At 52.2% G+C, this 142,312-nt stretch overlaps 1 protein-coding gene across 1 annotated transcript; it reads left to right on the top strand.

Annotated features, from left to right (window-relative positions):
- Nucleotides 1-83,614: 83,614 nt before the first annotated feature.
- ECE1 (endothelin converting enzyme 1) lies at nucleotides 83,615-128,632 on the top strand (the record flags this gene model as incomplete). Its single annotated transcript, XM_084242724.1, has 18 exons — nucleotides 83,615-83,743; nucleotides 91,087-91,228; nucleotides 96,767-96,979; nucleotides 103,669-103,790; nucleotides 105,378-105,524; nucleotides 106,556-106,621; nucleotides 107,523-107,714; nucleotides 111,679-111,821; nucleotides 113,709-113,823; nucleotides 117,235-117,345; nucleotides 118,466-118,564; nucleotides 118,976-119,053; nucleotides 122,054-122,157; nucleotides 124,812-124,922; nucleotides 125,562-125,629; nucleotides 126,720-126,910; nucleotides 127,814-127,909; nucleotides 128,456-128,632. The coding sequence occupies 18 exons, from the start codon at nucleotides 83,615-83,617 to the stop codon at nucleotides 128,630-128,632; spliced, it is 2,304 nt and encodes a 767-aa protein (XP_084098850.1).
- Nucleotides 128,633-142,312: the final 13,680 nt, after the last annotated feature.

Raw genomic sequence — 142,312 nt, 5'->3', positions numbered from 1 at the left:
AGAGATATTCCATTTAACACCTCAGTATATATCTTTCCAGATTTAAAAGCAAAACAAAACAAGGACTCTGAACGAGCCGGATTGTTGGGTCCCTGATTTACTCAAGTCATACACAGATGCCTTCCTAATCCTGTCTAGGCTGTCAAGCCCTCGGGATGCATTATCTCAAGTAGACATTATTGTGATCCCCATTTCACAGAGAATGAAACAGAGGCTTGGAGGTCAAGTCAAGGGCAGGCAGCCAGTACATGATTCCCAGTCCAGTCCAGCCCCTGGCCATGATACTTCACAGAGTCCACATTGGGGAGAAAGAGAGGATGCACTGCTGCTTACTCAAGAAATACCCAAAAAGTGCTTCTGGAACCTTCTAGAGGTCTCAGAAGAAGACCAGTGGGTTTAATGTTTACCACCCCAAAGTGCAGTGCCATGGAAACCCAGGGATTCCAGACTCCCTGACTAGGGGCGGAGGAGGACAGAGGGCAAACATTCTACTTCAGGTGCCAACTTCTCTAGCTGGGAGCAGGACTGCAGAGATCATGTGACCGGTGGACTCAGGAGGCCTGAGAGCTCACTGAGCAGGAGTGTCCACCATAAAGGCTGTCATAATGACCGAGACCCAGACTCAGAAGTCACACTGCCTGGGTTCAAATCTGGCTCTACTAACTGTGTGATCTTAAGCAAGTGCGTCTACCTGTGCCTCAGTTTCTACATCTGTGAAATAGGAATGATAATGTTAGGGGGAAAGGATGTCCTGAGCTAATTCCATATAGGCTTTGTGGACTCCACCCCCACCCCAGACCAAAGCCGTCAAGACACTGGAAATGACAAATCCCGTTGAAAGGTCGATGCAGGGGCCAGGAATGAGGAAGCCCACATAGAAAAAGACAAGATGGGCTTGACACCAGGACCACTGATACCATCAAACTGAAACTGAAGCCATAAACAGGAGAAAAACATCTCAGCTCCACGAAAAACAACTCTGTTCCGCCTAAACCTGTCTCCCCGCTGCCAACCCAGTTTTCCTGCCTGACCTCTCCTCACCCTGTAAGAGGGACATCTCTTCCCACAACGGGCACGGCTTCACGGACCCCCACCTTGGGTCCATGAGGTCCTCCCGGGGCACAATAAATTTTCCCTTCCTTTGAGAAATTCAGCCTGGCTCTCCTTTTCTTTACCGCGCCGATCCTTTCATCTGGTGTGTTGGCCGGGAACTGGGTTCAATCCCACATGGGGACCCTGCCCCAGCCAGAACCCTCCACTCTCCCTCTCGTTCACTCTCTTTCTACCTCTCCCCGTGGAACTGGAAGCCAGGAAGCACTCCGAGCTCACTAAGGCTTGATGGTCGCCGGTGTGCGACCCAGGGCACCCCTCCCTGCGGGCGAACGGGCCCTCGCTGCCTCTCATGCCACGTGAGCAGAGGAGGACTTGCTCTAGTCCCTTATTGGGCTTCCCTGGTAACTCCAATCCATGTGGCCACCTCCACCTCACCAACTTCTTCTTCTCATCTCCCTTGAGGCCATCCTCCTCTTCCTCCTTTTGGCCCGCCTTCTCTTCCGAGGGCACTTCGCCAAATAATCGTGAAGAACAAAAAGACTCGACCCACCTGTGGACCACCAGCACTTGGCTCTTGACTCTCCCAGGATGAGTTGTTGCCGCTAGGGTTCCTCGGATCACGGAGGTCTCTGCTTATAGTCAGTGATCACTACCCCCTCCTGATCTGCGCTTTCCATTTGGGGTCCCTCTGAGGTGAGATGTCTCCTCAGGGGAATGACCCCTCCTATTTCTTGGAGGTAAAGAGGACAGCGGGACGCCGCCTTCCCCTTTCACTCTCCTGCTCTATTCCCTGAGGATCAGACCAGGGACGCTGGGACGCCGGGACGCCAGCCTCCCTCCCCCACACTCCATTTGAGATCCTAAGAGGGACACTCACTATGGGATCAACGCAATCCCACATTCCGGCAGATACCCCTTTGGGGTGCCTCCTAAAGGCCCTTGGTCCTCTAGATTTAAAGCAGGATGTGAGACCTAAGTGCCTCATTTTGTATTGCATCATGGCCTGGCTTAAAAATGAATTGGACAATGACTCTAGGTGGCCGGAAATGGGCTCTTTTGACCCCCAAATTCTAACGACTTAGACAACTTTTGCCATAAGCAGGAAAAATGGCCCGAAATTCCCTTAGGGCCAGGCTATCTTTGAGCTCCGCCCCTTCCTCCCTCCTGAAAAGTTGCCATACTTTCAAAGTCTCCAGACTCCTCTCACTCTCCAAACCCCTCTTCTGCAGTCTCTGATCCTCTAAAGATAAGCTCAGGAAGATTACCCAGTCTGCCTCAGAAAACCCTGCTGCCCTCCTTCGCCGCCTGAGGCGCTCCAGCGCTATATCAGGCTTGACCTGACACGCCTGGAGGCACCACAGTTCTGGCTACCCATTTTATATCTCAGTCAGCCTCAGACATTAGAAAACAACTTAAGAAGGCTGAGGACGGTCCTCAAACCCCTATCGGGGATCTGCTGAATATGGCCTTTACAGTATTTAACAACCAGGAGGAACAGGGCAGGGCAGAGAGGGAACTCCGTAGTCGCCAGAAGGCTGAGCTTCAAGCTCAGATGCTAGTAACTGCCTTGAGACTGCCAGGCCCTGCTCCTCCAATGACCGCAGCACCTGCCGCCCGACAGAGGACAACAATGGGCCCCATGGGTCCCAACCGACCGCTGCCGCGAGCCTGCTTCAAGTGTGGCCTGGAGGGCCACTGGTCCAAACATTACCCCAACCCCTGCCCTCCGCCAGGACCATCTGGGGTCACTGGAAAAGCCACTGTCCCTCCATGCCTGGCTGTGGTGGGCCTGGTCGCGGTGGGCCAGTCCTTCCAGCCCCTGCTACACTTCCCCTGGCGTTCTTGGGTTTGGCGGCTGAGGACTGAAGAGGCCCGGACTCATCAACTCCGATAACCTTCGAGGAGCCCAGGGTAACAGTCAAGGTAGCAGGCCTGAGCCCCCACCCTGGTCTTCGCCCCCTTCCAGCAGGAAGTAGCCAAAAGAAAGAACCATCGCCCCTTTCCTATCAACAAAAGGCTGGTACGAAAGGTAGATGCAGGGGCCAGGAATGAGGAAGCCAACATAGAAAAAGACAAGATGGCCTTGACGCCAGTACCACTGATACCATCAAACCGAAACTGAAGCCATAAAGAGGAGAAAAACAACTTGGCTCCATGAAAAACAACTTTTCCCCCACTAAACCTGCCCCCCCCCCCAAACCAGTTTTCCTGACTGACCTCTCCTCACCCTATAAAAGGAACATCTCTCCCCACAACAGGCGTGGCTTCATGGACCCCCAGCTTGGGTCCGTGATGTCCTCCTGGGGCGCAACAAATTTTCCCTTCCTTTGAGAAATTTAGCCTGGCTCTCTTTTTCTTTACTGCGCCAAACCTTTCACCCATCAGCACCAAAGGGAGGGTTGCTGGGGCCTGAGGTTGGAGTTAAGCTGCCAGATTTGGTATAACATCACACACATGGGCCTTGGGTCGCTCTCTCTTGGCTTCAGGGCTCTTGGCTCTCCGCCAGCTCTCAAGCGTGCCATTGGGATTCCATGTCAGTGGATCAGGTAGGATGCATTTAAGTCTTTATCTCCCACTTTTCTCCCTGAGTTGCACATTTCCTCATTTCCCCTTCTGTTGTAAATAAACCTTTTATTAACCTTTTGTGTGTGCCTGCAGTTGAGTATTAATAAGTCCCCTTTACGCATGCGGGTGAGGACCCACAGTCAGGCAACCCATTTTATATTGGGGTTGCCCTGTAACAATAACACCTACTGTCTATAGTTTTTGAGAGGTTTAAATAAGATAACCCATGTAAGTCCCTCAAAAGAGTGAATGGTACACAAGTATTCAATAAATATCAGCTATTGGTATTAATCTTCGATTAGCTATCGAGGGATATCTAAGGATATCATATCTAGTAGGTGGTGAATTTATTAAAAGGAGGCTGGTCCACGACAGTTGGTCCAGAAGAGCCTGGAAGCGGGGATTTGATCAGTCATCAATCCATATTGTTCCCGGTCTCTGAGTTTCTCCTCTGCACCTGCTTCCCACTTCCCTCCCCACAGTCATAACCTTTCCTCTCCCCAGCGTCTGCGGCAGGGCCTGGCTTTCCCTTAAGCGCGTTAAGGCATCTCACCCCCTGTGCCCAGGAGAGAGACTTGGATTGGCCCAGCTGGGTCACATGACCCCTCCTGGCCCAATCAGCTGTGGGTGGGGGCGGGGTCAGCGGTGCCAATATGGCTGCTCCTAAAGAATTGATCACTGGCCTGTGAGAGGAGCTAAGTTGGCTAGATAATGAGAGTGCATCGTCCCACTGCCTCCTGTCACAAAGCACTTTTACTCTTTGGTTCTCAGACTGGAGGACATGCTCTCAACCTTTCTCTATCAAATTTACCTGGAAGACCTGATCACAGCTTTCCTCACCCTGGGGGAAGCCCCACCCCCAACACCTGGCACTTTTAAGTACCTGGGGACCCCTCCACATCTAGCTGATGGAGGCAATAAGGAGGCCTCTAGACATGATCCTGATGGCTCTGATTGGCCCAACTCCAGTTTTTATATCGACTCCACAATCAGAATTTGAATTAAGAAACTGAGGAAAGGGCCAGTGTTGACAAGAAAAATGGATGGTCAGATTGTCAGGGTGCCCAGGGCCATGTCCTGCCATTGGCATCTGCTGCAGAAGAGCATGCCAGCTGAGAGAGGACAACCACTACTCAGAGAAACTGAGGTAAGAACAACCATTACTCTGAGAGAATGAATGGGCTGCTTTCCAGTTCCTATTTCTAGCACCAAGGTGGTGGCCCGGCTGAGTTTGACTTTCCCATGACTGTGGAGATGCCTGCAATTTCCTCTTAACAGTGTCACAGTGCCACACACATGCACCTAAATTTTTGTATCATGTCACCAAAAATACCCCACCCAGAAAAATTCACTTTTTTTTTTTTTGTGTGTGTGTGTGTGGGACCCTCACTGGTGGCTGGGGATTGAACTGGCGCTGCAGAGGCTGTGGGCAGCTGCACCACCAGGGGAGGCCCAGAAAAATTCACTTCTTATTTCTCCCTGAAGCAAGCCACCAATAATCAAACTTCTTTATTTCAAATAAGGAGGGAGAGAATATGCAACCAACCCACCTCCTCGTTTCTCCTCCTTAAAGCCCCGTGGGGGTGTGTGCAGGCATGTGCACTTGTGTGTGCCCTGTGCAAACGTGCACCAGCATCACATCCATTTAAGGACACTTTGAGTGCTACTTTGCACAATACCCTCTTTGTCCCGACACTACCTGACCTCCCCCGGGAGGGAGGGGACAGAAAGCACCTTGCCCAAATGGCCTGTAGAAATGATCTTTAAGACCACCAACCCCAGAGCATGGGCTCTGTGTCCCTGAGGGCACCAGGAGAGGGTCTCCAGAATGGGGGGTCTGCTCCAGGGCTCAGAGCTGGCCTGTGATAGCAAGGCCAAGTAGGACTCTCAAGAAAGTATTTTCTCCAAGCTGTTCACAAACCAAGAAACCATTCTCTGGAAGGGAGGTGGGTCAGAATCTGCCACAGATAACTCCGGCCTCGCTTTCTCCCCCACTGTCTCCCCACCACACCTACTAAGTTTCCAGCAGCTTCACTGGGACCTGGCTCTACCCTCTTCACTCCACCAGCAAATTTTTAATGAAGATTCATTTGGATTCCACAAAGGGTTATTATTATTATATATATATATTTTTTTTTTTTTTTTGAGCACGTCCTATAATTAAATTATAGTCCCTCCTTTGCAGGAACTGTAACAGGGTGGTCCCCAGGAAAGGGGGAAGTTCCCTGCCCCACCCAAGGGAGGGTGGAGCTGAGCAGGAAGAGGAGAAGCTGCAGAAGAGACTGAGGAAGGAAGCAGGATGGAGCCAGGAGACCTGGAGGAGGCACATGGAGCCTAGAGACACGCGAAGAAGCTGCGCTTGTCTTTTGGTCGTGGACGGGGTGACACAGATGTGGGTGAGACCCATGGGGAGGTGACAATGGCAGCTTTTATCTTGATGTTGATTTTGCTCTTTTCCTTCCGGGCTTGTCTGGTTGTTTCTGACTCTTTTCTGTGGGTCCCCACTGGAAGATGCTTTAGACTTGTGGCAGGCTTTGGGGCCTTGCTCTGGGCCGATCCCATATGGATGGAGTTTTACCCACGAGGGGACGGGTAACTTTGGGTGCTTCATTTAGAAACTAGACTCTTTGCCTTACCTGTATTGTTTCCTAGTTTTTATTAAAGTTCCTTCCCATTAAAGTGTCATATGTTTTGTGTTGATGCGGCGGATGGCAGAACCCATTTAGAATAGGCAGGTTTGCGGGGTTTGGGCTGCCCCTCTCCCTGTCCTATAACAGATTCAGTGGTAGCCCTGAAGTTTTACTTCATGATTTTGTAATGACAAGGCTGGACAAGGTATGGTCTCTGGCTCCACACTGCCCTGACCTTCCTGTGTGTTATGACAATGGATGGCAGACTATTTTATTCCTTATTCTTTTCTTTTTTAAAAGATTTATTTATTTATTTATCTATCTATCTATTTATTTATTTATTTATACAAGAAGCGTGGGAGGGTGAGAGAATTCGCCAGAGCCAGAGCAGGAAGCAGAACAGGCAGACTGACGAAGTACACTGCTGAGGGGAGCAGCGGGCGGCAGGAGAGGTCTGCGCGCCATGTGGGACCCTCGCCCAGCAGCCTGGGTGCCGCGGACCAGCACAGCAGTAGACGATGAGGCCACCTCAGGGTTGAGAGAAGCGTGCAGGGTGGTCAGGGCGTGGTGAAAGAAATGACAAACAGACACACTTCAAGAGTGAAAATCTGAGTGTAATTTTCTTTGAGTTTGTGACCAATATATATATGTTTTCCAAAAGCACAGGGACAATGAATATCAATGAAATCAGCTTGCTCATGGGCTCAGTCTATCACCATCAGGGAGGTGATCTACATAACAAGCAATGACTTTTATAGAAGAAAGAAGGAAGTTTAGAAAGACAATAAGGGATAAGATTTTTAGCATTCTTGTAGTGGTTCCTGGTGGTCGTTATCTTTTGATATGCTTCTGTCTTTTCAGGGAACTTCCGCTGTACTTCCTCTGCTTCAGGGTGTTATGCTGTTCTCCCCCTGCATGCTGGTTGCCCAGCCGGACCTAGGGACCGTGGCAAAAGCCATTCCTAAAGGTCACTGCGGGGGGAGGTGCAGCAGGTATGTAGGGTTTTGCTGTTCTCCCCCTGCGCGCTGGTTGCCCAGCCGGACCTAGGGACGGTTAACCCTAAAGGTCACTGCAGGGGGAGGTGCAGCACCTGGGATTGCACTGGCACCGCAGAGGCTGCGGGCAGCTAGCTTTGCAACGCAGCGCTCAACCACTGTGCCACCGGGGAGGCCCTTATTCCTTATTCTTGCATCATTTTCTATGCCTCTGTCTTCTGATCTCTCTGTATCCCCAGTGCAGAGGATCCGTGTGGAATAAACTCTGTTACTTGCTTGCTGAGAATCCAGCTGGTGCCAGGGAGGTGCAACAAGTTCCTGACCTGCTGACACAGAGTGACCCTGACAGGGGTCACACTCCCGGCAGTTTGTCTAAAAAAATGCATCCAGGATACCCAGAAAATAGGAGAATCCTCCCAAATCCAAAATGAAACCTAAGAACGAAAGTTATCTAGAAATTTCAGCCAGTAAATTTAAAAGGCAGAAACATAAACTAGTTTTGATTTTGGCATATTTGGTATGTGCTTATGATTTAATGTCATCAGCATTTCAAATTACATGGGAGGGGGAGAACAATAGGCACCAAAGAATGCAGGCATCTGAAGGTTTCAAGTGGGCCTGGTGCTAGAAAGCAGGTCCTCACCCTTGGGGCTGGTCATCACCTTTCTCTCTGGGTGAAAGGCCTTGTCTGTTTTCTTATCATTGAACCTTAAAATATATTAAGACCTTAGTTGCACAACAGCACTCAACTCCTCCATGTTAACTGAGTCCAGGTGGTTTTGTTTATATTAATATTTTCCCAGGGGGTGGGGTGGAAGGGAAGAAAACAATCCCCATAGAAAACAATACTAAGGTGGTTAATTGCTCTTTTAACCCAGGAGATCTTTGCCAGTTGATCCCAGGCCAAAATGAAAATCCTTCATCTGTGGAGCATTCTGGAAACAGGTGGGTGGGGATTCCAGGGAGAGTTGTGAGTCCCTAGTTTCCCTCTAGACTGTTACTGACTTACATCCCGGTCACCACCTATACTGTTAATTGGCTGATGGCTTCTTCAAGTGAATGTACTTCTTTTTTTTTAAACTCCAATAGATTTTAGAATTAAATGGCTGTCGTCAATGGCAAACTAATCTCATTTGCCATAAATAGAAGGCACCCATGATCATAGATTCAGTGGCTTGACTGTGTTGCCTGCCAACGGTTTTTAGCAAGTAGGCATGTTTGAAGATACATTGGCCCAGGCAGATTGAAATAAAATTGAAAAAGGAAAGCCTTTTCAGTTTGTGATTGGAGGTTATTTAAGACTATGTCTGGGTAGTGTCTCAAATAGTTACGGACTCTGGGTTTTATGAGGTGTGAGGCATCAGGGGAAGATGGGCCAATGACCTTTGTTGCCTGCCAAGCATCCAGCAGATGTCTTCTATGGCTTGAGTGCTCAATAATTCCTGTGTGTTGGGTGCCCTGTGCACCAGGCTCGCCCTTGGAGAGCCCAGAGGAGCCTGTGGATAACCTGGGAGCAGAGCTTTGAGCTGCTGGTGGGGGGATGTGGAGTCCTGCAGTCTTATAAACATCCTCAGACCAGATCAAAGAGCCTCACTTCCCTCACCCTAGTCTGACCTGGGGCTCTTCTCTGAGGGAACCACACCCCAATATGATCCAGAAATTGGCTCTTGATGGTTGTAATTCTAAAAGAAGAATGATTTGTGCCCATTTTTCCGTATGGCCCCCAGCATTTGCTTTCTCCCTATTTTCATCATTCAGTGATAATTATCTTTTGGGGCAAATTGCCAAGTGTTTGAATGGGATGTAATTATTTTCTCAGTTTTGGGGCATTTTTATTCCCTCCCCCTTCCTACCCCAGGCAGAGGGAGGTGCTTTGGAAAGGGAAATTCAACTTTGCCAAATACAGTCAACGCTTCCCTTAATGATGGGGATGCCTTCTGAGAATTCCAAGAAATCCGTGTGTTAGGCAATCAAATCCTTGAGCTAATGTCGTGCAGCTAGCAGTAAATTCAGCATCACAGCCAGGTCCAGTCAATGCGCCATTCTTTGTTTTGGCAGTGATTGTCATGGTGCCGGGAACACAGTTCCAAGTCTGGTCTTCCATCCCGGTAGAAACTTCCATCAGAAGTTTCTCTTATCTGATAGAAACCCTTTTCAAATTTTTGTTCATTTCATTGATTTCAATGAAGTCGATCTTATAACCACTTCCACCTCTTTTTCGTGTTCTCCAAGACTTGCCTGGCTTGGTGAGAGTCACCATCGCTGATTTTCCACTTTTGTACTTTTAATCACTTCATTTCCAGGTCACTCAATCAAAGTGGCCTCTTACTGGCAATGTGACAATGGATTTTGTACACTTAGGCGCCAGGATGAACAAGACAACATGAAATTAAATCAAGCACAAGGGAGCACAATGTCTGCAGGAGACCCAGGGATGGGATGCATGAGGCTGCCTGCTTAAACCGCTCTCATGTTTGGGTGGCTAGACACCCCTAGAAAATAGGAATCTGGGGATCACCATCTTCTAGGTGGGCCATTGCTGACTGAGATGAACTTTTGCAGCACACAACTGTATATTGTATTGGTTTTATACTTCCAAATTCCTGAACCCGGAGGGCTTTGGAATCAATCTTGACCTCATTGTGTCCTGCTATCCAGTTCCATGCTTGCCTGTAGCAGAAAGGGCTCAGGCTTAGTAGCTCAACAGTCAAGTTGGAACCTCACCCTGGCCACTCGCTAGCCATGTGCCCTTCAGTGAAAGAACTCCCTACTCAAACCGCATCTGTTAGCCTATAAAAACGTGAAATGATTTACTTTGCAAGTCAATCTGGTAACTAACTGCTTATAACAGGTATCAAGGCCCAACACAGTTCCTGGCATAATTTGGTATTCAAAAAAGTTCACTTTCTGAAATGGGAAGTCTGGGGCAGCCTAAGTGATGTCCTCTAAATTTCATCTCAAAGCAATTTTAAAAAATTCACTTCCTCTTTCCTTTCTGTCCTGGCACCCAGACATTCCCCAAAAGAGGAAGTGCTCGCTATTTTGAATTTGACCCCTGAATCTGAGATAGCCAAGAAGTGGGCGAGAGTAAGTGGGTGGAGCTGAACCTCCATGGCCCCAGTCTTCTGGTGCGGGGCACCTACTGTGTGCCAGGCACTGCACACTGTCAGCAGGACGTCTGCTGTGTAGGATATTTTTATGCTGTCAGGAAGCAATTTCTTGGCTTCGTTCTTGCTGGCTCTGTCTTCCATATGATCTGCAAAGTTGCTTCCAGAATGCCCAGACATGGATGTTCTCAGATCTTAAGCAACGGACCATTTTTAACCACCACCTCCACTCCCTGCCCTCCCTCCCCCACCACCACCTGGAAGTTTTTGCAGGAACAGCAGGTGTTCAGAATGGCATTCCCCCCACTCCCCACCTCATCCAGTTATCTGACCATAACTGGTCCCTTTACCTCACAGAAGTTGGCTTCTTCAACTCGAAATCATCCCTCAGTCCTGTCCCTTTGGGACTTTCCTGTCTCACTGGCACTGCTTCCATCCATGGCTCACACCAGAAGCCCTGGAGTCCTTGCCCTTCCTTCCCTCTATCCAGAACCTCCCCAGATCCTCTTGGTTTTGTTAGAGGAACAACCTCCAAATCAGGCCAGTGGGGCTACCCTGCTCTGGGGCTCCTTCTCCCACTGGCAGCTGCACCCCATCCTGCTGTACCACAGCAGCATCGAGATCAGTGAAGGAGGCTACTGGACTGAGGGATAGAGTGGAGCCACCATGAAAACTTTCAGACAGCACAACAGCTGCTCACTCTCATTTTGACCACCCCCACCACATCCACCCCACCACATCCACGCCACCACCACCACCCCACCCCCGGTTGCTCCTGGCTCCCACTTCTGCTTGGGTCCGGCCTCTGCTCACAGGACAGATGGGTTCCCTCTGCCCTCCAGCCTCTACTCAGCTGATGCTGTCAGGGGCAGCACTTCAGCACCCAGCCACATGCTGGTCTATAAATCAGTCTTCCTACCTCCCTCCTCTTTCTCACTCCCTATGACAATATATCCTTATATTGGGGTATTTTTTTTCCCTCTCTGGATGTCTTGCATTCTTAAGTGTGCAGATGAGGACTCCCAGTCAGGTCATCCCCAGTTCCCCAAGTTTGCCCTGATTCAGTCTGACCTGATAAATGCCTGAATGCATCTAAATTCCAACCATTCCTCTCCCTGTCACCAGCACCCTGTTCCAGGGAACCAGTTCCTCATCAGGATGCTGACAAGGCCTTCTGAGTTGCCTCAGAATGTGCTACTTCTCTGTCCTCTAGGAGAAAATCTGATCATATCATGTTCCTACTCTGTTCCCTGCTGAAAAGCCACCCATGGCCCCTCCTTGCTCTTGCGCTTCTAACCATGACTGATTGGGCCTTGCAAGGTGGGCCCGCAACACCTTCAGCCATACCTGACTCCTTTTTGTTAGTCTGAGACTACCTGGGCCTTCCTTTAGTTCCTTGGTTTTTTTTTTTTGTTTTGTTTTGTTTTGTTTTGTTTTTTTATAGAGGCATTTATTTATTTATTTATTTATTTATTTATTTATTATTATATTTGTTTGTTTGTTTTGTTCATACATGCACTGGGTACAGTCAGAAGCGCGGGAGGTTGAGAGAATTCACCAGAGCCAGAGTGGGGCGCAGAGCAGGCAGAAGGACTGAAGTACACTGCTGAGGGGAGCAGCGGGCGGCAGGAGAGGTCTGCACGCCATGTGGGACCCTCCTCTGGTGGCCGGGGAGCAGCCGGGGATCGAACCGGCGCTGCAGAGGCCGCGGGCAGCTTTGCAACCCAGCGCTCAACCGCTGCGCCACCGGGGAGGCCCTCCTTTAGTTCCTTGAAGGCACCATGCTGTCTCCTGCCACAGGGCATTTGCACACCCTATCTTTTCTGTGTGTGAAGCCCTCTCTCTTCCCAAAAGCCTTGTCTCCTATCTGGTTTACTCAGTTACCAGCTGAAGAATCACTTCATGGATGACCTCCCTGATCAGCAGCTCCAAGAGAGTTCAAGGCCCTCATTATACCCTCTCAGAGCGCTGGGTCCATCTTCTTTTCTTTTTTTTTTTTATATATAAATTTTATTTTTATATTCCCCATACAATTGCTGGGTCCATCTTCTTAACCTTATGGTGGTGAGGCACCATCATTGGCACCCCTCTTCCATTGTCTCCTCTTGACTGTTCTTTTCATGCAAGCAAGGACCCTGGCAATTGATTCACATTGTTTCCCCTAGAGCTTAGCACCCAATACATAGCTGTTCATTTTTTTTGTTTGAGTGAATAAATGATTAATTGAAGGTTGTTTTGAAAGTAATAAGAAAAATCAAATAAGGAAGAAAGAGGGTGAGATTAAGAAGGAATTAATATTTGGTCGGTTCCCACCAGGTGCTTCAAAAATATCATTCTAACTAATTTTCACAAATGACCCATTTCACCTTTGAGAAAACTGAGGCTCAGAGATGCCAGGCAATCAACCCATAGTAATAAATGGTAGAGTTAAAATAAGAGAAGGGTCTGTTTAGTTCCTGGGCTCATGGTCTTCCCATTCCCAGAGTCTGCCTCCAAGTTAAAAAAGCTGAAAGGAATCTGTTTTGCAAATTCATTTTTTTGGGAACATTTTAAAAGGCCAGGCTTATTAGTAAAAGGAGGAAGAAAAAGAGAGGCACCTGCATAGTCACAGGTGGGCAGGAGAGCTGTGCAGATACTCAGTTGAGATAATTATGAGTCTTTCATGGCTACCACAGAGCTACAATTAATGTAGTATTAATAGATCTGGAGGGAGGTGGGAAAGAGAAACCTTGAGGGGTGATGGAAATGTTCTGTATCTTGTTTGGGGTCATGGTAGCACACACACACACACACACACACACATATTTGACACACACATATATATGGGAGAAATTCATTGAAATATACATCTAAGATCTTTGAATTTTGCCTCCACTTTAAAAAGAGTTATAAAAGACCTCCCTGGTGGGAGGGGTTAAGGGGTTAAGTCTTAGCACTATGAAGCTATCCACAGCCACTGCAGCATGAGTTCAATCCCTAGCCAGGGAGTCAACCTACATGGTGCAGCAGACCTCTCCTGTCTCGCCTGCTGCTCCCCTCAGCAGTGTATTTCAGTAGATCTGCCTGTTCTGCTCCCCACTCTGTCTCTGGTGAATCCTCTCACCACCACCCCACCCCCACACCTCTGGCCTGCACACCAGTTCTTGTATACATAAATAAACCTTTAAAAAAAGAGAGTTATTAAAAAAAAGAGTTGTAAAAGGCATTATTGGTACAATTGGGAACACTGGAGCATGTCTACATGAGATAATATTGCTGTGTCTTGCATCCGAGTTTAACCATAGGTTACCTTGTGACCTAGCAATTCACTTCCAGGTATGTTCCCAAGATAACCCAAAACATATATCCACACAAACACTTGTGTCAAATAGCATATTCTGAACAGCCAAACCTGCAAACAACACAAATGTCCATCCACTGATAAATGGATGAGCAAAATGTGGCTAGAAAATATAGCAAGTACATAAATACATATTTCTCAAAAAACAGATAAAATCTCAACCTGAGAAATGTGGTAAAATATGGTATGCCATCCAATAGTTCTGTTTATTATTTGGTAATATAAATAACTGAAGAGATGAAGTAAAGCAGTCTCAGAGAGAAAGGAATAGCTTAGATCCTTACATTTTAAAAAGATGGCAAATCAATAACCTGACTTTGGACCTTGCAGAACTAGAGGTAGAAGAGCAAGCTAACTGCAAGCAAGCATAAAGAAGAAAATAATAAAGATTAGAGTCGAGGTAAATAAAATTGAGTGTAGAATAACTGTGGAGAATCAATGAAATAAACAACTGGTTCTCTGAAAAGATCGACCTTTTAATCAAAAAATTGCCAGATCTTTAGCTGACCGACCAAGAAAAGAGAGAGAGAGAGAGAAAGCCAAGTTATTTAAATAAATCCCGGAGAGGGGTTGTGGGAACTGCCCCCCCTCCACCCCGTAGCCAGTCTATCCGAAGTAGAAGGGTCTCCGGGAGATAGTGGGGTTTGGTGCTATCTCAGGGTAGATAGTGTCAGAATTGAATCGATTCTCGAATGCCCTGCTGGCATCTGAGAATTGGTTGTAGTTGTGTGGGGGAACCTCCCCATACTCCCTGCAATGGGGTCCGGGAGCCCCCTACACAGATGGCTATAACCAAAGAGACAGAAAATAGTGGGTCTAAGGATGTGGAGATATTGAAACTGTGACCTGTAAAATGATGCAGCTGTCGTGGAAAACAGCGTGGCCGGGCCTCAAGCGCTCAGATGGACAGTAACAACATGGCAAGGAATTCCCAGTGTGCGTTCCACGGACCCAAGCATCATGTGAATCAAAGTTCCTTGGGCATTTCCAGACCCTTGTCCCAACAAACTGTTCTGTTTATTCAACACGTTCCCAGGATCCTCTTCTGAAAGTGAGGTATGTACCTAGTATGTGATGCCCTTGTACCCCTCACCCACATTCTTGGAAAGGTATCACAAGGCAGTGCATTGGAGGCGCCATAGACTCAAGTTTAAATTCTTGCTCTGTCACATATTTACCTGTAGATCTTGGTCACATCATTTAACCATCTGAGCTACCGATCTCACCTGGAAAGCGTAAGCAAGTGTTTATTACAGGCAGCTGGGTTTTCTTAGTTAGGGAGACGCGGGTTGGCTAAGAGTGCAGGTTAAACTGGCACTGCTTCTTACCTGGGGAGTCACCAGCCTAAAAGAGGTGGGCCATGTCAACCCTTCTGGGGACTAGGTCAGCCCTGCTGGCAGTGGAGGGCTTCGTTTTGTCAGCAACAACGAAAAAGAACAAGCTTGATGACTTAATGAGAGTGTGCAATGTAATGGCGTGACAAGGCCCTCGACTTCTGGTAAAATGGGGCTAGGTTACCAGACTTGTGGTTTTCAGTGTGTAAACATGGCAGTCCGACGTCAGACCCTGTAGTCTCTTGTGCAGGTTTGTGAAATCTGGGAAAATGACTCAGGAAGGGGGAACAATGGGCAGAGAAAGACAAGCACAGGAGTCATAAATTGAATCCACCCAGTTATTTACATGCTCACAGTCAGTCTGCAAAGCAGTGGACATTTGCATATGGAGTGAGTTCCTGAGATGGTATTTGCATTATATTTTGTCCCATTGCTAGAGCAATTGTTTCCCTGGGACTGCCGTTTCCTTCTTCTGCTTGTCTGCTCCTTGTAGCCCAGATCTGGGATGGAGATGTGCAAGGTGAGGTAAGGTTACAAAGGTCAGGGCTGGGCCTCCCCGGTGGTGCAGGCAGTTGAGCACAGCGCTGTGAAGCTGTCCGCAGGCTCTGCAGAGCCGGTTTGATCCCAGCCAGCTGGGGAGGGTCCCACATGGCGTGTCAGACCTCTTCTGTTGCACCTGCTGCTCCCTTTAGCAGTGTATTTCATCAGTCTGCCTGTTCTGTTCCCCGCTCTGTCTCTGGTGAATCCTCTCACCCTTCCGCGCATCTGACCTGTACCCCAGTTCTTGTATAAATAAATCTTTAAAAAAAAAGAAAATATTAAAAAAAAAAAACAAAAAACAAAGGTCAGGGCTGCGTGGGCTGGGCTGGACCCCTTGGGGTGCTGGATTGCCCTCTCTCAAGGGAGAACCCAGGATGTCTTAGGATCCTACCCTCCACTTCCTTGCTTCTCTAAGCCTCCATTTTCTCATCCATTGACATAGCTTCCCAGTGTAGAGAGTTTCTTCTATGCTCAAGTTTAAAACGGTTTCCTTGGCTGTAAAATGGCATAAAAATGCTTCATGGTAGGGCCTCCCTGGTGGCACAAGGGGTTAAGACGCAACCTATGAAGCTATCTGCAGCCACTGAAGCATGAGTTCGATCTCCGGCCAGGGAGATACCCACATGGTGCAGTAGACCTCTCCTGACTCGCCTGCTGCTCCCCTCAGCGGTGCATTTCAGTCGATATGCCTGTTCTGTTTCCCACTCTGTCCTCTCACACACACACCCCACAACTCTGGCCTGTACCCCAGTTCTTGTATGTATAAATAAATAAATCTTTTTAAAAAATGCTTCATGGCGTGGTGGTGTGAACATACTATGAACCATCTGGGATCCCCCTTCTTGCTCCAGCAGCAGGAGAGCAAAACTACCTGCATATACTTATTCTGCGAACAAGTCATACGAGAACCTGGTGCCTGTGGGTAAATCAAACTTGTACCCACCACTAGTGGCCAAGGACCAGCTAAAGATAATTTGACAGTGGGTACCTAGCCTTTGCGTCTCCACCAGGCACTCTTTGCATAGGTAACTTTGCCCTCCTTTGCGCACTGGTAGCCTTGACATTTCTTTTTCTTTTTCTTTTTAAGATTTATTTATTTAGGGCCTCCCCTGGTGGCGCAGGTGGTTGAGCGCAGCGCTGTGAAGCTGTCTGCAGCCTCTGCAGCACTGGTTCGATACTGGCCAGTTGGTGAGGCAGACCTCTCCTGACTCTGCCGCTGCTCCCCCCAGCAGTGTATTTCATCAGTCTGCCTGTTTTGTTCCCCGCTCTGTCTCTGGTGAATCCTCTCACCCTCCCACACATCTGGCCTGTACCCCAGTTCTTATATAAATAAATAAATAAATAAATAAATAAATAAATCTTTTAAGAGGTGTGGGGTTGAGAGGACTCACCAGAGACAGAATGGGGTACAGAATAGGCGGAATGACCGAAACATACTGCTGAGGGTAGCTGCAGGTAAGTCAGAAGAGGTCTGTGCCATGTGGGCAGCTCCCTGGCCAGGGATCAAACCTGTGCTTCAGTGGCTGCGGACAGCTTCATAGGTTATGTCCTAACCACTTGCATCACCAGGGAAACCCTAACTTTGACATTTCTTTAGGTCAAGATAACTTAGGAAATCCAAAGACCTTCACCTCCCAATGAAAACCAGGAACAATTACATTCTCACCATCATTGACTCCCCGTTCCTTCTCTTCTACAGGATTCCTATTCTGTGACAAGGTCTATAAACTGAATCCTAACTAGCAGTGGGCAGAACAGTTATTGTGAAGTAAAATCTACCAGACCTTCCCAGGCTCAAATCCTTACTGATTATCTCACGTTCATCAACAGTCTAACGACCATGGAGACTTTTGTTTCAGTCAACAGAGGTGAGACGTAATACTTAGGACAGCTCCTGGCACATATGAGTGCTCAATAAATGCCAGCTTATGTTGACCATTAACTTTACAGAACTGTTAGCTCTTTTCTGCAATCTGAAATGTATAAAGTTCTGAAAGCTCCAAGGCACCAAGACTCATTTGATGGCAAAACCTGATCTAAACTGATACCAAGCTTATGGATGAACTCATTGATGGTAAATATAGTAATGTGGTCATCTAATGTGCCTCCAGAATAGGCACCAAATCTCCTTTCTGAAATCTGAAAGAATTCTGAATTCTGAATCACCTCTGCCCGTAGACTTTTAGACTAAGAGCTTTGAGATTATAGTCGGGGAGATATGATAGAGGCATTGAATTATATGGTTATGGGCAAAGCCAGGACTTGTGGGTGCAGAGACCCTTGCAGGAACCTTAGAGGACCAAGGATGACTACCAGAGGGAGTCTTGGTTACATTGAAAACTGACTCTGGTTGCTTTAAGCAGCAAGGGAATTTTTTAAAATATAAATAAAAGAGTATACTTTCTTTAATGTTTTGCTTTTTATTTATCTTTTTTTTTTTTTTTTTGCCTAGAAGAACTGGGGTGTAGGCCAGCGGTGTAGGGGTGAGAGGACTCACCAGAGTAGGGAGCAGAACAGGCAGTCTGACTGAATACACTGGTTTTTTTTTATCTATTTGTTTGTTTGTTTGTTTATCCAAGCACTGGGTACAGTCAGAAGCTCGGGAGGGTGAGAGAATTCACCAGAGACAGAGCGGGGAGCAGAGCAGGCAGAAGGACCGAAGTACACTGCTGAGGGGAGCAGCGGGCGGCAGGAGAGGTCTGCGTGCCATGTGGGACCCTCCTCCGGTGACCGGGGAGCAGCCGGGGATCGAACTGGCGCTACAGAGGCTGCAGGCAGCTTCGAAACCCAGCGCTCAACCACTGCGCCACCGAGGAGGCCCTGAATACACTGTAGGAGAGCAGCGGGCGAGACAGGAGAGGCCTGCTGCGCCATAGGTAGGTCAGCTCCCTGGCCAGGGATCGAGCTCAGGCCATAGCAGTGATATGGCTGAGCTATAACGCCTAGACCACCAGGGAGGCCCCACAGCAACGGAATTTGTTGGAAGGATATTGGGTTAGTTCCAGGGTATTGGTAAAGGGGAGAAACAGACTTGGAAGTTTCAGGGTAAAGAAGCTGCCAAAATAACTGATAGAACTTGTCAGTTAAATAACGGCCGAGCCCCAAAGCCACAGCCTACAGTGCCAGTGGTGATCTATAACTGGCACCAGATGAAGGAGGTCATTTCCAGCCCAGGCTCCTGCTACCCTGATAGGACACCATCTCTTTGTCCCTGATTCAGCTTTGGGACCAAGATCTGGAATGGGACCACCTGACTGGCAAAACCAAGGTCACATGGCCACGCCCAGGCTGCAAAAGAAGCCACAGATCTCACCTGGAAAGCAGTGAGCAAGGGGTTATTAACAGGAAGCTGGATTGTCCTAGTGAGGGAGACATGGATTGGCTTGACATCTGGAGATTTTTGTTTTTAAAGTGGGAGACTGCAACAAGGATATAGAATGAAAAATGGGACCATCTGTGAAGATATTAACTCAGTGCTAGGCTTTCTGAGTCACAGAGTGCTTGCAAGGTTAATCTTGTGTGTGTGCTGCCATATTGCTCTCCGGAATGGCTGCACCAGTCTACATCCCCACCAGCCATTGACAGGGATGGTGGTGCTCCCTGAATCTCTTCACATCTTGTTAGTCGTTTGGCTTTCCTGCCCGTGGGTTGCCTGTTCATAGCCTTTGCTCACTTTCCCTCATGTTTTCGTTCCTTTTCTTGTTGAGTTGCAGGAGTCCCATGTAAATTCTAGACATTAATCCCTTGTCAGTTTTAGACATCACACACATCTTATACAAAGCAGTTTTCCATCCTTGATCTTGTTTATAGGGCTCTTCACTAAACAGAAATCTTTGATATAATCAAACCTAGCATTTCTTGCCTTGTGGCTTGTGCTTTTCGGGTCTAGTTTAAGAAGTACTTTTCCTATATCTAGATCACAACGATGTTCTACAGATGTGTCTTTTTTTTTTTTAAGATTTATTTATTTATTTATACAAGCACTGGGTATAGTCAGAAGCATGGGAGGGTGAGAATCCACCAGAGTCAGAGCAGGGAGCAGAGCAGGCAGAAGGACCGAAGTACACTGCTGAGGGGAGCAGTGGGTGGCAGGAGAGGTCTGCGCGCCATGTGGGACCCTCCTCCGGTGGCTGGGGAGCAGCTGGGGATCGAACCGGCGCTGCAGAAGCTGCTGGCAGCTTCACAACCCAGCGCTCAACCACTGTGCCACTGGGGAGGCCCTACAGATGTATCTTTCACAGTATCTTTCAGTATCTTTCACAAGTCTTTCCTGCATCTGGAATCCCATGTGTGGTAGTCAAGGGAAGGGAGTCAGTTTTCAAAGAATATTGTGTTAGTTTCAGGATATCGGACGGTGGGAGAAACTCAGAAGTTTTGTTCTTGTTTTTTTCCCCCATGTAGTGAACTGCTTCTTAATACCATCTATTAAGAAATCTGTTCCTTCCCTATTTTATGATAACACCCTTGTTATATATCAAATCCACCTATGTACTTACCCACTTAGCTATATTTACATCTATATCTATCTTTATGTTTGTATTTCTTTATATATCTGACAGGGCAACTTCTCCCGTTAGTTCTTCTTTTACAAACTTGACTCTCGACTTCGTTTTTCCATATATAATTTAGAATAAGTTTGTTGAGTTTCTCCGAAACAAAATCCATCTAGAATTTTACATGGGGTTATATTGGATTTACAGCTCAATTTCACAAGAACCAACAACTGGGGCCTCCCCTGGTGGTGCAGTGGTTGAGCATTGGGCTGCAAAGCTGCCCGCAGCCTCCCCAGCGCCAGTTGGATCCCCCACCGCCAGTGAGGGTCCCCCATGGCGCGACAGACCTCTCCTGCTGTGCCTGCTGCTCCCCTCAGCAGTGTATTTTATCGGTCTGCCTGTTCTGTTCCCCGCTCTGGCTCTGGTGAATCCTCACACCCTCCCGAGCTTCTGACTGTACCCAGTGCTTGTATAAATAAATAAATAGATCTTAAAAAAAAAAAAAGAAAGAACCAACAACTTTACAATGTTATCTTGCCCTGGCCATGGGTACAGAATAGGTACCAGTTTCTGTCCCTTTTCACACAAGTCCTCTAATAGAATTTTCAAAATTTTGACATTAGGGATCTTTCACATTCCTTAAATTAAGTTCTAGATACTGTAAGGTTAGTGTTAGTTTTTCCTCATTTTCAAACAATCTCTAACCTAAGAGTTATAAGAATCATCTGTGCTGAGGTTACATTTCTGATGGCCCATCACCCCCACATACATTATTGGATATTTATAAATAAAGACAGTCCCACATGTAGCCACAATGTAACCATCAAAGTTGAGAAATTAGCATTGATACACTGCTACTCATATTCTGCTGATCTCATTCAAGTTTCCACAATTGCCCCAATAACACTACTTATGGCAAAAGGAATCAGATTACAAATCACAATTTGGTTTTCTTATCCTTTTGATGTTCTTAGGTTTGGAACAAACTGTTCCTCAGATTTTCTGTGACTGACTTACCTTGATACTTGAAAGATCACAGGCAAGGTATTTTAGTTGTCTGGTATTTTCTTATGATCAGGCTTAAGTTATGCATTCTTTCAGGTGGCACACACCTTCAATTTGTTCCACCACTAATGGTATGAACTTTGATCGTTTGATGAAGGCTTTACCTCAGTCAAGTCTCTCTCCCTTTGTAATGAAAAGTGTGCGATGGGATGGACCTTTGAAATCACGTGTATATTCTACTCTCTGCAAACTTTCAATTATTCATGCATGTGTTTTAGAGCAGTATAGATTTGTGGTTTTCTCTGACTCTCATTATTTACTTTGCTCTCAAATTGCCCCACTTTTGTCTAGTTGGAGCTCTTTCATGTCCCCAACATTCTTCAAGCACTTCCTTGTTTCTCTTATAACATCTAGGCTCATTTTCTCCTTTCTCTGCCTCAACCCTGGAGTCAGTCACTCATTCCAGGACACCTGGTCCTTTACTAAAGACCAGGTGTCATAGAACTAAGACCTGGGCCCCAGGTATGCTCAGTGCTGCTGGAGTGTCACTGCCACGTGGACAGAGCTCCAGGACACATGTCCCTTTCTTCACCCTTCTGTTTCCCCAGCATCCCATGCCAGGCTGCCCCCCTATGCTGAATGCCCTCCTACCCTACACAGGTTGCCCCTCTGCTCAGACATCACCTCTTTGTGCCCGCCCCCCCCCCATGACTCTAGGATGACATTTGTTGGCAAGGAAAGAGAAAAAGAACGAGTAAAATAATTCTTTGGATACTTTAGTCTTATTTTCCTTTATATTTTCCACTTAGTCATTGCTGATATGGGAAAATTATATTCATTTTTATAGGTAGTTCTTTTATCTGGCTATTATTGCATTTTCTATGTAGGTGACTATGGAGTCTGCAAATAATGACAGCTTTATCTTTTATCTTACAGTTACTGCACCTTGTGGGGGCTTATCTTTGTAATGTCAAGCAGAGCCCCAAGGTGAAGTTAGGTGATAGCTGTGATAGCAGGCATCTTGAGTTGTTTCTGATCTTAGAGGCAACTAAAGTTTTTCCATTGAGAATATATTTGCTGTTTATTTTCGGCCTATGATTTTTAGCAAATTTTGTAAGTTCTTTCTAGTCCTAGCTTGTTAAAAAATCCCAAATCACAAATTGTGGCTGGCCTTACCAAAAGTCGTGTGAATATTATGTGTCCACAATGAAATAATCATGGAATTTTTCTCACTCTATTAATTGACATGGAAAATTTAGTAGATGAATTTTATGATGATTAATTCTCCTTTCTAATCAGTGAAAAAAATCTGTTCCACTGTGATTTTAAAAAATAAAGACATTCAGGATTCAGTTAGCCAGCATTTTATCTAGGATTTTCATCTTCATGTTAGCAGGTGAAATGAACCTGTAATTTTTTTTTCTTGCCTTATTTCCCCATGACCTTGTTTGAAAACCCGGTCTTGGCTATGCTTGCAGGTGTCCAGCAGAGAAGAGGCTGTGGGTGAAGTGGCCACTGAGACAACAGGCAGGGGAGTGAAGCCACCGGGGGAGGGAGTAGGAAGAACCTGTCTTACCATACATGGGCAGAGATGTTCAGCCTGGTGGACACCAGCCCCACCCCAGGACCTCCTGGCCCATCAGAGGCCTCCTCAGGGCAGAGGAGGGCTCGAGGCCAGCTCAGCCTGGCACCAGCTGCTGGGTCTGGACTCTCTCAGAATGCTACATCCAGTTCCTAACTGACCTAGAAGCCCGATTGGTTCTCCTGTCTCCTCAGCACCCTGCTTCCCTGCCCCAGTTCCCAGCTGCCAGCTCTCCTGTCTACCTTTCTGCTCACAAAGCTTAACCAGCCATTTTACTCCCCAGCTCACACCCCACCCTCATCCTGTACTCTGTCCTTTTAATCCTGGTACAATTCCTGCTCCCTGCCCCAGACTTAGCTAAACAAGGCTCATTCTTAAACTGGCCCAGGTTCTTTATCCTCTTCTCTCCAAAATGTTCCTGGTCCCTGTGCACAGACCTGCTTTGGGCTCAGGAAAATAGCTCATATCCATCTATTTCCCTCTTGACTCATGAAGGTTACCAACCAAGTTGTCCTGTCCATTCTGGAGACATTCCATCAGCCTCACCTGCTTGCTCCCAGCCCAGCTGAGCTGGGGTGCCCCGCCCCACTCCCAACCCCATCCCTTCAGCTGGAGCTCACCCTGGCCTGGGTACCCCTCTAGTTCAATTGTTGATCCCCTGGGTAGTGCAATCTGAAATCTTGCACTGAGTCCTTCCCTGCGTGGACCTGCTGCCCCCTGCTGGTTAGTCTGTTACAAAACCTGTACCATTTTCCCAAGCCCAGGGGTGCCCGCTGAGCCCCCCTCCCTGGGCTCTTACACAACCTGTAAGCACTTAGCTCCACCGAAGAAAGGTCACAGCAGCTCCATGAGGTAGATTCGCTTATTGTCCCATTTTATAGATTGGAGATACTAAGTCACATTGGAGATACTAAGCCTGAGATACTAAGCCACATCACTGAAGGGGAGATTTTTTGCCTTTTTTTTTTTTTTTTTAAAGATTTATTTATTTATACAAGCACTGGGTACAGTCAGAAGTGCGGGAGGGTGAGAGAATTCACCAGAGCCAGAGCGGGGAGCAGAGCAGGCAGAAGGACCGAAGTACACTGCTGAGGGGAGCAGCGGGCGGCAGGAGAGGTCTGTCGCGCCATGTGGGACCCTCGCCCAACGGCCGGGGATTGAACCGGCGCTGCAGAGGTTGCGGGCAGCTTTGCAGCCCAGCGCTCAACCGCTGCGCCACCAGGGGAGGCCCTTTTTTTGCTTTTATTTTTAATGTGGAAATATTTAAGCATTTTAAATGTCTGTGGGAAGGTCTGGTGGGGGGTGGGGGGATGTGCTGGAGTGTTACCTGGTTTCCTGCCCTCGGCTCCCTAAATGCACTGTCTCCTTAAGCCTAACTCCACTTTCCACAACCTGATATCAAAGGTTCTGCTTCCTCCCAGCCCTTCCAACACACTTTCTACAAACACAGCCTGCAGGCTCCCCACTCTCAATTCAGGACCCTCGAAGTGTCCACGAGAGGAGCAAAGCCCAGGCACCTGCATCCTCTCCCACTACTCACCCAGGCCAGCCTGTCCCTGATTCCAGGTCCCACTCTTCCCCATCTTCAACTAACTAGTGTGCTCCAGAACATTCTACCATCCCCCCAGTGGGCCTTCCCCCAGACATTTAAAATGCTTAAATCTTGCCATTAAAAACAAAAGCAAAAAACCTTCCCCATTTAAACTCCAGCTACCCTCCCATTTCTCACAGCAAACATTCTGGAAGAGTCATCTACAGGCCCATTGCCCATTCCTGGCTCCCTCCTCACTCTCAGCCCAGCCTGTGGCTTCGGTGTCACACCTCCTGCACAGCACCGTAGGTCCCCCACTCCCTATCACTAGACTCAGCGCAGAGCTCTTGATTTCTTTTCTCTCAGCACACCTGACGCTGTCACCATACCCCCTCCTGCAGACACTCCCTCACTCTGGTTTCTCACTCTGCTCCCCCAGGAGCCGGTAGCCTGTTGTCATTTATCTGCTCCTTAACTTAGTTGGTGTCAGCACCTGGCCCGAGATCCTCTCCTCCTTGCTTTCTATTCTCTCTCCCTGGGGAATCTCTTCCACACCCACATAAATGTTGGGGACTCCCGAATGTGTACCTGTAGCCCAGGGTATCTCAACAGGGGTAGCTGGACCCACCAAGGGACTTTCAGCAATGTCTGGAGACAATCACGGCTGTCACACCAGGAGGGGTGCTACTGACATCTAGTGGGTAGAGACCGGGGTGAGCTGAACATCCTGCAAGGCACAGGGCAGACCCCCCACCCCTGACCCAGGAGGATCCAGCCTTAGATGGCACTAAGGCCGAGGAGAGGGCCCAGGTCCCACCCTAGCCACCTCAGAACCTCAGGGCCAGCCACTGACCCCACTTCTCCACTTGGGCGGGTCACACTCAAAATCTACCTGTTCAAGTCAAACTCCCGATCACCCCCTTCCGGACCCTCAGCAGTCTTCTCCACCTGTTGCATAAGCCACCAACTTGGGAGTTACCCTAGAGATCTCTCTCTCTCCCTCTCCATCCAGGCCTTCACTAGTCACTGCCCATTCTACCTCCTTGTCTCCTTTCCAAGACTCTGCTCCAGGCACCATCCTCTCTGGTGTAAAAGTATCGTGTCTGGTCTCCCAGCGCTGTTTTAGGACCCTGTTCGATCTTCTCCCCGCATAGCAACTAGAGCAGATCACAACAAAATGAGGATTTGATTATGACTGATTATTTGATTTGTCTAAAATACAGGGCCCATCTCAGTGCTCTTTGGATCAAGACCCCAAACCTCACACCGTCTGCAAGGCCCACATGCTCTGCTCACCACTGTCTTTACACTCCAGCTCCGCCCCTTTATTTTTCAGTTTTTCAAATCCATCAGGCTCCCTCCGACCCCAGGACCTTTGCACAAGCTGTCCCCACTCCTGCCTCCCTCCACTCCCCTGTCTAGTTACTCCTATTCATCCTTTAGATCTCACCTCAGAAGTTACCTCAAAAGAGCTGTGGTTTTCCCTGCGGGAAACAGCTCAGATTGTAATTCCCCTGCTTATCCACGTGATGACTTGATTAGTGTCTGTCTCCCGACTTGACTCTGTGCCCACCAGGATGGGACCACATCTGTGCTTGCTCATCTGCCCCTAGTGCAAGCTGGGCACAGAAAAGGGGGGGTCAATCCCTTCTTAAAGAATAGAGTGAGTGCAATCCAATCTTTCTACCCAGCTGCACAGTGAATCACAGAGAAGCAACATCTGAGTCATCCACCTTTTCTTTTCTCCCAGAATGCCATTGTTTCCATCCCTTCCTTATGAAAAAAGCCATCCATGCTTATTGTGGAAAAATGAGAAAACACAGACAAAAAGGAGGAAAATGTAATCCCATTGCACATGCTATTTTGCAAACTGCTTTTTACCCTGAGCAGTAAAACACAGACCACAGGCACAGAGGGGTGGCGGCTGCTCCATGCCTGCAACACTGCTTCCTGCGTGACAGCCCGTTCTAGGGAAGGAGCACGAGGCTTTCTCCAGGGTCCTCCTTTATTAGAATACCTGCGGGGAGTTTTTTAAACACAGATTTCAACCTCCACGCCCAAAAGATCCTGAGTTGGGAAGACCTAGATGATCCCGGGTATGGCTTTTGAAATTTCCCCAGGAGATTCTGGTGTGCACCCCAGAATTAGGACCCACTGATGATACCAACGCTCTATTTTTAGCCACAAAGGAAGCATCCAACATGTTATTTCTAGCTGGGCAGGAATGAGAATACTTTTGCCTGCCCTAGCAAATGCCCAAAATTATTTCAGAAAACTGATCCCCAAGGCAGCCCTGCCCATTGGTAAGGCTGACTGGCCCATACCCCCAAACCACTTTGAGATTTCAGTGCTCTTTCAGCCGGTTCCCTTCCCCTGAGGTAAGTCAATATTACTTGACCTGGGCGGGGTGAGGCAGCGGGTGGAGGAAGCATGGCTCTTGCTGCCTTATTTTTTTTTCTTAAAGATGGACTTTTTTTTTTTTAAAGATTTGTTTATTTATGCATACAAGAGCTGGAGTACAGGCCAGAGGTGTGGGGGGCGAGAGGACTCACCAGAGACAGAGTGGGGAGCAGAACAGGCAGACGACAGAAATACACTGCTGAGGGGAGCAGCGGGTGAAACAGGAGAGGTCTGCAGCACCATGTGGGTATCTCCCTGGCTGGGCATCGAACTCGTGCTGCAGTGGCTGCGGACAGCATCATAGGTTGCATCTGAACCCCTTGCGCCACTAGGGAGGCCCTCTCTTGCCTTATTATTTTGCTGCTTTTTCTTCTTCTTCTTCCTCTTCCCTACTCTTCATGTTATTCTTCTCCTTTTCCGTGTTCTCTTCTTCATACCCTTTTGAATAGCTTGATTTCGTGACGACTGGCACTCACATCTTTTGCAATGAAAAGACAGAAGCTGCTGGGACTTTCTGAGCTGCCCAACAGCTTCCAGCCCCTCTCTCTTTCAAAGCGCTGACCCTGCTCACCAGCTACCCACTTGGTAGAGATGCCCTCGGCTGCTGAACAGCCACCTCTACACAAACACACATGTGAGCATTAACTCAGCCAACTCCCTCTGCCCTCGCAAACCTGCTGCCCCTCACCTTGCCCTGCTCAGCAAATGGCCCCTCTATTCATCCAGCTGCTGAGGATCAAACCAGGGAGCTCTCAGCACCCTCTCCCTCACCCCATACACATCCTTCCCAAGACCCCTGGATTCTGTCTATGGTCCATGTCGAATTGGGCCACTTCTCTGCACACCATCCTCGCCCCAGGCTGAGCTGCCTTCATCACTCCCTGGACCCCACATCTCGCCCCAACAACTCATTCCCTGCAGCACCAGAGTGGTCTTTCAAAATGTAAGTTGGTTCACGACTCTACCTGACTCAGGACACTCTGGTAGCTTCCTGTCATACTTAGGGTGAAATCCAAATCTTAAGGGCCCACCAGGCCCCTTGTGACGTGGCCCAGCCCACCCTCCGGCCGCACCTGTCTCTGTAGCTCTCTGGCCTCCACTCCATGCGACTGCAAGATAGGAGATGGCACTCCCCCACCCCCCCCAATGCTTTCACACATCTCTGGAACATTCTTCTCACCAAGCTTCACCTTCCCTTGGCTTTCACCTTGAATGTCCTCTATCGGAGGGGGTCTCCCCAACCTAACGTAGGGTAGAGTCCCCCTCTATCCTCCAGCTCCTGGGCTTTTTCAGAAACTCAGGTTCCATTTGCAGTGATGTGTCTGGGGGTGTGGTCAGTGCCCATGACTGGCTTCCTGGCTGGGTGCAAACTTCCTGGGCATAGAGCGAGGCTGTCCCTGCGGGCCCAGCCCAGCCCAGTGCCTGGCATATGGCAGGTTCTCCATGCACAGTTCATGAAAGGGGTTGGAGGAAAGATACACCCCCACCCCACCCCCATTTTGGAGGGATGACAGCAGCACAAGATGTAGGGGGACTTGTCTGATGTCACCTAGCACCACAGGTTCCCTGCCATCCCCAGCTGCCCGTAAACTCACCACAGACAGGAAAGAGATGGTTTCCTCAGTGGGCAAACTCAGGTCCCCGAGATCAAGTCACAGGGAACTGGAACCTCACCTTGGCTTCCCCTTCTGTTCTTTCTACCAAAACAGATGACAGGCCACACGTTTATATTGACGACCTGCTGGGCGGGCTGGCAGCCGGAAGCAGAGCGAACCAGCAAGCACACCCCTCCCCACTAGAACCCGAGACCCTGGGGAGAAGGCAGGACAAATACAGAGGCAAGCCCTAGAGGGACTTCTCTCCCCCTACCCCCCACCCCCACCGAGAGCCCCTCTCTCTCGCCAAAGTTGCCACTTCCCCAGGGCCCTCCCCTCAGCCACGTCCTCAAGCGCTCACGCATGGCCACCACCAGGGGGCAGCCGTGTTCTGTCAGGGGACGCCTCCCAGCTGGGGCCCAGTTCCCACCTGAACGCAGACTTGGGGAGGCTGTGGGGGGGAGAGTCCCAGAAAAGGGTGAAGGAGAAAAGGTGACTAAAAGGTGCGCAGGCCCCCGAGCTGGGGCGTCCCAGGGAGTCTGCTCTGTCTGGACCTAAAAGGAGTTTCTCCATTGTATTTGCTCCCTCTCTTCCTCTGCTTTCTCTTCCCAGTCATTTATTTAACGGAATTTTTTTTTAAAGGATTTATTTATTTATGCATACAAGAATTGGGGTACAGGCCAGATGTGTGGGAGGGTGACAGGATCCACCAGAGACAGAGTGGGGAACAGAACAGTTAGATTGACTGAAGTACACTGCTGAGGGGAGCAGCAGGCGAGACAGGAGAGGTCTGCTGCGCCATGTGGGATTCTCTCTGGCCGGCAGGGATCGAACCCTCAGCTTCACAGCGCTGCACTCAACCGCCTGTGCCACCAGGGGAGGCGCCTATTCAACGGATGTTTAAAAGAGCTCTATCCAGATAAGAGTGATGTACCGTAACCGTAGCGTGCAAGACAGTGATTCCCAGTAATTCAGAGTTGTGTGGCCACCACCATAATCCAACTTGAGTACATTTTTCATCCCCCTAAGAAGGCTTCTGCCGTTCAACAATCACTCCCCGCTGCCTTCATCCCCTGTTCCCCTTGTTCCCCGTCCTGGGCAACCAGGAATCTACTCTCCTCATTATAGATATACCTATTCTGGATGTTTCATATCAAAGAGGTCACAGGCTATGAGGTCTTTTGTAACCAACTTCTTTCTCTTGTATGTTTTCAAGGTTCGCCCCTGTTATGTCAGTACTTATGTCCTTTTTCGTTGCTGAGTACTATTCCATTGACTGGTTAGACCCACTTAGCCACTCACTGGTTGATGGACATTTAGCTTTTTCCTGCTTCTGGGCTACTATGAAAAATGTTGCTTATGAACATTTGTGTACATGGGGCTTGCTTTTTTTCGTTGATATATAATTCACTTACCATAAAACTCACCGTTTTAATACAATTCATTGGTTCTCAGTATTGTGCCAAAGTTGTGCAACATCAGTATCTAACCCCAATCATTGCATCATCCCCGAAAGGACCCTGAGCTCATTAGTGGTCACTGCCCATTCCCACCCTGTCCAGCCCCTGGAAACTGCTAATCTACTCTCTGTCTCTGCTTGTTTATTGTGGACATTTTGTGTAAATGAAATCATCTGATATTTGGCCATGTGTGTCTGGCTTCTTTAACTTTGTGTGTGTTTGCGGTTTATCCATGTTACAGCATGAGCCATTACTTCATTCCTTTGTGTTGCTGAACACTATTGCCTTGTAAGGATAAACCACCTTTTATTTGTATGTTTGTTAGTTGGCTTGACATCTAGGTTGCTTCTTATTGGCAAGCATGCACAGTACTGCTGTTATCTGGTCTCCAAGGCCAAGGGTATGTCCATTCCTCTATGTTTTTACAAAGTTTGCAGGCTCCACCTCACCCCTTGTCCATCATTAAAATGGACCCACATCCATAACAACACTAATTTTTTTGCAAATATAGGAATTAATTTTTCTAGTTGTGCAGTAGAAGTTATTTTCATTAGCAGAGTGTATGTACACCTGTGTGTGTTTTTTGGGTGGTGGTTGTCAGTTTGAGTCACTACAGTTCTTTTTTCTGATCTGAAACGTCTACACCCATGGAATTTTCTCAGACCCAAGGGCTGAGATCACAGCGCTGGAGAATAAACCTGACACGCTGAGCAACTTCCCTCTTTCCTATCAACCCAAGACAATTAAAATGGGGCAGTCTGTGTGAACCTGACCCTTAGCACTGGCCAGCCTGGGCACTGAAATAGGGCTGGTGACTCTGGTTTATGAGTCTGGCAATTCAGAGGAGTCAGAATATGTTATACTCCTTGTTTTTAGGTTACCCAAAAATGAAACCTTGAAATCATAAAAATCCATGTGAAGCCAGATGCCTGGGGACACCCCCAAGGCTCCACACAGATTCCAATTTGAGGGCTCACGGCCTTCAAGATCCTTGGCCTGGATCTCACATCCTGCACGTTTTGTGACTAGCTCCTCCTTCCAGACGTTTTCCTTCTCATCATGGCCCTATTTGGTACCCAGATATGCTGGAAACTTCTCCACAGCCAGCATTTGACCGAGTTTTTTCTCTGCCAGAAATACCCTGCCTACAATGCTTTACGTTTTCTCTCTTTTTTAAGGTTTTTAAAACATTGCACAGGGAATACATGTTCACTATAGGAAAATCAGAAAGTATAGAAAAATAATCATAGACATCAAAATAATCGGTGATTTTGTCACAGAAATGATCATGATTAACTGATTGTATATGTATATATTCTGTAAGCGTTAGTATTCCCCATGCATGCATTTACATTAACAAAATATAATGAATGTTGCTCTTCATTTTTTTTTTTATTTATTGATGCATGCAAGAACTGGGGTACAGGCCAGAGGTGCAGGGGGTGAGAGGATTCACCAGAGACATAGTGGGGAGCAGAACAGGCAAATCTACTGAAATACACTGCTGAGGGGAGCAGCAGGCGAGATAGGAGAGGTCTGCTGTGCCATGTGGGTCAGCTCCCTGGCTAGGGATCAAACTTGTGCTGCAGAGGCTGTGGATAGCTTTACAGTGCTATGCTTAACCCCTTGCACCATCAGGGAGGCCTGAATGTTGTTCTTCAAATGAAGTATTATAAAGAAGCACAGATATAGAGAATATTAGAATATACACTCAAGCCACCAAGTTTTTGCACATCTTAATATTTGTTTGCTTCAGCTCCATATTTTTAAAAAACTGAAATTTAGCAGAATGGCTGAAGTCCTCCCAGAGGATCCTTTCGCAATCCCTTCCTTGTACCCCTAACTTTCTCACATAGGTTAGGGGTTTACCATTCCTATTCATGCTTTGGCTATTGTTCAAACAAATAGCACAGTTCTGCATATCTCCTTCAGCAGTTTGCTCTTCGACATTATGTTCTAGAAGCGTGTTCATGTTGACCCATGTCAGGCCCGCTTATGCAGTTGCCTTTCCCGATTCTGCAGAATGAATCAACCTTTGTTTCTTTACCTAGTCCACCAATGATTGCTTTTGCAAACTGTACTATAGAACATTCTGGTTCAAGTCCTCTTGTATCTGAGAACACAAATTTCTCTGAGATAAGTACCCATGACAGAATTGCTGAGTTGTAGGGTACATTCGATAGCATAACCTTCCTTTTGCTTCATTCAATCACAAATCACTCACTGACATTTTCCATTTCAATAAATACCCTTCATCAGTAAATTTTGAATAGCTGTAGAGATTCTGCCAAGAATGTCTCAGCATAATTATGACGGGCATAATTCATTTCTATTGAAAATTACTCTGTGAGGGGACTGTCTTTGCAGCTATATTTTAATGCCTATCTTTAATTACTTTTGTAGGTGAAATTCCTAAAGGTAAAACTTCTAGCTCAAATGAAATAGGCGTTTTCAAGATCAATGTCCCTGAGAATTCTTGAACCAACTGCTCCTCCCATCAGCTTCCACTCCTGCAGGGAGGAGGGTCTGTTTGCCCCAAATCTAGCCCACTTATCTCCTTAAATGTAATGTGTTGTCCCTGACTCATGATAAGAGAATGAAAGACATTTCAGCCAGAGAAGACCCTTTACCCTGGTGTTCACAGATAAGACTTGACACATAGGTGCTGCTGTGTGGACCTACCTCTTGGACAGTCCCTTCAGTGGCCTTTTATAAACAATGTGGAGATACTCCACAGCAGTGGGGTCCACTCCTCCATCACCTTTCAAGGGGAGAGCCAAGGGCAAACAATGAAGACAGCATTCGGTAAGAGTCCCTTGGGTAGGGCCTGCCAATGTAGCCTGAATATAAGGTGTTCACTAAATTGGAAGACAGACAATAAATAAGGAATCAAGCAACAGTGTATAGAATTATAAGTTCTGACAAATGGAATGAGGGAGATACAATGGTCATAGATGATCAACAGGGAAACCTCGTGAGAGAAGGCGGCTGGGGAAGGCCTCTCTGAAGAAGTGCCATTTGGACTGAGACCTACAAGGTAGAGAGAGGGGAAGGGCATTCCCAGTGAGGGAACAGCATGGTCAAAGGCCCGGGGAGGTAAAGAATTCAGCATTCTAGGAGTTAACTGGAGTGTTACTTTTCCATACCTTTTGCAGTGTTCCAAAGAGGTACAGGGAACTGCCAAGGCCTCCTGGCACATGAACGATGGGGTGGGTATTTAAAGCAAGCTTGGGCCTTCAGTTGATGCCCACCCCACTGTCAGCGTGTCTTTACCACTGATGCCACTGCCCTCCCACCCCCGTCATACACAAGTTGCTCACATGTCCACACTGGCTTGCCACTGCAGGGCTTGGGGCACAACAAGTATGGAGGTGCCTGGGCACATGCTAGGCAAGGAGACAGCTGAGGTGTGGGTGACCTGATGCTGCCACACACCTGCAGCCCAAACTGTGAGTCATGGGCCAGAGAGGGCTGAGGGATCCCCCTGACGGGCCGCACCCAGGCTCAGGCAGCCCAGGTGCCAGGAGAGCCACAGGCTCCAGGCAGAGCGGCCCGCCCACCCACACCTCCTCTTTCTACCGCCAGCCTCTCCTGGTGCTCCTAGGCACACACCTGGGTCCCAGCCCTCCTAGCAGCCTGACTGTGAATTCACCGAGCCTTGCTCTCCTCACCTGCTGGCTAAGGATGTTGGTGTATGGAAAAGAGCAGCTGTCCAACCGAATCAGAGTAGTTGGTGACCCCAGGGGAAGAGGGTTGGGCTGGGACACCCTGATCCCCAGCTCCACCCCAGACGACCTCTCTGCAGGCTTGGATGAGTTGAGAAATTATCTAATGGGTCTGGCAAGCTCTGCCTGCCCCTCGGCCAGCAGCCTCCAAATGGGGCTCTGTGTGTCCTCACTGGTGTGTGAGTCAGGGGACTGAATCTGTTCGTGGAAAGTTTGGTGATTGCCCCCTGGGAGATCTAGGCTGTGGTTTCAGTTCAGTAATGAGAGATGAAACACAATTTAAGAGTTCTTATGAAAAGTCTCTTTCTGTCTGCCAGCCTGTAGGCTGCCCAGCTTGTCCAGACTTTATTTCACTTGGTACAACCCTATCCATCCCCCCTCAAAAAAAGTCAGTCAACCACTAAGGATTTTCTGAGCACCTACTGTATACTAAATATTACTAAATATCTATTCTATACAAGATGACAACAGAAGCAAAGCAGATGGAGAAGAATACCAAAGATAACCACTGCCATTTATCCAAGGGCTGGGAAGTATAAGCTTCTCCACAAGTCCTGGGGGGTGGGGGTTCTTCTTGGACCCTAGTGAATCCTGATGCTGGGAGGGCCAGAAATCCCACCTAGATACTCAAAGGCCTGCATGGCTAAGAAACCTCAGGCCCTGTGGCCTAGCTAATCAGAATCCTTAGCCACAGTGATTGGCTGAGGAACAGACACGTCTCAATAAGAGCCAATGAGCCTCAGCTTTCGGAATGGTGTTGAAGTGTTGAGGAGAAGGGTCTCATTGCTGTGGGTGTTGCTGAGAGACTGGATGTTTGTCTGGTGCCCTGGCAGCCATCCTGGTCCCAAGGAGAGAGCCTGCCAGTACAGGAAAGCACCTGGGAGGGAAGCGATTGTGAGAGATGGAGCAAGTGACTTTGGATTCCAAGGACAGGATCTGAGCTCCTCAGCACCACCCCGTTTGGAGCTAGCTCTGCCCCTGTACTTTCCAGTTTAAGTTGGGTCTTCCAAAGTTTCAGCCCTGATACTCTGACTGTTGTGTCTGGAAACCTGAGTATCTGGAGGCAGCACCCTCATCAGCCAATCTGTAGGAGCCCAACAAGAGAAACGTGTTTTTCTGCCAGACAACCACCCATCTCGCTGTCAGAAAGCACGTGAGCCTACAAATGCCAGAAGAAGCAGTACGAGGCCCGTGAGCAGCAAATCCTCTCACACTACCTGTGCCTCCTTGGGGAAGTCACTTTCTCTCTCTGAACATGATTTATCACTTGCAATTTGGAGGTGGGAATCACAGCATGCATTGCATAGAATTGTTCCAAGACACTGTATGGAGGAAGTGAGTTCTGAGGATACCCAAGGAGCTGGAGGTTGGGATCAGAGTCAGCAGCAAACGTTTTCTCTTATCTCCCCCCACCCATCCCCACGCATCATAAGACCAGGAACTACCTTTCTGGACAACCTGGTGGGATGGGAAAGACTCAGTCATACCACCGGGAGGCCTGGGTCCTATCCTAGTTTTGCTGCCTGCCTGGACAGGTTCCTGCTTTGGGCAGCTCCTCCCCCTCTGCTGCATGCTCCTGTTAGAAATGAGAAAGCCACAAACTCTCCTCTGTTTACTTCAGATGTCCAACATCACGTCTTGTTCACTCTTGTATCCCCATACTCAGCCTCACTCCTGCCTCACTCATAGAACATTCCAGAAACATGGTCGGGACATGGTCTGACCTTCCCTTTTTCCTTTTGGGACTGCTTGTTGGAATATAACAGAACATGATACTCCAGGATACTGGAGGATGCCTTAGTCCTGGGGTGTCCCCTGGGCACCCCATTTCCAATCATTCCCTGTAACACTAGCCTGACTTCTGACAGCATAGATGAGTTTTGTTTATTTTTGAACTTTAGCTAAATAGATCCACGTTTAACATCCCCCCAGGGCACATTTGTACATTAACTCATTAAATCTTCACACCCCTACCGGGTGGTGGGCAGAAATTACAAATCTCATTTTATAGAGAAAACAGGCTCAGAGAGAACAGGATCCCCCAAGTCACAGTGTTGGCAGGTAGAGAGCCAGGAGAACTGGGTTCCATTTTCCAGTCCCCCTGGATCTCAGAATGTCCACCCAGACATCAGGCAGCGGTTCCCAGGAAAACTACCCGAGGAATGGTCAGGAATTCCAAAGCAGCATGTCCTCCAGGAGGACAAGAGGGTCTGGTCACCCACTGGGCATGCCCCAGCTCTCCTTCCCCACTAGGCTTCCCCTATGTTGCTCTCACACATATTGTGAATTTTGGCAAGTGACCCACTGACTGTGTCCGTCCCTCCACATGGCTGAACAGCAGGGGAGGAGGGTTATTTCCACAGAGCCCCCTCGCCATCCTCCAGGTTGTCACACACACTGCCTAGTGCACGTGGTCCCCTTTGAAGCCTGGTGCTGGGTGCATGCGCAGCTGCTCTGAGCTACTCTGGGCCTGTTCCTGAGCAGGGCTTGCCCTGGGGGCACACTCCCTCCTGGCATAGGTGCCTTCTCTCCCAGAATGCTCTCTGTCCCCAGCCAAGTCAACTCCCTCTTACTCCCTTCCCCACCCCATGGCTGGTCAAGTTTCCCCCAGGTCTTTCCTTCTGGCCCCACGAACTCTTACACATCCTTCAAAGCCCAACCCCACCACTCCACGACACCTGTTTCCCCTGAACACGCACCATGGCCCCTACACGTTCATGTCTCTTTCTCAACAGGGCAAATAGATGATCACAAGTCACACAAAAGTCACGTTGTTTTTCTCTCTGTCTCACAAACTGTGCTACATACACAGCCGTACAGGTCACAGCCCTGCCCCTCCGCGTTTGCTGATGTGCTCGCACACAAAACCACAGGGGTCAGTCTCTGTTTACCACAGGTCGGTCTGTTTACCCCCACCCCACCCCACCCCCATGCACAGCAGACCCGAAATGTGCAGCTCACACGTCATGTAAACACACAGGCATGTAAACACAGGCCTTTTTCTCTCCCTCCTCACTCACACGCTTCCAGCAAGAGAGTAGTTTCTCTCCTGCATATACAAACAGGCCCAAAGTCCCCCCACACACACGCGCACACACACACACACACACACACACACACACCCATAAACACGCAGCCGCAGCGCCCCGGGGTCACCTCCCGAGCAGGCGCCAGGCGGGAGACAAAGGTCGCGAGGCTCCCGGCGCCCGCACCGGACACAGCGGAGCCGCTCCCTGGGCTCCGCCTGCCCCGAAAGTCGGGCTGGGCGAGGCCCGGGCCCGGCACCCCGAAGCCCCCGACCCCGCCCGCGCCGCGCCTGGGGTCCGCCCGCCGCCCGGCTGCGGCCGCCGCGCGCCGAGGGTGACGGGGGGCGGGGGCGAGGGGGGCGGGCCGGCCGGGGCGATTGGCTGCGCCGCCCGGGCCCCCGCGCCCCGCCATTGGCCTCTCGGCGGGCCCGCCCCCCCGCCCCCCCGGGACTGGGCGCCGGAGCCGCGCTCGCCCGCGGGAGCCGAGCGCGCCGCCGGGCCGGAGCCGCGCGGGCCGTGCAGCGCGGCGGGAGCGAGAGCCGGAGTGGGCCCGGGGCCCGCGGGCCGGAGCGGGCGCGCTATGGTGAGTCCCGGCGGGGCCGCCTCGACGGCTCCCGCGCGGCGCGGGGGCGGCCCGGCCGGCCGGGGGGCCGGGGGGGGCTGGGCGCCGGCTGCCGCTTCAGGGGCGCGGGGCGCGCGGGCCCGGCTGGGCTGGCCGCGTCCCGTCCGGGGCTGCCGCGCGAGCGTGGTTCCGGCACCGGGGACCCGCGCGGGCCTGGGGTTCCTGGGCAGCCGGGTCCGCTCGGGCGCGGGCGGCGCGGCGCGGAGCTGGGGCGTCCGGAAGCCCCGCGCCCGCCGGCCCTGGAGACCCTGCGCGGCCAGGCTGGGTCGCGGACCCGCGTCGGGGCAGTTCCGACAGGGCTGCCTTCAGCCGGCCCTGCGCTCCCCGGGGCAGGACGCCGAGCCGGGTCCAGGGCTGAGCCCGGGCTCGGGCATCGTGGGTGGCCGCACCCAGCGACTTTGGAGGGCCGGGTCGGGGCGCCGGGGCCGGCCGGCGGGACCGGGTGGAGCGTGGAGCTGGACAGCCAGGCTGGCTGCTGCGGGAGACCAGGGCACCCTTGAGGACCCTGTGCCCAGTGAGCCGGAGTCCTCAGCATCTCCCAGTCAGGGGCCCTCAGAAGAGGGGTCTCAGGCTGAGCACTGACTGGGATGGTGGTGGCGCCAGGGCAAGGGAACTGGGGAGAGGAGCAGACGGAGGGTCTCTAATCCCAGGGGAGAAAGTCCTTTGGTCCAGGCTGGGCCTTGGGGGCCTGTGTGGGGAGTGGTGTTTGTCTTTGGAAGGAAAAGTCAGTACTTTTAAATCATCTCTAGGAGGGCCTGGGGATCACCTCCCCCTCTCAGGGCTGGAGGCCACCTACTCCTCCTCAACTTATTTCCCCTTGGGCAGGCCTCTCTGATTCTCTCCGTACTCTTGGTTGCTCTGTGAGGTGGCACAGTCACCATGTAGGCCTAAGGAGGGCATTGCCAGTGTCATGGCTGCCAGCCTCGGGGATACAGCGACCTCCACTTCTCTGGAAAGATGCCACCTGAGGACCCCAGGTGGGGGCAGGATGGGATTCCTGTAGACCCCAGAAGACCCCTGTAACTCCCCAGAACAATACCTGTTCTGCCACAGCTGAGATCCTCTCATAACACCCCTTGCCTCTCTTCCCTCTTCTGCCCTCTAGTACCTGCCTTGTCCTGCACCCCCACTGGCCACTGGCCTCTCCAGAATCAATAATAATGAAGTTGTGGCTTAGAAACCATCTCGGCCCCATTCTACCTCGGAGGCCAGGAATCTCTCCCGTGCGCTGCTCCACTGGTACAGCTCCAGCAGCAGGGAACTCACTCTGTGGCCTGGCACTTGATTTAAGGTCTCAGTATATGGACAGTAAAAGGGGTCAGATTCCGTGGTCATATCACCCACTGCCTCCAGGCCTACCCTGACCAAAGTTACTTAGGAGAACCTTTTCTTCTTTAAAAAGCCACCAAAGGAAAAGCTGTTACCTTTCCTTGGTGACTCTTGTCACATAAAGCCTTACAACCTGAGAAGCCTCCCAGACCATCGGGAAGATCTGGACTTTCACATCAAACAGATTTGGGTTCGAATCCCAGCTCTTCTTCTTACCCACAGGGACGGTGGTCAAATCTGTTTGAGTGTCAATTTCCTCACGTGGGAAATGAGACGAGGGGTCTTATCTGGTGGGGATGGTTTGAGGATTCAGCAGGACACCCCAGCGAGTGTCATGTTCAAATCCAGCCTTCTTTCCTTCCTTTCTTTTTTTTTTTTTTTTAAAGAATCATTTATTTTTGCATACAGAGCTGGGGTCCAGGCCAGAGGCGCGGGGGCAGGGTGTGAGAGATTTCACCAGAGTCAGAGCGGGGAACAGAACAGGCAGATTGACTGAAATACACTGCTGCGGGGAGCAGCGGGCAAGTCAGGAGAGGTCTGATGCGCCATGCATGTTGCTCCCTGGCTGGGTGCTGCAGAGGCTGCGGAAGCTTCATAGATTGCGTCTCAACCCCCTGCGCCGTGAGGGAGGCCCTCTTTCCTTTCTTGTACAACCTCAAGTTCAAATTGGGAAGTTCTGCCTGATGTCTACTTGCTGGTCTGGAAGGAGGATTCAAGTGTATCCTATTGTGGGGAGGGCTGGGGCAGTGATACTTAGGGAATTGTTCATTTGTTCATCATTCAACAAAGGTTGATTGAGCACTCACTTATGCTCGGGAGCCCTGTGCTGGGGAGGGGAAAAGGGTGGTAAACGCTGTGTCAGGGGAGCCTCCAGCAGTGTGCAGCGGATCCTCAGGCTAGACTCAGCTGCATGTATATCAGAGAGGAAGAGGCGTCATGCCAGACGAGGGCTCCCTTCTGGCTGGAGACATGAGAGAGGGCATCACCGAGCAGGTGGCACCTGTATTGGAAAGAACATCCCAGGTGGGGGGGGGGGGATCTGTGTGAGCAAGGACCAGAGGTGGGACAGCACCTGCTCGGACCAGCCTGGGGAAGGCCAGGAGGACCTGGCCGGCCCCAGGGCCTGGGAGAGCCATGAAAGAGGAGAGAAGGTGAGACGGAACCTTGCTGAGGCCCAAGAGACAAAGCTGGGCTGGCTGAGCTGATGCCTACTGCGTGTGGGTGGGGTGGTGGCTGACGTCGGCCTCAGCTCAGCCCTTGTCATCTTGGTTTCACCTAAACACTTGTCCCTGAGCTCATTCCTAAGGTGGGGTTGATTCAGGGTTCCGCGAGTGTTTATTCCTTGGATGTCTTGCTCTTTGGATTTTAAACAAATTCAACATTACCTCCCCTCTGATGTGGGCAAGTTTCTCTGGCCCACGGGTGTCTGTCTAGGATGCTTTGGCGAGCAAGTGGCTGTTTCCTTTTGTCCCCATGGTCCCCAGTTCCCCACCCAGGTCTCTAACCCCTTGGCAGGGAGTCAGCTCTGTTCTTACAGGCCTCAAGTCGACCCCCCAGTGAAGGCAAGAGGATGAGGGTTCTGAGGAGGCTTTTGTATCTCCTGTCACAGGTTCTCTTCATCCCACCCAGCAGTGGGCCCAGAGAGGTAAGGGAGATTCCCAGGGTCACACAGCAAAATAGTGCCAGAGGAGGCACAAACCTCTTGGATATTTAGAGGGTTTCTGGGCAGATAGTTTGGGGGGAAGGAGGCCCAACCTGGCATTCCCTGTCTGCTGTTGTGGTCCCTTGAGAATGTTCCTTCCTAGTTTAAGCTAGGAAGAGTGTAAGCCACCACCAAGGGTGGGGGACAGGGTTGAGTGGGGGACGGGCCCAGCACCAAGGTTGGAATATATGATTGACCACCAATTCGCTCTGCGACCTGGGCCATCTCTTCCCCTCTCTGTATCTCCTGTCCTACCTAGCAGGGCAGATTTGCGCCCCCTCGGCATGTCACGAGGATACATTTCGGGATACAATATAGAAATGCTTCCCAAGTGACTAAGAACTTGAAGGAAAATGTTATGATTTGAAAACGACAGGCCAGCCACGTGCCAGTCTGTGCTGGGCTCCCAGAGCACCCTACTTTGGGTGACCAGAGCCTCTGACAGTGACTGGGTGACTGTGCTTCCTTGATTGTAAGCAATTTTGGTAAACAGGTCTGTTGTTAAATTTTGTTAAAGAATAAGGACTTTGTTTCTAAGACAGAATCAAAGAGCCCAGGCTTTAACAGGGGAGGAGCAGGATTTGAGGAGCAAGAAGGCTGCAGGGTGGGCTGCACAGGATGTATCAGGAATGAATCAAACATAACCGGCTTGCCTAAAGGCCTCACTTCCATGTCTGCAACAGGGAGGAACCTGCAGCAAGTGTTTATGACTTTCTGTGTATCCTCTCATTTTTTTTTTTCATCAACTAGGTAAGCCCCACTGTTGTAGCCAAAGCTTGTCATTCATACATTCATTCATTCACCAAACAAGGCTGCCGGACAGGCACTGGGGCTGTGGTCAGTGTGAATGAGACAGATAGGTCGCTCTTCCACAGTCTGGGGACAGGCAGATGTGGAACAGGAAATTACATGTGCAGTTACTGTTACCAAGGAGACAGGCAGGGTACTGTGGAGCAGATAGGGGAGCCTGGCATGGGGATCAGAAAAGGCTCCCGCAGGACGCAACATTAAAACTGTGGCCTAAAGAATAACTGGGAGCTGAAAGCGCATTCCGGGCAGAGGGAGCTGTCTGTGCAAGACAGGACAAAACACGGTGCCTTTGGGGCTTAATTTATCTGAAGATGATGTCTGGGAGGTGGCCAGGGGCAGGCGTGGGCAGAGAGTGATGTTAAAGATTTGGGGCTTGAACCTGAGGGTGGTGTATTGCTCCTCAGCAGTTCACAGTGAGGGGAGTGACATGGTCAGTTTTGCATTCTGAGATGATCACACAGGCTGTTTTATGGAGAATGGGTTGGAGGGGGGGAGCTGGAGGCTGGAAAACCAGTTGGGGGCTGCTGGAGCCGCCCTGGGGGGAGAAGGGTGGTTTGGACAGCAGTCACTGCCCCCTCCGCCCCACCACACCCCAATCATGCTGCCCAGAATGGACAGTGAAGAGAGGAGGAGGCCATAGCCCCAGAGGCCCCACAAAATCTCTTTCCCTGTGGACATTGATCTTCCTCCCCTCATCCTTTCATACAGATAATTCGTGGGGTTCCTGGCCTCGAGAAATTTTGATCTAATAGAGAGAAAAAGTCAAGTTTCAAATGGCTCTTAAACAAGGTAGAAGATTTTAAAAAAGTACCATCTTGGGGGTGCATCTCCAGAATCACCCTGACAGTGTATCGGGCTGTATATCAGGGAAGGCTCCTCAGAAGAGGTGACCTTTGGATGGCAATAGTTGGTGGAACGGAGTGTTTCCCCAGGGCCAAGCTCTGGAAAGATGAAAACAAGGAGATACTCTTCTATCCTTTAAGAGTTATAGTCTGGAGGGGAGAGTTTAATGAACAGCCACGCTGACTGGACCCTTCTGTCCCAGAGTGGCTCCGGGAGTCTAGGGCCTGGGGCTTATGCCCTTTCCTGGATGTGGGGGTTCTGTGGGCAGGAGTGACTGATACAGGCAGGCCCATCTTGGTTCACGGGGAAGCCTCAAAATGGCTCCCTCCTCCCCACAGGGTTACTGTGGAGGCCCCTTGGGGAGGTGTAAACAGAGGAGCCAGTTTCTGCATGTTCTGGAGGATATTCCGGAATTAGCCGAGGGAGCATCTAACTTCAGGCCCAGGGACAGGGAGGTTGGACCCACTTGCTCAATCTTAAAACCATAGCGAGCCTGTGTTAAAGGGGATTGTAACTACCCTCCTCCATTGTACAGGGGGAGACTCGCGGCAAAGTGAGTATCTCCCCTGCGCCTGGCACTTCGCGCCAACCCCGGGAAGTAGGATTAGCCCCTTATGGAGTTGTGAAAGCTGAGGCCCAGAGATCACTTAGGGCACCAGAACTGAAACTAAACAGCAGCCTCCTGATTCCTCAGAATTATGCCTTCAGTCTCAAGCTGCCACTCGAGTAAGCAGAAATTCTGTCTTCCCAGGAAAGGCCTCTGGGGACAGGGATGGGCCTTTGGGAGCTGATTGGGGCAGGACATTAGTCAGATGTTGATTATTTTTCTTTTACCTTTGCATGGCACTAGACAGTAAAGCCCTTTCCTCTTGTCACAGACTCTTCTTGGTCCCCACTGCCAATTAGTGGGGCTTAAAGTCTGTGACTCCTGGCCCAGCCCCCCATCTCCCCAGCTCCTGGCACTGCTGGGGCGCCCCTTGCCAGAGTTGTCTTGGCTTCCTGACCACGCGCCCTTGTGAGCATGAGAAGCAGCCCCTGGTCTGGACGCCGCCCGCATCCTCTCTCCACTCTCTTCTTTGCCTGTTTAGCTGAGAAGGCAGGAGAGAGGCTGGAGGGAGGCTGGCAGGCGGGGCCTGCTGCCAGGAGGAGTAGGGTTACAGGGTAAACACCATCATGTCAATATTTACCTCTGCCTGGAACCAGAGCCATGGCCTCCTGCCTGCCTCCCACACATGCCCATCCAGGTGCAGCAGCCTCTGATCTGGTCCTAGAAGCAAGGCCACGGCTGGAGAGCTGTCTTCCAGCCCAGACTCAGCCACTGACTCCTCCCGTGGCTGGAGCAAGACACTCACTTCCTGCACCTCGATGTTCCCATCTGTGGAGGAACGTAGCTGGAACGGCCGACGTTCTCAGCGATGACAGTAGGACCTTGACCGGAGTCTGGGTTCGAATTCCAGCTCTGCCACTTCCTCACTGGGCGACCACAGGCACCTCAGACATCCCCTTTGAGTCCGCTTTCTCCATCTATGAAATGTGATCCTAACTGCCTGTTTTGGAAGCTCATGGGCAAGGCTTGAGATAATGGGCATAGCTCTGGGCTCAAGATAAGGACTGCATAAATGGAGGTGATGCTGGTTGTTATTCCAAATAAACAGTTGATGATTCTCTGAATCCAGACACAGGGTTGCATCACTGGGGAACTGGAGCCAAGGGTGGGGAGTCAAAGACTTTAGGCCCTCCTGCCTCTGTGGGGCCACAGGCTGGGCTGGGGGAGCCTGGGGGTTGAAAGTGCTTTGCTCAATCTCTCTCTCTCTCTCTTTCCCTGCCCCCCGCCACCCCTCCTCTCTTTGCTGGGATGCTTCTCACTGGGCGGAGGTCCAGGACAAAATGACCTCAGAGATGTGTGCAGGGACAGGGATGAGAGAGGGTGGAGGGGGTGGACGGGGGAGGAAGGACACATTTCCTAAGCTGCTATTTCGCAGAGGCTCCGAGTCCAGTCCTCAAATGACAGTTCCCTCCTGCCTTGGGGAGGGGGTACATGGGGCCGGGGACTGGCAGTCGCAAGGTGTGTTGTGGGTGGGGAGCTGGGGGCTGCCCGAGCAGCAGACATGGGTCCTGGACACTTGAGGAACCAGTTTCAAGCCCGGCCACTGTCTGTGCTGTGTCCCTTGGGGTAGCATCCCCTCCTGGAGCCTCGCTCTCCTCATCACTGACATGGAGATGCTGGGGTCTACCATGTGGAGTTGCTGAGTCTGCGACAGAGGCCTTGAATCAGATGCAGTTCCAGAAGAGGCTTGCTCAGTCCCGGCACCTACAGGGAACTCAGCTGATCAGCTTCTTTTATTATCATGATAATAAGAACCACATGCAAGTCCTAGATCTGCTTCTTGAGGGCGAAATTGTGGGCTTTTTAAAATTGCAGTAGAATTTACCAAAGATACATACCTCGATTTTGACAAATATACACCTGTGTCACCACCACCTTGATCAAAATACATAGAACATTTTCCTCTCCTCAGAAACACCCCATGTGCTGTCTGCTGTTCCCCCAACCCCCACCCACCGCTAACCTACTTTTTTGTCACTTTTTGCCTGGTTTTGAACTTGATCTGTATGAATGCTCACAGACGCGCTCTCCGTGGGTCTGGCTTGCTTCGGCTGCTGTCAACAATGTTTTTCCTTTATCCCCATTGTTGGGGGATCTGCTTGTTGCCTGGGGAGCTGCTCCTTTTTAGGCTGCATCAGATCCCACTGGGTAAATTACAGGTAAATGCCAGGGGCTGGCATTTGGGTGGGTTCCAGTTGGGGCTGCTGTGACACTCCTGCACGAGTCTCTAGACAGCCCATTTCTCGTGGGCAGTTACCTTCGTGCGGAGCTCAGGCTCAGAGGGTTCTTGTGCATTTAGCTTTCACGGGACCCATAGCACAGTTCCCCAAAGAGGGTGTTCCATTTTCAGAGTTTATTGTTCACCTGTTCACCCAAGGGCCCACGGCCTGGCGTAGGGTCTTCTCGTGAATGTTCTTTATAAGAAGGAAGGAATTTGAGCCCTTTTTTTATTTTTTAAGATTTTATTTATACAAGAGCTGGGGTACAGGCCAGAGGCGTGGGTGGGTGAGAGAATTCACCAGAGACAGAATGTGGAACAGAACAGGCAGACGGACCGAAAACACTGCTGAGGGAAGCAGTGGGCGAGACAGGAGAGGTCTGCCACGCCATGTGGGTATCTCCCTGGCTGGCCGGGAATCGAACCCATGCTGCAGAGGCTGTAGACAGCTTCACAGTGCTGTGTTCAACCCACTGTGCCATTGGGGAGGCCCAGATTTGAGCCCTTTCTTTGCTTCCGGTCACTCTGTTGGCCTTGCCTCTCCCTCAGGGCTGGGCAGCTCTGGGCAGGCCCCCTGCCTAGACCCTGGGTTTTGGGTTCACCTGGTATTCCACAGGGCAGGGAGGACGTCCTGGCCCTGGAGACCCCAGGCCTTGCAGCTCTACCACTGACAGGTTGTGTGACCTCAGACAAGTCCCTTTCCCTCCCTGGTCCTCAGTTCCCCCTTCTGCAGACACTAAACATATTGGCGGTTTCCCCAGCTCCCAGTGGTCTCCTTCATTATCTCTGTGGTCCTCCACCTCCAGGGTGGGGCCTGCCCCACTGGAGAGCCCAGTTGCCCCACCCTGTCCCTGAGGAAGGGTCATTTGGGATAGTGGCAGACTCTTCGCTCTTAGTACCCGCTCTGGGAGTCTCGTTGTGATTCAGCCCTTCCTGGGTGAGAGCCCCCCAGACTGGGCCCTGGCTCTCAATCCCCCAGTGGGATTTGGCATCACAAATACCCAGATTTGAATGCAGTCACTTCCTGGCTCTGTGACCTTGGGCAAGTCTCTCCATCTCTCTGAGCTCCAGCTTCTTCATCTGCAGAGTTGTGAGGATAAAATGAGGTCCTGTCTTACTGTGTGGACAGAAGTGATGGGAAGCAAAATCCCTGCCCTTGAGGGCTTACATTCTAAGGGAGGGAGCCAGAGACTGGACAGGTATCCCACCTGCCCAGAAAGATCAGAGAAAGGAGACCTTGATGTGGCTGTGAGGTTGGGAGGGGCTATTCCAGACCACGGGCAGGTGAGGAAGTGATCGCTTTGCTGAGATCTGAGGGACAAGGAGGAGCAGCCAAAGTTGTGGAGGGGAGCTTTCTGAGAACACAGAATAGCAAGTGCAGCGGATATGGGGCAGGGAAGAGACTCTGGCCATGCTACCTATAGCTGGCGTGAGGCTGGGGCATGGGGAGCAAGGAAGAAGGGGTTAGAAGAGGGGGACCTGGAGGGCCAGGTCATGCCAGGCCTTGCTAAACAAGGGGCAGGGGGTAGAATTTCATTCTGAGAGTGATGGGTGGTAAGAGGACCAGTTTGGCTTATGTTTCAGCAAGGCCCTGCCTGCTGTGTGGAAGCTGGACTGTAGGGGGCAGCACGGAGGCAGCGAGGCGGGTGTTCCCTGAGGGTGGGCCTCAGTCTGTTCACCTGGCCCGAGGCAAGGAGGCTTGTGTTACCGAGTCTAGGATTAGCTACTTTGGAGGACAGGAGAGAGATGAGGGGGCACGTCAGATGCTGCAAGGCCCTCCTGGAAGTCGAAGTTGCCTTTGGAGCCAGACAGACCTGTCTTTTTTTTGTGGGACACTCACCTCCAGCCGGGGAACGAACCAGCACTGCAGAGGCTGCGGGCAGCCCTGCAGCCCAGCGCCCAACCGCTGTGCCACCAGGGGAGGCCCCAGACAGACCTGTTTTAAAACCCCCACTAGAGCTTAGCCTTGCAGGGTGAGCTGGGGATTCTCCCAAAGTGACATGTTCCCACCACCCCAAGCCCTGGGGACCACAAAACAGGGTCAGAAGGGTGCAGAGGCAGAGCCTGCCTCCTCCACTTCCGCACACCCTGCCGAGAAAGTGAGGGCGGAGGAAGTGATGGCTGCAAGGAGGCACTGGCCCTCTACCACGGCCTGTGAGGGAATCCTGTGGCTTTGTGGTTCCCGAATGTCCCGGGCTGATCTGGGGCAGGAGGCAGCCACAAGAAAGCGGTACTTCATCTTTTTCTGCTCAAGCGTCAATTGGGTGGCTTTTGGGCATTTGCTGGAGTAGAGTCACAAAAGGCCTGAGGGAAAGAGACTTGCCTGAGGCCACACAGCGAGTTTGAAGCAGTGCTCAAACTCAGATGTGGGTTTTGGAGCCAGACAGACCTGGTTCTAGTCCTAGCTCTGCCAGCTGGGTGACCTTGAGCCAGTGATGGTCTCTGAGCCTGAGTTTCCTCCCTTGTGGGGTGAGTTGGTTCTGTCATGAAGAGTGGTTGAAATGTGTTCTGGTTCTGGTGAAGGCAGTTGCGGGAGAGGAAATCCGATGGTTTCACTGCTACTTGTTTATTTTACTTCCCCATTGTCGCTGGAAGACTCTTTAACTAGGCCCTTAATTACCAGCACATGCACAGGAGCATGCGCACATGCACACACCCATGCTCGCCAGGTTGAGGGGGGCTCCAGCTGTACTGTCTGCCTCCAACCCCAAGAGTAGGCGACCAGCACCAAATGCAGGCGCATGATAGAAAATTGGGCAGCTCCCCACCAAGTCTCTACCTCAAACTCACTGATTTCTATTTGTGTAGAGTGGCTTACAGGTTAAGAGCAGGAGCCGGGCCTCCACTTGAACCCTTATTGTTGCAAAGGACCTTTCAGCAGTTAAGTTTTCCTGGCTGAGCCTTGGGTTTCCCATCTATGATGTGGGCATAACAGCCCCTCCCTGGGTGGTCGCAAACATTAAATGAGAGAAGATATGGCAGGAACACATGTGATGCATAAGTGCCCGACTCAGAGGGTCTCTAACAACATCGACATGGGCCCCAGGTCTGTTAGGTCTGGTCCTCTTTCCGTAGCTGTTCTCAGAAACACTATACACCATCCCCCCTCCCATCCCTCCTGTGTTCCTGGAGTTCTCTGCACCCCCACCTCAGCTGCCTTCTAACAGGGTGCAAGTCACCTTAGATGAAAATTTGTCTCATCTCCCTGCACTGATGCAGAGTGAGATCTTGTTCTCTGGGCCAGCCTGCTGGGTTTGAATCCCAGCTCTGCCTCTTACCTGAGCAACCTTAGGCAAATGCTGTCATTCTTAGCTTGCTTCTGTGTAAATGAAATGCAAATAATAATAGTACCAAGGTCATATCATTGTTTAAACAAGCAGTGGCATTCTTGTAAAGTGATGGGATATGTGACTGCCCGGGGGCAAGTGCCTGGTCAGTGCCCCCTGGTTTATGGCTGGAGTTCTGCTGCAGCGGAGCTTCTGCTTTTTTGTCTCTGTACCCAGCACCTGGCAAGGGTGGACTTGGAAGGGACTTGTTCTCTGTGGGCAGTGTGAGTCCCGCTACCGATGGGCCTCCCAGAAATCCATGCTTGGGCTCAGGTCAAGGTCTCCAGTCACATGTGAGCTTGTCTGTTTGCAGCCATTTTCCACACCCCTGCTTTGCATCGCCCTGTCCTGGGGGTGGGATGGGAGAAGTTCCAGATGTGGGACTGCCCTTAGAGAGCGCACCATCCGCAGGGGAGACTGGGCAGGTTGCTTCAGAAAGACTTCCGGGAGTTGGTGACACTGGATGATGCTGGGGGAAATGATGTGCTCTGCCTGCGTTGGGGCTTTGCTCAATAAACCTTTTGTTCTTTCCTGCGTGTTTGTTTAGGACCATCGCAATACAGCGAATATCACTATAAGGGGAGTCTCGCCAAGTTTTTGGTTTCCCACTTCTTATAAAAGTTGTGTTTCCATGAAACTGTGGTCTATTACGTGTGCGATCGCATCGTGTCTTAAACAAGCAATGTGCCTACCTTAATTTAAAAATACTTTATTGCTGGGCCTCCCCTGGTGGCGCAGCAGTTGAGCGCTGGGCTGCGAGGCTGCCCGCAGCCTCTGCAGCGCCAGTTTGTTCCCTGGCCGCTGGCGAGCGTCCCACAAAAAACAAAACAAAACAAAACAAAAACCACTTTATTGCTAAAAATGCTAACTGTCTTCTCAACCTTGCTGGGGCGGGTCTGGCCTCCTGGCTGTCTGATTGGGGTGGTGGCTGAATGCTGGGATGACTGTGGCAATTTCTTAAAATAGGGCACCAATGAGGTCTGCACATCAATAGACTTCCTGTCGTGAGAGATAATCTCTGTGCTGCTGCTCGATAGCATTTTACCCACAGTAGGACTTCTTTTGAAGCTGGAACTTGTCAAGTCCTCCACTGCTTATCGACTAAGTTTATGTGATAGTCTAAACCCTTTGTTGTCCTTTCAACCACGCTCACAGCATCCTCACCAGGAGAAGATTCCATCTCAAGAAACTGCTTTCTTCGTTTATTTTTAAGAAGCACCTCCTCACTCATTCAAGTTCAGTCCTCTTCAGCCACATCTCCAGCCCCTTTCTAATTCTAGTTCTCTTGCTGTTCCCCCACATCTGCAGTGACTTCCTCCTCTGAGGACTTGAACCATTCAAAGTCATCCATGTGGGATGGAACCCACTTCTTCCAAACTCCTGTTAATGTTGATAGTTTGACCTCCTCCCATGAATCACAAATTTTTTTTTTTTTATAGAGGCATGTCTTTATTTATTATTTATTTGTTTGTTTGTTTTTTGTTTATGCAAGCACTGGGTACAGTCAGAAGCGCGGGAGGGTGAGAGAATTCACCAGAGCCAGAGCGGGGAGCAGAGCAGGCAGAAGGACCGAAGTACACTGCTGAGGGGAGCAGCGGGCGGCAGGAGAGGTCTGCGCGCCATGTGGGACCCTCCTTTGGTGGCCGGGGAGCAGCCGGGCATCGAACCGGCGCCGCAGAGGCCGCGGGCAGCTTTGCAACCCAGCACTCAACCGCTGCGCCACCGGGGAAGCCCCGAATCACAAATGTTATTAATGGCAGCTAGAATGGTGAGTCCTTTCTAGAAGGTTTTTTTTTTTTAAAGATTTATTTTTTATTTATACAATAGCTGGGGTACAGGCCAGAGGTGCGGGAGGGTGAGAGGATTCACCAGACAGAGTGGGGAGCAGAGCAGGCAGACGGTCCGAAAGCACTGCTGAGGGAAGCAGCGGGCGCAACAGAAAAGGTCTGCCGCACCATTGGGAATCTCCTTGGCTGGCCAGGAATCGAACCCACGCGCCAGAGGCTGCGGACAGCTTCACAGTGCTGTGCTCAACCCTCTGTGCCACCGGGGAGTGCCTCTAGAAGGTTTTGAATTGAGTTTGCCCAGATCCATCAGAGGAATCACCAGCTGTGACAGCTAGAGCCTATGAAATGTATTTCATAAGTATTAAGACTTGAAAGTCAAAATGACTCCTTAATCCATGTGCTACAGAATGGCTGTTGTTCGCAGGCACGAAAACAGATTTAATCTCCTTCTCAGTCCCTGTGAGCTCTTGGAAATCCAGGTGCATTGTCAATTAGCAGTAATATTTTGAAAGGAATCTTTTTGTCTGAGTAGTAGTCTCAACAGTGGGCTTAAAGTATTTGATAAAACATGTTATAAAGATATGTACAGATAGATGTGCTGTCGTCCAGGCTTTGTTGTCCCACTCAGAGAGCACAGGCAGAGTAGGTTTAGCTTCATTCTTAAGGGCCCTAGAATTTCGGGAAGGTAAACGGGCACTGGTTCCAACTTAGAGCGCATTAGCCCCTAACAAGAGCCAGCCTGTCCTTTGAGCTCGGAAACCAGCCATTGATGGCTCCTCGCTATCAAAGTCTGATGGCCTCTTCATCAGGCTGCTCCCTCTGCACTGAAAACCTGTCATGCAGTGCGGCCCCCTCCCCCAGAGACCTCAGAGCTGCTGCAGCTTCTCCGCCAGCACTTTCTGCCTGACCTGGCACTGTTGTGTATGGGGAGGGCTCTTCCCTCAAACCTCGAGAACCAGCCTCTTCTACCTTCCCGTCTCTCTTGGCCCTCCCAGAATTAGAGTTAGGACCTTGCTCTGGCTTCAGCTCTGGCTTAAGGGGATGTTGCGGCTGGCTTGATCTTCAGTCCTGGCCACTAAAACCAGCTCAGCAATAAGCCCGTTTCGCTTTCTTATCTTCCTGTGAGCTCTGGAGGAGCGCTTTCCATTTCCTTCAGGAACTTTCCCTGCGCACTCCCAGCTTGGCTGACTGGCTCCCGCGGCCTGGCTATCGGCCCTCTCGGCTTTCCACCTGCTTTCCTCACTCAGCTTAATCATTTCCAGCTTTGATTTAAAGTGAGTGAGGTGCGACTCTCCCCTTCACTGGATCACGAGAGGCCGTTATAGGGTTATTAATTGGCCCCAAGTTCAATATTGTTGTGTCTCAGGGGATAGGAAGACCCAGGAGAGGGAGAGATGGGGAAGGCCTGATGGTGGAGCCAGCAGAACACACACATTTATTGACTATGTTCATCTTCTTATGTGGGTGCAGTTCATGGCACCCCAAAACAGTGATGATAGTGCCATCAAAGATCATTGACCCCTGAGCACCATAACAAACATAGAAATAATGAAAAAATCTGAAATACCACGAGAATTACCAAAATGTGACAGACACAAAAGGAGTGCCTGCTGTTGGAGAAACGGTGCCATAGATCTTACGCTTGTGGGGAAAAAGCAGTATCTGCCAAGCACAGTGGAACGAGGTGTGCCTGTAATAACGTTGCTGTGTGTACGGCATAGTCTGAATATTTTATGCTATAAATTCACTTAATCCTCCCATCAACTGTAGGAGCTATTTATTATCCCCAATTTATAGGTGAAGAAATGGAGTCACAGAGTGATCATGTGCATCTCCCAGTTGGTAAGTGGCAGAGCGAGATTTGAACCCAGGTTGCTTGGCCACAGAGCCCAAGTTCTTAACTACTACGCAGAGGGCTTTGTCTGTAATGAGCTTTTCCCCGTCCCGTGACCAGGCAGGCTCCTAGACTTAGAGCGCTTGACCTTCCGCGAGAGTCCTTTGCAGCCCCCCAAGGTAAAGAAGTCAATGTTAGGTCTCTGTACAGTCTCTCTTAACTATCAGCCTGGGATGAGCTGATATAGACCTTCAGGAAAAAGTGTCGATAGTTCAAACTACCGATGAAGATTTTATATCAGGGAGAGTAACAGGAATTAGAATAGGAAGTATTTAGTGGGGAGGGGAGGGAGCTCAGAAGGCTGGAAAACTTGGAATTCAAACTAACCCAACATTTGCAGAGTGCATCTTCTGTGCCAGGCGTGGGGTAGTGTCCCTGCTCTTGAGGAACCCCCAGACCTTGGGGGAGGTAGCCAGGTCAACAGGCAAATTGCTGAACAGTATTTGAGTGTGTGGGCAGGAAGGTCATGTTAGAGTTAGGTCTTCAAGGACAAGTAGGAGTTTGCCAGCCAGGCAGAACCAGGAGTGGCAGAGCCAGAATTTAAAGCTGAACAGTCTGCCTCCAGAATCTGTGTTCTCACCCACGTGGCATGCGTGGCTTCTCTGCCCTTTAAGGCCTGGTCCTGGGAGATGTGATTCTTTGGGACCCAGGCCACCCAGTGGGAGCCCACGGCAATGGTCCAGCCGTTTCCCCTCCAACCTTGCTTCTCCTTGTAAACCCCACCACCGGCCCATTCTAAATGCAAGGGTGCTGGGTGGTTGATCAGCCTTCCAGGCAGGGTTTCCTCCCTCACTGCATGGCCAGGACTTGTGTCCTGAGACGGACACTTGGATTCCACCTCCTGTGCACCTGTGCCTGCAAAGCAGGCATGGGAGACAATGAAGCATTTCCTATTTTGTTTTTCGGCTCTCCACCCATCCGCCACCCCTCAGTATCTGAAATGTGCTTTGCATAAGTCACTTCCTCAGATCATCCCTACAGTCCTAGCAGGTAGAGATTGTTTATCAGTATTTTAAATCTGTGAAAAGCAACTCAGGGAGGTTGAGCCACTTACCCAAAGTACACAGCTCAGCAAATAAGTAGCAACCAGAATTTATACCTTGACTTGTCTAAACTCATGCTTTTAAGCCACAGGAAGCAAACTAGTTTATGACAGGCCATCTGCCTTTCTGGTGACAGATGCTGTCACCCCATTCCAGATAACCTCTGGGCTTATCACCAGGGAGCCCAGGAACTGAAGGTTAGTGACACAACAAAAAGATTGCATGATTGCAGCCCCTCAAACTCAAGTGATGCAGATTTTATTGCCCCTGTCCTCGACATCTGATTCAGCAAGTTTGGCATCCGGCCTAGGAACCTAGACTTCTAGAAAACTTTCTGATTCTGATGCTAAAAGGCCACAGATCACTATAGAACTCCTGATTTATCACTTGCCTGCTCTGGGCAGATGTACCACTTTCTAGCACTGTCCTAGGTGTTTTATTTTGTTATTTCAGCCATCATAGTGCTGCTTTGATGGGGGGCAATTAATGCAAAAGGAGAAGTCTTAGAAGAGATCACAATGTTTGTAACCAGTGTGTATAAAGTGTTCATTTAATCTTTGCATTAATTGAGGAAACTGAAGCTCAGAGAGGTTAGGTGACTTGTCCGAAGTCAACCAGCTCATAGTAACAACAGAGCTGGAATTAGAGCCCAGATCCCTCAATCGCCAATATGTATCCTTCCCAAGACCCCACACTGCTCTTTTGCCCACTCCTGCGTACAGATTCTTGGAGGCATGCAGCCCAGCTCTGCCAACCAGGTAAACATAAGGAGGTAAATACAGGAAGAGGAGTGGTGGCATTAAGTGCCACTTATTGAGCACCCACTGTGTACCAGGCACAGGCTAGGGAATGGTGGGCAAACAGACAAGGTCTTCTGTAACCACACAGTGCTCTCCTTAGGGGCAGATAACTGTTGCGGGCAAGTGTCAGAGGAGCCCATCCCAAGTACGAGCTGCAGGCAGAACAGGAGCAGAGAAGACTTCCCTTAGGAAGAAGCCCTGAGCAGAGATCTGAAGCTTGGGCTAAGGTTAACCAGATAAAAAAAGGGAGAGAAGAAGATTCTAGGCCAGGCAAACAGCATGTGCAAAGGCCCTGAAGTAGGTGACCTATGGCATGTAGAGTGTAACTGGAGTAGAAAGCAAGGGCAGGAGTGTCCCAGGGTGAAGCTGAGGGGTGGCTGGGGACTGGACCCTGTAGTAAACCGGGTAAAAGATTTGGACTTCATCCCGACAGCAGCAGCAGGAGGCTGGGGTGGGGGCGAGGAGGGAGAGATATCAAATCAATAAATGTTAGGCTTAGACATAGGTTTATTTTCTTCTACACCAAAAGACCCCACTTAAGGCTGCCAAGGAAGAAAAGGCAAATGGTTCTAACTGGCAGGGTGGAGGGTTCACCCCACCCTGGAAGGGGTGCCATCCGGAAGGTGACAGGAGCCAACTGGCCTCTCACCAAGCTCACTCTCACTGTTGAATGGACGTGGACTTGGAGGAGGGCGCAGGGATGGAAGTGGGAGGCTGTGATTCAGCCCAGGCCGCGGGTAGTGGTGAGGGAGAGGCAGACAGATGTGCAGGGTAGGACTGAAGGGCTGGGGGTTGCTTTGACAGGTGAGAACACAGAGCCCAGGCGGCTGGGTGAGCTGCCCTGGGTTGGGGTCACACAGCTCAGCAGCGGCAGAGCCCAGATGCTGTAGCGGGAGCCCCCTGACCCAGGGCTGTCCTGTGACTCTCTGACTCTGGGCCAGATTCCCAGCAGCTGCTTCTGCACAGTCATTCCTCCAGGCCTGCACCTCCTCTCTGCACGCCTGCCTCCTGCAGGGCTCAGGAGAGGGGGATGCTTCATGGGCACAGATTCTGCCTTTGAAGCACTTTGACCTCCAGATTCCTTCCTTGTGACCTCTGTGTCCCCTGAGGCCCTCCCCAGGCTTTGAAGGAGTCCACAGAGTGGGGGGAGTGCCTAGAAGCTAGGGCTGCAACCACTGAGCAGCCCCATACTGGGTGGGGGTGGAGCTGTTCCAAAGATCTAAGGAGGCGCCCCCTCCCCCCCCATCCAGACCTCTAGGACTGGCTACCATATAAGATTTCCTTTTTCTCCCCCCAGTTCGCCTGTCTCGTGAATTAAATCTTGGAGATATTCCAGTTAAATGAACTGCAGGTCTCTCCTTGCCTCCCCACCCTGATCTTAACTACCCCTTCCTGGGATCCAGACAGTATGACTCGTGACATAAACCTTATTCCCTCTGTATCTGAGTCCTGCTTTCCTTTGGGGCTTCAGGCCCCTTTTTTATAATCACGAAATTCTAGAGTCTTCTCTCCCTCAGGAGCTTCTTGCCGGGAATTGCTCCTGGACCTTAGACCTGGGCCTGAACTCTCTGGGGACAGGATCCCCCACTCCTCCAGGCCCCCCTCTCCCAAAACACACACACACACATCTCTCCAGTGTGTGAATCCCCAAGCCCTGGGGACACATAGCTGTTGCTCAAGAACTGTGCTTTCTCCCTTCCACCACCCCCTCTCTTGCTTTGTGGCCCCTCCTGAGCCTCCCCGCCCTCCCCCGCATGGGTATTTTTGCTCAGGGAGCCATGTGCTGGGTGGCAACTGAGCCTGGGAAGCAGCTATTGTTGGCTCAGAGCACTGGGTGGAAGAAACAGAGCTGAGAAGAACCAGGGAGGCCAGCGAAGCTGCCAGAGCCCAGGCCCTGACATCTGCTGGCTCAGGGTGAGGACAAGGCAGGGGAAGGGCCCTTCCCTCAGCAGGTATGGAAACCAGGGCTAGGTGGGAACTCGGGCAGGTGGGGAAAGCGCTACTAGCAAATTCGCAGGGAAGCCAGGATCTCCTGGAGCCCCTGGCAGAGAGCAGAGGACAGCCCCAGGACCCTGGAGCAGCGCGGCTCTTCCAGACACTTCTCATTTTCTTCTGACCTGTGCTCGTGGCGCGCACAGGACTCATGTGCTCGCGGGACCTGTGACCTGGCGAGTTGTTAACTTGGAGCCAGGCCCGTGTGCTGCATTTCCTGCCCCAATCAAGTCGGAAGAGAGTCGTCCTACTGCCACCCAGTAGACAGATGGGGAAGCTGAGCCTTGCTAAGGAGAAGTGACTTGACTAAGGCCACGTGGCTTAGAGCCAGTCTTCACAAGACCTCAGAGGTGTTCTTTGCAGGCTGCCGGGTGCATCTGACTCTGGGGTTAAGACCTGGTGAACTTATAGTTCAGAAAAGTCATCCACGGCCAAGACAGAGGAACCCAGCAAAGGAGGACAAGGAGACAGTTGCTCTGGAAGCCCATCTGGGGTCTCTCTGGAGGGGAGCAAGGGCACCTGTTGGGGAGGGACCTGGCCGCTGGAAGCAAGGTTGGAGCTGGAAGAGGAGCTAGCACCGTGCTGTCCTCCTGGCACTCACACCCTAATGTGCCGGTTACTTCTCTCCCTCTGGGAGGAGAGTCCTCTAGGGCAGGGGTGCTGGCTGTGTTGGCTGTGCACCCCCCACGTGCCCAGTGGCAGATGCATAGAGAGGGAGTCGCCACAGGGGTCTGGGTGGGGAGCCAGCCAACTTCACAGCCTGTTTATGGTTCATCTGGCATGAGGGGCGCGTCTCCATGTGTCTCATGCCAGCTTGTGGAGAGAGAGAATTCAACACACAGAATTGCATTTTGTAACCCATCTATTGTACAACTTTCTTTCAAGAACAAATGCTGCACCAAATGTAAGTGAGGTTTCTGCTGGCAGTCTCTAATCCCTCCATCTAGGGGATTGCTTAAGAGGAAGTGCTTTTTCCTTCTTTGGTGATTTGTGGGTTTTCACTGTCCTTAGGTATCAGTGAGTCAGCCATAAAGCTCGTTCAGTAAAGTCCCCAGGAAGCTTTCTTCTCTGGCAGGTTCCTCGTGAGCAGCACTGGTGACACCCAGGAGAACAGCACCCCCTCTAGCCTCCCATCCTTGTTGCCTGTCTCCTGGGCCCCAGAGCCCTCCCACCGGCGCAGGCAGGCTGATGGGTGCCCATGGGTTCCTGCAGCCTGACTCAGCCTGACCCTGGCCCTCTCTCGGGAAAATGAGTCATTTCTTCAACCCTGAAATGTTTCTCTTTATGTGGGAAGAAGGGGGAGAGGGTGAAGGCGGGGAGAGCCCCTCGTGGTTCCTTCCAGATTTGTTTCTCAGCTCTGAAGAGCATCTTGCCACAAGGGAGAGATTCCAAGGCGACTGTCATCTGAGGCAGCCAGACCCGGTTACCTCAACGAACCACAGCTCTGCAGTGAGTGGGGTCACCCTGGACTGCTGGGCAAGCAGGTGGAGGGTTCCTCCCTTTAAGCAGCACTGCCCCCCCCCCGCCCCCTTCCTCTGCCAACACCGCATCCCCAGGGATGCCCAGGGGCCTGCTGGTCCATTCTCCCCCTTACCGCTGCTAAACCTGAGAAGCTGGGAAGGTTTCTGGGTGGGGGGATTCCCAGTTCCCTGGAAGATGCTTCCCCCTTCCAGATCCTTTTCTCCTAAGCTAAGTCCCCTTCTCCTGGGGTCTTCTTTTCAGCAGCCTCCAGGGAGCTTTGCCAACCCCTTATGATTGATAGTGTCTCTTCTGAGGATTTGGAAATCTAGCTTCATTAAGGGAGAGAGGTGTGATTGATTGGATCAATTAGTGATGTCTGCCAAGGCCTGGGGCAGGGTGGCCAGGGGTACTGCTCTCACCTTTCCTAGAGAGGAACAGAAGCCCCCCCCCCCCCCCCCCGCTGCCCCATGTCTCTATTATTTTCCAGGTGACCTTAGTTTTACCTCTTTGAGACTCACTTTCCTTAGCAAATAATGGCCACCCACAATTGTGAAAAATAAGAAAAATCTGCAGCTGCATTTCCTTCCAGTCTTTACTCAGATGTCACCTGCTCAGAAAAGCCTTCTTGACCATCCTGCTGAAAATGGTTCCACTTTCATTTTCTGTCCACTGCTCCCTGCTTGACTTTTCTCCCTAGCACTTAGCACAATCTGACATACTCCTGTTTTACTTGTTTATTTCATTTCTTCTCTCTCTTCCCACTGCCATATAAGGATTTGGGTCTGTCTTAGTCTCTGGTTCATCCACCTAGAACAGTATTGGCACGTAGCACGCACATAAATGTTTGCTTTAAAACAATCTAAGTGCCCACTAATAAGAGGATCAGATAAAGAAGAGGTGATATCCATGCCCAGTGGAATTCAGTAAGTCTCAGGAAAGACAAAATGTTACCGTTTATAGCAAAATGGAATGAACTTGAGGGGATTATGCAAAGCAGAGTAAGTCAGAAAGATAAAGACAAGTGTTGGATGATTTCACATGTATGAGTAATGTAAGGAAACAAAACAAACTAACAAAGCAAAATAATTATAAGCGCGAGGATGTTGATAGCAGAACCCTGAGGTTTCTGAGGTGAGGGGCATGTGTGGGGAGGCACAGAGAAAGGGTCAGAGGTATAAAGGAAAAAAAAAACAGTAGAATTTCCTGTAAAAAAAAAAAAAGTGAAAAAAAAAATGGATGGGCACGCCTGACCCAGCATCTCAGGCACTGAGCCCCCCCCCCCCGCCTCCTCCCCCAGAGAGGAGTGCTCAGTGCTTACTACCTCTCTCGAGGTCGGCTTGTCCACTCTTCAGACTTCGTGCTTCATTTTTTTCTTTGACCATTTTATAGCAGTGCATGCGCTCACCCTGGGCAGTACCATGGGGTGCTTTTAAGTAGAACTAAAAGAGACTTTTGGAGAGGAATGCAGAACTGGCAGGGATTTTGGACAATATAAAAATTAGGCACCAGCACAGGTTTTTTTCTGAATCCTCAGACCTCTGAGGATACAGGTTTTCTCTCTGGGAGCCTTTGGGAAAGTATGAGGAACTTGGTTTTGGAACTGATCCCAAACCTCGCAGCCCCAGGGCCTGCCCTCCCTCCAAAGGGTGAGGAAATAGACGGTCAGAGAGAGGAATTCATTTGCCTGAGATCACGTAATTAATGGCGTAGCCAGGATTGGAAGTCATGCTTCTGTTTTAAAGAGAAGGCCCAGAGAAGGCAGGTGATTTGCCCAGGGTCACACACAAAGTGAGCATCAGGGATGGGATTGGCATCTATTCCACTCAATGCTTAGAGGTCTGGGGCCTTGGGGTTGGCACATGTGAGGATGGGTCCTGGCACAGCCCCGAGTTCCCTTTGGGCCTGCCCTTTGGGCAGGCCAGTCTCCTGCCTTCAGAGCATCCTCTGGTGTTTCCACGACAACTGTGTGACCAGGATCCTTTGGCTTCTGCTGGGCGCAGGTGTGCCCAGGTTCCCACAGGGCGCCCACCTTCCTGTGAAGGAAAGCACCTGTTAGGGCTAGAGGTGGGTGCCACTGACCTATGCCCACTTCACACAGAGTGTGGCAATATTCTGATTCACGTAAGATGGGGGTCTCTTGGTTTCATCCAGTCATGCCCCTGACCCCAGCCCAGCTCATCGTGAGGCCTCCCTGAGCCACACTTTCCCTGTCTATAAAATAGGATAGGATACTGACCTCGAGAAGTTGTCCTGTCTGTGTGATGCTGTGTGAGCTCTAGGGGCTGGAAGCAGTGGTCAAGAAGCCCAAGGAGAGGAGGGAGGCAAGAGGCTACCAGGGACACAGGATTAGGGAGCTGGACAGATCTGCCCCTTCCAAACAGTATGGTCTCGAGGAAGCATCCTTCCCTCTCTGAGCCTCAGTTTCTCCTTCTAAAATGAGAATTCTTCTACAGGATGGGGAGGAAATGGGACAAGAGCTATCGAGTGTGTCAAATCGGGTGCCCAGCGGGTGTACAGCAGCTGCTTTTGAGTGTTGAGCACCTGCGAAGGCACAGGTGCCCAGGGAGGGGCAATCTGTGGTCAGCCCTGCCAGCCCAACCTGACTCCCCAACAGAGCCCCTCCTGGGCCTTTCACTGCAGGATGTGCGCCTCCCTGCAGGGAATTCCTCTGTGTCTTTCCTGTGTGATGTCTTGACTCAGACGCCTCAGGAAGGTGAGCTGCTCTCTGTAAATGTCCCGAGCTACTGTCTGGCCTTCCCTGTAGGCCCTTATCAGTTTCTGGTTTGTGTTCGGTTCTTGGTGGCAGGTCTTATGTCCCCCACAAGAAAGGAGCAGCCTGGCAAGTGCCAAGACCTGCCTTCCAGCCAGAGGAGCCAGGTCTGAGTCAGTTATGTGGGGGCTCTGGATATGCAGTTTCTTCTCTCCAAACCTGTTTGCTCCTCCCTCAAGTGGGAATAATAACACCTTCAGCACAGGTGGCCACGAAGATACGTGAGGATGTCACAGAGCCTGGCATGGGGTAGAGGATGTGTCGCTTGTCATGACAGAGCTGACCCAGGGTAAGGGGAGACCATCACTGACCCTCAGGTCACCACCTGGGCATTGGCAGCAGTGGCCGCATTGCTAAGCCCCAGGCTCTTAGTCCCCCTCATGGCCTAGAGGAGGCCAGGACCTCAGGAGATGCCCCCAGAATGCAGGGAGAGTGGGAACACAGATAGGGCCCTTCCTGGCGCTGCCCTATAACACTGGGACATGGGGGCATGTGTGGTGAAGAATGTAGACTGCATTGGGGCACACACTTCCTCAGTCTGATTGGCTGTGTGGCCCCCATCAGTTCTGCTGTGAAAGGGGGATCAGGATGCTGGGAGCAGGTGATGAAGTAATGCATGGAAAGTGCTGGTACTGTCTAGTCAGGATTTACTGCTACTTTTAGGCATCCACTTCTTGGCCAAACTTAATGACCCATAAAACAGTAATAAACAAATTTTTTAAAAGTTTATTTCTCCAGCACCTTCCAGGCACCAGCGCTGTGCTCAGTGCCTTCACACTGTTGCCCCATTCCACCACCACATGTCCTGTCCAGCACCTTCCAGGCACCAGCGCTGTGCTCAGTGCCTTCACACTGTTGCCCCATTCCACCACCACATGTCCTGTGGGATGGGCCCCGCTGGTGCCCCCATTCTATGGATGAGGGAGCTGAGCCTCCGAAGCTGGGTGCCTGAGTCCAGCCGCTCCTGCCCCTTCACTGGCCTGCCCTGGCCAGTCGTGGACTGGGTTGGGATGTCTTGCCAGCTATCAGCTAGATGCATCAAGCCCTAAAACAGTCCGCAGGGAGAACATAAACAGAGGATCCGAAGTGGGGTGGAGGCCCCCATGAATGAAGACCTGCCTGGGAGGTGAATGGTCTGCGGGAAGTGGAGGCTGGAGCCAGTGTGAAGCGGGTGTTTATTCAGCCTGTCCCAGGCAGGCAGGGGGCCCTGACCAGCCAGTATAAACATCCGGCCTGCTTGTCGGCCTGGTGGGGGGCTGAGGCAAGCTGGGGCGCCAGTAACCAGGGCCTCCTGGTGCCAGCTTGGTAGACAAATGGGGAAGGGCATGGAGCCAGCATGTACTAAGCACCTACTGTCTGCAGGTCGTTTATACACAACGTCCTGTCCCAGTCTTTACAACAGCCCTGTTTGGTCTGTTTGTTTACTTAACTGATGGAGAAAGTGAGCCCTGGGAATTGTACAGATCCAGCATCGTGGAAATCCACAGAATTTGATTTGCTGAGAGGGTGAGTTCGTGGGCCAAATTCCTGGGCTCTTGCCCGTGCTGATGCCACACTTTCCGTGCGGACTTTGTTTGGACCCGACTCCCTTTCTCCCCACTGAGCTGCGTCCACCTGCTCATGAGCTTCCAGCTCTCAGTTGCTTCAGGTCCAGTTTGTGGCAGTTTGACCCAGCTCATGGCTCTGCCCGTTTCTCTACCAGGGAGGGGAATTCTGCCAACTCTGGCTCCGCAGGCTTGTGGGGTGGTTTGATGGGTTGATGAGACGACAGGTGCCATTGCACCCACTTTACAGTTGGGGAAACTGAGGCCCAGAGAGGGGAATTGCCTCTCCCCCAAAGACTCACAGTGAGTGGCTGAGGCAGAACCGGGGCTGTGGTCTCTGGAAAGGACACCTAGTCCAGGCTGACCTTTGTTAACCGGGTAGGACAAGGAGGAAAGGGCAGGGATGAAGTAAGAATGTTCCCCGGATGCGTCATGATCTGAAATCACATTTCACAGCCCCACCCACTCCCTTGTGCTGCCCTCTCAGAGCTGTGCCCTGGAAATGCCCAGGGGCTCTGGGGAATGCTGATAAATTCCTGTGCTTGTGCCAGCAGGGTAGTTGCACTGGGTTGGGGTGACTGAGAGCCCATGCAGGGGCCCCTTACCCCCACCTCCTGCCCCATTCTCCTCACTCTGGCAAATCTTGGACTCCAACAGAAGTGCCACCTGTGCCCAAGCCAGGAGAAATCGCTTATATGTAATAGTAGCAAGCAACCAGTTACCTGAATATACCCCGATGCCTTTGAGATGCCCTCTGCCGAGTGGGCGCTGTCTGCAGGTGCTCCTTACCACCCTTTTCAGAGGTGGCAGCAGCCCCAGTGGAAGGCTGAGGACATTGAGCTCACACCCTGCACCTGGATTTGAACCAGGAATCTGGTGCCCGGGCTCCACACTCTTGGCCGCACCTGCTAAAGCCTGGGGCCTGCGAGAGTCAGCAGGGGATTGGTTGGGGTACAAGGCGCTGCAGCTCCACCTTGAGAATGAGGAGTGGGGTCTCGGAAGAGGCCGAGGCAAGCAGGGCAGGCAGGCAGCCTGGCTTTGCTGCAGCATGCTGGCTTGGAGGGGTCCTGGGAAGGCCAGCAGGAATAGTCCAAGAAGAGGCTGGGGGACGGTGGAGGGAGTCCAGCCAGCCCAGGCCCGTGACTTTACGTGTCCTGGTGCAGGGACCAAGATTGCCCAATCCCCAGAGCTCCAGATGCGTCATCTGCCAAGAATCACACAAGGCGGCCGCGGCCTTGGGACCAATAAGCCCCTTTTCCTTTGAATCTGAGGCCTGTTTTCCTCTGGCCCATTCTTTTGGGGAGTCTGCCCCTCCTGCAGAAGGAACACTAGCAGCTGCTGTGTGCCCGGCCCCCTCCTGTGCGCGAGGGGCCCCCCATGCTGCACCAGACACAACCTTGTTTATCCTCAGAGAAGCCAGGGAGCTCACGAGGCACTCTGACCCCCACTTCACAGAGGAGGAAACTGAGCTCCCACGGCTGCAAAGCACCATCTGGCTTTACATCACGTCTCTGCCTCCCAAGCCCTGTGCCTTTTTTGGTGTGTGGCAAAATATTTCAGGCATATAAAGAGCATAGAGTTCAGTGAAAATAAACACTGGGGAACCAACCATCAGCTTAAGAAAAACATTTCCAAATGCCGTTGCGTCCCCTCACGTGTTCCCCCCACAACCTCCTCCTCAACACCCCTCTTCCAGAAGGGTTGGGCTGCTGGCTGCCCGTGCTCGTGTCTCTGTCCCCGAGTGATACACGGTGTGGCCCACCTGCCTGTGGACGGCCTAAAGGACACTGACCGCTGACTTCCACAGTGCTTTGTCCACGAGGCTATGTTCGCATCGTGTGCGCTGACTTAGGGCTCTGCCAGCCTGGCCCGGCCGCCCTAGGTGCTGTTTAGATCGTTCTTGATGATGCTGTGGGGTTTCCGTGTCTCCTGGTGGCCACCGTGACTTGCCAGGGAGTGTAGATGTCACCGATGGTGAGGGTGGATGCAGAAGCCCATCGCATTGTAGGACTCTGCTGGAGAGCTGACCAACAACTTGGTGGGGGCTGGGGTGCTTCTGCCGCTGTATTTTATTTACTGCTGTGAACAGCACCAAGAATAGTCTAGCACACAGTAGGTACACAATAAATACCTGTTTGACTGAAAGGACCTATGCCGGGCACGGTGTAAGGCCTTTGGTGTTTCTGCTCTGAACGTGGTGTGAGGAGGGTCCTTCCCATTTTACAGCTGAGCCGACTAAGCCTTGGGGTGGTGACGTTTGTAGAGTCCCATAGCCACTACCCAAATCTGCCCGCTGTGCTCAGGAACCTACCCCTCCCCTGGAGTTGCCTCTGTAGACAGGAGCAGCTGATTTCAGGTGCCTGTTACTGGGGAAACCAAAAGCTGCTTCTAACTCTCAGTTTTCTGCTTACAAATGCTTAGGGTCCTTTGACCTGGAATGGCACCCTGGGTTTGGAGTGAGTGACATCTCACCTCTAGGGCTGATTTGTGGGGAAATCGTAAAGGTAGGGACCATTCTGGGTCCAGGATTCAGATGAAGCCAGTGGGAGAGACTTACCGTGGAGAAGACAGCACAACCCAACCAGAGAGTCATTTGCTTGGGGCACGAGCAGATCTGTATTCCAGTCCCACTTGTGAGCTGTGTGGCTTCAAGTCTCTTAACCTCTCTGAGCCTTATCCCCATCTGTTAGTGGTATAGGGAGATGCTGACTCTCTTGCAGATGTAGAACTGACTATAATAGTCCCAGGATAGTTATTATTAATTGTAGTTGCCGGGGGGAAGGATTCTACTAGCAGTACATACACATCACGATAGGTGCACACAGATGGGTAGCTTAGGACATGGAAGAGGACTTCTTGGAGGAGATGACATTTGACCTGGGTTCTGAAGGGTGACTAGGCATTCTCCAAGCCCAGGAGTAGACTATGGGTCAAGCAACTTCTTTTTTTTTTAATATTTAAATTTCATTTTTATATTCCCCATACAATTACAACCCTTTATTTTGACCCCAATCCCTCCTTTCCCCGCCACCCCCTCCCCAAGAGTGTCTCTGGTTCATAGTTGTTTGTTGATTTTGATATTTTCTTTCTTATAGTTATTCTTTTTCCTGGTCCCTTATTTAAGTTTTCTAGATTCCTGCTATGAGTGAGACCATCCGGTATTTTTCTTTTTCTTTCTGGCTTATTTCGCTGAGCATGATCCCTTCCAGCGCCATCCATGTTGCTGCAAATTGCATGTGTTTATCTTTTTGAAGGCTGAGTAATATTCCATGGTGTATATGGACCATGTCTTCTTGGGTCAAGCAACTTCTGTGTGCCCCATACTAGACTTGGTGCTGAGAGGGAGATCAACAAAAAGCAAACTTGAGTTGCTTGCAATTTGTTAGAGACACCACTTCGTGAAGTCGGTGCAGGCCAGGCGCTGGCTGAATTAAGGAGAGGTGAAAGGAAAATGCAGAAAGCCCTGGGCTAGGGCAGTCAGGAAGTCTTCCTGCTTGGGGATGGGGTAGGAATGGATGAGAAAGGAAGACGAAAGACAGGAGCAGAGGGGCTCCCTGAGTCCTCATTTCCTGGCTGGCTGGGTCAGGAAAGGGGCCTCCCCAGCCTGGCAGGGGGCTAGGGAGAGACCTCATGGGTTCTGGCAGAAGCCCTGCTGTGTCCCTATCACCAAGGCTTGTGCTGTTCTCTCCCTGGTAGAGAAGAAATTATTCCTAATTGTTAATTGTGCAATTGCAAATTGGCTCCTGAGCTGGTCTGAGCTGAAGCCAAGCCCCAGAGTGGGGAGGAGGAGCCTGGCCTGCACGACTGCAGGAGTTCAGGGGCCCAGGAGGGGGTTTGGGAATGCCGCTGTGTGAGTGTCCCAGGCAGGCCCACAACTCCCCCTTTCATTCTGCAAGATCCTGTGTTGCCTAAGACCCGGGTTTGGATGGTATCCTCTGAACAGCTGTGTGACCTTGTACTGGTTACTTAACTTCTCTGAGTCTGTTTCCACATATCTTACATGGGGCTGCTCTGATAGTTCAGTCAGAAAACACAGGGAAAGTGCTTTGCACAGGCACTGGAAGTGGTTTTGTTGTCACTGCTGCTGTTAATGCCATATATTGGCATCATTAGCATCAGCATCGCCCGATACTCCCAGGACCCAGGCCACACTATTGGTTGCCGGTGCCACCTTTCCACGAGCCAGGACGCCCCTGGGGCACCCAGCATCACAGCCTGCATGCTAGGCAGTGCTCCCCTTCAGAGAAGGCAGAACGGGAGCTCCTATGTGCGCTTTCCTATACTCGTTCTTTGGTTCTCACCACAGCCCTGTGAGGCGGGGCCCACGTCCCCCTCTCATAGAGGAGGAAACGTGCTCAGAGAGGTGAGGTGCCCTGCTCAGGGCCACCCCGTGGTGAGCTACAGGGATTCAAGCCCAGGGACTGGGTCTCTGCTCTAAAACCTATGCCCTTGCCGCTCCAGGATGGGGGAGGCTTGTTCCCTGGAACCTGAGCCCAGCATGCTCCCTTCAGTCACCCCTCTGCTCCTTTTTGTCACGTTCCTGTCCCTGGTCGTCCGCCCCCTCAGCTCTGCTCTGCACCTGGGGATCACTCTGGGCCAAGACTGCAGATGGGGCAGCTTGTGTCCTCTTGAGCCAGAACACCCATTGCTCCCCCACTGTCAGCAGGAATGGGGCCTCCGCTCCCCATCAGGCATTTCCTCCCAGGCACCCCCCCCCCGCCCCCCAGGCCAGCATGACACTGTGTGGCAAGGCGAGGGGGGTGATGGGGACCAGATGGGAAGCTGAGCCTGGGGTGGGCGGACATTCCTCGTCACTGAGGCAACACCAGCTCCGTTGCATCTGCTTGGCCCCGGGGCTTGCCCTGATTGGCTGGGGCTGGAGGTGGGGAGTTGCCCTCCTGTGGTCTTGGCTTTGTGGCAGATGGGGACAAGCATTTCATGCTAAAACAGGATTTCAGAGTCCAGGGGGGAATAATGGGGGACAGAGGGGAAACCATAGGGAGTTCAGAGTTGAGACGGACTTGCCATCCAGTCCCGGCCCTGGCACTCCCCTGCACCATAGGCCCAGCAAGGCACTGCCCCTCCGGGGCTGCACTTTTGTCATCTGCAGAGTGGGGGACCGTGACAGAACTGACCTCACAGGTGCATGAGAGAATCAAATGAATAATAGTCGGTGCTGGTGCTCACAGGCGTCACTTATTTTAATGTGTGTCCTTCTCCAAGCCTCCCGTGTGAGGGAAGGGTGCGCTTACTCTGTTTACTGCTAAAGAAATGAGGCACAGAGAGGTTTGCCTCTTGCCCAAGTCAGATGGAGGAGGAGGCAGAGCTGGAATTGGCGCCCGGGCTGCCTGGGTCCCAGGTCCACTGCGAACCTGCTGCCACCTCGTCCTGCCTCTCTCTGATGTGAGCGACAGTGTGTGAGAAAGCAGCATGTCAGCTGGCGATGCTGAGAGCTCTTTTTCTGGCTTGCCCCAGAAGCCCATGCTGTGGGTGGCATGTGGGGCAGGCCTGCTGGGCTTATAAATGGGTGGACGGAGGAGTGGACAGACTTTGGGAACATTCCAACACGCCGGGCGAGGGGGGGCACTGCCACTCCGGCCCTGGTGTCTGGGCAGCTGGCCAGACCTGGCTGTTGCCGGAGAGGCTGGGGAGGCCGACTCGGAAAGCAGCAGCCCGTGCCTCGGGTCCCTGCTGCACACCCTTGGCCGCATTTTCTCCTCTGATCCGCCCAGCCACCCCGGTCGGCAATGTCGGAACGTGTGTCCTGCGGCGGAAGAAGCTGGTTTGGAACATGGGTCCAGCTGATTGCAAAGCCAGGGCCCTCCCCCACCAGGCAGCGGGCCGGCCGGCAGCCCTTCTCCTGCTTCCCGAGAGGCGGGGGTGCCGTCTCCTGATCAAAAAGGTTTCTTAAAGAGGATTCTGATACTTGTGGACAGAGGGAGGAGGCTGCAGGGTGAGGTTGGAAGAGCTTTATTCACTTTGCTTAGCCCCTTGGGCAGCCCCCTCCAGTTCCTCATCTTTGTTTTTATTTATGGGTTAAATAAATTATTCCTTCCTCCCGCTCTCCCTGTATCTTAGGCCCCTTGTCCATCTCCTGCCTCCTTTCTCTTAACCTCAAAGCCTTCATGGTATTTATTAATGTCTGTTGGCTTTTGTAAATATTTTCACATCATCGAGTTGTCTTGATGTTATGGAAATGTCCAGTGTTTGTGTTTCGCCCTCTGGCCTCTTTGCTGCCCAGGGTTCTCAGGCTCCCTGCACTTTGCAGAACATGGCTGCGACTCCCCTTTTCTTTGTGCCACGTCTTGGTTCAGTTGTCTGTCAGTGGACTGCCGGGCTGCTGCCCTGTCCTCACTCCTGTAAATAATAATGTGGAATATACTGTGTTTGCATTGGTGGGCTCATACTCTGTGGGCACTGCCCCAAGGTGGGATTGCTGGGTCATACGATATTTCGGTGTTTTAGCTTTTCTGGTAAATCCAGGTCGCGTTCCATAGCGGTTGCATGGTTTGCATCGCACCGCCTGGGCTGTAGGGTTCCTCTCTCTCCGCATCCTCTCCAGCACGTGTTGCTGGAACCCTCTCTACTTCTTGAGTCCTCGTTTTCCTTTGTCAAATGTGGTTTACAGTTGGGGCAGCGTGGAGTGCTGGAACCCCAGAGCTCACAGCTTCAGTCCTGTAAGACTCTCTGTGGCTGGCAGGTGGGACAGCCAAGCACCCAGACCCCCAGGTCACCCAGCAGTGGGGTGGGGTCTGGAGGAGGGGGGTGCAGTGTCCCATGGGAACACACAGGAAGGAAGACTTGCAGGACTGAGGTGTCGGGGGCAATGGCAAGGACAGGGACTCTGTGTCAAGCTGTCTGTCCCCCTCCTGCTAACAGCAGCCCCTTCCTTTGGGGCCTGCCCCCTCCCTCACCCCCAGGCATTAGTTGGGTGCCAATCGCAGGATCTTGCCCCGCCTCCTCATGGAAAGCATAGGAACCAGGCCTGGTGAATCAGAATTCTCCCCTGGCACTTGATAATTCACCAGAGGAGAGAGAGGGGTCCTTTTCTCGAGGTCTTTCAGCTGCCTGGAGGTGAAGAACGTCTCAGCTCAGATGAGAATCAGGGTGACACACAGGGGAACGAGGGGTGGGATCAGAGGGCAGGGAGAGAACCCACCAGTATCAGCCGAACCCCTGGGGCTCTTCCTGCTGGACACGGGTCCTCCCTCCCTTTCAGGCAGTGTAAGCAGGACGTTTGCTCTGTCACAAAACCCAGCTAGAGCTGGGCTTTGGTTTCTTACCCCCTGAGGGTCCTGACTCAGGTGTCACAGAGGTGGTGGCATCAGAACTGCGTGTTGAAGGGGTTCTTGGGACAACAGCAACAGCGAGGTTGTGCCAGGTGGAGGAAGCTGGTGGGAAGGGCAAGCTTGTGGCCTGCCAGGGGGTGGCAGGTGGTGCAGTCTGGGCCGGCCCAAAAGGCCTCAGGTGCCATAAGTGGGGCTCAGAGCAGCGACACATTCATTCTTTCAGCCACTAGCCAGCTCTCACTGTGTGTCAGGTCCCGTTGTGAGCACTTTGCAAAGAACTACCAGCACCCTCCGAAACACCCAGCGAGGCAAGTGGATACTATCATTTCTCTTTAGAGGTGAGGCCACTTGCTCGAGGGCACATAGCTGGTAAGTGACAGAGCCAGGGTTTGAACCCATGCCGCCTGGCTGCTGGGTTCTTAACCACAGAGTGGGAGTGCACATCCTGTGACTCCAACCCAGAATTCGTCCATGAGGTCCCCCGTCTCCTGGCTTCATGCCCAGACCCCCGGAGCCCCACTGTGGCCTGGGCCGTGGGGAAGGGGGTGAGGGGAGGCCCTAGGATTTGCTCAGGAAGTAGGGTGCTCTCCTGGCCCACTCCAGCCCAAGCTTGTGGGGCCAGGGCCAGACTCCTGCCAGGCACCCTGCCGTCTCTGCAGGCTGTGATAATTTCCAGAAACAGTGAATGATGGGTTCTGGCTGGGCCCAGCTAAGCCCTCTGCAGGAGGTCGTGACTTTAAGAAGCTCTGGCTTCCGGCCCAGGTACTGGAGAGTTTAAAAACTGCTCCCATCAGAGAACCAGGGCAGCCCCAGGCGAGCAGGCAGGGGAGAGGCACGAAGAACCCAGAGGGGACAGGTGACTGCACGGCCACTAGGCACAAGGTCTCCGGGTGCCCTCATGCTGCCGCGTCCTCGCTTCCGTGACTGCTGATGGTGAAAGGTGCCTTTCGTAAGAGACCTGCTCTCTGCCGGCTGCTGTGCTTTCAGCTGAGCACGTGGGAAAATCCGTAACCTGCAAAGACCACAATCCAGAGCCAAATGACTTCCCCACAGGGGCTCACGGGACGCCCTCAACCACTCTGCAAGGAGGGGACGCCCCGCAGGGGACAGGCGCGCTCAGTGGCCCAGTTACCAAGCGGCTAAGCCAAAATCTACCTTCCTGTCCCTGAGGTGGAGAGCCTTGCGCTGAGCGCCGAGTGGCTGTGAGGAGGCAGAGTAGATGGAGGAGCGTGACCCACAGAGGGCAAGATAAAGCGGGGTGGGGGCATTACCCGGCCCTGGCTGGGGAGACACGGAGCCCTGAGCTGGACTCTGGGGGCTGGCACCTTGCACCCAGCAGGAAGGGGGCTCTGGGCCCAGGGGCCACCAGCTGCCCTCAGGCATTTGAGGTGGGCCCCGTCCTGGCGCAGAGTCCTCAGCACACGTGGTACTGGTGGGCAGGGCTGAGAGTCCAGAGACCCAGTTGCTGTGACTGCGCCCCCACTTCATTCAGGGCTCTTCCTGTCTGGACTTTTCTGTCGGTTCATCTGTAGAGTGAGGTGCAGTGGGGGTCAGACGAAGCTCACCCCGCACCGCCCACCTGTCTGCCCCTTGAGCACTACGCTTGGTCCTGCCTCTGGGCCTTTGCTCTTGCTCCCCGCTCTGCCTGAGGTGCCCTTCTCACAGAGAGGACTCACATCCTGGCTTCCGCTTACAAGTCACCTGCTCACAGAGGCTTTCCCTGACTCTGACCCAGGCGTCCCCCACCACACCTGGCTGTTCTTTCTTCAGAACACAACCCCTTCTCTGCAGGGAGGCAGAGACTGGGACAGGGTTCAAATCGCAAACTCAGCCACTCAGAGTTGGTTGAATTTGGCCATAACCTCTCTGTGCCTCAGTTTTTTCACCTTTAAAATGAGGTCAACCATAATACATATTTTACTTCTCTAAGGATTGAATGAGAAATCATGAAAAATATAAATCACTATACTTTAGTATAGTGCTGGGTATACAGTAAGCACTAGATAAATGTTAAATGTCATTATCGTAACTCTTAGCAATGTTGTTTATTGTTTCTCTCCCTTACTAGAATTTAAGCTCATGAGAGCAAGGACTTGGCCTTGTTCAGCCATGTCTGTCTAGCACAGAGTTTATTTCCTGCCACACAGGCGGTGTCTAATACATACTTGCTGAACAGATAGACGTGTTCCTAAGAGGCTCCGTGTGGCTGGGTATGGAGAAGGAGGGGTGCCTGGAGAGTAAACCTGGACCAGCCCTTTGTTTGGGGTTCAACCAGCCCCCTCTGCTCCCAGCAGCCCCTGTGATGAGCCCCAGCCCTGCCTGCCCGATGGGAGTCCATGCCCTGTAGGACGGAGGGTCACTCTGAGAATGGAGGCTGTCCAGCCACCCGGACCACCGCAGTGTCGGTGGGTGACTGATGTGGCTTCCCAGCTCAAATTCCAGCTACCAGGCATGGGGGTAACAGATTTTCCCATGTGCTCAGCAGCCCTCCCTTCCGAACCCGCAGAGTTGAGCCCAGCCTGTTTATTTTTACCACTGCTCCCTACCCCCATTTTTAAAGGCTGCTCTCACAAACGGAAATGCCCCCAACCACCCTTCCCCCTGTTCCCATGTCTCCCTCCTAGAATTCAGAAACCAGTTCTGCTAGGCTTGGTTTGACCCCAGGGACCCTGAGTAACCCTCAGGACATCTGCTTAGGTGCCCTGTCCTGAGGTGGGGGGAGAGGGCTACTCCTACATCTCTACTTACCATAGCAAGGCTCAGAGGGGAGGTTGCTGGCGGCCCCCAATCTGCAAAGACCAGAATCCGGAGTCAGACGCTGGCTGGTAGTGTTGGCTTCTCCTGCCTTCATTTGTTTTTGTTTTTGTTTTTTTAAAGATTTATTTATGCATACAAGAGCTGGGGTACAGGCCAGAGATGCAGGGGGTGAGAGGACTCACTAGAGGTGGAGTGGGGAACAGAACAGGCAGACTGACTAAAATACACTGCTGAGGGGAGCAGCGGGCGAGACAGGAGAGGTCTGCTGCACCCTGTGGGTAGCTCCCTGGCTGGCCAGGGATCGAACTTGTGCTGCAGAGGCCGTGGATTGCTTCATAGTGCTGTGTTTAACCCCTTGCGCTACCAGGGAGGCCCCTCCTGCCTTTATTTGTTCCCTCAGCTCATACTGTCTGGCGAGGCACTTAGTGATCGTGGGGCCTGCCCTGGACAGCTTCCCAAGCAGAAGTCAACCCTACTGACTGCTAGTAGCGTGCGTGTCCAGTGGACTTTCTGGAATAATGGAAATGTTCTGTATCTGTGCTGTCTACTCACCAGGGTTGGCTACTGAGCACTTCAAAGGTGGCTGGTGCAGATGAGAAACTGAGTCTTCAATTTTTATTTTAATTCATTTTCATGTCAGTGGCTACAGGTGGCTAGTGGATGCTGTTGGATACCATGGGTCCCTACACTTCTGTCAGGACCGAGTAGCCACAGTCTGAGGCTGGGAGCTTAAACTCCACTGTGAGCAAGCAATGTGTGCCCACAATGTCCCGGGGCACCTCACGCTGTGTCTTCTCTCACGGTTGTGGGTGTGTTAGACTCGCTGGCGTTTTTCTCGATACCCAGAGTCAGCCACTGTTTTCTTTGGAACAGGAGACCCTCCCCTCCTTGTTGTAAGAAGCAGCATCAACGATAAAAAATCTTTTAGTTTTTCATTTTCTTATAAAGGTGTCACTTATATGGTAAAATGCAAATGATGAGTTTGACAAATGTAGCCTCGTGTGTAAACACCGCAGTGGAATCAAGCTATGGACATTTCCACAGCATGCCCATTCCCCCCAGAAAGTACCCTCTTGCCCCTTTCCAGTAAGCCCATCCTCAGAGGCGACTGCTGTTCTGATGTCTGTCACCGTAGATTAGTTTTCCTGTTTTCAAACCTCACATACATCATTTTCCCACTTTTCACTGAGACGGATACAAGAAATATTTCTTTTTTCGCTGTTATAAGAAACAGCTCAACATGATGAAAAGTGGCAGCTGGCCCTGGGCCACAGTGAGGAAAGAGAAGAAGGAACTGGGGGAGGGGGCCGTGGGCCCAGGAGACTCCCCTCCCTTCTGAGGGGCAACGGGTCTCAGCTCCAGCTATCAGCGGCCACCCGAGGATACAGGCCCACTAGTGACAGCTCTTCTATTCCAAAGAAATGCTGAAAATACCGATTTTTGTGTAAAATTTCTACCTGCTGGCATGTCAAAACCTTTTCTAGCACATCAGGCCAGATAGTTCACCTCCTGGGCCTAACTGACCGGCGGACTGACTGTTGTGAGTTCTGCCCCGGACTCCTCAGGATGTTAATGACAGCAAGTGCTTGTTGAGTGTTTCCTTTGTGTCAGGCCCTGTTCTAAGAGCTGGATGTTATTAAGTTATATAATCCCTCTACCAATTAACAAATCCATTTTACAGATGAGTAAGCTGAGCCATGAGAGGGATTAAGTGGCTTGCCCAAGCTTATAGAGGGAGCACTTGGCTGGGACTTGAACCTTGACTGGTTCCCAAGTCCGAACTCCCAACCACTACACATACCCCCCACGGAGAGTGGGGGTGGAGAGTGAGGCTGCTAGGGATGGTAATGCTCCCGGTGGGCAGCTTTGCCAGCCACCAAGGGTGCTACCACCCTGAGCAAGCCCTGAGAGAACCTCAGCCGCTCCCCCCACCCCACCCTCTGCCTCAGGTGGCATTCATGTCCGGGCACCTGAGCTATAGGTCCATGGGACCTCTGTTTTAGGAAGTGCTGAGAAAGCAGCTGGGGGGGGCGGTGGGGAGGATGGAAGCCTGGCTGATGCTTGATGGGGGTGTCGAGCATGGGACAAGTGGGGGCAGCAGCTGCAGGAACATGGCAGGGGGAGAGCCCAGGCTTGGGGGGGTGGCAGGGGAGAGGAGAGATGACAACAGAAGAATCAGCCCCAGGGCCAGGCCACCCTGCTGCTGCCAGGGGAGCTGGTGGCTGGGACAGCCCCACCCCGTGGTGCTTTGTCCAGACAAGCCCTTCACTAGGGGGAGGTTGGAGATGGGACGATAAGGTTCACCAAGCAAAACAATGCTGTTTCCATCATCCCTTCCCACCTGGGGGGTGGGAGGAATGAGAGGAGACTGAGGCCCAGGGAGGGCACACCCAGAGCCCAAACCTGAACTCTGGCTCCCATTCCAGTGCTCCTTCTGCTCTATCTGGCCGCAGTCCTCGGCTTCAGGAGTTATGTGGGCCCTGGCCTGGGGTGCTCCAAGAGTCAGAAGGGAATGAATGGCAGGGAGAGGCCAGACCCTTCCCTCTGATCCCTATCATATCTACTAGGCACTGAGCCAGGAACTGGCAAGCAGTCAGTGCTAAATAAGCATTTGCCATAATTACTGTTTTTTCCAGTTTGATCCTCACACCCACTTTTGAGATTCATACTCGTATTATCACTCATTTGACCAATGAGAAAGCAGAGGAGGCCCAGAGAGGTAGAGGTCGTGGGCAGGATTGTGTGAGTGATGAATGTAGAGTACACAGCAAATAGCTCAGGTGTGGGCATGGGTGAGGGTGGGGGAAGGTGGCAGGGCTAGTCTAGGAGAGCCTCTTGGAGGAGGTGACATGGGACTGAGCTTTGGAAGGCACAGTCTCTCAGGCTGCAGGTTCCACTGGGATCAAGGTTGTTTCCTGAGTAAGACCTAATGTCTGTGGGTCTCTCCACTTGCCAGAACCCCACGTAACCTGAGCTGGTACCCTAGGATCTCACAAACCTTCCAACAAGCTCTACATCAAGAAAGCCCTCTGGGTCTGGCTCCAGATCCCTGAGCATTATAGAGAGGCAGCCTGGCCTTGGTGTGGTCATGCCGGCTCTCTGAGCCTCAGTTTCCTCATCTGTCAAGTGGAGACAAGATTACCTTCCATCAGGTAGTGAGGGCCTGGCACAATGTAGGTGCTCAGTAAACAGGGACCACAGGACCCTCCCACCCCAGAAATAGCTATTGAAGTGAATTGGCCCCTGGAGCACAGGTGACAGAAAGCTTGATGCACACTTGAGCTCCATACCCCAGACTCCTAGCTACTTCGTGTGCACCTGCATGCTTTCAAGGGTCAGGATTCACTCACCACCCTCCAGCTGTCTGCACTGGGTGATGCCACGAGGAAGCAAGTTTGCCTTTTAATATTGCTCCCCCAAACCTCAGAGCAGCAAACGCTTGTAGAACTCCCTGAGAAGCTGGGCCAAGAGTGAGGACTTGGAGTCACTGAGGGCCTACGGGCAACTAGAGCTTTTGGTTGCTGTGTTGTGAAAAATAAAGGATTCTGTGGGATTACAAAAATACATATTTGCAAACCAATGTTTTAATCCAGCCACTACGTCCCCACTTCACAGATGGAAAAACTTGACTCCCAAGCCCCTGCTTTTCCCATAAATGGTAGTAATATTCATGTGTGTTCTAAGTTTTTCACATATTAAACCCTCGCAGCTTCTTAAGGGCAATCCTTGTCTCCATTTTACTGGTGAGCATGCTGAGTTTCAGGTGGTAAAGTGCTTTGTCTGAATGTTAGAGTCCAGGGACCTGTGCACCCAGATCCACACTCAGCATCCAGCCAGACAGGCACATTCTCTAGACGGGGGATTCCCTTGCTGAGGCCCAGGGTGAGACAGTGTCAGGCCTGAGACCAGAATGGTCATCTCCTGCCTCCCAGCCCTAGGCCTGGCGACCTCCCACTGCCCAGCACATCATGTGGGCAGGAGGAGTTGATGAGCAGATCTGTGTGGACCCTGGCTCTGTTGGTCATTGACTATGTGACCTTGGACAAGTGAACAGGCCTCTCTGAGCCTATTTGCTTATCTTAGAAAAAGAAGAACAGTGCCCACATCACAGGGTTATACAAAAGTCAAACTGGATCACCCACATGAGTTGGGTTGGCACAGCTCAAGAGCCCTGGCCACCTCCATTCATGGATCCGAGGACTCCCCAAAGTTTCCTGCCCTGCCCACTTCCGCCTCCCTTTCCAGTCCTGCTCACCCACCTGTGTGGCACAAGCATGAATTATAGCCACTTCCAGAGCCACTTCCTGGCGAAGCCTAATTACTGGGTGGCTCAGCCCCATTATAAGTATCATTAGGTGAGGCAGATTAACTTTGTCTTGAGTTTTAGGTATGTGATTAGATCAGCAAATTATTCGGGCACACTTGGGTTTCCCCAGCCTGCTGTCTTGCACCACTGAGGGTGGACTGCAGATTTCTAGTCTGCCTCGAACTTGATGCTCAGAGATCAGAGCGGGCAGCTCGACCCCCTGAGCCCGGCTGGGAGGTGACCCCTGAAGTGGTAAGGATGGAGCTGGTTGGGACCATTATCTGATTGTTGCAACGGCAAACCACAGGCTTTGAGAATGAATGCACCCCGTTTCCTGTCCAGGTATTTAGCAGATGCGTGACCTTGGGCAGGTTGCTGACCCTGCCTTTGTCACAGTTGTTCAAGCTGTGCAGCCAGCAAAAGTCCCGGATAGCGTGTGCCAACAAGTGCCAGGCCCCACGCCTGGCCTGGCACCAATCCAGTACTCCCAGTTGTTCCTTCTCTTCCCGTCTTCGTCACCCTCAGGAAGACCCGAGAAGCTAGCCCTTTCTGGACCACCGCCACACTCATTCACACCGGCTGCTGCTTCTCTGCCGGGCATTGGGCTGAAAACTGCATGCATTGTGTTTGAAATGTATAAAGACCCTGTGGAGCAGGTCCCACTGTCATCTTTATTTGATAGATGAGAAAATGAGAGCACAAAAAATGCTGCACCAGGCTGGTGGCCACCCTGGGAGAAGATGCTAGAATGCCATGCAGGGTACTGCTAAACCGCACAGAGAAAGCATCCAGGGAAGTCCGAGAAGGCTGCTTGGAGGAAGATGCATCTGAGTAGAGAGGTTAGCCAGCGGGAGGAGAGGAGGGCCTCCTAGCCAGAGGGCACTGGATAGACAGGGCAGGAAGCAGGGGTCAGTGTGTGGGGGGAACTAACCATGCATGTTTTACTATGATTTGAGTGTGTGAGGGAGGCATGGTGAGATGAAGCTGGAGAGGAGCCAGGAGCCAGATCCCAGGGAGGCTGGAAGACAGGCCAAGGCTCGTGCTTGCTTCTGCCAGTTCCAGGGAGCCCTCATGTCAAAGAGGACTGTGACTGCATCAGATCAGTTAGTTTAGAAAGTTCTGATTGGAGCCAGCCAGGCATTGAGCGTCAGGGGGAGTTACAACTGGAGGTCAAGAGGGCCAGGGGCTAACCAAGGACGGGTTGTAGGAGTGCAGGGGAGGGGGCAGAGCCAAGTGGTCCTGGACAGATGAAAGATGGAAGCTATCAGACACTGGGGCAGAGAGAGGCGTGGTCGGAGCCGAGCATGGGGCTGGGCCAGATGGTGAGCGACCTGTGTCGGGGAGTAAGGAAGAGGTTGCTGGCCGGGTTTGGGGCTTGGGTGTGGGTTGGCCTCCAGCAGGCGCTGAGACAGTCCGTTGGCAGCATTAGGTAAGATTGTCAATGCCTCCCCAAGCCTCCAGGCAGGTGAGTCAAACCAGGCCAGTGGGTGAGTGTTTTCCAGCTCCCTGCATGTGTGAGCAAGTCTTCTCCTGCCAGCACATTGTGGGGGGCTGGGGGGTTCCAGCCTACGACTCTGGTCCAGATCAGGGTGATTGAGTCATCAGCTGGTGGGGCTGCCACCTTCTCAGAGGAGACAGTTTGCAGCCTTGACCTCCCAGTTCCTCCCTGAGTCTCCCCTTTAGGTCTCCCCTGCCCCCTTAACTCCTGTCCACCTTCCTATTTCTATGCTCAGGTCTCCAATTCCATCTGATCTCTTGGTGGTACAAAGCAGGGTCTCTTTCTCCTGTTCCAACCCCAGTTACATCCCTTCCTGCTTCCCACATCCTGCATAGGGCAGCCCGGAATCTCCGAAATAGACTGGTCTAGAGAGCCCCAGGGAGGTGGCACAAGCAAAGAGGGAGAGACCGCGGGAGGGTCAGGAAGATCTGGGTTTCAGCCCTGCTCTGCTGCTGACTGGCAGGCCGCCGCCTTTCTCTGGTCTCGGTCTCTCCCTCTATAAAATGGGAGCCCCAGGACTTACTCCCTAAGGTGACAGTGGAATACATATAAGATCAGGAAATAAAGCCTGGAGAGCTGGACAGCGCTGGGCTTGTATCGGGGTCAAAGACTGTTTTCTGTTTTAGAAGGCAGCCAGTTATTTATTTTTTTTAAGAAAACATTTTATTTTAAAATAGTTTTAAATTGCTGGAATTATGGGGACAGAAGTACAGCGTTCACCCAGTTTCCCTTATTATTAATATAGTATATGGTCTGTTTGTCACAATTAATGAATTAGCATTGATACATTATTACTAATGAAAGTCTACACTTTATTCAGATTTTTCCTTTTTCTGTTCTTGGATCCCATCCAAGATGCCCCACTACATTTGATTGTCATATCTCCTTAGGTTCATCTTGCCTTTGACAATTTCTTAGGCTTCCCTTGTTTTTGATAACCTTGACAGTTTTGAGAATTATAAGGCAGGCATTTTGTAGAATGTGTCTCAGTGGAGATTCTCTGATTTTTTCCCTCACGACTGATGTGGGGTATTCTAGGAGGAAGGCTGCAGCGGGGAAATGCCATTCTCATTACATCCTATCAAGAGTAGGGCAATATTGATAAGTCACACTGGACTGAGCACGGCTGATGGTTGATGTTAACCTTCATCATGGGAATTCCATTATTTTTGCCCTGCGTACAGCAGCAGAGCCAGCTACCGTCATGCCAAATGCTGCCTGAACCAAGACCAAGGTCAGGATATATGGACGAGGGCAGAAGCAGAGAGGAAAACTGGCAAAGGTGTGAGGTGGGCACAGCAGTGTGTCCCCGTGTGCCATTTACTCAGAGGTGAGATGCTGTGTACCAGGCAGCTCATGTTTCAGCTCTTTTCCTCTGTGCAGTGACCCCTTTAATAGATGAGGAAACTGAGGCCTGAGAGGAAAGATGACATAAGCCAAGGAACCTGGGGTAGGGTCTGGGTCTGTCTTCACTGCCTCACTCCCTTTCTTGAATACCTGGAAGCTGCCGTCAAGGAGAGTAGATTCAGGGCATTCCAGAACAGGTTATTTCTTATTTGTGTTATTCCACAAAGGATTCATGATGGGTTATAACTAAAACACGTTCAATAACATCAGAGAAAGTAGAATGGAAAATGTACAGAATGAAAAAGCTGAACACAGAGGCCAGTAATGTGCCCACATGTGAGTTTCTAATGTGACTGCGAGCCTCCTGACAGCCAAGGAAAAAAAAGGAATGCAGGCCAATACCTGTGATTCCTGTTATCAAAAAGCAAAGAAGCAGTTCACTCACTCCTTCAGGAACTTTCTTATAAACTTGAATTAGTCACATGGAAATTGTCCATGTAAAAGACATTGAGCAATGTAACAGATGACATAATTATAGTAACAGATTTCACATGTTGTCTTCAGGAGTGATGGCGACATTTTTACTCTTTGCCCCTTGCCTGGTTTTACTAGAGGGTCATTAGCAGCTAAATTCTACTATTTTTTTCTTTGTTGAAGTCATAGATGCCTATGCCCTGGTGAAAATCTGGGATAGAATTTAACCAGTTATCTCAGTAACAGGTTCTGTGCTGGGTGCTGGGGTCAGAGGGGTAGTAAGATGAGTGTTGCCCATGCCCTAGGTCCTCTCCATTCCAGAAATAAAGATGTCGAGACAAAGGCCTACATGTAATGCAAGTGCTATGTGGGGAGCACACCAGAGAAGGCCATGATTTCTTGTGCTTGGGGAAGTAGTGAGGACTGCATGGAGGAGGAGGCAGACCAGTGATGGAGAGAAGTTGGGTTGGAGGAAAAACAGTCAGGATTGGGGATATCAGTTGCAGGGCGTTTGAGGGTAGGGACCAAGTCCTACTCAGGGCTGCCTCCTCGGCTTCAGCACAGGGCCTGATGAATATCAAGGACTCTGAATTCCTTTTGAGTGGTGAACACCTGCAAGGATTGGTCAGAGGCCAAGGTGATGGCTACACCCCTGAGGGTTATTCAGAGAGCCAGTCTGGAGAGATAGGTTTGGGCCGGATGGGGAAGTCCTTGAGTGCCATGATTAGGAGTTTGGATTTTGTCCTATAGGCAGTGAGGATCAATTGAAGGCTTTGAGCTTCGTGATTTATAAGTAATGGTGACTACACATAATAACACTAACACTTAGTGGGCACCTGCTGTTCTAAACACTGTTAACTCATGACAGTCTAGTGAAGGAGGTACAGTTACTGTCATCCCCATTTCATAGATGAGACAACTGAGGTCCAGAGAGGCTGAGTCACTTACCCAAGGTCACACAGCAGGGAGATGGCAGGAGAGATCTGAACTGTGGTTGCATTCAGAGCTTTTACCCACTGTGTTATTATTCCTGTTAAGACTAAGTATTTAGCTAACATGTGGTGTACGTGTGTATTAGATGACATGAGGATTTCACGGATCCTGGCTAATTACTGGCACCAGAGGCAGGAACTGACTGGGCCTTTGGCCACAAAGCTTTCTAAGGAGCTGAGGCTTAGAAACAGAATGTGAAAACAACTGGGAGGGTGTGGCCAAGGAGTCCCAGGCCTCCCAATTTCACTGGCAGCCTGCTCTTTCCTGCCTCCAACATGCTCCAGGATTCCTTGAAGATCCCCTGCCTTGGGCAACCCAACCGGGAGAGCCAGGGCACATGGGATCATGCCCGGGTGCTGTGGGGCCAGAGGCTCTGTCCTCAGAAATGCGTGAATGTTTATCGTTTCTCACTGTTCACCCTGAGCCTTTGATTTTACACGGAGCAGGGTTTCCTGAGCTGGGCACCATCACGCCCTCACCTGGCTCTCACTGGGGGTGGGGGGGTGGTTCGCACTCCTCCATGCCTGGTCTTCTCATGAGTTACCGGGCCCAGATTTGCCAATCCAGGACTCCCTACAAAGCGGCGGTTGTTCTTCCCCTTTCCCTGAAGCTTGCGGGCCAGGCGTGGCACCCACAACCACAAATGAGGCAATTAGGGAGACAAGTGCTGGCCGCCCTGCCGGCTCAGCGTCCTGGGATTCTGAAAGCTCCCCACCCGAAACTGAAGCCGCAGCCCCGCCTTCCGCAGAGCACGGGAGAGGGTTCAGACCTGGGTTCTAGACCCAGCTCTGCCACTTAGCTATGAGGCAGCATCATGGGGTAGGGCAGACAGGATCCTCATCCTGGCTCCCAGGTGACTTAGGAGTAGGGGGCAAGTCCTACCTGCTCCCTAGTCTTACCTCTCCTCAGGAGAGATGCTTTTGTCACCCTGTCCACAGCAGGTGTTGCCCTCCCCCACCCCCGCCTTCTATAAAATGCAAGTGATACCTGTCCATGCTGGGGCTCTAGATGGGTGAGGGGACAGACCAGACAGTGAATGGAAGGCCCCGCCCACCTTAGAAGATGCCAGCACCCTGGTGGTTGGAATGTCATTCACCCCTGGGTCTGCTGTGCTCCCCGCAAGAGCCACTAAGTCTTCTCCCCTCCATGGGTTCAGTTTCACTACAGGGCCCCAGGCAGGCCTTTCAGGAAGGGCCCCTCATCTTTTGTGTGGTAAAAAATAAACAGCTGTACATCGTGGCCAGCTGCTGCTTGGGAGCATGTGAGCGGCCCTCGTCCTTCCACAGACAGGTTGCAGTGGGAGGGGTGGTGGGCAGCCTGGCTTTAGCCCTGGCATGGGCTTCCAGCCTGCTGGACACCCAGCACCTGCCTTCAAGGGTCTCCCATTGAGAATGCTGTTTGCTTCAACAGAAAAGCTTGGGGAGGGGGCTGTGTGGAAACACGGGGCAGGGGACCTGCCTGGGGCCTGAGGAGGATGGTCCGGAGAGCTTGGAGCAGGTGAGTGGGGTGATCTCTGAAATGAAACTGGAGGAGGGGCCGTGGCTTCACTGCACCTGAGCTTGTTTCTTCCCCAAGCCTCAGTTTCAGCCTCTATGAAAGGGGCCAATAACACCTGCCTCAGGGAAGGGCCTGAGGCTTGAGTGAGATGCTGGGTGTGAAAGAACTGAAGAATGCCTCACACCTCTGCTCCCCAGGAAATAAGCTGTGGGCCAGAGTGGGGAGATGTTTGGGGAATTGTCGTTTTTCAAGGGTCTTTTCCTGCCGTGGTTGACACCTGTTGCTCACGGTAACCAGTCCTGGTTTCAACAAAAGCCTGGCTGTTACCTCAACTGAAGATGCCTGGGATTCTCCTCCCTCTACCCCTCTCCTGCCTCACCCCCTCCCCTCCTTTGGACCAGGCCCTTTGTCCTTAAGCTTTGCAAAGGTAGATGCCCAAGGATTAAAGGCACTAGCCCAGTGTAATCTCTTCCTCCTCTGCTTACTCCGCCGTTCCTCTTAACTGTCTGTTCAGCACCTACACTATGCCAAGTAATGGGGCAACTCTGTGTGAGGCAGAAGTCCCAGGCCTGGTAAACTGTAATTCTGAGGAGGGAGGAGATAGATGTAAAAACAAACAAAGGGGGAAATGGGGTGTTGCTGTAGTAGAGAAACTGATGGGCAACTTAGGGTGGTGAGATTTAAGGTGAGATCGGGAGCAGGGGAAGGGAGATGAAAGAATGTCCCAGAGAGAGGGAACAGCAGCTATAAAGGTCTTGGGGAGAGGGGAACATGGAGGAGCTGAGTGAGGCCCAAAGATGGGGGGCCTGAGTGACTGAGAGGTGGGAGCAGCACAAGGTGCAGGGCAGGGTGGCCAGGGGCCATGGGGACTGATTAGGGCACTGCCCATCCACGGACGGTGGGGGCGTCTTAAGCAAGAGTGGCAGGATCAGCATTTCCTTTGTAAAGACTCCTTGCGGCACCTGAGAGGCCTTGTAGGAAGGCAAGAGTGGGAGCCCGGAGACCCGTCAGAAACCGCCCCTGTGGCTGTGACCCAGGGGGGGCACCTCACCCCTTGGAGCCTGTCGCCTCGCGTACGGCTGTTGAGAAGCAGCATGGAATGCCCAGAGCGCGCTTCTGAAGGAATACGCGCGTGCAGGGGTTCCCGTCTCACTAGACGCGGAGGGTCCTTTGGAAACTGAGAGGTTGGGTTTTCTGGAGTCTTGGGTGAGAGGGTCCTTACCTAAGCCCCCGGGAGCCTACTTTCCTGCCCGGGCTCACAGGGGCTAGGTCAGAGCACCTGCTTGAGGCTCTTGGCTCCTGAGGGCTGGTTGGAAGGTCTGGAGGGAAGGGTTGAAAAGGCACCTTTTTGGTGTTTAGCCTCAAAGCCGTGGTTCTAAATACTGGGGGGAGAGGGGTGGAGAGGGAGTCACACCTTCCAGCCTGGGTGCAAGCATGAGATTCCCCTCCAGCCACCCAGATGCATGCAGCGCATCATTTTTCATTTTAGGGCTGGGGCGGGGGCGGGGGGGCGTGTTCTATGGAATTCTCTGAAATTATTCATGTACTTCTGGCTAAAGACCCTGGGCTAGAGGAAGGGGAAATGAGAGACGGGAGACGCTTTTTTGCTCTTCCTCTTTCCCCCTCTCATCTGTCTAACTGATGAGGGAGGAATCCCCCCCCTTGGCTCACCTCAGGGCAGGTGGTGGGAGGAGCCGCCCTCTAGGCTGTCGTGAGCCAAATTAGGGGCACCCTCCTAGTATGGAATGTTGGTCTGTGTCCTTGGGGGCCCCCTTAAAGTTGAACCGGGACTGAGGTTTCTCAGCAGGAAGGGGTGCTGCGAGATCCCGCCTGCCTGCTAGGGGCTGGCCCCGGTCCCCTCCCCGACCTCCGGGAAAGGGCGCCATCTCCATCCCCCTGGGGGCTCTCCGGCCAGGGGGCCTCCGAGCGGTGCCGGGGAGGGAGCCCCGAGCCGCGCACCGATGAGGCCCCGCCCGCGGAGGTGGCGCCAAGCCCGCCCCGGCCCCGCGGCCCCGCGGCCCGGCCCGGCCCGGCCCGGCCCGGCCCGCCCCGCCCCGGCCAGCCAGGCGCTCGGCGGCGGCGGGGACCGGGCGGCGCGGGCGCAGCATGCGGGGCGCGTGGCCGCCGCGCCGGGGGCGCGGGGGGCGCGGGGGGCGCGGGGGGCGCGGGGGGCGAGGCGCGGCGTTGCATAAGCGCGAGGGGGCGGGGAGGGGGCGGGACCCCCTCCCCCGCCGCGGGCCGGTCCGAGGGCCGGTCCCGGTGGCCCGGCCGGGGCGGGGCGCGGTGGCGGGCGCTTCCCCATTCTCCCCGCGCGCGCGCGGGCCATGGAGGCGCTGAGGGAGTCCGTGCTGCACTTGGCCTTGCAGATGTCGACCTACAAGCGGGCCACGCTGGACGAGGAGGACCTGGTGGACTCGCTCTCCGAGGGCGACGTGTACCCGAATGGCCTGCAGGTAAGAACCCCCGCCCCGGGCGCCCCCGGCCGCGCTGCGCTGGGCATGCGCGCGGGGCGCCCCCGCCCCCTGCCTGCCCGCCGCGGGTGGGGGGGCTGTGCCTGCCGCCCGCTCTGGCTAGCGGGGAGACGCCCCCAGGGGCAGAACCCCCCCAAAGGCTGAGCTCCCCCGACGGCCTCCCCGCACGAGCGCTGCCTGTCCCGCATCCTCTGACCACCTGCTAAGGGGGCCCGAGCTCCGGTGACGGAGGTGAAGCTCTGGGTGGATTTGAACTTCTGAGCCGGGGAAGAGGCCGGGCCCTGGGTGCTGCGGGGCTTGCCCAGGACGCAGATCCCGCCGCTGCCATGGTCTGAAACTGCCTGCGTTTTAACATGGAAAGTCCGACGTCCCTGGCACCCCCTCTTGGTAGACTTCACCCCATTCTTCCTCTTTCCCCCAGTTCCTGAACTTCCTGGAGGGGGAACCCATCCCGGGCCCCTTTCCCTGCTCCTTTTCAGCCTACTCAGGAATCTCAATTCCTCCCCTCCCAGGTTCACCCCGAATGACTGGGGTGTGCCCCCACCTCCCGGCTTGGGGGACAGAGTCGGGGGATTGGCTGCTTTCTGCTCTCCCATTGGGCCGAACTGGGAGTGTCCCCACCAGGAGGACCTCAGCCCTGTTGGATTTTGGACCAGGCAGGTGGGCGGGAGAGAATTGAGGGTGTCAAGGACACCCCGGGCTCCTGAGAAAAACCAGCATAGAGAGGAGCCTGGCACCTCAACGCAGGAGGATTCTGCCAGGGCGACCATGAGAGGCAGGGGGGTCGTGAAGGGGCCCCAAATCACAGCTCCTCCAGAGGGCGAGCTTAGTCGCCCTAAGCTTTTAGGGTGAGCTTAGTTGGCACGAGTGGGAACTCAGGCTGCCAGGCCAGCCCTACTCAGGCGCCTCTTACAAACTGGAATCGTAATTAAGGGAAATGGTGTTGATGGAGTCCCTCCCTCAAGCTACATAGGCCCAGGGAGAGCCGAACTCATGACCCCCGTGCTCGGCCCCCCAGACTAGGGAACCTTTCTCACTGAAACTTGAGGACCATCCCTCCAGAGCTGAAGGGGCTGGGCTGCTCTGCCCACTTACAGATGCGGAAACTGAGGCTCCGAAAGGGGTGCAACTTGCCTTGGGTCACAGTGCTGGGAATCTGGGCGTGATAAACCAAACCCACTCTGTCTAGAACCACTTATCCGTGGGCCCTTCTTAAGTGGCTAAATCCAGGCAGAAAATAGATTTCTGTGGCAGGCTCTTTTCCCCTTTACAAATCAAAACAGAATCTAATCAGCCATCTTTTCCAGCCTCATCTTCCACAGAAGGTTCTAAACATATCAGCACAAAGGCATTTGGGAATACACAACAAAGTGGCAGGCAGGCTCTTGCTGTCCTCATCACAGCAGCTCTCGAGTGGGTCTCGCCTTTTCCAGACCCACTTGTCTGCCTGGGACTCTCCGGCCTCTGAAGCTGGGTCCCGGGTTTGATTCTGACACCCCCTGTGACCTGGGATGTGTGTTGCTTAATCTTTTTAAACCACAATTTCCTTATCTGTAAAATGGGGGCTAGAGAAAGTGGCTGTCACACGCGTGGACTATTGTTTTCATGACCTATGAGGTAAGTGCCCCTGTCACCACGTTACAGGCCACGCAGCTGAGTCTCGGGCGGCTAGGGACATTCCTGTGGTCACTTCGCTGGTCACGTGGGTTGGAGTGCGGTGCGGGTGTCCCTACACCATACCGCCAAACTGGGTGCGGTGTCCACTCTCCGTACAGGACGAACCAAAAGGGTTGGCCCAAGGATTTAGGGTATTTCTAAGGGTTTCCAGCCTGGTTTGCCTTAAACTGCCACAACTTCCCTAAAGCAAACAGAAACTTGTTCCCCAGGTCAGGAACCCATTCACCTCGGTGTGGGGAGCAGGGTTTTCTGTTTTTCATCTGTGGGCTCTTTCTTCCAATATAAAAGCTCGACATGCTTATTTGTTTAAAAAAATAGTCACATTTAAAAAGCCGGTGATTCCCCGCTCAGAGGTGAACGCTGCTGGTTTAGCACATTTCTGTGTATTTTTAAATAGAGCGGAGTTCATGCTATACCACGTTGGGACCTTTTTTCACTTAATGCCAATGCGTGAACATTTTTCTCTGCTGTTGAAAACTCCCCGACAATGCTGTCATTAAAAACAGAAACACCTCCTGGAGCCAGTATGTAAAAAGAGATTTTTTCATTCTGTTAAAATTGAACAAAAGGTCCAGGAATGCTGATACCATCATAGTCTAACCTTTCGGGAAACATCTGTGAGCTGCTTGCTAGAAATACAACCTCTCCTTAAGTTTTTAGCCTTTTTAAGATGGACTGTGCATCCCCGCCCCCTCAGATCACCTTCTCTTGACAGGCAGCTATAAACTTAAGCTACTTTGAAGCCCACTGGTTCTAAAGTTATCGATACCAAGCCTAGTAAATGAAAACTCCCACCTTTCAGCCAAACTTGCCACCTTCAGTGCTGATTATGCTGATGGCATTAACTTAGTGGGAGACGACTTCTACCTGTGCCTTACCTGAAAGAGTATTTCTTTTCCTTTATCTTGTATTTTAGGCGCAAGTAAATTGCAATCCATCAAAATTAGTCACTGCAGATGTGGGAAGAACTGAAAACCAAATAGCCCTAGCAACCCAGGGCCCAGCTTCACCTTTTGTGGGTATGCAACCTGAAAGCAAGTTGCTTAAACGGCTTTGCTTTTTTTTTTTTTTTTTCCGAAATGGGGTTACTATAATTAACCCACCTCTCAAAGCTGTCCAGAGCATCAAGTGAGACAATGTAAGTGACAGCAATTTTGTGGAGTGCAGAGAACATGAATGTGGAGGTTATCAGGAGTATGCTGGAAACTCCCCAGGTGTGATAGTTCAGCGATGCCCTGAGCTTAATAGCTCCCCCCTTGGAAGCCTCTGCCCTGCTCAGGCTGGCTCCCCACCCCTCAACACACACCATTTCAGGGGCCCAAAGGGAAATAGCTCCAGTAAGACCTGCAGCCTAAACTGGGAAGCAGGCAGCCACAACCATTTACAAAAACCGTTGTGACTTATCCAGGGGCTTCTAAAAATGATTTTTTTTAATAAAAAAGAAAGCTGGGTTTTTCTCATTTTTCTAAGAGCCCTGTGCTGTGTCATGTACAGGGCTGTCTTTCGAGGGCATTTTTGGGGACAGCCCCTTCAGTACTTTGAGAAAGACCTTTGCTAATCAAGAGGTACTTTGAATCCCCTCCACCTGCTAGGGTCCTATACTCTTGGTGAACAAGTTATTCTCGAATCTGAGATGTTCAGACCTGGCCCTAATCCAGCTTCCTCATTTTAAAGATAGAAGCCTGAGGCCCAGAGGCTGCCCAACAACATGGCTGGATCATAATAAAGTCAAGACCGGCCTTTGACTTAGCGGGTTTGTGTCCTTCCTCCTGTGCCATCAGGAGCTGGGTGTGCTGCTTCTAAATAATAGAAGCTGGCTCCTGTTAAGATGCAAGGAAAGGTGCCTCTTCCCTCAAACAGGTATTACTTTAGGTCACTGGAACAGATTTGGGCGTGGGTATGGGTAGGGTGGCTCGTATGTGGGCAAGAGTCGGGGAGGACAAGGGGCCATTATAATTCTGCTCTAGGCAGGCCCTGGTGGCCTTGGCCGGAAGTACATCATATGGAAACTTTACTGGAAGAAACTTCCCCAACCGAACACCCTCTCAGAGGCAGGGTACCACGCTGCACCAGGGTGTCACGCTGTGCTGAGCTGTCACGGTCTGTCTGCTCTTTCTGAAAGGCTGACTTGGAGGCAGGCAGCCTGGTCACCCTGCCATCCCTCACGGGGTGGCCAACTCGTGGACTGCAGGGGCTGGGCTCCCCGCCAAAACCTTGGCCTGCTTGCTGCTCCCCGAAGCCCAGGTCGCTGGGGGATGTGGCTCAGGAAAAGTCTCTGTCTTCCCTCCCGACCCCCCTGCTTCCTCTGAAAACCAGGCTCCCCACCCTTCTGCTGCTGGCTCATCATCACCTGGGCCCTTGCCTGCAGAACTCGTTCTTGCTGTAAGCCCAGGTGAGCCAAGCACTCACTTCTGTAACCCAATATTTATCCTTCATCAGGGCTTTGTTCCCTTGGCTGCAGAAACCCTGGGAATTCCTGCACTGGCTGCCTGCTGTCTCTCGCTGCCCCTCTTTCTGTTGCTCTGGCCCATCTGTCTCTTTCCCTGTCTGTCTCTCTCCCCCTCTCTCTTTCGAGGGCATCCTTGTCTGTCTGTCTCCTTCTTTCTTGGCCTCACACGACAGTAGGATACCAAGCTGGCCCATGAGCTGAGCACTTGCCGTCATTCTCAGCTCTGTCTTCCGAGCGTCAGCTCTCCTCCTGGCTGGGGGCCACCTCAGCTACTCTCCCGAGGCCCATCGGTTTGCCCGCCGCTAATCCTCCTACCCCAGTTGCTGCCAAACAGCCTCTCGTGATCCACCTGCCCTCATTTCCAAAAGGAAAGTGAGGACCCCCTCTCATTCCGCCCCCCTCACTGTGACCTCTTCCTGGAACCTCTCTGTGACCTTCTGAAGGGGGAGGCAGGATGATGAGACTCAGACAGAGGGGACTGGCAGCCCCCACCCTGTCCATGGCACCAGGGTCACACAGCCTCTCCAGGAGAGGCCTCTTGATCCCAGCACGGTGCCTCCAGGCAACTCCTCCCAGCCTGGGGGATGCCCCGGGACCCTCCTCTCTCCGAGACCAGGCTTGACCAGACACTGTCAGGAGACTCTCAGTGGGACAGAACAAATCCACAGCACTTACACAGGTCAGAACCCCTATTTTCAGATTCCATTTGCCACTTCTACTTGAACTATGAGTTTTAACTTAATTCTGACTTAATTCTAATTGAACTTGGCCGTGAGCGCCATCTGTTTGCTCAGCATCAAACAATGAGGCCCAGCTGAACTTTCTGCTCTCCCAGGGCAGCGGCACCTCACTGGCCAAGGCTGCAGGTTCGAGAGAAAAAGCTTTTCTCACTGTGTCTCCCCCCACTTCCTGTGTCTTCTGGAGCTAATGCTGCACCCATTCTTCCAGGTGTGGTGATGACAGAATGGCGTGTCACCCTGCACCAACGGAACTGCGGTGCCAGCGCGGGGACACACCAGCTGTTCGTTAACCACCATCTTTACTCTTTGCCTTCCCTAGCTCTGTTCCTTTCATTTCTTCTCTCCCTTTCATCTCCCCAGACCCCCACATCATGGGGCTGCTCTGTCCGCGGAAGTGAGACTTTCTGTTTCCTCTTGATTCACCTCTGTGCTCTCTGAGCCAGCACCAGGCAGAGGGGCTGCTCTAAAACCAAGGTCCCCTGTCTCTGCCTTTCACCCCTCTCTTTCCAAGAGCTGAGCTTCGACAGTGGGAGGAGATACCCTAATGGGAGGGGAAGGGTAGGAGGGAGGCAGGTCCCAGAACAGCAGGGAAGAGTGAGAACCCACATCAGCACCTTCAGGCATGGTGGTGCCTGCTTCAGATCTTTTGGGATCCCTCTGAATAGCAGCCCCAGGTTAAACTGCATGAGAGAATGGGTGCCCTGGGAAAGCCCTTTATAAACGTTGGAGTGCTGTGACCATCGCCCACGCTGTCGGTACCAGCCCCTCCCAGCCCAGAGGTCTAACAGTGGCAGTAGCGTGGTCAGCATCTTCCTCTTTAAAAGTTCCCTGTGGGCCTTCGGGAGACAGCACCCCTCCCTCTACCTGACACAGCTACTTCAGCGTCTGAGCCTCCTGCACCTCTGCGGAAATGTCACCAACCTCCAGTTCCTTTTCTTGGTTTTAGAACCCGGTTTTTCTTCCGCGAAGAGTTCTGTGTTCCCCTTTCTCTGGTGCAGCAATTCCCAGTCATTTCCTACCCTAAAATGCTCACGATGACCACGAGGCCACAGGCTGCTTGGTGCCCTTCCCTGTGAGGCTTCTGAGGGCTTTGGCCTGGCTCCCCTTGGCCATTGGTGGGACACTCACAGGTCACAGGCCAAGGTCTGCAGCTCCCCCCTCGCCTCACCTTCTGGCAGGCTGTGGACTCCCTCCAAGTCTTCCTTGCTTCCCCCTCCCAAAGGGTAAATCCAGTCATGTCACCCCAACCCTCAGGAAGAAGTCCATGTTTTCAGCCTGTTTCACGGCACCCCTCGGGATCTAGGCCTTGCCTGTGTCGCCCCTTCCATTTCTCAGTCATCTGGCCATTTCCTTATTCTTCAAAACCCAGCTCAGGCTTCCCTACCTCCAGGAAGCCTTCCCTGACTACCTGAGACTGTTCCCTTATCTGCCTTCCTGCTGGGCTGTGAACAGCTGAGAGCCAGGGAGTCCATCCTCATCTCACATTTCCAGTGTGGCCCGGAGCCCCTACTCGGCTGTTGGTGCATGGCCAAAATGACACCTTAACTGAGCCCCACCTTCAGGCGACCCTTCCTGTCCTGCGGCCCTCATTTTTGCAGGAAGCACCTCTTGGGACAGAGGGGAGCCCCATGCTGGCCTTAGGTGTGAGGGCTCAGAATGCTGTTGACTGGTCCCTCCTCAGCCTGGAGAGCCCTGCCGCACCCTCCGCTTCCTCCCATTGTGCCTCCCTTCCTGTTTAGCTGGCCTGTTAGACCAGCGCGTTTTTCCTCCCTTTGAGGATCTGCCTGAATGGGGCTGTTTCTCCATTGCATCCCCCCTGACATTTCCCAGGACTCAAATGTCTGACCCACCAGTGGGCTGCACAGCCAGCAGACTTGGGTTTGGTTCCCGGCCCCACCCGCTTAGCTGCATGCTGCCAGGCGAGGGCTCCTCCCAGGCCTCGTCTCATCATTTGCGGAAAGAGAACTGATAATTCAGTCCTCGTGGGGTTGTGAGGGTTTGATGGGCTCAGGCTGCCCGAGCTCCCAGGAAGTGGGGAATGTGGTAGTTTCATCCAGCCTGTCCCGGTTGGTGTGGGGGCGCTGAGGGGAGCCCAGCTGGATGCTCACTGGATGCCTGCGAGTCCAAACATCCTGTTCTTTTTCGAGCTCCTTACTGGAGAAACAGGGAAAAGCTGTTTTTTTTTTTTCCTTCTGCCCATATCGGGTGACACAAAAACACCAGCCCAGCTGGGTTGAGCTACTTGACTCTGACGTTCAGGAGCAAATCCGAGCTGCCTCACAGGGTGGTGGTTCCGTTCCTGGATTAGGACTGAGTCTGTGGGAACCAGACCACCCCTGAGGCAGGAGGGCCGCCCGATGGCTCCCCGTGGCCTGGGCCTGCCAAGGAGCCCCTTCCTCCTGGGGAGGGGGAGCCCTGGGCTCATGTCCTCCCCGCCCCTCCTGCCTCCTTCCCTGCAGGTGAATTTCCGCAGCCCCCGGAGCGGCCAGAGGTGCTGGGCGGCGCGGACCCAGGTGGAGAAGCGACTGGTGGTGCTGGTGGCTCTTCTGGCGGCGGGACTGGTGGCCTGCCTGGCGGCGCTGGGCGTACAGTACCGGACAAGTAGGTGCCTCTGCGTGGCCTCGGGGGCTGAGCCCGCTTCTGCCCCCAGCTCCGTCCACTTGGCAAGGGGGCTTCCCCCACTCAAGTGGCCTGGCCTTCAAGGCCAGGAGCTCACCTGGAGACTTGGGTTGCTGAGCTGGGGCAAGATCTGGGAGGTGGGGGTGCAGGCGGGGTAAAGGTTTAGAGCAGAGCAGCGTGAGTGCAGCGACTTATCTTCCATGTGACCTTGGACAAGTCACTTCATCTCCGAGAGCCTGAGTCTTCTCTGCCTTAATGGAGGGAACATCCAGTCTGGGGGTGGCTGAGGTGGTAGCGCAGCTCACACACCTGGTGCCCCTTGGGATTTTATCCTCTGCTCTGGGTAGTTACTGGGACGTGGACACGAGAGACAGCCATATCTGTTGTCCTTAGTTCCAACACGGTAACAGTAACTGCTTCTGCTTGCTGGATGCTTCCTGGGGGCCTGATGCAGCACCTCTTCTTTCCAGAAGGGACCTCATTTCCTCCTCACAGCACCCCTATCAGATGTGGCTACTTTGGGTCCATTTTCTGTCTGAGATAACAGGCAGCAAGGCCAAGTGACTTGCCTAGGACTATGTGGCTGTAATCATGGTGTACCCTAGTGTGGGCTAGACACCCCCCCCCCCTCAAAAAGCTGCCCTTCCATGATCCAACTGCCCTGGAGTTCCTCTGCCATCACATTTCTCTGTCAGGGCTGCAGTGTGTCTGTCTCTGTGCGGCTAAGGGCATCCAGTCCTGGGCCTCCAGAGTTAATGTCAATGAGCATTTGTGGACCTGGAAAGGGTAGCTGCAAGTTAAAAAGTGATGAGGGGCAGCCAGCCAAAGCCAGGGTCTCCCGCTCCCTAGTGACCAATGTCTGGCTTTCTGACGCAGGTTGGTGCACCTGGCTGAGCAACCTTTGGGAGCTTTGCTCAGGGTCTGACTCCCACCTGGTCACCTGCTCATCCCTCCAGAGAGATGGGGACCCTTCACAAGACCTGGGAGTGTCCTCCCCAGCTTCTTTGAGCCTTCCCCACTGTGGACTTAGTGGCTTGTGTGGGAAGTCATACCAGAAAGGGCATGGAGCTTGGGGGCCCCACGAGGGTAGGACTTCTCAGGGTTCTCATCTCCCTTCTCTATCAAGGAGTCCTTCCTTCCTTCGTTCATTCTTCATTATACAAATGATAACGGTGCTTACTCTGTGAGGCGCCCAGATGGTGCTTAAGAAATAATTGCTTGATGACTTAACTGACTATTTAATGGTTTATAAATGTTTTACCAAATGTGCCTGGCCCAGCAGGTACTTAATGAATATTTGATTCATTAATTAATGATTTCTAAGTCCTTAACCACATGTGCTTAGCATAATGCTTATATCCCATTGGGGTGCAAATCGTTTGCAAAGTGAATAAACCGAAGGATTGAATGGACAAAGGAGTGAGAAGGAGACCTAAACTGGGAACAGCCTTTCTCTGTCACTCACCTTGTCCTGCAGCTGCCATCTTGCCTCGTCCTCAGTCAGTTTCATGTTCTTGGCTCTGTGCATAAAGCACAGACAAGACTCCAGCAGCCAGTGTGGTCCTGACATTGCCCCAAGGACTCCCCAAGGCGTTTCTCCACTGGAAACCAGTAGGGAATCCCCAAGCGCTGACTCCTGGTGATCAGGCTCAGTGCTTCTGGTGTCACCAACAGATGATGCCCATGGGGAAGAACCTGCTCTACCTCTGTTCCAGGCCCCTGAGGATTCTTTTTTTTTTTAAATTTAGAATTAATTTAATTTAATTTTTTAGGATTTATTTATGCATAATGAACTGGAATACAGGCCAGAGGTGGGGGTTGGTGAGAGGGTTCACCAGAGACAGAGTGGGGAACAGAACAGGCAGATTGACTGAAATGGCGAGTCAGGAGAGCTCTACTGCGCCATGTGGATATCTCCCTGGCCGGCTGAGAATCGAACCCATGCTGCAAAGGCTGCAGACAGCTTCACAGCACTGCACTGCGCTTAACCAGCTGTACCACCAGGGAGGCCCAGCCCCTGAGGATTCCATAAAGATTTTTCCCTTCCTGGACCTGGGTGAGAGGAACTCCTTTCTTTGAGATGGAGCTGGGCCAGGTAACCCAGGAACCAATCCATGTGTCTTTATTGGCTGTCGTGGCCTGGGCAAACGGTGGCCACTTGGAATTGGCAGTGACCTCATTCACAAGCCACAGGTGCTGGCATCTTCCACATCTGAGCCAACACCAGGCCAGTCAAGGCAAATCTGATGACTCTGAAAGACCCACCCCTCTGTTATGTCTGGGTACTTAAATACATATTTGTTCTGTCTTCCGGTGACATCCTCCTTTTCAGAAACTTGCAAAAAGTGGAAGCAAAACAATTATAAATTCTCGCAGAAAATATTCTGAAGTGTCTCAGATAGTTCTGAGGCCGGGCACCATCCAGGCCAGTGTCTATGAACTAGATCCGGGTCCTGCCTTCTTGTGAATCATGCATGTTGTAAAGGGAAGAAAGATCTTCTGCTTCTGTAGGTAGTGATGAGTGCTGAACAAAACTCTTTCATTCACTCACTCATTCATTCATTCATTCATTCATTCATTCATTCATTCAGTGAACATGTATTTAAGAGTTGCTGGGTAAAGGAAGTATAAATGTAAGATACTGGCCCTACCCTCAAACTCACACTCGGGTAGGGGAGGTAGACAGGAAGTAGACACCCACTGTAACACAGTGTGATCTGTGCTGAGATGGTGGACCCCCAGGCAGCCGAGGGGCCCGGTGAGGGAGGGATACAGCCCTCTGAAGGTTCCCTGCAGAGATGGAGACTGAGGCGAGCTTTGAAGGTGTTGATCTTGACATTAGACAAGGGGGGGCCTGGAAACTGTTAATTAATTGATCAAATGTGCATTAGGCTCTTGCTAAGCCAGGAGATGTTGGTAAGGATCTACAAACCATTCGTTAAGTAATCAAGTGATTATTACACAGACACCACCCACGTGGTGTCTTACCCTGTGCCCAGCATAGGTGCTTAGCGAGAACTCAATTCCTGGGGCTGGTTTCTTATTTTGTTTTAAAGCCAGTCAATCTCTATCTCTCTGTCTCTCTCTGTCTGTCTGTCTCTCTCTCTCTCACACACACACAGAGACACACACACACAGACACACACACACACAGAGCTCTCTCTGGCTCCCTGAGTCTTGCCCTCCTCCAGGGTAGCCCCACAGCCAGGGTTTGGTCAAGCCGTACATCCTGCAGTATGTATTCTTTTTTCCTCTTCCAAATACAAAGTTGGATCATAATAGTGAATAGGGTTTTTCAAACTATGTAGAAATTCTCTCCACATCCCGCCCCCCTCGTAGTTGGGGAGTGGGCATGAAATTCTGGTCAGATCTAAAGATATTTCAGATGGGGCCACATGCTCCACCATTTCCTTTCTCTCTTTTCATGCCTGGTAGTTCAATAACTTCTAATTGTTACGTAATCATCTCAAAATGAGTAATTAACTCAAAGTCACCCTGTGTCTGTGCTGTTGGGTGGCTCCTCTCAGCCCTTGGTCTGAGGCACTGTTTTCAGGGGTTCATAAGCCCACAGGCCGCCCAGCCCACCCAGCCCACGCCCAGCCCAGACTGGCAGTGTGTGTGGGACTGAAGTGAAGACCACCCTGCTGGCCTGTGCTTTCCCTTCTACTCCCCGACTATCCCGGGGACACCTAACCCCAAGATTCAAGAGAACAGAGCCAGCTTCTCTGCCTTGAGGTGTCATCATCATGTGAAATAGGCCTCACGATTCTTCCTCATGTTTAGGTGGAGAAACTGAGGCTTAGAGCAAGGGGATCACTTTCTTGGGGGCCACATCACTGGGATTAGAACCCTGGTCCAGAGCCACTGAGGCCTGCCCTGCCTCACTCCTCCCTGTGCAATGGCCAAACCCGACTTGCCCGATGGGGCAAGAGGGAGTGAGGGGGAGCGGGAGACTGGCCTTGGAGGCACTGGCAGGGCCAGGGCAGGCGCGGTCTCGGCCCTCCTGCCCAGCTACGTGATGTTCATCCAGAGCCTCGGAGTTCTTATTTTTGAAGGGGTGTCCCACCTGCCTCTGATGCCTGTCGTGAGGCCTCAGTGAGATCACAAATGTGTGTGGAGGGCTGGCGCAGCAGAACGCTAGCAGAAGTCCTCGCTGCCTGCGTGTGCTGACACGCCTCTGCTGGCCGGCGTTCTTAGTCACCCACCTGGCTGGCTCTCTAGCTCCATCTCCTGCAGTCAGGCTCATCTTTACCTCCGCCGGGGCCACAGCTGAGGTTGCCCCCAACTTGGTTCTTTTGCTGGAGCCCACCCCCGACCCAGACACAGGGATGCTGCCTCCTCATGCCTTCAGACAACCCCACTTCCTCTTCCCTGTGTCCTCTGAGAACCAGTTCAGAGGAAGCGCACCTCTCTGCTTTAGGACTTGGCCACCTGCCCCAACCACCCACCCTCTAAGGCTGGCACCTAAGCGGTGGGGCTGCCCTGCCTCCTGGCAGTGTGGTGCCCTTACGGGGAGGGCGCCTTTCAGGCCCAGAGCAGACCTAGCAGAGGATGGAGTTCACTTCCCCTTGGGCATTGAGCAGAGTTTCAATGCCTTAGTCTCCTCATGCATAAAAGTGGCCTCAAGGAAATTGATCTTTGAGGGTTGTTTTTGTCTTTGAGAATTCAGTGATGTAACTCCCTAGCCTTGTGCCCGTACTTGGGAATGATTTTCATAGTTCCTTCTATTCTTGATTCTCTTCCTGAATTCTGAGTCCTGGCCCCACACTGTCTGCAGCACCCAGCTGGCAAGAACTTAGCATTCAGTTTATGTTTGTAATATGAATGACAGACACTTCTCCTGTTCACTTTTGACTTTTCTTGTATCACGTGTATCTCAACTAAATTACTAACTTTTTTTGTTTGTTTATGCATTGAAGAACTGGGGTATAGGCCAGAGGTGTGGGGGTAGGAGGATTCACCAGAGACAGTGGGGAGTAGAACAGGCAGACTGACTGAGATACACTGCTGAGGGAAGCAGCGGGCGAGGCAGGAGAGGTCTGCTGCGCCATGTGGGTTAAAACCCTGGCCGGGTTCGAACTCAGGCAGTATCAGCAATAGTGCTGAGACTTAGCCCCTAGGCAACCAAGGAGGCTCAAATTATTGACTTTTGAAGGAAAGGAGTATGCCTTTTATACCTCCCACCCCGCACAAGCACTCAGTTCAGCAAAGAGCTGGGAAAATGCAAAGTAATTATTTTGTCGTATAAATGAATACATGAATGAATGAACAGATTTGTTGAATATAAGGGAGTAATAAAAAGTCAATGGATATTTGTACAAGGAAGGTCTAGTGAAGAGAAGCACCTTGGTTCTCTGTACTTTATAAGCCACAGAAAGGATTTTAGGGAGTTAAACTGAAGTCCCACTGGTCAGGGCTAGAGTGGGGCATGGCACCCAGAGCCCCAGGTCACCTGCTCTGTATCCTCACAGCGTCCTCCCTGCCTACCCCCCCTGACTACTTGTCTTTGACCTCTGCCAGGAACCCCTCCGGTGTGTCTGAGTGAGGCCTGTGTCTCAGTGACCAGCTCCATCTTGAGTTCCATGGACCCTGCCGTGGACCCCTGCCAAGACTTCTTCACCTACGCCTGTGGTGGCTGGATCAAAGCCAACCCTGTGCCTGATGGCCACTCACGCTGGGGGACCTTCAGTAACCTCTGGGAACACAACCAAGCCATCATCAAGCACCTCCTGGGTGAGCATCTGCAGGGGGACAGTGAATAGGCCACGGAGGGGAGGTGGTCACTGGGAGGAGGTGGTCAGCTGGAGCTGCTCGGCCGGCCCAGTTAAAGGAAGAGCTTAGCAGAATGGGAAACTGAAGCCTTTGGAATAAGTGTAACAGGACTAGACTTTTGCCCCTTCCCACGTGTGATCCTGAGTAAGTTGCTGATCTCCCAACCTCACTGTCTTCGTCTGTAAAATGGGACTGTTGGTTCCCAAACTGCAGAGGTTTGGGAACCAGAGCTCACAAGTGTGAAGCATCGGCGTGGTGTGTGACGTGGTAGGACCATAACATCTGGTGCTGTGGTTGTGGCTTCTCGCTCCGACTGAGTGTTGGGATAGTATTGACAGATGTAGGAAGTTATGAGCAAAAGGAGTCCAGGCTGAGCACAGTAGATGAGAGTCTAAGGTTGTAACCCCCAGACAAGCTATAACAACAGTTTATCTGAGGCTTAGTCACTGCAGGAGGGACTCTTCCCTGCCCCTGTGGCAAACAGGCTTGGAGACAAGCCATCCTACCAGGGTTCTCTTTGCTCCCTCTTAGGCCTCCAGAGGTCATCTAGTTGACCTTGGTGTTGGGTGTCTTATCCTTAGGTTAGAATCCTATGTCTGTCTTATTTGTAGCCATGTTATTTGCAAACATAGTTAATGTTTGTTGAATTAACATTTGCCCATTGGGGTCCTGTTGTGAAATCCCAACACCCCATGCTATAGAGAGGTCCTGACTCAAACCCCTTAGCAGCCGGGCCCTTGGCTGGACTCTCTCTCTCCTGCCCCTATGACCATCAATGCTGAGCCAGGCTGCATCTTGAAAAACCAGTCAGTCAACCCATCAGTGACAGCACTTTGTTTCAACAAATACTTTAAAGGAAGGTTTTTTGAAAACCCTCAAGATACTCAAAAGCAGGTAAATATAGAAAATACCTCAAAGGGGAGAGAGCTTCTCAAAGGGACAGAACCCTTCCTGTAAGATAGGGGAAAGTCTAATTTGACAATTGTTTCTTTGAGATGAAAGTGGAAATAAGCAAACCAGGAAAGGATGGGTTTCCTTTCTTTCCCTCCCCTGCCCCAGGGCCATGACTGCTGCTGGGTGAAACCCATTAATGTTCCTGCAGTGGCCCCTGGATGCCTCCTCAGCCACATACCCTCCTGGCCAAGCTTGAGGTGGGACTGAAGCAGTGCTCTCTGTCTGGAGCAGCATAGCCCCACCCCCACCCCACCCCTCATCTCTGAAAGGAAACCAGCCTCTCATTCCAGAACTCGAAGGCACTTATGTTGGTGGTGGCCAGCCTGGAATTCAGCTGTATCCTTCCTTCACACCTGGAGACACAGCAGGGGGTGGGGGGTGGCAGGAACCATGGACCAAGCAGGGAGGTATAGTACAGCTGGGGTGGCTAGCACCTCTGCTCCTGGCTCCAGGATCTGGTTCAGATTCTGCCACCTACTGTGTGATTTTGAGTCCATCACATAAACGCCGGCTTCTGCTCTCATCTGTGCAGTGGGAACCAGCCCCCTCCAGGCTATGAAATGAAATGGAAACATACATTTAAACTGCTTTTTCTAGACCTGGCTTGTGGTGGTGGCTTCTGTTTATGTTATTGCTGCTGTGCATCCTTGACCTTTGCATAGCACTTTACAGTGGACAGAGCTGTTTTGTGGATGTCATCCCATTTGAATCTGTAGGATAGGAGCTAAGAAGGTAGTGTTCCCCCCATTTGCTAGAGGAGGAAGCAGTCCCCAAGACAGATAGTGAGTCGCAGAACTGGGACTTGCTGGCTCCTGGCCACATGTCCTTTCCCCTGTCCTACACCCCTCCCTCAGGTACCAGGGACAGCATGGCCCCTGCCCTTCACTTACCCCCTGTGGGGAGAGGCTGCAGGACAGAGAGAGCATTGAAGGTCTGATTAAAAGGGAAGGAGACTGACGTTTGTTGAGTGTCTGCTACACGCCTTGCCCCGATCTTGCTTCCTCTCCACTGCCATCGGAACAGAAACGGCTTGAGGCCTGGGGAGCTGTCAGCAGTAAGAGGGGGCAGTGGAAGAAAGGTGGATTGGCCCTCTGGCTGGCTGGACCTGGAACTAGGCCTCGTGTGTGGTGCCTATGGATCCTGATGGGCTAGTCCTGGGGCTGGTCCTTAGCAGGAGAACCTGGGTCCATACCACGGTTGCATCCATCCCCCTGCCCCACCTCCTTGCAACAACCCTGACCCTGTGGGTCAAGATGTGGATAGGAACAGACCAACCAGAACCATGTGTCCAGGCTCTGACCCCAGGCCATGGGCTGGTGCTATCAGGGGACCAGACTGCAGTCCTCTGAAGTCAGGCCGACCTGGTGTGTTAGCTTATCCCGCGTGACCTTAACAGTGACAAGCTCCTCTCCAGCTTGGCTTCATTGTGAAATGGGGATAAGGGTGCCCTCTAATGCCCTAGGTTTCTGAGAGAAGTAACTTATACATGATGTCAGAGCACTGACTCCTAGTCAGTGCTCAGCAGCCAGGCTGCCCTGCCCAGCTGCCCAAGGCACATGCCAGGTGGGTGACTTGGGAACCACTCCCCTCTCAGGGCCTCAGCCTCCCCTATAAAGTGGGAGCTAACTCAGAGCCTTGAGAAGGATGGAGGGATGGTCTAAGGATATTTGCGTGGCCGAAGAGAACACTGCTATGGCCCCAGTTATCAGGGAAGGAGGTGATTGTGTTACTCCTTTAATCAGTGGAGTAGGCCTGGAGTAGCCATCTCTGCCTGTTTTACACAAATACAAACGGAACAGTGGAGCTGGGATTCAGGCTCAGGACTGTGGGGCCTCAGACCTGTGGCCTTACTGCTGATTCTGCTAAATCAGCTTGGCCAGGCGGAGGCCACAGCACAGCCCACAAGTGTGATCCGCCAGTTCCTTTCTCCACTGGCTGCTTGATTGAGCTGGCCAGGCCAGGCTGGGCGAGACCTGGCTCAGCCTGATGGACACAGTGACTGGGGTCACCCTCAGGTCATAATGACCAAGAGCTTCCCCAGGAGGCCCTTCCTGGGGCCCCTTTCCCCAGGCTTACTCCTGGGGACAGGTCAGGGAAAGGTCCCTCTCCTGTGGGCCTTGCTACCTGGAAAACCCCTGCAGGGGCAAGAGGCAGGTGAGTAGGTGACAAAAAATGCAGGAGTGTGGGCCAGTGCATTCTTGGGCTAAAGGCCAGGCTGGATTCAACTTCCCCAAGACAGGGGGTTCAGCCAGCAGGTCTCAGGAGGGAGCTAGAGCTTCCCGGGATTGGATCACGCAGGGGTGCCTGGACGGTCCATGCTGGGGTGCGCTGCTCTAGGTGCAGGGAGGAGGAGGAACACGCAGAGCGCCATTGGGGATGTGTCAGCTGACCAGCAGCACAGCAATTACCTCAGCTTCCCGGTAACCTCAGGCAAGACGCCCCTTCTCTGCACGGTGAACTCACTCTGAGCCCCTCAGAGGAAATCCAGACAGATCTGTGTTGATCTGTTTTGAACAAGGTATGTCCTTGTAGCCCACTGAATTGAGGGGGTGACTTGAGCTGCCTCAGATGACTGGGCTGCCTTCCTAGGCCTTAGGGAGACAGCACAGGAGCTGTACTTCATCAGGGAAAGGATAGAACTGGAACCATCATGCCTTAGGCTGCGCCTCATCCTAGGCTTTCTAGCTGGTGCTTTTAGTAGAGACTCTGCCGTCTGCAACACCCACTGCATCAGCTCCCAGTTCTGCAGGCTCCTCTCAGACAGCTCCCCGCCCCGCCCCTCCCCCCTCTGTGCCTTCCATGGCTGCCATAGGGCTGCCCTCCAGGCTTGAGCATAGTTGCATTCTGTGTGCCCATCATACTCACTTCACTGTATTTTATGGAAGATCCTGCTTGCAGAAGATGAACGCCCGCCTGTTGTAGCAACTTGAACAAGGCTGATTCTGTAAAGAAAATGTAGCTGTCTCTCCCTCCCCTCCCCCCAGAGCCCGTGTCCCTGAGAAATACAGACAAAGAGTCCCTCCAGGTGGCGTCCTGTGTGTCCATGTCAGTGGTTTGGTGATTAATCTTGTGATTAATCTTGTCACCTGTGACATCATTTAGAGTTTTTGTTTTTCCAATATTTATTTTTTTAAAGATTTGTTTTTATTTATGCATACAAGAACTGGGGTGTAGGCCAGAGGTGCGGGGGGTGAGAGGATTCACCAGAGACAGAGTTGGGAACAGAACAGGCAGATCTACTGCCTTTGTCTACAGGCAGCTACACTGCTGAGGGGAGCAGCAGGCGAAACAGGAGAGGTCTGCTGCGCCATGTGGGTAGCTCCCTGGCTGGGGATCAAACTCATGCCACAGTGGCTGGCAATAGCTTGATAGCCCTGAGACTTTAACCCCTGCACCATCAGGGAGGCCCTGTTTTTCCAGTATTTAATGTCTGATTTAGTTTCCATCTCCCTGTGCATACTGGAGCTTTAGGGACCAGATCAGCCTCTGAGACAATTTCTGTCTAGTTTGGCATCTACAGCATTAGGTCCATCTTTCATGTTTAGAGAATGTTTATATGGATGGATGGATCACCCAAGGGTGAGAGGGTGTCCAGGGCTCCCTGGGGGCAGCTGGTTTTCTGAGCCAACCTGCGGCAAAGGAAGGGAAAACAGAGAGAGCTCAGACTCCTGTCGTGGCCCTGGCCTCTTGGGTGACCTGCACAGGTTACCCAACCTCTTGCCCATAAATTGGGTGTGATGCTGTTAACACCCACTTATGGAAACTCTTCTGATAAGATGCACACACACAGCCGCAGCCACCCAGAGGGAGCTTCAGGATGCCTGGGCCCGAATCCCAGCCTGCAGCGTGTTCACTCTGCCTCCCCGGCTAGTCCCTTGTCTCCCTGAGCCTTGTTTTCCTTCTTGATAATGTGTTGTGCTGCTATCCATCACGGGGCCGTGTGTGATGCGGAGACCTCAGTTCAGGGTCTGGCCTGCGGTTGGCACCAGACCAGGGCAATGGTCTCATCATTATTTTCGTTCTCCTGCAGGAGGCGCCTCCTTTATCAGCGCCCCACTTCCCCTCCCAGGGCGGGGCTCCTGAGACTTAAGACAGGCTGGGGTTTGATCTAAAACAAACAGTGGGCCTGCCTGCTGAGGAGTTGAGGCCCACACGCTCCTGCCCAAGTGTTCTCACTGCAGCCTGGGGAGGGAGGGACAAGAATTCCCAGCAGCCCCCCTTCCTGGAGCACCCCCGCCCTGTCGCCATTCTGTTCGCCTGGGCATTGTTTCCTCCTGGGGAGTGACATGGGAGCGCATGTTCCAATAAAAACTCCCAGAGGAAGAAGCATGTCGATTAAATGACATGCTCTCTTCCCATTCTGGGCCTGCAGGGAAGTGACTGAAGGAGTTTCTGGAATTCAGGTTCCCGGGAGGAAAGTACCCAGGCATTTGGGAGTCCTGTTGTCTGGCCCTGGGCTGCCACGTTACTTCTCTTCTACTGCAAGTGCCACCTTCTCCGAGTGCGGCCCTGGCTCCACCCTGGCAGCCTCCCCATGGGCTCCTCTCCCTGCCCCCGGGGAACCTTCTTCACAGACATCAGCACAACACAAAACCTCCTAATACGAAACCAAGCCTCCTCCCTTCGGCTGAAGTGATGGGTGTCTTTCTCCATAGAGGTCCCAGATCACTCCATTCACTACTCACTCACTCACTCACTCACTCACTCCTGACAGGGCCCACTCGCCTGTCGTTCCCTGCTCTACCTTGTCTCCTGCATCCCAGAGCTCAGGCGAGGGTTCCCCAGGTCCTGCATCCTCCCTCAAGGCCTCCTGGGCTTTCTCCTCATGGCCTCTGCTCCAGTGTGTTATCATCCGCCTTCGTAATGATCTTTGGGCTCTGTCTCACCCACAGGCTGCGGGCAGTCTCATGTTGACTGCCTCTACCACGCCCAGTCTAACAGTCCCTGAACCACATGACCTTAATAAACATTTGTGGGAAAGCCAGTGGACTTGACTCCCAGGATGTGGAGCTTGAAAGAAGGAAGTTTGACCGCATCTGGGGTAGCTGCTCGGTAGAGAGACTTTCCTCCCCTTCCTGGGGGTTGTGGGGGTGTGCCCAGGTGCCAGGACACTCAGCAGCCAGCTGCCCCTGGTCTCCTATCTCTGTGGCCTTGGGGCCGTGGGGAAGGGAGGAGCCAGCCCTCTCGTGGTGGGAGCACACAGAGCACACTCCTCCAACGCAGGCCTGGCATTTCAGGGTCATGGCCGGAGCCAGGGGATGGTAAGACGCTGCATCCAATGTCTGGGAAGCTGTTGGTTCTTGTGTTTTCCTTCTGAGCACCTGGCGAGCAGGGAGCCAATGTCACAGAAACAAGGCCCTGGCTCACAGCGGGTGTTAACCCTGGAAGGGCGTTTAGGCCATGTGTGTCCCCTGGGCCATCCCTTCTGCCAACCCAGGGATAGTCTGAGAATCTGAACCTCATAGGGGAGAGACATGGCCTCCTCTTATTTGTGGGTCAGCTAACATGAAGTGGTTGGCCACTTTGCCCCAACTCTGCCAGGGCAGACAAGGGCCCCAGTGAATGAGCATCTCACTCCTGCCCACATAGCCTTGCTCTGTTTACGGCTGAGAGTGCCCTGCTCTGTGGACTCACCCAAGGCCACCCAGGGAGCAAAGGGGGGTACATTGCAGCTCTGCCATCTCTACTCATTCCAGAAAATTCCACGGCCAGTGTGAGTGAGGCAGAAAGGAAGGCTCAAGTTTACTACCGTGCGTGTATGAATGAAACCAGGATTGAGGAGCTCAAGGCCAAGCCCCTGATGGAGCTGATTGAGAAGGTGAGATCCCCAGGTGGACACCCCCTGGCTCTCCTCCTGCCCCCTGACCCCAGCTCCTGCAGCTGGATTGTAAAGCCTGCCGTGTGTGTCCGTGTGTGTGTGTCCGTGTGTGTGTGTCCATCCGTGTGCCACAAAGACCAGTCTTGGTTTGAGATCCCAGACAACTGCTCTTGTGATAACGGTTGGAGTTAGCCTGAGCTTTATTTTTTTTATTATTTTTTTAAAAAGATTTATTTATTATGCAATAAGAACTGGGGTGCAGGCCAGAGGTGCAGGTGGTGAAAGGATTCACCGGAGTTAGAGTAGGGAGCAGAACAGGCGGAGCGACTGAAACACACTGCTGAGGGGAGCAGCGGGTGAGACAGGAGAGGTCTGCACCATGTGGGTTGCTCCCTGGCCGGCCGGGGATCGAACTCGTGCTGCAGAGGCTGTGGACAGCTTCACAGTGCTGTGCCTAACCCCTTGCGCCACCAGGGAGGCCCTGGCCTGAGCTTTAAAAGCCCGTTCATTATGAATTTACGTTATGAATTACTCAGTGGGGCCAGGTGTCTTCCTCAGATTTACACTTGACCTGGTGGCCATTTTCTACCCCTGCCCCACCCTGCAAGCAGCGTCCCAATCCTTTATGCCAGGGTGCCTGTGGGACTCTGTCCCCTCTCCCTGTGTGCTGGGCCCCCAGCAGGAGGCCACCAGAAGCCTCTCCTGTGTCTGCATGTCAGTGTCTGTTGTGGATGTCTCTCACGCCTGTGGTGTCTGTCTCTACATCTGTGCGTGGGACAGTGGCCATATTTACAGGGAAAATGTTTCTCTGAGTTGCTGCTGCCATTTCCATGTTTGTGTGTGAGTCGGGATATGTGTGTTCCAGAAGGACCCACAGAAAGTCGAGTCCTAGGGAGGACACGCACCCTACACCCTGGACTCCCGTTCCTGCTACAGAGGAGAAGTCATTCTTCCTGGTGCCTCCAGGCAACCTTGGATGGAGTCCGATGGGGCCCCCAAGGGTGGCTGTGGATGTTTACTGGCTGCCCATCCCCCCCCACCCCCCCACCCCGCCTCCCTGGAGGCCCCGCCCCCAAGCTCTGCTTGGGGGACACATTGAGGCAGGGTGAGGACTGAGGGCACGGGGGGCTTCCCAGTTTCTCCTCCCTGACACAGGCCTACATGCCTGCATGTGCACAGCTGGGTAAGATGGAGGAGATTAAATAAGATCCCAGACCTGAGGACTGTAGTAGCCCATATGGAGCCTTTCCTTCCCATACACACAGTTGAATTCATGTTTCACAGCAACGGCACTCACATGATCAGTATTAATGAATATTAATAAAGTGGAGTGTGCAGGGGTCTCGCTCCCAGCCCCGGCCCCAGCCCCCAGGGAGCAGCCCCATGTGGACTCGTGGCTCACTGTCTGGGAGAAGTGTTTGCTCCACCGGGGGCCTCCAGTTCACTGGTCAGATGCCCACTAAAGAAAGACCATCCTTTCATTGGCCCTGGAGGCCCCAGGGTCACAGAGCAAGTCAGCAAAGGCCAGATTCACCCCAGGCCTCCTTGCCACATCATCACTTTCCCATTTCCTCTCCCACCTCACAGCTCGGGGGCTGGAACATCACAGGCCCCTGGGACAAGGACAACTTCCAGGACACCCTGCAGGTGGTCACCTCGCACTACCGCACTTCACCATTCTTCTCCGTCTATGTCAGCGCCGATTCTAAGAACTCCAACAGCAACGTGATCCAGGTGAGCTGGCCTGGAACCAGGAAGAGGGAGGGGCAAGAGCCACAGCATTTTGAGTTTAGCCAGTGCTGGGGCGGGGGTGGGGGAGGTGCGGGGGCACTTGGCAGGCCAGGCTTCTGGATTCTGAGCCTGGGTTGTTTCTGGTAGTCGCCAACCGTGACATGTTTGGAGGCAAGAAGTTGTAAAAGAGCAGACTGCCCTCCCTGGGTTCACAGATGACTCTGCTGGGTTTTGATGGGTCACTGTGGACCCCCCAGAGCGACAGGTTGAGGCATTTGCCTGAGGTCACACAGTGAGGGAGTCAGCTGCCAGGCATAGCTGGAGCGACCTCTCCACCTCAGCCTCAGCCTTTGTGGCTCTGCTTGGCTTGGCTTTGCACCCACCACACCCAGGGGAGTCCCAGCACTGGCTCGCCCACTCCAGATGCAGGAGTGAGAAGCCCAGGCGGAGGGCGTGAGGGCTGCATTTCCACCTGTCTCTGCTACTCCCTCACTGTGACCTCAGGCAAATGCCTCAACCTGTCTGAGCTGAACTTTCCTAATCAAGCAAATGAACTATCTCTAGGTATGTCAGGGTGTCGTCATAGGCTCTGGTGGTGTTTCTGACCCCTACCTGCCTGGCTCTCAGCAAGCCCTTTTCTGGTACTCTCCTGAATCCCAGGTTAGGAAGTTCCTTATTTCCAGATGAAGAACCTGAGAGTCAGAAAGGTTTAGTAACTTAACTAAGGTCACACAGCTTGGGAATGACTTAACCACTGCATCACCTGAGGAAGCGTTTGATGACACAGGTCCTTCCCGAGGCCAGGAGATGTGAAGAGGAGAATGATTCTATCCTGGTCAGGGGGCTTGAGTCCCTGTGCTGTCCCCAGGCTGGGCAGGAACACAGTGGGCCCGTCGCAGGGGCTGCCTCAGCTACCAGCTTGTGCTTCTGTTGGGACCCTCCACTGGTTGCACAGTGTCCGGGGCGGGGGGGGGGGGACAGGGGCAGAGGCTAGTGGGCAGGTGAGTCCCCCTCACACCCTCCTTTCTCTCCAGGTGGACCAGTCTGGCCTGGGCTTACCCTCAAGAGACTATTATCTGAACAAAACTGAAAATGAGAAGGTGAGTTCACCTTTCCAGAGAGAATGACTCCCACACCACCACCCGGCCTACTCCCCACAACATCCCACCTCTCCCTGTGTCCCCCTGTGCAGGTCTTTGAAAAACACGTGTTCCTTACCTATGGGTTACAGGCAGTCCCTGGCATGGGGACACCTCCAGGCTTCCCACAATTAGGCACCGTGGGTGCAGTGGGCAGGGGACAGGTGTTGTTGGTGCCCATTCTAAAGCAAGACAGTGATAACGGCCACACTATTTGTGGGTGCTCGGCCTTTTATATCCATCTCTTCTGCCCCCCAAGACCCAATAACCCTGCAGAGACTGGATGTCTCTGAACTCACCGGATCTGTCCCATGGCTGTGGCTTTTCCTTGCCTTTTACAGAGGAGGGAATGAGTTTCAGAGATACGGAGTGGCCCCTATGGAGCTTGCACAGCCAGTAAGCGATGAGGCTGAAATTCACATCCAGATCCCTGAAAGTCCATGCCCATCTCTCCCTGGCTGCCACCCCTGATCCTCGGGGGCCAGGGGACCTTGCTGAAGTTCACTGTCTGTTCTTTCCTTATTCCACCTGCTTGTATTGAGCAAGCATCTACTAAGTACCTAGTTGTCTGGAGACAGTGGTGAAGACACAGCCTGCCTCATGGTGCCAGGATCCCCACTAATGGCTTTCATATGTCAAACAGCCAGGAGGGATAGCAGGGACCAAGCCACAAGGGACGTGTGGGCTTTACCCCGAGGGCTGCTGGGAGTCCCCAGAGAGATTACATTGGAATCATTCTTGCTGCTGGTTTCCAGGGTGTCTCCTGGGTGAAGCCTCCACTCCCTGTCCTGGGCTAAAGCCAGTAGTGATGGGGGTAGTGATGGGCTGCAGCTCCTAAGAGTTTGGGGTGCTGGCCCCACAGGTGCTGACAGGATACCTGAACTACATGGTCCAACTGGGGAAGCTGCTGGGCGGGGGGGACGAGGATGCCATCCGGCCCCAGATGCAGCAGATCCTGGACTTCGAGACGGCGCTGGCCAACATCACCATCCCCCAGGAGAAGCGCCGGGATGAGGAGCTCATCTACCACAAAGTGACAGCAGCCGAGCTACAGGTAACCCGCCAAGGCTGGGACAGCCACAGGGCTGCAGGGCAGAGGGTGAGGGGCCACAAGCTCTAAACCCAACCCATCAGACCCTCAGCACCACCCTGTGAAGCAGGTGTGATCGTCATCCCCGGTGCACAGGTGGAAAAACAGGCTCAGAGAGGTCAAGTTAGCTGCTGAAGTCCACACAGTTCATCTCTTGCGCTACGCCAGGCTGCTTTTCTGTGACAGCTTTTCCCGGGGAGACTCACCTTGATCGAGCTTTGCTCATCTCTCAAGCACCGAGCTCATGGAGCCTGGGGTACAGCAAACAATAAACAAGGGGTGGGTTCTGTCCTTTCTTCTCCCTTTCCCAAGCCAGGAGGTTCCGGGGTGTGTTCAAGGCCGTGGGCGCCTACGTGACTGGGGAGCTGCACACTGGACTTACTGAAGCTCTGCTCTTGCCCATGTCCCCCTGTGACCTCCTAGCGGCGTCACAGGGTTGGGTGCCCTGTGCCAGGGATAGCCCATTGAGAAAGTCCCCTCTGTAGGTCAGCCTCAGCCCAAGGCTGCCCCCTGGTGGCTGCCTGGGAGTCACGGGTGGTGAGCAGGTACCCTGCCCTGTCCTCCTTCCAACTTCCTCCGGTGCTGCAGTCCTGCCTTACCCCAGACCCCCAGGTTTGCAGAGGAATCAGCCAAGTGGGCTCAACCAATCTTCCTGTTTCCTGCCGTTGCCTGAGAATACTTGGCTGGACCTTGCTCCCCCTCTGGAGAGCATGTCCAGGCCCCCAGTGTTGGGGCTCCATCAAAATGGTTCCTCCCTTCTTCTCTGCCTTCTGCCCAACCCAGTCCTGCCTGGCAGAGCTGGGCTCACCTCCTCCTCTCCTTGCAGGAGGAACACCAAGACCCCTAGCCTTTATCTCCCTCAATTCCTCTGCCCATCAGGAGTCTACAGGGCCACCTTGGGTCCTTGCTCTTGATGTGCTTCAAGAGAGCCTGGCTCCTTCTGTGTGTCACAGCCCATTAGGTCCCCAGAGATGTTGGCATCAGGGAGAGTGGTGCTAGGCGGGTTGTTGTGGACATCAGCAGCCTGTGATGGGCTCCATCTGGCACTGTTTTTTCTCCCCGGAACCATGAGGTCGAGGGAAATGCTATTTGTGCAGTATGGTTTGCTTTGCTCCAGCTGCCCTGTTCTCAGCCCCAGGGGGGGCCCAGTAGTCCCTCAGCACCCCACAGTTGCCAGGAAGGCACAGTGCCCCTGAGCACATCAGCCCCAGCCAGGCGTCCTCTCCTGTCACTTTTGCTGCACCCTTCGCAGCAGGAAAAGCTCCTCTCTCCAGCTGCACAACTGCCAGGCTGGGGAAGACTTTAGCAGCGTCAGCAGCAGCCTGGAGGCATGTGGGCCCTGGGCTTGGGGTCAGAGGCTGCTCCAGCCCCGCCCCACTATGACCTGCGTGACCATGGACAAGTCCCCTAACTTGCCTCTCTGAACCTTGGTTTCCCCGCTCGTGAAGTGGGGCTTTGTGTGTTCATTCACCCCTACTCTGTGCCAGAACCAGGCCACGGGAGACCTGGGCCTGGTGAGGACCAGGGTCTTCACTAAGTTAGGGTCCTTTGAAAACAGGCTGAAAAGCCTGGAGTGTCTCCCAGGAGAAATGGGCATACATATATAAAAAAACAGTATCAACGTTTAAGACATTATGAACCCCTGAGGCTTGGTGTCCTAGAGAAAATCTCTACCTACTGGGCTGTGGGGATGACAGGAGGCAAAGACTGAGATTCCACTTGGCAAGTTGGCACTCATCGTGAAAACGTCACTAGCATTATTCCTTCGTCACTAGTGTGCCAGCCAAGGTCCCCAGCACAGACCAAGTTGACTCTCTCTGCCCTGGGACAGACTGTCTGGCTGTTTCTGGTGTCTGGAAATTTGATTTTCTTCCCGTACTCCCTGGAACTCAGGGAAAGGCTCCTGCCTCCACTGAGTGGTTCTGGTCCAGCTCCCGGGGGAGTTTGTGTTCAGAACCATGCACCGGACATCCTTGTCTTGCCTCTCTGGGATCTGAGGATGTTCCCCACTTCTTTCTAGGAACTTGCCACACAAAAACTTGTTTGGAATTGTGCCCCCTCCGCCGCTTCCAGGTCTCTACTCAGAGGAAGCCCAAGAGCACCAGCAACCCCATCTTTGCCTCCTCTGCAGCCTCCTGGCCACTTGGTGGCCAGCTGTGTCCTCTGGTCCATCTCCATGGAGACGGCCCCGGCACACATGTTTAAGTTAGTTCACCGAAGCAGTAAAGATTGAAAATGTGAAAATTCATCATACATATTATCTCGGGACTGTGGGAATTTACCTGCACAGAACACCTGCTCTTCCTAAAGGGACAGGCTTGTGCTCAGTCGTAGGATGTGTCACCACCTGCTCTCTGGGTCCTGATTAGACAGTTCCAGTTGCCTGCTGTTTTTGAGGCTTTTATCAGTTATAGAAACAATGACATTTTGTAAACTTGGCTGTTTTCCCAGGCATCCCCGTCAGCGGGTTATGCCATCAGGGAGGTGTAAGCATTGAGCCCAGTTCAACCTTGTCACAGGGACACCTGCAGGTTCTATACCCACAGAAATGTGAAGGCAGAGCCCCAGCACCTATCTGCCTGAGCAGAAAAGCGAGGGAGAGAGGAAACAAGATTTTTGAGCAAGTGGTCCCTGGAGGAGCAGAGCAGCAGTTTGGGGATGGGGGATTAAAGGGTGTTGCCCCTCATTTTATTTTATTTATTTATTTTTTAAGATTTATTTATTTATATTAGAACTGGGGTACAGGCCAGATGCACGGGAGGGTGAGAGGATTCACCAGAGACAGAGTGGGGAACAGAACAGGCAGACTGATGAAATACACTGCTGAGTGCTGAGGGGAGCTGCGGGCGCGACAGGAGAGGTCTGCCGCACCATGTGGGACCCTCGCCAGCCAGCCAGTATCAAACCAGCGCTGCAGAGGCTGCAGACAGCTTCATAGCGCGATGCTCAACCGCCTGCGCCACCAGGGGAGGCCCAAGCCCCTCATTTTAGAGAAAGGTCGCACAATAGCTTGAGGTCCCAGAGCTGACTCTTGGTGGTGACTCCAATCCAGGTCTCCTTCCTTGCTTAGCTTATCCCACTGCAGGGCAGGCTCACTGGGCTGACGTCTCCCAGGCACACCTCTTCCCGACCCTGGATAGATTACAGTGGCCATGGTGGGACTGTTTACCCACATACATTCTCAGCTTTTCCTTTCCTACTGAAGGTTATCATCTTACCCTTGATATTCCAGACCCCATGCCTGAGAAAAATCACCCACGCGCCAAAGCAATTTACACATATGGCCGTCACTCTAGAATTTACCAATTGTATATAGAAGCTTGTTGATGTTGCTGAGACAAGTGTTGCATAAACAAGAGCTAACTCTTGTTTCATCCTCATACATAACCCTATGAGGTGGGATTCATTACGATGATGATTCCCACTTTTCCATTGAGACCCCAAGGCAATCAGCTTACCCAAGATTATACAGTAAGAAAGCTGGAAAATGGCCCCAGACACTGAGCTGCAGGTTTTACACACTTGTATATTATAGGCGTGGCTGAGACTTAGTTTCTTCATCACTAAGGTGGAGATTGCAGTCCCTGCCTGCTAGGTGTCATGAGGTCCAGTGGAGGGAAGACATGTGAGTCATTTGCAAAAGATCCTGGTGCAGGAAAGGCTTGTCCAAGGGTAGCTGTTGCTGCTGTCTGTGTTTGTTCTTAGTCTGTCCTAGTTCCATTTCAAGTTACAGTTTGCTGTTTGGTTCCTTGGAGTTCTAGCTACAGTATCTCTGACTAATGTCTCTTTAGACACCTGCGGTACCGTCAGTGTCAAGCTCTAGTGCAAGGATGGGAAAAAAGATGACACCTTTGGCAGAAGAAACCCCTGGAGACTGGGGCCTGGGAGACACAGCCCTGTCAGGTCACGCTGTCCTCTTCCCTTCCAGACCTTGGCCCCTGCCATCAACTGGTTGCCCTTCCTCAACACCATCTTCTACCCAGTGGAGATCAATGAGTCCGAGCCCATTGTTGTCTACGACAAAGAGTACCTTGGCCAGGTCTCCACCCTCATCAACAACACCGACAAGTGGTAAGGGACCCCCCAGGGCCCTGGTACTGGTCTCTCGCAGACATACCAGTGGATCACACACTACTGCCCTCCTCTCACGCAGAACAGGTGGAGGCAGCGAATGACAGACTAACAGGAAAATGGGCCATGGGGCTGGCTTTTTATGAGAGGCAGCAGGGCACCCAGGTCACAGGTTCAAATCCTAGCTCCTCCTATCAGCTTTGTAGCCTTGGGAAAATTTCTTATTCTTACTAAGGTTCACTTCCTTGTGTGAAAGAAGGAGGCACAAATAGCACCTGCCACATAAGGTGGTTGTGAGAACTGAGTGAAATAATCCATGTGAAGTATTGTATTTTAACATAGTGCCTGACCCAGAATGCGACCCAGTAAATGTTAGCTAATGTTTTTAGTTAATAAATGATAGGCTTTTTTTTTTTTTAAAGATTTATTTATTTATTTATACAAGCACTGGGTACAGTCAGAAGAGTGAGAGAATTCACCAGAGCCAGAGCAGGGAGAAGAACAGGCAGAAGAACTGAAGTACACTGCTGAGGGGAGCAGCGGGCAGCAGGAGAGGTCTGCGCGCCATGCGGGACCCTCGCTGGTAGCCGGAGATTGAACTGGCACTGCAGAGGCTGCAGGCAGCTTTGCAACCCAGCGCTCAACTGCTGTGCCACCAGGGGAGGCCCTATGATAGGCTTTTAAATTTAAAAGATTTGTTGGGGGCCTCCCCGGTGGCGCAGCGGTTGAGCGCTGGGTTGCAAAGCTGCCCGCAGCCTCTGCGGCTCCGGGTTTGATCCCCGGCTGCTCCCCGGCCACCAGAGGAGGGTCCCACATGGTGCGCAGACCTCTCCTGCCGCCCGCTACTCCCCTCAGCAGTGCACTTCGGTCCTTCTGCCTGCTCTGCTCCCCGCTCTGGCTCTGGTGAGTTCTCTCACCCTCCCGTGCTTCTGACTGTACCCAGTGCATAGTGCATGTATTAAAAAAAAAAAAAAAAAACAAACAAACAAACAAATGAATAAAACATGCCTCTATTTAAAAAAAAAAAATAAAATAAAATAAAAAAAAAAAAAAAGATTTGTTGGGGAAATTTTTAAAGCTATAGGGAAAAAAATTTAATTACCCGAAACACTACCTTCAATCTCATTGGATGTTTATAGAAAGTCTATGTGTAAGGGATGTAGATTTTGTAATACATGGTTCTTATTCTGTTATCATTATGACTTGATGTCTAGACTATTTTCCCTTGAACTTTATCATAAGCATTTTCTGCCTGTCATCTCAAACTCTCTGCAGACCTCATTTTTCATGGCTGCATAGTATTCCATGGAATATACATATGCTTGTTTACTCACCTCCTCCCCCATTCTCACGCATTTAGATTGGTTCCAATTTAATGCTAGATGGTCACTGCAGTGGGCATTGCTTTGTGCTCAGGCAACTTCTTTGTAAAAGTAACAACAGCCACAGAGAGTTCTCTGTGCCTCAGAGTGGGGGTAATGAGAACTCTCCTCCATGGAGACCCTGGCCTGGCTGCCAAAGCTCCCTTCCTGCCCCTTCTGTTCCTAGCCTCCCTTTCCCACCTCTGATCTTCTGACCAGGACACCTCCACACTGGGCAGCCCCCTCCCCATTCCAGCCCGGTACCATATACCATCCAGGCTGCCACTGCTCTGCAACAAGCATGTACTGAGCACTTGTGGTGTACAAGTCATTACATTAGGCCCAGAGAGGGTTTCACCAGGACACCCAGGATCCCCCTAGATGAGCAGTAACCGGCCCAAAGGCAGCCCAGGAAAGGGCCTGAGATGGGAAGGCAAGGTCCAAGCACCCCTCGAGGTCAGCAGAAAATGTGCTGCAAGCTACAGGCTGCGGGCATTCCTGAGCCTGTGTGGTGTTCTTGCCCCAGCCTGCTGAACAACTACATGATCTGGAACCTGGTGCGGAAGACAAGTTCCTTCCTCGATCAGCGCTTTCAGGATGCCGATGAGAAGTTCATGGAAGTCATGTATGGGACTAAGAAGGTGAGTCTGTCCCTGTGCTTTCACATTCACTTGCTGAGCACCTGTTCTGTGCCAAGCCGTGGTTTGGGGTCTGTTGTGACCAGGGTACCCCCATCCAGGGCCATGAAGCTCATAGGATGGGTACATGATAGGCTGAGAATCACAGGGACCTCTATGGGAGTCACCCTGGTGTCCCTCGATGCACAGGAGGGGACCTAAGCCATCTGGGGAGGGGCAGAAGCTTCCAGGGGACTCTTTACAAAGAGTCAGCGATTTAGCTCATTGCCAGTCCAAGGTCTCACATCCCCTGAGAGACAGGCACAGTCACCCTCCTCCTTTTGCACAGGGCACCCCCAATAATACTACTTCCTCCCCATAAGCATGACAGATGCACAGCAGCAACTGGCTCATGGTGAGTTCACTGGCATCGTTGGGCCCCAGACCAAGTGGCCTCCACCACCCCTAAGTCTGCCCACCATAAGGGTGAGCTCATTTGGAGGCCCCAGGGCTCCAGGTCCCTGCCCCACCCTCCCCCAGGGAACCTGCTACCAGTGGGAAGCTCCTGAGCCAGCCACTTCCACCTTCTCCCCAAGCACGTGGCGGGTACCCTCCCATTCACGCAGCCAGACATCCGTGCTCAGGGTGGAATATGCGAGATGGATCTGTGTCCCCAGAGCCCAGGTGAGCTGAGCAGAAGATAGTTGCACCCACAGAACCAGGACTCTGGGGGTAGCTGGGAACTGCACCAGCTACAGAGCGAGAGGGGTGGGGGTGCCAAGCCCACCCAGCACACTCTGTTCTCCCCTACACCCCAGGACAGTGACCAGCAAACCCCCAGAAAACAGCAGCGCTGGCTCCAGCTGCTCCCTGTCCTCAAAGCCCCTCCCAGGCCCGGTGAAGCAGGGAACCAGATAAGGACTGGCACAAAATGCAGGATGTGGGCACCTGCCTCCAGCCCTGGGGTTCACCCTGGAAAAAGCTCTCCTTTCTCTCCCATCCTGTGTACACCATTTTTGACAGGAAAGGGACTGAGGAGGAGGGTGGCTGTGAACAAGCCCTGCTCCTGACCAGAGGTCTCCCCAGGGAGCCAGCTACCTGAGCCGCCCAGCCCCTTGGGTGGCAGAGGAAGCGTCTGCCCAGCCCAGCTGACCCGCCTTTCTGCCACACCAACTTGGGAGCAGCCCTGGATGAGCCCCGGGGTCAGACACATGGCAACAAGTGGACTCTGACCCTGGAATGCCTGGTCTTCCCGGAACTTTATTTTTTTATTTTTTATTTTTTTTAAATGTTGCTCCATTTCTTCTTTCACTTTTTTTTTTTAGATTTATTTATTTATTTATCTATTTATTTATACAAGCACTGGGTACAGACAGAAGTGCAGGAGGGTGAGAGAATTCACCAGAGCCTGAGGGGAAAGCAGAGCAGGCAGACTGAGAAACACACTGCTGAGGGGAGCAGTGGGCAGCAGGAGAGGTCTGCGCGCCATGTGGGACCCTCGACCGGCAGCCGGGAATCGAACCAGTGCTGCAGAGGCTGCAGGCAGCTTCGCAGCCCAGTGCTCAACCGCTGCGCCACCGGGGAGGCCCCTTCCCGGAACTTTAAACAGGAAGGATCTAGATGGTCAGGACCCAGAGGCTATCACAGAGGCGGTGTGTGGGGCGGGCCTGCACCATCGCTTACCCACCCAGGTTACAGATGAGGACGCGGAGGCTTTCCCAAGCCCCCCAGCCAAGAAGCAGCCAAACTTAGATTCAGTCCGTCTGGCTGACTACAGCTCTTCTGCATTTTCAGCTCTTCACAAGCAATAATGATCGTAATTCTAAAAGATATCATCAGTGTTTACCTTGTATAGGTGTTGGCTCACCGAGTTCCTACAACACCTGCGTGTATTAGGAGCTATTATCATCACCCCATTTTACAGATGAGGACACTGAGGCTCCGTGAGGGGAAGGGACTTGTTCAAAACACAGATCCAAAGTGGAGAGTGAGCTCAAAACCCACACCTCAGACTCTACAACCTGTACCCCAAACACTGTGCACCCCAGCCTCTGCTCTGCAGGAGCAAAAGTTAAAAATCAGCTTCCTGAGGCTGAGTTGATAGGGACTGAGGGGTTGGGGGCTGGGGAATGGGGAGATGTTGGTCAGTGGATACAGAGTTTCAGCTTTGCAAGATGAATAAATTCTGGACATTTGTTGCAAAGCAATGTGATTACACCCAGTACTGCTGAAGGGTGCTCTTAAAGGGGTTACCATGGTAAATCTTAGTATGATTGACCACAGTGTAAGCAGATAGATTAGTAGATAGGTAGGCATATGAGTGGGTAGGTGGGTGGATGGAGCAAGCTTCCCTGGACCCGGCTCAAAGTGCAGGGTGCTCAGCAGGTGCTGGGAGCTGGCAGGGCACAGGGAGGCCAGGGCAGGGGGCAGCTCTCTGTCAGGGCCCCTGGATTCCTCAGGGCCAGTGGGGTGAACCCCCACCATGGTGTTTCTAGGCCCAGGCCAGGTCCATCCACCTTGGTGCAGGTCCCAGTATGTCACCTTGTCTTTATACCTCTCTGCTTATCTGTTGTAAGGGAAAATCCCTGAGCTCGTCTCCCAGGACCCTCGAGAACACCTCCATTTGTGCAAATACTTTTAGTCTGTAAAGCTGGGGAGTATCCCATTGTGTAGTAGAGAGGACGAGCCCAGGACTTGAGGCCAGGAGATCTGAGCTGGAATGCTGCTGTAACCACACAGCCGTGGGCCACGTCACTTAATTGCAGCAGCAGGCAGTCTTCCGTGTATGGCAGAGGCTGCCTGGGTGGGAAGGAGCAGCGGGCAGGACGCCGCAGGGGCTCCGAGCCAAGCTCCGGGGGGCTGCGTCCTCAGGGCTCTTGGGCCAGGCCGAGAGCCTGGACGGACAGAAGTATTGAAGTCCTGAGTGTTGCTGGGGCAGGTCTCCCTCTGGGAGACTCTAACTGAACTGGGTCCTGCCTCCAAGGAAGGTTTCCTGCTGCTCGGAGGTAGACAAGGTCACACCCCACGGTTCTCAGGCACAGATGGATGTAGGTAGGCCCAAGCAGGGATGAGAGTGTGGGCTGTGGGGCCAACGTGCCAGAGTTCCCGTCACGTCACAGCACTGCTCACTCACTGTGGGGCCCTAGGCCAGCGACGGCCTGGCTGAGTGTTTCCTTGTCTGCCGAGGGCTGGTCACCCTGCCCCGCAGGCTCTTTCTGACCTCTCAGCAGGATTCCAGTTATAAAGTGTGGGTGCAGAGCCTGGTGGCCGCCCGGTGCGGGAGGCGGCAGGGATGTCTGTGGCCTCTTGACTCTAAAATAACTGCCACTGGGTCAGAAAAGTTATCCCTGAGGTACTGGAAGGAAACGTGAGCCCAGCTCGACAGAGACTGGGAGGGAGGCCTGGGAGGCGTAACCGCTCTCGCTCGTCTTTCAGACCTGTCTTCCTCGCTGGAAGTTCTGCGTGAGTGACACAGAAAACAACCTGGGCTTTGCTCTGGGCCCCATGTTTGTCAAAGCGACCTTTGCCGAGGACAGCAAGAACATTGTAAGTGCATCCCCCTTGAACACAGGCCATGGTGTCACGCCCGCAACGTGGCGGCCACGCTCTGGACCGACTGTTGGCCAGGGCTCAGCTTTACTCCCAGGTCCTGGGATACTGGCAGTTACTTGTAACAGCTGCTGTTGTCAGGCGCCGGGCACTGTGTCTGGACTATCATTAGGCCTCACCCGAGAGCTGCAAGGGTGTCCCGCTGTCTCCGCCTCCTGGGGGTGCAGAGCAGGGTAAGGCTGGCAGAGCAGCAACGAGTTCCAGGGTGACTTTGCTTACCCCACAGGTGACAGTCTGTCCTGGACAGGTAGAGGAGCAGCCAGGCCCCACCTCCAGCCCTGGATTCACCACCTCCTGGTTGGGTGATTGGGGCAGTAGTCGCCCCTTACCTGTAACTTGGGGGCCACAGAGAGAGATCAAATGAGATGCTATACATATGGGGCACCAGACTGAACACAGGGCAGCTGTTCTATTATTGTTGGGTTTTAGTACTAATAGTATTTTCGTGCATATTATTCATAGCCAAAGGTTAGCAAACTGAGACTCAAATCTCTTATGTGACGAACCCATGAGTGACTTATGCGGGGTCTGCTGGGGCCTGTCGCCATCAGCCCTCTGTAGTTTCTGCTCCGGGAGCTCCACCTCCAGGGCTGACTAGTCACCCTGGAGGGCAGCCCGAGCCCAGCATCTCTGAAGCTGCTCCTGAGTTTGAGAGCTCTAGGTTTCTGCTTTCAACCCACCAGAAAGAAATTCTGTGGCTCAATAAACCTGAGAAAGCCCATGTCTTCTAGCACTCTCGGGAAGAACCACAGTACATGTTCTGCATCACAGGCTGTGGGGAGGCCCCCTAAGAAAAGACTCACCCCGCGTTTCCTAAGCATGTTAGCCAGGGAGCCCTGTACATGAAGTCCAGCCCTAGCTTGGGGGGTACTGGTGCTCAGAAGAGATGGGAGTGGGGACCACAGCTCTGACTGCCCAAGCCCAGCATCTGGAAGCTGAGCCTTGGAAGCAAAGCCAAGTTTACTCTCCAGCCCGCCGGCCTCCTTGTGCGTGGGGGCCGTGGCGTGTAGGCAAGCCCTGTGCCCAGGCCTCACTGCCTCTGCACCTGCCTTCTCAGGCCAGCGAGATAATCCTGGAGATCAAGAAGGCATTTGAGGAGAGCCTGAGCAGCCTGAAGTGGATGGATGAAGACACTCGGAAATCAGCCAAGGAAAAGGTGAGGCTCGCCAGGGCCCTGAAGGGGGTGGCAGCAGGAACAGGTGATGGAGGAGATCCTGCCTCTGTCCCCTGAGCTCAGCACAGTGCTGTGCGGCCCTCAGGCTGGACTCAGGATGGAGGGACAGCCGTGAGCACATGGCTGCATTAGTGGCCACGTGAGACCAAGCCAGTGTGAGTAGAAGGGCATGCGCAGCCTCGAACAGGGAGCAAAGGAGCTGATGATGCCAGTGGGTAGTGACCAGAGGAGGCTGCCCTTGCACAGTGACACTTAAGGCAGACCCAAAGTATCAGTCACAGTTAGATAGGAGGGGAATCTTTCCAGAAAGGTTGTGTGAAAGCCCTGAGGTAGGAGGACCCACATCCTGAGGGCATCACCTGGTACTCACTGTCCTCTGTCTCTCCTGTCCAGGCGGATGCAATCTACAACATGATAGGTTACCCCAACTTTATCATGGACCCCAAGGAACTCGATAAAGTGTTCAATGACGTAAGTGACTCCCAAACTGCCCACTTGCATCCCCAGATGCCTCTGCAGGTCCCACTTGGGAAAGGGCAGAGGCTGGGTCTGGATGGAGGCACCATGTGACTGTCAAGACTTTCAAGATGTCGTGCTAGGGTTTGGGTGTGGACCAGGCAGGAGGGGCATCCTCTCTTGGGCCAGCAGAAAGCCCTGCCTCCCTGAGCCACCACCATTTGATGTGCAAAAGTGGGTATCAGGGCCTCTCTGGTGGCGCAGGTGGTTGAGCACAGTGCTGTGAAGCTGTCCGCAGCCTCTGCAGCGCGGGCTCAATTCCCTGCCAGCCAGGGAGATACCCACATGGCGTGGCAGACCTCTCCTGCCTTGCCCACTGCTCCCCTCAGCAATGTGTCAGTCAGTCTGCCTGTTCTGTTCCCCGCTCTGTCTCTGTTGAATCCTCTCACCCTCCTGCACATCTGGCCTGTGCCCCGGTTCTTGTATGCATAAATAAATAAATCTTTAAAAAAAAAAGAAGTGGGCACCAGAGCTGTGCCCCTATAGAAACAGTCAGCTCCATTTCATGAGTGGGAAATAGTGGGGGGTACCAGGTCCTGGAAGATGCAGAGAGAATGGGTGCACCTAAACATCAGGGCAGGATACAGAGTGGGGCCCCTCGTATCTCCTCCTCCTTTACAGTTCCCAGAATTATGCCTCTCCATGGAATCCCCTGGTCCCCCATTTCCAGAGAAATCTGGACGTCTCATTTGGACCTTAAAATGCTAATGGGAGGGCCTCCCTGGTGGCGCAGCATTTGAGCCCTGGGTTGCGAAGCTGCCCGCAGCCTCTGCAGCGCTGGTTCGATCCCCAGCTGCTCCCCGGCCACCGGAGGAGGGTCCCACATGGCGTGCAGACCTCTCCTGCCGCCCGCTGCGCCCCTCAGCAGTGTACTTCAGTCCTTCTGCCTGCTCTGCTCCCCGCTCTGGTACTGGTGAATTCTCTCACCCTCCCACGCTTCTGACTGTACCCAGTGCTTGTATAAATAAATAAATCTTTTTAAAAAAATGCTAATGGGAAAGAGGAAGCCTAAGTCCCAAATGCACTTTTGAGCTTAATTTGGGCAATAACAGTTATTCGGTGTCTCGTGGGGAAAGCTTCTGGCAACTCATTCCTTTAAGTGGATTGTTTCTCTGCCCCCAAAGATAAAAGTTTTATATCTTCTTGTGATTGCAATTTGTGAATTCAGGCATTTTTGCAATTATAATAACCCCTCATCATGGGTTATATTTAAAACCTAAGAATGTCAAAATTACTTCTGAGAATATGGGATTCATTCCGCAGCCTTTTTTTCTTGAGAATAATTTGAGATGCTCCAGGGCGTCATGCTACAAGATCCAGGGGTCCAGGGGCTCCTGGAGACAGGCAGAGCCCACAGCCCGGGGTGCTGCCCCCAAGGGCCCATTAGCCAGAAAGCTCTGAAGAGATCTGAGGGGGGGCCCCACAAGAGCGGGGAGGCTGGGCTGAGTGATGGGAAGGTGTATGTAGATGCCAGTTTCAGAGGCAGATCCCAGCTTGACTGAAGAGATCTCAGCGTCACTTGATGAAGATGGTGCCTTCATTCATTCAATTCTAAGTTAAGACAAATTAGGTAAAAGTCACACTAGCCACGCTGGACATGCTTGGTCATGGTGTGGCAGGGTCTGACGTGCACTTTCAGGCCTGGCCCCTGCCGTCCATCATAGAGTTTCGCTGACGGTGCCAGGGGCACTTCCTGCCCAGGGCCTGTCACTGCAGAAGGGGTGTCCACAGCCCAAGACATGATGAGGTGTTGAGTGGTCCTGGGTGAGGCTCTTAATGACTCTCTAAGTGGACTTTAGGGTTCTTAACATAAAGGGGGAGCATGCCAGGCCCTAGAGGGTCCCAGCCTGCAGCCCCGAGCCCTCCATTTAGACTCTGTCCCATAAACTGATCCTTCATCTTACGGGGTCTCGATTTTTTTATTTTATTTATTTATTTAAGATTTATTTATTTAAGATTTATTTATTTAAGATTTATTTATTCATTTATTTATTTATTTATTTATACATGCACTGGATACAGTCAGAAGCGCGGGGGGGTGAGAGAATTCACCAGAGCCAGAGCGGGGAGCAGAGCAGGCAGAAGGACCGAAGTACACTGCTGAGGGGAGCAGCGGGCGGCAGGAGAGGTCTGCGCGCCATGTGGGACCCTCCTTCCGGTGGCCCGGGAGCAGCCGGGGATCGAACCGGCGCCACAGAGGCTGCGGGCAGCTTCGCAACCCAGCGCTCAACCGCTGTGCCACCGGGGAGGCCCGGTCTCAATTTTTTTTAAAGATTGATTTATTTATGCATACAAGAACTGGGGTACAGGCTAGAGGTGTTGGAGGGTGAGAGGATTCACCAGAGACACAGTGGGGAACATAACAGGTAGATCTACTAAAATACAGATCTACCAAGGGGAGCAGCAGGCAAAACAGGAGAGGTCTGCTGTGCCATGTGGGTAGCTCCCTGGCCTGGGATTGAACTCATGCTGCAGTGACTGCTGATAGCTTCATTGTGCTGAGACTTTTTTTTTTTTAAATATATATTTTTTTAATAGAGGCATGTTTTTATTTATTTATTTGTTTGTTTTGTTTATACATGCACTGGGTACAGTCAGAAGCGCGGGAGGGTGAGAGAATTCACCAGAGCCAGAGCGGGGAGCAGAGCAGGCAGAAGGACTGAAGTACACTGCTGAGGGGAGCAGCGGGTGGCAGGAGAGGTCTGCGCGCCATGTGGGACTCTCCTCCGGTGGCCGGGGAGCAGCTAGGGATTGAACCGGCGCCATAGAGGCTGCGGGCAGCTTCGCAACCCAGCGCTCTACCGCTGCGCCACCGGGGAGGCCTGTGCTGAGACTTAACCCCTTGCACCACCAGGGAGGCCCACGCGGGGTCTCAATTTTAAAAGGGTCTTGCAACCGTGCATCCGAGGTGCATCCAGGTTGGGCTCTGATGATGGACTTTGCTCTCTTGTCCAGTACACCGCAGTCCCAGACCTCTACTTTGAGAATGCCATGCGGTTTTTCAACTTCTCCTGGAGGGTCACTGCTGACCAGCTCCGGAAAGCTCCCAACAGAGACCAGTGAGTTCACGGGTTGTCCTTGGGGGGGTGGGGGTGAGGGGGAACGGTGGCTGTGGGCACGCATTGCCTGGGGTGAGCTTCCCTTCTGGCTGCACTTAACCCTAGTTAATGGAACAGGCAGGTGGGCCTCCGAGGCGTGGGTGCGTTGTCCCACTTTTCAGGTGGAGAAACGGGTACCCAGGAAGTGTTGTCCAGCCGAGAGCTGGGATCAGCCCAGAGGTGACTCCCGCCTCCTGCCTGTTGGCAGAGTTGAGGGACCTGGCATCACATCCCAGCTCTGAATCTCCAGACTTTGCTTTCTTATCTTAGAGAGGCCAGAGGAGCTGGTTCTTGGGTGGTTGTGACAATCAAATGTGAGTACTTCCTGGGAGTGTCCAGCAGAGCAGGCCCTCAGCCAGGCCTGGCTTCCTCTGAGTCCTCACTCACACACGGTGGCTTCTCAGGGGCAGCTCCCCGACAAAGGCTTGGGGAAGGTTCTGGATGGGCCCTCACACCTCAATGCATACCAGAACCCTCAGGAATTTATTTTTAAATAGAACATCCTAGCCTTGTACCCCAGACCTTCTTACTAAGAACAATCTGGATTGAAACCTACTATCAGTTGCTTAAGTCTCCTCAGAAAACTCAGATATAATCACCCCAGGATTAGTCCCCAGACTGAGTCCCTCTCCTAAAGTAGTTTGCAGAAATCTTGCCAAGAGGTGAAGCAACTTCTCTTTGCCTCTGGCGCCCCCTCATGGACAACAGAGTTTGAACTTCTCTGTTTTCTCATAATTTCTGTCTTCTTCCAGATTACCCCTAATGCATAAAAAGTGGTCTTTCATCTCTAAAATATGGTATAGACACTGCCTCAGTGTTTCAGGATTATCTGGAGTCTTTTAATTTAGCTTAAATTTTTTAATTTAGATTTTGCTTCCTGCCCTTTAATGTATCTTGATTATTATTTTTTTAAAGATTAATTTATTTATTTATACAAGCACTGGGCACAGTCAGAAGCACGGGAGGGTGAGAGAATTCACCAGAGCCAGAGGGGAGAGCAAAGCAGGCACACTGAGGAAGTACACTGCTGAGGGGAGCAGTGGGTGGCAGGAGAGATCTGCACGCCATGTGGGAACCCTCGCCCGGTTGGTCGGGGATCGAACCGGCGCTGTAGAGGCTGTGGGCAGCTTCGCAACCCAGTGCTCAACCGCTGCGCCACCAGGGAGGCCCTTGATTTTTTTTTTTTTGTTAATATTTATTTATGCATACAAGAACTGGGTACAGGCCAGGGTGGGAGGATTCACCAGAGACAGAGTGGGGAACAGAACAGGCAGATGGACCAAAGTACGCTGCTGAGGGGACCAGCGGGCAAGACAGGGGAGGTCTGCTACGCCATGTGGGTAACTCCCTGGCTGGGGATCGAACTCGTGCTGCAGTGGACGTGGATTGCTTCATAGGTTGTGCCTTAACCCCTTGTGCCACCAGGGAGGCCCGTGTATCTTGATTATTATTTGACGATTTGAATGTATAGAAATTATTTGACTATAAATATGACCATTTAAATGTCTCTATCTTTTCAAGGCTCCAGGCAACCTTTAACACTTCTCTGTTGACTCATCAGGAGACACCAAGAGCTGTCCTATGCTCTTGGTGAAAACATCCTTCTGTCTCGCCCCACTCCTAACCAACCATTTTCCTCCACACCATGCAGACCCCAAAGAGGCCAAACACGCTACTGCCATGCGCCAGCAGTTTCAAACTCTGCTCTCAGGACTCTCTTAAAAAAGTGACTGGACTCCAAGAGCTTCCTTGCTTGCATGGGCTCTATCAATTTTTATGAAAAATAACTCTTTTTTAAGTTTAGTGAGGGATGCTTTGTTGACTTTTGCAAATATCTTTAATGTCTGGCTTAACAGAAGCCAGCTGGGTCCCCACATCTGCTTCTGCAAGCTGTCGCAAGCTGTTGTTTTGAAATATATAATGACAATCACACAGATAAGCAGTTGAAAAGCGGGAGCTGTTTGAATAGTTTTTTCTGGTGCTTGTGTACATTCTTTGTTGATATTATACCCAAACTCAACAGGTGTGGTCTCTTAAAGGTTCATCACAACATGGAAATGGAAAATGTCCCCATGAACTTTTCACCCTCTGTTCCACTAAAATCCAGGGGTCTGTCTTAGACTTTTAATGAGTCTCTTACCCACACATGATCTTGTAGCTCATATACCTGTACTTTGAGATTAGTGGTTTCCGGAGTTTTAAGGATCTCCTAGATAGTGATGCTTTCATGTAATATATATTTTTTATTTTATTTTATTATTTTATTTTTTTGCATAGAAGAACTGGGGTATAGGCCAGAGATGCTGGGGGTGAGAGGATTCACCAGAGACAGAGTGGGGAGCAGAATAGGCAGATCTACTGAAATACACTGCTGAGGGGAGCAGCGGGTGAGACAGGAGAGGTCTGCTGCACCATGTAGGTAACTCCCTGGCCGGCTGCTGAGAATCAAACTCATGCTGCAGTGGCTGCCGATAACTTGAGAGCGCTGTCTTTAACCCCTGTGCCACCAGGGAGGCCCAGGGAGTGTACTTTTTAAGGCTCTGGGTACCCTCAGCTGGGCTGCCTGCCTGCCTCCCCTCTGCTGGGCCTGGGCCTTCATTGTCTGCTCTTTGCAGGTGGAGCATGACCCCGCCCATGGTGAACGCTTACTACTCGCCCACCAAGAACGAGATTGTGTTTCCAGCTGGGATCCTGCAGGCACCATTCTACACCCGCTCCTCACCCAAGTAGGATGCCTCTGCTCTTCGTCTGCCGTGACCCCGCCCCCCGCATCAGCCTTGCAGCCCAGGGCTGACAACACCATCAAGTCTGTCTTTGAGCCACTCTCTGCCCCACTGAGCCAGCTAACTCGGGACTTGCAGAGAAGCTGCAGGGGGAGCAAAGCCCTGTGCTCCCCTGCAGGGTCTCCTGGGCCTGGCAGCCCCGGTGTGCCGGGCACCTTGGGGCATGGTGGCTTCAGGAGCCCCTATAGGGGGCTTCTCTAACTTGCCATAGCTGACAAGTTGGGAAGGGTGAGGACACCATCTCAGAAAGGATATCCACCCGTCCCTGGCTTTGAATCCCAGGCTTGCCACTTGCTGTTTGCATGGCCCTTGAGATTGAGCCATTCATTCCTTGCCCCGGTTTACTCATTTGGGAGTCAGTCACTAATGCCTGACTTTGGAGAGGCGCAAAGAGGACTGTGCAGCCGTGTGGAGCATCCAGCACGGCACGGGCATCTGGTGGGCACAGGTGGACCGCAGCCGGCTCACGGCCTCTGGCCAACCTCAGGGGCCACGTCCCACAGGGTGCTCCAGGCTGTGCTGTGTCTCCCGCCGGGAAGCGGGGTTCTGCATCATCACTCTCCCTTCGTGTCCTCCTGCCAGGGCCTTAAACTTCGGTGGCATTGGTGTCGTCGTGGGCCATGAGCTGACTCATGCTTTTGATGATCAAGGTACGGATTCCTGAGGCGCCCTACAGACAGGGCCCGTGTGCTCCCTGTTCCCAGTGCTTCTGCTTTGGCTCCCTTCGCTTCCAAGGTCTTAGCCTTGGAGACAGATGGAGCTGGAGCCTGACCCTGGCTCTGCCCCTGTGTAAACGTTAGCAAGTCCCAGCACTTCCCCAAGCCTCCTCTTCCTTGCTGTAAAACAGGCTTGATGATCCCAGCCCACAGGTGGCTCTGAGGCCTGTGCAACACAGTGCCATCCCTGTTCCTGGAAGGGGCCTGGTACCCAGGGGTGGTATCACCTGTGGGTGCTACATCAGTGGTCAGCAGGTCCATGCTTTTTTCCTCCACTTTTTTTTTTTTTTTAGTAGAGGCATTTTTTTTTTTTTATTTGTTTGTTTGTTTTTTGTTTATACAAGCACTGGGTACAGTCAGAAGCGCGGGAGGGTGAGAGAATTCACCAGAGCCAGATTGGGGAGCAGGGCAGGCAGAAGGACCGAAGTACACTGCTGAGGGGAGCAGCGGGCGGCAGGAGAGGTCTGCGCGCCATGTGGGACCCTCCTCCGGTGGCCGGGGAGCAGCCGGGGATGGAACCGGCGCCGCAGAGGCTGCGTGCAGCTTCGCAACCCAGCGCTCAACTGCTGTGCCACCGGGGAGGCCCTTTTTTCCTCCACTTTTGAGGAGCTGAAGTCAGCTCCCTCACCAATTAACCTCCAGAAGCATCCTCTTGCCTCTTGCGTGGGGTCCCCAAGGCCAGGAAGGAAGAGGTGGGACTTCAGAGGGTAGGGCCTGCGACCCTAGCACTCCCAGCTGCAGTTACCCCCCTGGACCAGCCTGGACAATGAATCAGCCTTGTCCGGACCGGAACATGCTGCCCCTTTGCTACATCACAGGCCTCCAGCCACACCCCTGCCCCCTCCCCCACCAGCCAACTGCCCCAGCTCCTTTAATGCCAAGACCAGCATGGCCTCCCTGCGCTGGTTGGTAGATGTGTGGCTGGACAGGCACGCCCAGCCCCACCAGGAGGAGAAGCACCAGCAGCAGCAGCCCTCTCTGCCTCTTCCTCCCCTTGACTTTCCGCTTCCCTCTGACCCTGCAGGCCGAGAGTATGACAAGGACGGGAACCTTCGGCCCTGGTGGAAGAACTCGTCCGTGGAGGCGTTCAAGCAGCAGACAGAGTGCATGGTGGAGCAGTACAGCAACTACAGCGTGAACGGGGAGCCGGTGAACGGCCGGCACACGCTGGGGGAGAACATCGCCGACAACGGGGGCCTCAAGGCGGCCTACCGGGTGGGTCCGCCCCTGCATGTCCACCTGTGTGTGCTCAGTGAAGAGCTTGGGCTTTATTCTGATTACAGTGGGCACAGCAGGGTTTTTAAATAGAAGAATGACCTGATCCAATTGACCCTTTTCATACTGGAGCCAGCAAACCTGCAGCCTGAGGACTCGCTCCAGCCCTTGGCCTGTTTTATCTGTGCAGATCTGGCTGGGATGTGGCCAGGCCTGCTGTCTGTGCCTGCTTTCCCATGACGCTGGCAGAACTGAGTAGTTGCAACAGAAACTTTGGCCTCCGGAGCTGAAAATATTTGCTGTCGGGCCCTTTACAGGAAAGTGTGCCATCCTGCTTTGTGAGGATGAGTTAGGTTGCTCTGTTGGGAGGGAACTGGACGTGGCCTGGTGAAGGAGACTAGTTGGAGAGCTGCAGTGAGGTCATCCAGGCAACAGACAAAGAGTGAGACCTGGTCCAATGCGGGGTGTGATTTGATTGAGAGAGAAAAGTCGAAGGGGAGTTCCGGGTTTGGGCCTGAGTAACGAGGTGGTTGGTGGTGCCATTTACTGTGATGGGGCGAGCGTGTGAGTGTATGTGTGTATAAGTGTTAAGTGTGTATTTAATCTGTAGTCCTGCTTGTACCGTGTTAAATTTGAGATGCCTCTTGGATGTCCAGCTATGACAGCTGAATGTACAAACTGAGGCGGAGTCTGGAGCTGAAAGCATGCATTGGGGGCGAGTGGCGTGTAGATGGTGCTGAAAGCCATAGGCTTCAATGCCCCCCTCTTCAGGAGTAGTGCAGAGAGTACAGAGAAGCTCAGGCCCAGGTCCAGAGCGCTCCCAGACCTCCCACTCCAGACCCTCTGTCCCCACTGCTTGCTTCTGCATCAAGGGGTCCTGAGCGTCCTTTGCTGTCCCACCAGGCCTACCAGAACTGGGTGAAGAAGAATGGTGCCGAGCAGACCTTGCCCACCCTGGGCCTCACCAACAACCAGCTCTTCTTCCTTGGGTTTGCACAGGTGAGTTCATTAGGAAAAATGCCAGGCTCCAGCACATTCTGCCGTCTTACTGTCCCAGGAGCGGGATTGTTGTTAGAAGCATCCCTGCATCAGGTAGATGAGAGGACAAGGTGATACAAAGGGTGTTCCAGAAAGTTCTTTAACTCAAGATGCTCCAGGTTGTCCCTCAGGTGGGCATTCAGCTTCTAGCCTTCGCTTGGCCCCAGAGCCTCCGGGCTATTAGACCGTCTGTTCTGCCCAGGAGGTGAGTGATCTGAACTCAATCTGAGCTTTTAAACTGGTTTGGGGGCAGAAGCCCCTGTTCAGGTGAAATCTAACGTGAGTGCCAGGGGCATAGCCATGCTGCTCTGGCTGAAGGAGCCCAGTTGGAGGTAACACTGCGGAGGCTGCAGTAAGGGAGGACCCCCGCCATCTTCCTTACACACTTGGCAGACCCTGGGTGTCCTAGGGTGGGGGGCTCATTCTCCAGCAGCCGTGGATGAGACCAGTGTGGTGGCCTCAGGTGCCTGCAGTGACACCAGACTCTCCCTTGTCGCCCTCACCAAGGTCTGGTGCTCTGTCCGCACGCCTGAGAGCTCCCACGAAGGCCTTATCACCGATCCCCACAGCCCTTCCCGCTTCCGCGTCATCGGCTCCATCTCCAACTCCAGGGAGTTCTCAGAACATTTCCACTGCCCGCTCGGCTCCCCCATGAACCCTCAACACAAGTGTGAAGTCTGGTGAGGGGCGAAGGACCGCGAGCCAAGACGGAGGGGGGGAGGGATGCGGACGAGCCCCAGGGTTGGGCCCATAGGCTGCCCCCTCCATCCGGCATCCAGGGCGTGGCCCAGCCCTTGGCCGCCCCGGCCTTCTTCCCCGCGCTGGAGGCCCTTCAGCTGAGCCTGCGGTATGTTCTCAACTCAGTCCGAGATTTGCTCCCCCGTGAAGACCCTGTCATCCAGGCACACATGCGTCAACTCGACGGGCATTTGGGTGTCAAGCCGGTTGTCACAGGCCTGGGCCCCTTGCTGACAAGGGCAGCGGGACAGTCTCCCCAGCCCACATCTGCGCCAGATGCACCACAAACACCACTGTGTCAAATGCTTTAAAGATATATTTTTGGGGAAACTATTTTTTAAACATTGTGGAAAACACTGGAAGTCTTCAGGGAAATAATGCATTTAAAACACTTTTTTTTGAGGAAAGGATTGGTATATTTATTATGTTCTGTTTTTCTAAAGAACCTGTGGACAAGAAAAGCCCCCCGATTTGCCCCTCTCTCTCCCTTATTGCAAGCGACCCCCAGCTCCTGAGCAGGGCCCCAAATACAGAAAATGCTGTTTCAGCACCAGCACCGCTGTCACCTGGTGCGGAGGAGAGGCGGGGGGTGGGGGGGGACACACTTGCATCTCACACCTTGCCTGCCTGTCACCAGCCCAGCAGTGGGAACCACAGCAAGAAAGGTGTGGTCCTCAAATCACAGCAATGGGGACTGGTGGCTGCGGCAGGTCGGGGCCCTCAAACCTAGCTTGGGGTGCCTGGGCACCCTGGATTTAGACCCCAGGGCCCTGCCAGGCTGAGACTGTCCCCCATCAGATGCACCCTCTGTGCTGTAGTTGCCCCTCTTCTTTTGGTCACCCCACATCTGTCCAGGGGCTGTTGCCTCGCTGCAGCAATCCCCCCATCCTAGCCTTGGGGTCTGTCTTGCCAACCCTCTCCTACAGCGGAAGGAGAAGAGAAAACCTCTCACGTCACACAGAATCCAAACCCTCCCACTGAGCTCCATCCTTCACACCGGTGTGGGCCCGGCTCCCAGGGCCACACCAGCCCTGCCCTTGACCTCTAGTGCCTTATCCAGGGCTGTGGCCCTGGGCTCACCCCAAGGAGACAGTTCCCACTGCCAGGGGCCCCCTGGGCCTCCTCGTTGCAGCCCCCAAGTGACCTGACTGGAACTCAAGGCCATACCCCCTGCTCCCAGTGCCCACGTGAGCCCACGCTCCCCTCCCAGCAGCTCAGAAGCACCGTCCTGCAGGTTAGTAGCACTGAGGTCAGGAGTCTGCAGAGCCTTTGAACTTCCCTGGCTTCATCCCTCCTCAGCCCCTTGAGTTGAATCAAGACATTCCTGTTATTGGGGGATGCTTCCAGCCATAGAAGGCTACAAGGGGTAGCATCCCCCAATCTTAGCAGTGAGACCTGTGGAGTCTGGACAGCAGTGTCGCCCCCTCCTTGATGCCACAGGTTCTCCCCACAGCAGGTTTAGGAGTGTCCCCAGGTGGAGCTAATCATAGCCCCCTCTGGTCCTCTGGGGAAGCAGTACCTGTGACAGGTGCCACCAGTGCCCACCATGGTGGGCCAGTTCTAGGCTCCTATGGGGCAGTCGCCTTGCCCAGGAAGCAGGACCCTCTGTGCCCAAGAACAGCAGATAGCTCAGGGATAGCCTTGGCACCTGGCCCCAGAGCTGGGGAGGGGGTTCCAGGTGAGGCCCCGATCCCCACAGGCCTCCAGAGGAAAGGAGACACAGGAGCCGGAGGAGGAGCTAGAGTCACAGGCACCTGCCTCTCAAAAGGCTTCCCTGGCACCCTCCTGCCCCACCTCCCACCCCTCCTCCTCCACCTTCCTCCCTGCTGGCTGCCCCCGTGGATGACTAGGTCTTGGAGATCATCTGTGGGCACGTGCACTAAGACCCCCTGCCGGGAGCAAGTGTCCTGGGGCCGCCTCAGCTGGAGGGAAGGAAACTGCCCTCTGCTTCCTGGTGTTCTGGAAAGGCAGGGGCAGGAGGCAAGGAGGCCCAGCAGGGACAGAAGAAAGGAAGCACCCCTACTCCCCTCCCCCACAAGAATTTCAGAAAAGGCTAAGGTGGAGGGGCAGCTGCCCTCAGAGAGCCCCTCCCTTGGGCCAGAGACCCACAGGGCCGTCTTCTCTGCTGGTACATGGACATGGGGTTTGGAGCTGGGATCTGGTTTTGTATGATTATGTCTCGTGCTACTGTAGTTTGGTGTGGCACTATTGTAATTGAAATAAAGTACTTGTACAAGAGCCGTGTGACTAAGGGTGTCCTCTGGGGTAAGGGCCCTTTCTGAGAAAACTGTAACACTTTGCCTTCATAATAGAGGCTTGGATCGATGCAGATACATGCCCTGATCAGAGATGGAGAGGTTTCACATGTCAGTTCTCCCAAATCTATCATTCCAGTGTACACTCCACCAAAATTCCAAGGTAATTCTTCATGAAACTTTATAAACTGATTCACACGGAAGAGAAAATCCAAGACCGGGCCTCCCTGGTGGCGTAAGGGGTTGAGACGCAACCTGCGAAGCTGTCCACAGCCTCTGCAGCACAAGTTCGATCCCTGGCCTGCCAGGGAGCTGACCCACATGGCACGGCAGACCTCTCCTGTCTTGACCATTGCTCCCCTCAGCAGTGCATTTCAGTCGATCTGCTCCCCACTCCGTCTCTGGTGAATCCTCTCAACGCCACCCCTCTGGCCTGTACCCCAGTTCTTGTATATATGTATACCTCTAAATAAATCTTTAAAATAAATAAATATCTGAAGCTGGAAAAAAGGGGGAACATGAAAGATTATGAGAAACAAATGAGAAATAAGAAAATCTGGTCTCCCTCCACACCAGAAGGGAGGTTGAATGGGGCACCAGGACAGACAGCAGAGGGCGCTCGTGAGTGGAGTCCCGGCCATGACTGAATACAGCACTAGAAAAAGGCAGCACATCATTAAAACTGCCTGTCCAGAAAGAAAGAAAAGTGCGAGGGGGGGAGAAGAGAAGGAAATGCAAATCAGGGCATTTCAATTGATAAGAATTCTCTTCCCCAAATCACCTGGCAAGCTGAAGAAAACTAACATGATACTCCAAACTGAAGGAAATATCCTCAATAAGCATTTGGGGATATGAAAAAACTCAAATCAGGAAAAAAAAAAAACCAGTAACAGAAAAAGATCCCCCCAAAAGGAAGAAATGAAATGAGACTTCATCTCAGAGAAGAAAATAAAATCAAATCATACATGAAAATTAAGTTAAAAGGTGACTGACAAAAAATAGATTCTAATGAAAAATGAATACCAAACTGCAGTGGGGGGTGTTGGAGGAAGGAAAAGAAACCAAGCCAGGGATACTATTTGGAATCTTCAGATATTTAAAGCTACAGAAAAACAGATTTGAATGTGCCAGAGCTCAGGGACCACAAAGGTGCCTGCCCTTCCTGAGGAACCCAGTGTGGAGGAGCTTGATCTCACTAAGAGACAGACAGTTTTAAAAGGACTGTTAGGCCCTCCCTAGTGGTGCAGGGGTTAAAGACTCAGCACTAGCAAGCTATGGCCAGCCACTGCAGCATGAGTTTGATCCCTGGCCAGGGAGGTGACCCACATGGCACAGTAGACCTCTCCGGTCTCACCCGCTGCTCCCCTCAGCAGTGTATTTCAGTGGATCCTCCTGTTCTGCTCCCCACTCTCTCTCTGGAGAATCCTCACACACCCCAAACCTCTGGCCTGTACCCCAGTTCTTGTATGCATATATAAAAATAAATCTTAAAAAACAAAAAGAATAGTGTCTGACATATACTTAGTAACTATCAAGGGTTTTGTTTTATTGATTCCTTTACTCATTTATTTAACAAATCTTGAAGCCCTACTATGTTGCAGACACCAGAGGATTAGCATTCACTGAGCGGGGTTCTTGTTAGCTATCAAGAAAGGCAGTTACTAGACAAAAAATTGCGATTGTAAAGAACATTCTAACCCTGGAAATTCAGGGGAATGTGAAAGTATGTCTCTGAGGAAGAGACATACTGCCTGCTCTGCTTCCCGCTCTGGCTCTGGTGAATTCTGTCACCCTCCCGCGCTTCTGACTGTACCCAGTGCTTGTATTAATTAATTAATTAATTAATTAATTAATTTAAAAAAAAAAGAAAATGTGGTTTATCCTACAGGATAAACTATTGGGAAGTTATTGGGGAGTATAAGCCAAGGATTGATCACCATCTTGGCTGTACAGAGAATGGATTGGAGTGAAAGTGGGGACACCTCAAGACACGGGGAAAAAAGGAGGGACATGGCACATCCAGGGCAGCAGGGAACCCTGTGTGCCATTTCCATTTCCTTCTAGAACAAAAACCTGATTCTGGAGAAGGGTTTGCTATTGGAGCCGCTTCAACCAAGCTGCTGCGTGCTATTTTAAGATATGACCATGAGAGGGCAGAAAATCCTAAAGAGATGCTGGGACTCAGCGTGGGTCGGCTTCTGGGACTGCCCCGGCCCACAAAGACAGCTGAAGGGTCAACTCCCTTTACCCAGCAAACGGCTGCTGTGGGCTGATAGGAGTCAGCCTTCAGTTCCTTTGGGTTTTGTTAAAAAGCAGTGGATAAACTGAAGCAATCCTGGACTGGGAACCCAAAAATGTTATTTCTAGACCACTTTCTGCAGCTTCCTGATGGGCAAGTCACCCCTACTCCACCATGTGGCCCAGACCTGGCCATTTCAGAGAGGACCCGGTGGGCAATTTGGGTTTAATCCCCATTCCAGCAACAAATCAGCTGTGTCACCTTGGTCCAGGGACCTCGCCTCTCAGCGTCCTCAATGCTCTTCAACAGGGATTTCTTGCAGGGTTGCAAAATATGAGATAACGTCTGTAAATATTTAGCACCATGGCTGGCGTGTAATAATTGCTCCATATGTTTATTATTCAGACAGAAATTTGACTCACATTCATTATGTGCTTATTTAATGAATCGCTGGGAGTAGTTCTCTGTTAATAATTCCTTTTGTGGGGCCTCCCTGGTGGCGCAGCGGTTGAGCGCTGGGTTGCGAAGCTGCCCCCACGGCCTCTGCGGCGCCAGTTCGATCCCCGGCTGCTCCCCGGCCACCGTAGGAGGGTCCCACAAGGCGCACAGATGCCCGCTGCTCCCCTCAGCAGTCTACTTTGGTCCTTCTGCCTGCTCTGCTCCCCGCTCTGGCTCTGGTGAATTCTCTCACCCTCCCGCGCTTCTGACTGTACCCAGTGCTTGTATAAACAAACAAACAAACAAACAAACAAACAAACAAACAAATAAATAAACATGCCTCTAAAAAAAATAATAATAATTCCTTTTGTGGTTTACAGCAAGTTTCCATCCCATGCCTGAGCCTCAGTTTCTCCAACTGAAAATGAGGGCTTGGATTTGATAGGCTATTCAGTACCCAATGCTCAGCCCTTCCAGCTGCTTTTACCTCTCCCACCCCAACACTCTTCCCTCCTTTCTCCTGTTTGCCATCATTTATTCATTCAGCCAACAATTATTTATTGAGTGTCTACTCTAGTCCAGGTGCAGGAAACAAAACAGACCCACATCAAAACAGGTGTGCCTCGCTGCGAGCCAGCCCCTTGGAAGCGTGTTTGTTCAAAACCTCCTTTGTTCTCTCTTCCAGCAATCAATCCTTGCAGGTTATTTCATGTTTGGAATGGGGAAAATTGTGCCAAGAGTTTATTTCTGTGCATCTCTGGGTGGCTGTGCACACATACACATTTATATATAACATTCGCAGCAGCGTTGTCATGGGAACTGGTTTTTGGTGTCTCTGGGCACGAGGGGTGCCTGCGTGGAGGAGCTTTTATGGAACACCCCCTGCATGCACTTTTGTGTGGCGCAAAATCCTGCTGGGAGAGTTACCCCAAGAGCCTTTGTCAGCCCTTTTGATCATCACTGCCTGTTCCTCTCATTGATCTTGTCGGATGTGAGTGAATTTGACTGAGGGAACTGAATGTCAAGCTCAATGACTGGCAGAGCAAGATCCTCTGGGACTTTTGCCAACTAGCAGCATGGCTAGGTCAGCTTGGGCTTTTTGTCTTTGTAAACCCTTGGTTTAGGAATGCTTAAGGCTTTGGGGAAGACTTGGATTGAAAAAAACAAAAGCAGCCAGGGAATGTATTTTCAGAAAGGACAGCTGCGGCAGTTACTGTTAAACTTGGTAAGCAGCGCCAGGGCTGGGAGGGAGGCAGCCAGCCCGAGAGAGAGCGAGGCCTGGCCATTCACCCAGTGGCTCCTCTGGCCCCAGCCGGGGGTGCTTTGTGTTATTTCCTGTGCTGCTGGAATCCACCTAGCTGGGAAGCAGCAAAGCTGCCGTTCAGACCTGGGCTGGGCCTGACTCCAAAGCTGGGGCCTTACCTACTACCTCACACCACTGGACAACTTTCTGTAACCAGGTTGTCCTTGCTTCCAGGCCAGGAGTTGGTTGGGGTGAAAGGCAGCCAAGAAAGGCGCCCAGAGATTGGAGCCCTTACCAAACCCAAGTCACTGTGGCCGAACCAGTGGTGGGCAGCAGTGAGATGACCACGTCAGCTCCACCCAGATCTTCTGCTCACCTTCAGTACACAGCTGGCTCATGTTTGGGTTTCACGAGGGCACATCCTGCACCAAGCACTCTGGCTTATAAAGCCCTGTGAGGCTGATGCAATTATTACTATCAGCACAGTACAGGTGGAGGAGCTGAAGGACAGAGAGGTCATCTGTCTCCCCAAGAACACGAGCTGAGATGGGCGCCCAAGTGAGCTGGTTCCAGGCTCACAGCTCCCAACTACTGTGCCCTCCTGGTCTGTGAGTTAGAGCTGCATCAGGTCTGCCCCCAAGCCACGGCCGCCGTCCCCACCCCAAGGAGCTTCACCCCTATGAGAGGTGAGGGGAGAGGGTCCTCATTTACTGACTTGCAAGGCTACCCAGCTCACCACTCTGCTGGACCCTTGGAAATCCTCTAATTCCCTTCCTACAGGGTCCAGAAAGGTGAAGTGATTTTACTACAGGCTCAGAACTGAGATTAGGGCCAAGGCCTGTTCTCTTCCCAACGCTGAGCACTTATGGCACAGAAGCTGAATGGCACTGCCCTGGGCCTTCTGCCACACTTCTCAGTTATGGTGCCAAGGGGTGGAGTTCAGGTCTCCTAAAAGCAGGGAAGACTACCCAGAAATCCATGTATGTGTGGCGGAAGACTCCAGTCTGCCCCAACAGAGGTTGCACCCCCAGATCTGCAGAGTAGGGTCACATGGTGACTCAATCAACATCCATCCCACAAGTGTAGGTGGAGTGACACCTGCGTGCTGGGCACAGTCTGGTCCCATCCATGTGTTGATAGACCTGGGGGGTCACTAGGGGCTGTAAGGATTATGGTCCCTGCCCCTGGAAGAGCCATGACACAAGTCCAAGGGTGAGACGCCAAGGGAGCTCTGGGTTCCCGGCTGGGTTGATAACTGATGTGGGTGTTTTATGTTTATTTAAGGGGACCTTCCTGAGGTGGAAGGAAGGAATTCCTCAAGTGGGAAATTGAGAAAATTAAGAACACAGTGAGTGCTTTCGGCCTAAGCAGAAAGCAGGCCATGCTATGTATAAAGTGAAAGATTTCTATGAAAGCAAGTTATGATACTTATTCTCAAGCCATGCCCAGCTTCACAGAAGAGATAAATAAGCTAACATTGATTGGATACTTTTATGTGCTAAGTACTTTTATGTGCTAAGGCTATGGAAGTCCCTTCTGAATCCATTGTGATCGAATCACAAGAAAAGAACGTCCCGGCATAAAAGTAGAAGGTTAAATCTGGAAAAAAGGAGAAGGATTAAATCTGTCTGGAGGGAATCAAGGAGAGCTTGTCCCCTAAGATGATACTTGGACTGGGTTTTGAAGGATAAATAGGAGCTTGCTAGGCAGTCCAGGAGCAAGAGACACTCCAGCTGGAGGGAACAGTGCACTGGAAAGATCTAGAGGCGTGAAAGTGCATGGCTGTTGGGGTTCCTGTTAGTGGGGAAGTGGGGGAGCTGTGGCTATGCAGATTGGCAAGAGCAGATGCAACAAGGTCTTAGGTTCCAGCTGAGGAACCTGGACTTTGTTCATTTTCCACTTACCCTGCATAGGAGTGAGAACTAAGCATTTTCTTCAACTTCCCTATTCAAGTGGAAGAAAAGAGCAACAAAGGTGGGGGGTTAGCGGGGAGTAGCTTGATTGCCAAGTGACCCAATATGGGAAAAGGAAAAATGTTCATCTGCGGAATTAATTCTAAATTGCTGCTGTTTCATTCTCAGGCCAGTGAGAAAAGCAGAGCATAGCAATGTACCTCGGCTCCTTTCGTGTTGGGAGAATAGGCAGGTCGGGCCAGGCTGGCTCCCACGGAGATCATCAGAGCCAACCTGCTGCTTGGCGCCAGCTGTGGACATCTGGAAACCAGGGTCCTGCTCAAGCCATTACATGGGAGAGATGAGAATCCACGATTTTCCCAGGCAGCAAACTTGGCAGGATGATTCAATGGCACAGGCTTAACAAGGGCCAGGGTAAGCCTGGGCCACCCAGGGTGGAAGGATGTGGTTTTCACATTCAAGATGGGATCTGTGGGTGATTGTGTGGAGTTCCTGGGTTTTAGAGTGTTGGAGGGTTGCTCAGTGGGTGTTAGTGGCCTCTCACTGGGTCAGACCCAGCGGCAATGAGGGTTGACCTCATGACGGGGAAATGTTAGTTGTTCTTTGCAGCCACATGTGCTAGTGATCGGTGTCTACTTGCTTATTTAATCCTCACAATACTGGAAAGTAGGAACTGATACAAATAAAACACTGAAAAAAATTTTTTTTAAAGATTTATTTATGCAAGCACTGGGGTACAGGCCAGAGGCGTGGGAGGGTGAGAGAACCCACCAGAGACAGAGCAGGGAGCAGGACAGACAGAAAACATTGCTGAGGGGAGCAGGTGGTGTGACAGGAGAGGTCTACCGTGCCATGTGGGAATCTCCCTGGCCAGCAGGGAATTGAACCTGTGCTGCAGAGGCTGCGGACAGTTTCACAGCGCTGCGCTCAACACGCTGTGCTTAACCTGCTGCGCCACTGGGGAGGCCCCGGAAAAAAATGCTTTTTTACGGTTGCTAAAACTGACCCCAGTGGGGTTCTGTAACTTGCTCAAGGACGTGCGTTCAAAGTGGCAGAGCTGGAGAGAACTTCTGCAACTCAAATCTGAGACTATGACAACAAAACCCCAATAACAGGCAGAATTCGCAAGGACATTTCTCTAAAGAGGGTGTCAAAGGCCAATAAGCATAGGGAAAGATGTTCAACATCATTGATCAGCAGAGACAGGCAAATCAAAACGTGACTAGGGGCCTCCCTGGTGGCGCAGCGGTTGAGTGTTGGGTTACAAAGCTGCCCGCAGCCTCTGCAGCGCTGGTTCGATCCCGGCTGCTCCCCGGCCACCGGAGGAGGGTCCCACATGGCACACGGACCTCTCCTGCCGCCCGCTGCTCCCCTCAGCAGTGTACTTCGGTCCTTCTGCCTGCTCTGCTCCCCATTCTGGCTCTGGTGAATTCTCTCACTCTCCCGTGCTTCTGACTTTGCCCAGTGATTGTATAAAAAAATAAAAAATAAATCTTTAAAAAAAAACAAACACGTGACTAGGATACCACTTCACACCCGTTGGGATGGCTGTTACCAAAACAACAACAAAACAGCAAGTGTTGGTAAGGACTCCGCGCAGCTGGAACCTCTGTGCATTGCAGGCTGGGATGTGATATGGTGGAGCCGTTGTGGAAAATGGTCTGGCATTGCCTCAAAAAATAAAACACAGGCCTCCCTGGTGGTGCAAGGGGTTAGAATGCAACCTATGAAGCTGTCCGCAGCCACTGCAGCACGAGTTCGATCCCTAGCCAGGGAGCTACCTACATGGCACAGCAGACCTCTCCTGACTCACCCGCTGCTCCCCTCAGCAGTGTATTTCAATCAGTCTGCCTGTTCTGCTCCCCACTCTGTCGCTGGTGAATCCTCTCACCTCCCACACCTCTGGCCTGTACCCCAGCTCTTGTATGCATAAGTAAATAAATCTTAAAAAAAAAATAAAACACAGAATGATGGTCATCCAGCAATTTCACTGCTAGGTATCTGCCTCTGAGAACTGGAAGCAGGGGCTGAAACAGATACTATGTTCTCAGCAGCTGCAAGAAGGAAACCACTCAGATGCCCACTGATGTCTGAATGGGTAAACAAAAGGTGGTATATCCAGTCAGTGGATTACTCTTCAGTCTTGAAAAGGAATTCAATTCTGAGACATGCTGTGAAATGAAGGGACCTTAAAAATACTGTACTCAGAGTGAAATTAGCCAGACGCTGAAGGACCAGTATTCTGTGATTCTATTTATACAAGGCACCCAGAGGAGTCAAATTCATGGAGCCAGAAAGTGGAGGGGTGATTGTCATTGTGCCAGGGACTGAGTGAGGGGAGCAGGGGGTACTTACTGTCTACTGGCTGAGAGTTTCAGTTTGGGGAAAGTTCTGGAGAGGAGTGTTGGTGACTGCACAGCAAAGTGAAAGCCACTGAATTGTACACTAAAGTCGTCAATTTTATGCTGCGTCTATCTTATCACAAAAAAAAAAAAAATTGCAAGAAAAAAAGTTGGGGCAGAGTCAGGATCAGGGCCAACTCTGGTATGGGGAAGTCTGAGCAGCTCCGCCAATCTGGAAGCTCTCAGAATCCATGCCCTTTGGGTTTTTATGAAGGCTTCAGTACACAGGCAGCTGATTATACTCATTGGACACGGGGAGTGGTTCAACCTCTAGTCTCTCTGCTCTTCCTAGAGGTCAGGACTGAAAGTTCCAACTCTCTCATCATGGGGTTGGTTCCCTTGGCAACGGCCCCTCTTCTTGGATGACCTAGGGTCTTTCCAAGTCATATATTAACATAACAAAACACACCTTTATTCTCGCCTCACTTAGGAAATTCCAAAGGTTTTAGGAGCTCTGTGTTGGGAAGAGCCAGGATGAAGACCAAGTATGTATTTCTTACTGGGTCATGATATCACAAGCACATGCTACATGTCAGGTGCTATTTTAGGATCTGGAGATACAGCAATAAACAAAACAGGCAAACTCCCTACTCTCCTGGGACTAAATTCTAATGCGGAGAATTATGTTCATAACTCATGAACATGAAAATGTCAATGTCAGGTGGTGATAGTACAATGGAGGGCAGGAGTGTGGGCTAGGTGGGCTGGGTTGGGGGTGGGTCAGTGATTTTTCTGGATGATCAGGGAAGGCTCTCTGATAAGGCAGCATTTAGCAGAGAGGAAGCTAGGGAATGAGCAGTGCAGATAATCTCCAGGAGAGGAAACAGAAGTGCAAAGGCCGGGAGATGGGGTGTGCTCCTGTATAAAGAAACATCCAAAAGGCCAGTGCACCAGAGGAGGCTAGTGGAGAATCTCAGCGAGGTGGGGTGGGAGAGGGTGAGCAGGTAGGTTGGGCTTTGGAGGCCATGTTGCAGGGCAGGGAGAGGGGCACCCCAGAGCCCCCAAACCTGCCTGCTCTCGATAGGTTCTGCCATCTGCCACCATCTGCCTCATCAACACAAAATATTTGAGACTTTAATGAAAAGGAACTTTAATACAATTAGTAAACAATATAGGAAAGGCAAAGACTATAGTTTCTAGGGGCCTCCCCTGGTGGCGCAGGTGGTTGAATGCAGCACTGTGAAGCTGTCTGCAGCCTCTGCAGCGCAGGTTTGATCCCCGCCAGCAGGCGAGAATCCCACAGGGCGCAGTAGACCTCTCCTGTCTCGCCCACTGCTCCCCTCAGCAGTGTATTTCGTCAGTCTGCCTGCTGTTTTCCACTGTCTCTGGTGAATACTCTCACCCTTCTGCGCATCTGGCCTATACCCCGGTTCTTATATGCATGAATAAATAAATCTTTAAAAAAAAAGAATATAATTTCTAAATCAAGCACCCAAAGTTACCCGTCCCTTCATGGGTAAAAAAGTCCACCCAAACAGAATTGGCCCAGAGCAAGTCCCCAAAGCCTGCACAAGTCCAGAGCACCTTTTAGTGGGGACCCACAGAAAAGGATCAGAAACAACCAGACAAGTCTGGGAGGAAAAAAGCAAAATCAAATTCATGATAAAAGCTGCCATTGTCACCTGCCCATGGGTCTCTCACCCACATCTGTTTCACCCAGTCCACGACCAAAAGGCAAGTGCAGTTTCTTCATGTATGTCTCTGCTCCACGTGCCTCCTGCAGGTCTCCTTCTGGCTCTTCATCCTGCTTCCTTCCTTCCTTCCTCCCTCCGTCCCTTCTGCAGCTTCTTCTAGTCTCTGCTCAGCTCCACTCTCCTTTGGGTGTGGCAGGAAACCTGGAACCTCCCCCCTTCCTGGGGACCACCCTGTTACAGCCACTGAAGAGACTTTGGCTTTTACTCCTATGGACAAGGTAAGACAGTGGAGGCCTCTGAGTAGAGAAGTGACATGATCCTTTTTTTTTAAACCTTAACTTTTTGGTAAATATTTATTTATGCATTCAAGAACTGGGGTGTGAGCCAGAGGTATGTATGTGTGTGTGTGGGGGTTGTGTGTGGGAGGATTCACCAGAGAGTGGGGAGCAGAACAAGCAGATCTACTGAAATACACTGCTGAGGGGAGCAGCGGGCAAGACAGGAGAGGTCTGCTGTACCATGTGGGTAGCTCCCTGGCCAGGGATGGAACTCGTGCTGCAGTGGCTGGCAATAGCTTGATAGTACTGAGACTTTAACCCCTGAGCCACCAGGGAGGAGGCCCCTTGCTGCGTGATCTTGAAACAATCCTTTCCTATCTCTGGCCTGTATTCCTAAATCTAGGACACTGGGTAAGATAATCCTTAGGACATCTACTCAGTCCTGAGTAGACTTGATTATAATACTTAAAAAAAAAAAAAGGTAAAAAAAATTATGAGGGCTGTGGTCCCTTCTAAGAACAGCTGAGAAATGGAAGGCCATTACACACCCTGTGGGCAAAGGAGTAGGGCAACTTGGAGCCACGAGAAGTGAGAATGGCAGCAAGTTAGAGAAGTTGCAATTCTGCCCCAGAGGAAATAAAGAAGGAACAAAGCTTTGTCAGATGTCTGCTTGGCTGAGGGCTTGGTGATGCACTTTACAGACCAGTGCCTACAAATCTATCTTCAATCCTTTAGAGGCAGGCTCCTGTCTTCATTTTGCAAGTGGCTAGAGAAGTTAGGAAACTCGCTGAAGGACAGACAGGTAGCCTGTGAGGTTAGAGCTGAGATCTGTCTCCAAAGTTCAACCTTTGGAAGGAAGCACAGCCCTCTGATGCCTGGTGGGGCCTGTGGGACAGGCATGTTCCGGAAGGCGCATTCGCGGCCACTATGAACGTGCTTGCAGTATGGGAAAGGGGAAAATATTTACTTTTTCCCATTGGGGCTTGATTCCTCCCACCCATGTCCATTTCAGATGGGGGCCTTTCCTTTAATTTTTTTAAAGGAAACCCATTGGCTTCCCATCTCTGTCTTTTTTTTTTTTTAACATTTAGTTTTTAGGGCCTTCCTGGTGGCACAAGGGGTTAAGACACAACCTATGAAGCTGTCCGCAGCCACTGCAGCACGAGTTTGATCCCTGGCCAGGGAGCTACCCACATGGCACAGCAGACCTCTCCTGTCTTGCCC

Source organism: Talpa europaea (genome assembly GCF_964194135.1).
Source record: "Talpa europaea genome assembly, chromosome: 9".
Lineage (NCBI taxonomy): Eukaryota > Metazoa > Chordata > Mammalia > Eulipotyphla > Talpidae > Talpa > Talpa europaea.
The sequence above is the reverse complement of the archived record's forward strand: the minus strand, read 5'-3'. Positions and strand labels throughout refer to the sequence as shown.